The sequence below is a fragment of the Pteropus medius genome, unplaced genomic scaffold (assembly GCF_902729225.1).
Source record: "Pteropus medius unplaced genomic scaffold, Ma_sr-lr_union100, whole genome shotgun sequence".
Taxonomy (NCBI): domain Eukaryota; kingdom Metazoa; phylum Chordata; class Mammalia; order Chiroptera; family Pteropodidae; genus Pteropus; species Pteropus medius.
Window position 1 is genome coordinate 24,493,944 of NW_024344240.1, and position 141,152 is coordinate 24,635,095.

At 39.6% G+C, this 141,152-nt stretch overlaps 2 protein-coding genes across 3 annotated transcripts in view; both read right to left on the reverse strand.

The window, feature by feature from the left end:
• The window catches only part of CACNA2D4 (calcium voltage-gated channel auxiliary subunit alpha2delta 4), a 115,267-nt gene extending 101,631 nt beyond the window's left edge, over nucleotides 1-13,636 (reverse strand). Inside the window, exons 1-6 of the mRNA XM_039868795.1 lie at nucleotides 13,461-13,636; nucleotides 10,051-10,132; nucleotides 8,221-8,337; nucleotides 5,467-5,526; nucleotides 3,990-4,152; nucleotides 3,502-3,633 (exon numbers count right to left, since the gene is read on the reverse strand). Of these exons, the coding sequence (XP_039724729.1) occupies nucleotides 3,502-3,633; nucleotides 3,990-4,152; nucleotides 5,467-5,526; nucleotides 8,221-8,337; nucleotides 10,051-10,132; nucleotides 13,461-13,636 (730 nt within the window). The remainder of the gene's footprint in view (nucleotides 1-3,501; nucleotides 3,634-3,989; nucleotides 4,153-5,466; nucleotides 5,527-8,220; nucleotides 8,338-10,050; nucleotides 10,133-13,460) is intronic.
• A 32,058-nt stretch (nucleotides 13,637-45,694) lies between these two features.
• DCP1B (decapping mRNA 1B) lies at nucleotides 45,695-103,069 on the reverse strand. Of its 2 annotated transcripts, XM_039869214.1 has the most exons (9): nucleotides 102,847-103,069; nucleotides 97,191-97,231; nucleotides 93,250-93,377; nucleotides 69,575-69,641; nucleotides 67,332-67,467; nucleotides 54,687-54,815; nucleotides 52,240-53,100; nucleotides 49,705-49,953; nucleotides 47,135-47,347 (listed from the first exon to the last, which is right to left on the reverse strand). In XM_039869214.1, the coding sequence occupies exons 1-9, from the start codon at nucleotides 102,994-102,996 to the stop codon at nucleotides 47,267-47,269; spliced, it is 1,842 nt and encodes a 613-aa protein (XP_039725148.1). In that variant the 5' UTR covers nucleotides 102,997-103,069; the 3' UTR covers nucleotides 47,135-47,266. The 2 variants fall into 2 exon arrangements, with proteins under 2 accessions (XP_039725149.1, XP_039725148.1); XM_039869215.1 differs by lacking the exon at nucleotides 93,250-93,377 and having other exon boundaries at nucleotides 45,695-47,347; nucleotides 102,847-103,000.
• Nucleotides 103,070-141,152: the final 38,083 nt, after the last annotated feature.

The window sequence follows — 141,152 nt, forward strand, 5'->3', positions numbered from 1 at the left end:
GACTAAAACAAAATGCCATAGAAGGTTGGAAGTAAAATGATGGAAAAATATATATAAAACAGATATATTGACCCCAAAGAATATGACACAGAAACAAAAATGACAAAATATAGCTATATGTGACAACCCAATGAATCTTGGTAATATAATATTAAATGAAAAAGCAAGTTCTAAAAGTTTATACCAGAAAACAGGTTTAAAATTTCATACATGAGCAAAACAAAACAGTATGTTGTTTAAGCAGGTGTGTGTGTGTGTGTGTGTGTGTGTGTGTGTGTGTATAAACATAAGATAAAAGTAAATAACTAAACAAAATACCAAGAAATCCAAATAGAGTCATAAGCTTGTAATTAAGGAAAACTATTACCTGGTCAGTGGTGTGAGGAATGGGGAGAAGGTGGGGTGGTGAGAGAAAGGATGGGATAGAGAAGGAGCACATATATAAAAAGAAGTTATTACTAATCCAGTTTTTGTATTGGTGATGTATATACGGGTATTATTATGTTATAAATAAAATTAAAAATAAATAAAATAAATAGCAATGGGCCTGCACGGACTCATGGGTATAGTGTAGCATGATCAAGGATTATGACCAACCCCATACTGTCCACCTGAGGGTTGATATGTATAAATGTGAATGTGGGTGTGAGAAATGACCTCTCCATAACTAAGACTGATGGCTCACACCTGGATTATGTTGTTTGCACACAAGTTGACATCTTTGGAAACCTTGATGTAGCGAGAATATTTACAGGAATTCTACCCAGAAGAAGACTTGAGGGACCTGTATGTTGTCTTTGAACATCTGAAGGGCTGTTACAAGAAGAACCGATGGCTAGTTATGGGCTACTCTGTGAGATCAGCCCTATACAGCAGCTCATACATTGTGGGCAAGGCCAATCCTCAAAGCCAGTCAGCCTGAGAGTCAATCCTACTCACTGACGTGCCAATAACAATCATGGCTCACCTACAACAAGAGGGCACACACAACCACACAAGGTTCACTCTTGGAGCACCCGGTGCAGGTGATCAGGGAGGCTGCACCACTGGGTCACACGGAATACCTACTACATAAAACCATCTGGCTAAGACTGGAACATGTAGCAGATCTACCTAATATATAGAAATGAGCACAGAGAGGAAGCCAAAATAAGAAAACAAAGAAACATGCCCCCAATAAAAAAAAAAACAACAAGAAAAAACTTCAGAAATAAAACTAAACAAAATAAAGGCAAGCAACCTACCAGATACAGAGTTCAAAACACTGATTATAAGGATGCTCAGTGAACTTAGGAGAATAGCTGAGATCAGTGAGAACTTTGACAAAGAGATAATAAGTATAAAAAAGGACATAGAATCCATAAAAAAAGAACTAGTCAGAAATGAAGAATATAATAACTAAAATGAAGAATACACTAGAAGGAATCAAGAGTAGATTGGATGAAGCAGAGGATTGAATCAAGGATTTGGAAGACAAAGTGGCAGAAAACACCCAATAGGAACAGCAAAAAGAGAAAAAAATTTTTTTAAAAAAAAGGAGGATAGTTTAAGGGGCCTCTGGGATAACATCAAGCAAACCAACATTTGTGAGAAGGAGAAGAGAGAAAGCAAGAGATTGAGAACATATTTGAGGAGATAATGACTGAAAACATCCCTAATCTGGTAAAAGAAATAGACATACAAGTCCAGGAAGCACAGAATCCCAAACAAGATGAGTTCAAACAGACCCATACCAAGATATGTCATAATTAAAATGCCAAAGGTTAAAGACAAAACGAGAATCCTAAAAGTGGCAAGAGAAAGGCAACTAGTTATTTATAATGGTGCTCTCATAAGAATGTCAGCCGATTTCTCAAAAGAAACTGGACCACCTTCTTACACATATATAAGAATAAATTCAAAATAGATTAAAGACTTAAATGTAAGGCCTGAAGCCATAAAACTCCTAAATGAAAAAAACAGGCAGTAAACTCTCTGACATTGCTCTTAGTAATATTTCTTTTCTGATATATCTCCTTGGGCAAAGGAAACAAAAGAAAAAATAAACAAATGGGGCTGCATCAAACTAAAAAGTTTTTGCACAGCAAAGGAAATTATCAACAAAATAAAAAGACAACCTACTAAGTGGGAGAAAATATTTGCCAATGATACATCTGATAAGGGGTTAATATCCAAAATTTATAAAGAACTCATATAACTCAACACCAGAAAAAAACAATTATATTAAAAATGGGCAAAGTGTCTGAATAGGCATTTCTCCAAAGAAGACATACAGATGGCCAACAGATACATAAAACAATGCTCAACGTGACTAATCATCAGAGAAATGCAAATTAAAACCACAATGAGATATCACCTCACACCTGTCAGAATGGCCATCATTAATGGGTCAAAAAACATTAAGTGTTGGTGAGGATGTGGAGAAAAGGGAACCCTCATGCACTGTTGGTAGGATGGCAAATTGGTATAGCCGCTATGGAAAACAAAATGGAGTTTCCTCAAAAAATTAAAAATAGAACTACCTCATGACCCAGCAATTCTACTTCTGGGTATTTATCTGTAGAAAACCAAAACACTAATTTAAAAAGATATGCAACCCAATGTTCACTGTAGCGCTGTTTACAATAGCCGAGATATGGAAGCAACCTAAGTGTCCATCACTAGATGATTGGGTAAACAAGATGTGGTACATATATACAATGGAAAATTACTCAGCCATAAAAATATGAAATCTTAACCATTTGCAACAACGTGGTTGGAACTAGAGTTTGTTATGTTAAGTGAAATAAGTTAGGCAGAGAAAGACAAATACCATATGATTTCACTTACATGTGGAATCTAAGGAACAAAATAAAGAAACAAACAAAACAGAAACAAACTCATAGATGCAGAGAACAAACTGATGGAAGGGGGGTTTGGGGGGCTGAGTGAAAAAGGTGAAAGGATTAATATGTACAAATTGATAGTTACAAAATAATCATGGGGTTGTAAAGTACAGCATAGGGAATATAGTCAATAATATTGTAATAACTATGTATAGTCCCAGGTAGATACTAGACTAATCACGGGAATCACTTTATAAATTAATAAATATCTAACTGCTATGCTGTACACCTGAAACTAATATAAAATACAACTCTAAGTGAAAAATAAAAATTAAAAAATTAAATATAAAAACTTCTTAAGATCAATAATTGTTTTATTCTCCTTTATATCTTCCACAATGCTTTTCATGGGGCAACAGTCCAATGTGGGCATTTATTGGCTGATTACCACAGTGTTTGATGGATTTATTCATTCATTCATTCAACGGGTATTTGTTGAAAATGTGCATATCATGTTGTGAAGAGTGTCAAAGTGTGGGTTGGAGGTGCTTTTGGATAAGAGGGCCAGCCTCATTCACTGGGGATCTGAACTTCAGGGTCCATTTTCAATGTCCCTATTTCCTTATTTCCAGAGATAAAACCCAGAAGATCTTGAAGATGCCTCCCATGTCCTTACCTGGATAGATCCTAAAGAATCCAGTTGAGCTGCCAAAATACTGCCACGTAAGTGTCGGGTCTCTCTGGAAGTTCTCCACAAAAACAGGGTTCAAGGCTTCAGACATGTAGACTCCATTTAAAATATCTGGATCTAAAGGGTGAGATTATAGAACTGCAGGAGAAACTAAATCAGGAGCAACAGTGACCAATTCTTCACCCTCTGTGCGCACGTGCACACACCACATAGTCTGCAGTGAAGTAGTTTCCTACTTTCCTCTACATCTCACACCCACTAAGCTAGAAACACTGAGTTTTCTCTCGGCCAAGGCTTGTGTGGAAAGATTCTTCTTCTCAGTCATGGAGGTTGGAGAATCAGTTTACATCCTGCAGGACTTCTTAGGAACTTGTGGAGGCAAATAATTATACTTCCTCAGCACCACCAGCACCACCCTAACGAGCACCAGGTGGCTGAGAGCATGCCAGGCTGTGGGGTGACAGGGAGACTACCTTTGTTGTACACGTTGGTGGGCAGCTGCACATTGCTGAGGGACGTGTTCACCATCAGGTTGTTGAAGTGTGCGTTGGACTCGAGGACGAACTCAGCCCCTAGCTCCACATAATTGCCATTTGCATCCCTCTCGTTGATCAGGACCGAGTTGTAATAGTCAAACTAGGGTGGAGGGGAACAGGCCAGACAGAGACAGCATGGACACAGGGACCCACGGAGTGAGAAGGAGAAAGAGAAACAGTGCAATCAGAGGACTCAGATGAGAGAGACGGTTGGGTGGACTGAAGCGTCCATACAAGCTCTGTCTGTGGAGGATTCAAGCGATGACCCACAGGATTTGGGCAAGTACATATCCTGGTAATTGGAATGGACGGTTGATTCAACTGGGTTTTGATATAAATTGTCTAGATTATCGCTTCGGTTCTCCACTTTGTTTAGCTTGTGTGGACACAGTCAGAGATGGAGACAGATTCCAAGAGAGATAAAGAGACAGAGGCAGTCTCATCAGCACCACCAGCTTCCTCCAGTCTGAGAAGGCTTCTAGGGACACTGGGGCCCTGGGAGGTGAAACTTCTCTCTTTAAGAAGTGGACTGAGGCCTATGGCACCGGGTCCCTCTGAGGAGCCAGCAATCTGCTCTCTGCTCTTACACACAGTGTTGGGTCTGCTTGGATTACCACCTCGGAGCCATAATCAGACCCTCTTTCCCTCTCCCTCCATACCACCTGCTTCAGACTTGAACAGCCCCTTTCAAGCCTCTCCACATCTTGCCCATGTCACAACACTGCTGCCACAAATCCGGCTGTGTTCCTCTCCTGCTCAAACCCTTCAATAAGTGCCATTCAGGCTGAATAAAGGCCAGATTCCTACATTTACCATGGTCACTTTCTGCTTCACCAGACCCTGGACATACAGAGCTGACCACTTGATCTCACGTATTTTTCATTTCTTTTTCCTCTGACTAGAAACCTCTTCTCCGTGCCCTCATCTGCTCAAATGCCCCTCCACCCTGTCACCCTGGCATCCTGTCAGAGTTTCTGAGCTCTACCCCATCCTTTCTGCACTGTGGAAACACCCTGTTTGCAATTTATATGAACGTGTTCCAGGCCTCGTGCTGGAGCTATTTGGTCAATGAGCTTCTTGACTTTATCTGTGCAGAGGCTAGCACATTGCGTTGGGAAATAAATGTCTGTGGAAGAGTGCATTACCACTCTACACACCCTACACACGCTGCCCTGGGTCTTGGTAGCTGTCTCTTTTACCTGGCTCATAAAACCCTTCTCAAAAGGCTCCAGAGCACTTCAGAATCAAACTATTGTAGGGTCATACAAATCCTGAGCACATTTAAAGATAGCGCTGGACCCCACCTCCCCCAATTCCTCCATAATCTGTATTCAGGTGACCTTGGCCATTGCTGGGGGTTGAGAGATGAGCCATATGCCCTCTCAGCAGCAGCTCTGGGAGCAGGAGGACTCACCACCAGAGATCTGTTGAATTCATGGTTCAGGTCAGCCTCCTCGGCGGCCTCTACCAGATTCTGAGGGATGAGAACAAAAAGGAAAGAACGAATGAGCAAAAGGAGTCCAGTGTGTCCTCAATTCTGCTCTTAAGAATATACCCAAGAGAACTGAAAACAGGGACTCAAACAAGAACTTGTGCACAAATGTTCACAGCAGAACTTGTGCACAAATGTTCACATTTACCTTTCGCAATAATTGAAAGGTAAATGTGTATATCTAAGTGGGAGAAGCCAGTCAGAAAAGGCCACATACTGCGTGATTCCAAACATATGACATTATGGAAAAGGCAAAACTATGAAGACAGTAAAAATACCAGTGGTTGCCAGGGGTTTGTGGGGAGGGAGGGATGAATAGGTCGAAAATAGAGGATTTTTAGGGTAGTGAAACTATTGTGCATGATCTATAATGGTGGATACATGTCATTATGCATTTGTCAAAATCTGTAGAATGTACCAGACCAACAGTGAACCCTAATGTAAACTATGGACCTTGGGTGATAATGATGTGTCAATGTAGGTTTATTGATTGTAACCATTGTACTTGTGGGGGCTGTTGATAGTTGGGGAGGCTGTGTTTTTGTGGGAGAAGGAGGTATATGGGAACTCTCCGTACTTTCTTTACAATTTTTCCATGAACCTAAAGCTGTTCTAAAAATAGTCTATTTAAATGTGCAAGAATGTGTACATATGTACATAAATGTTAATTATTTTAAAGTGTGAAATTTAGTGGCAGTAGGTACATTCACAGTGTTGTGCAACTATCATCACTATCTAGTTCCAGAACTTTCATCACCCTCAAACAGAACCCATTAAGCAATCACCCCCGTTCCCCTCTGCCCCTGGCTCTTGACATACACTAATCTGCTTTCTGTCAATGGATTTTCCTGTTCCGGATATTTCACATAAATGGAATAATACAATGTGTGACCTTTTGTATCTGCAGTCTTTCACTTAGCACAATATTTTCAAGGTTCATCCATGTCATAGCATGTATCAGAACTTCATTCCTTTTTATAGCTGGATAATATTCCATTTTATGGATATCTCATATTTTGTTTATTCATTCATTAGTTGATAGACATTTGGGTGATTTCCACCTTTCAGCTATTGAATATAAAGAAGAAAAGATCTGAGCTCCTATTCTGGCTTGGTCAGGGCTAAGCCACTAAGTCCCTCTGGGTCTCCGTTTATACAACTGTAAATTGGGTAGAATAGTCCTTGCCTTCCCTACTCCCAACTCCCAATTCCTAGGATGTGATGAAGAAATTCCACAGGACCAAGATTATTTTAGTGCTGCTTTGCACTAAAACATTTCCCATGGGAATTCCCATAGGAGGGTCAGTGGCTGTAGCGCTCCACAGAACCCTCAGCAGGGAACAGGGACTGGTGTTTGGAGGTGTGCAGAGCATGTGCTCACTTGCTTGGTCTTATGAGGTTGAAGCCATGGGAAGGACACAGCGCAACTGGAGGCCCAGGACTGCTGTGCTATAGCACCACGAGGGCCAGCCCCTAACGTGGTGAGTTCCTGAATCCCAATGTCTGCGCTCTGCCCAGAGAGGCAGTTTCCACAGTATTGCAGATTAAAAGAAGCAGGTAGTACTGGTGTTTCTTGTAAGGGGGGGTCAGTTTCTCCCTACTATGGCCCAGGATGGGCTCTCCCAACCCCAAATATCTTTTCATTGGTTCCTGATGCTAAGATTCCTTGCCCCTAAGCATGGAGGAAAGGCTGAAAATTGTAACGCATGGGAAAGAAGGCCCCAGCGACTTTACACAGGGTCCCTCCCAGATGGTGCTTTTGATGGGGGAAGTGGGAGACAGATAGACAGGCTGGCCAGGCTGCAATTCCATTCCTAATCTTTCCTCAGCACTGGCCTCAGCCTCCCCTCCAACAACCTCTCCGGCCCCATCTCCTCTCTCCTGGTTCCCCAAAGGAATTTTTAGAGAACACTGTTGTCCTGGATGGTCATATTTCTGGCAAGGTAGAGCATGAACTATGTCTCTCCCACCAGCCAGGTCCCCACAGCATCGGGGCAGGCACTTCATGCCAGGGAAGTGACACATTCTGTTTCTACCAGGCCAAGCCAGGTTGGGTGGATGTGCAGTGACAGAATTACCTGAGCATGAGACCCACCACTAAAAGCACCTCTGCTGTCTGGGCAGCCCTCAGAGCACTTGGGTGTCATGAAGGGTGGGTCCATATGGCAGGAGGGGAAAGGTTGGGAGGATGGGAAGGGGAAGGAGAGAAAGAGAGAAGAGGGAAGGGAGGGGAAAGGGAGGGGGCTTTGCTTTGTATGTTCTCCATCTTTCTATACTCCAACCCATCCACTGCCCATTCACCCTTTCATCTATCCATCCATCGTTCATTCAGTGGATGACTCCTAAACCTTCATTCCATACTTGCTCTGCACCAGTCACTGAATATGAGGTTGTGATGCAGAGTCCCTCTTAACACTGCAGGTTGTCCTATTGCATTGGACGTTGTGCCCTAAGGTAGAGCTCCATTCCCAACCCTCTCCTCTCCCCTTGTTTCCCATCATTTCCTCCTTTACAAGGACCTTTGGCTCATGAGGATACAAGGCAGACACTCGTGAAGTAGGAAAAGGATGATGTGGGTGAAAGAATGCTGGGCCACGACATCAGTGAGGGTCATTTTGGTGAGGCAGGGGCTAGGGCAGAATCCTCCCTCGCCATAGATCATAGAACCTAGAGCACCTTGACAGCCTCCACTTTCCTGCGTAGCATGGTCTCCATGTCCTCTGAGAACTTTCTCACCAGCTCCAAGCCATCCACCTCTTGGATCCTCAGACTGGGCTCCACATCCTTGTATTTCTGTTAAGGAGAATGTGGGAGAGACAGACACCTGTCATCTGGCACCGGGATGTTTTGTACCTGATCACATGTGGCCTCCATCCTCTCAACTAGTGCATTCACACCTATGAGTTCTTGCCTACTCAGCGAGAAGCAAGGACAGCTTCTTCTCCCCTTGCATAATCTCCCCTGCTAATGACAATAGCTGCCTCTTAGCAAACAACTTCCCTTTCCAGGGGCACTAGACACATTTGGTTATTATTCTTAAGAGGGAGTAGACTAGGGCTCAGACAAGTCAACAAACTTGACCAAGGTCACATAGCCAAGTCTCCGAGACTTCCATGTTCTCTGTGCAGCCATGCTTGCTGCCTCCCTGGGCCTGCTCACGTGGACTGCAAAACCTCCCTGAGCATCAGTTCCTCTTTCTCCCACACCCCGTGATGTTAGTGTGCCCCTGCTCACATTGTGTCTGGGCTGAGCTCAGCAGCAGCAGGTATTGACGCTGCCTGACAAACTACCAAGGAAACTAGAAGAGTTCAGAGAGCTGGGTTCAAGTTTACTCTCTGGGGTTGCAGGAAGAAAATCTCTCTTTGAGTGTGCATATCACCAATGTCCGATGACACAGTTCAGCAACTATTGGCCACATGACCTTAGGCAACTTACTCAGTAAGTTTTCTCATTTGAAAGATGTGACATTGGCATGGCTTTAGAGCAGCAGTCTCCAACATTTTTGGCAACAGTGACTGGTGCTCCTATGAGAATCTAATGCCTGATGATCTGAGGTGGAGCTGAGGCTGGGGAGCAGCTGCAAATACAGATGAAGCTTCGCTCACTGGCCTGCCACTCACCTCCTGCTGTGTGGCCCAGTTCCTAATAGGTACCAGTCTGTGGCTGAGAGTTAGGGATCCCTGATTTAGAAAATGGCAAAGATCATAGTCACCTCATGAAGTTGTGGTGAGGGTTAAATTCTGAATATAAAGCTCTTAGCGAATGGTAATAATAGAGAATGACAAACTATTATTAAAATTGGTCTGGGAGTTAACAAAGGAAAATGAGGTTGTTTATAATCTAGTAAGGTGTCAATCAGCACATAAAGCAATTAATCAATAAGGGGTTGGGGAACCACGCCGTCCTCTCCATTAGGCCCTGCGTCCTGCCCAGGAGCCAGGCACAGGCTCAGACCTCTGCTAGGGCCCATGCGGGCTCTGCAGTCCCCAGGCATGGCTGGAGATCCTGAGAACTGGAGGTATGGAAGCTCTCCCCGCACAGAGAGCTGCCTGCTTCTACTTCCTACACAGCTGCTGCAGGACTTTCCCCATGGTAGCCAAGGCCCCTCTTTCCCCACCTCCTTCTCTCCACCCCCTTTCACAGGTGTCAAGCCTGCATCCCAGTCTGCTCACTCCTGCTCCCTCTCCCCTTTATTCTTCACAGCCCTTCCACCCCAATAAATCGCTTGTCTGTCTAATTCTATCTCGGCGTCAGCTTCCCTGGGATCTGATCTCACACGATGCTCTTGGCTACCCCATTGATTTACTCTGCGACTTGGGCAAATTGTTACCCTCCGTGGGTCTCAGTTTCCCCATCTGAAAATGAGAGGATTGGATTGATGATCTCTAAGATCCTTCACAGCATGGACATTCAGAGATTCTGGGTCTCTGCTCCTCTCCCTGGAAGGGCTCCCTGGCTGATTGTCCTCTGACCACCCTTGGAGCTCCCTAGAAGAGGGTTACTAACCTTCTGCAGCAAGAGGGAGCCCGAGTACTTGGTCACAGTGTCATACAGGTCCCTGCCGAAGGTGTCTGCCCACAGCTTCACTCTGTCAAGTCATGAAGGTACATACGCATACACATAGACACACACATGGACACATATGCATAGATGCACATGCACACGCATGTGCACATACAAAACAAGTGTCTACACACATAGATACCCACTAATGCACACACGCACAAACACACAGAGACACACATGATACATAGAGGTTCTCACACTAATGCACATACACACATGTACACATGCAAACGCACACACACTGACATACATATACCCAGAAAAACACATACGAAGAACTCCTGTCCCTCTTGGCTAGGGCAAGAGACCATGAAGACCCTCCAGGGGCTTGGCAGCTGCACTGAGTGTGCCAAATGCCCTTGGCTGGGTCTCCTACTGAGGGGCGAGGAACAGGGGCTGATGAGCTGGAACCAAAGCCTGACCCGAAGCACCCAAGGGCTGTTGTTTGTGGGTGGAGAATGGAGAAGAGAGAAGGAGAAGAGAATGTGGACAGGTCCAGGCCCGGGCAGAGAGGACCCTGATTATAGACATTAGAACCTCCTTGGCACAGTTGCAGCTTCTCAATGAGTCATTCCCTACAGTGTTTCCTGCTCAAGGTCACTGTGGGCTGCTGCATCCTTTGTTGAAATTTCAGAGGGGGAATGAAGCAAGGGGACAGAGGGAAAGGCTCTGAGCTGCTTCTGCTTAGGGCAGGCCAGGCAGTGAGGGCATGAGAGGCCATACCTCGCCCTTGGTGTAGGCAGCCTGGTAGAGAAACCCTGACCTCTCATCTGTCCCCAGAAGTGCATTGAGATCCCATCATCTGGGCAGGCTGGTAGGGTTCTGGGTGTGGGGATATAGGACTGAGCCTCTCCATTTGGAGCAAACTAAGTTTGCCCACATGATCATTTAGAGATCAGCATTTATTAAGTCACTCATCCAATATCTATTGAGATCTTATGTGCCAGGCCTTATGTAGTCCTGGAGCCCCATCACAGTCCTCACCTTTGTAAAATCCTCAGTTAGAGGGACACCCCTTCACATACAGATAGCATTATACATGTTTGAAGGGACACCAACAAAGCTTGCAGGCAGAGGTAGTGGTGGTGAGGGAAGGCTTCCTGGGAGAGGTGGGATCTGAGTTCAGTGTTAGAAGCTTGAGAGAGTTTAGCCTGACAAAAAGATTTGGAAGAGAATTCTAGGTGGAGAACACAGAAGAGCTTGGGGGAATCAAATATGACTTCCAGGTTTCTAGCTTGGGTGCTTGAGCTGATGGTACTGTTATTAAATAAAATTAAGAATATCAGGAAGATCATGGAAATAAGTGGGGAGGGTGAAAGGTGGCAAGTGTAGCTTGGGGCATATAGAACATGAAATTCCAGTGCAGAGCTGTGTTGCAGAGTAATGTTGGGCAGGTTGTGCACTGTACCACTCTAGAAATTACCAATTGTTTTGTATCTTGAAAGACATGAACTTGAATTTAAAACCTCACATGATGTTCAGGAAGAGCTGTCCATAGGCAACAGACATGTGAGTCTAACAGGTAGAGAGAGGTAAGGCTGAGAGACTTATGGATGGGGGTTCAAATTCTGAGGATACATGGACTCTCTCGAGGAGAGTGTATAGCATGAGAAGATACGAGTGGACAACCAACCCTGGGGAACACCAGAAACCTCAGGGGCAGGCAGAGGGAAAGGGGCACTGGAGGAAGACAGAGGTAACAGGTGCCCAAGGAGACCCAGGAGAGCAAGTGTTATAAAGCTAAGACATTGAGACTCAAGGAAAAGAGAGAGACTAGTGTCCAAAATAAGAGTCTAGGGAGATAAGTCCAGAAATGTCTACTGGATTGAGCAATAACGGTCTTTGGTGACTGGGGTGGGAACAGATTTGGGAAGGCAAAAGAAATCAGGCCAGGCAGTGGAGGCTGATAGCCAAGTGGGAGGGAGGGTGTGGCTTCACAAGAAAGAGAGGGGGTGGTCTTTGGGATGGAAAGACTGAGAAGGATCCAGTGAGAGAGGAGGGGTGGGGCCAAGGTCCTCCGGGAAGGTCTGGTGCCAAGGGAGCGGGCAGGTGCAGATGTGGGCTTGTTTGGGGGCCCTTAATCTCAGCGACTCTCTCTGGAGGTTTCTGTGTAGGTGGTCCACTCTGTGGTTCTCCTCAATCAAGACCTGGATTCCAGCTGACTTGGCACTCAGCTTATTCCTAGAGTTTGCCTTCAACTATTGGTGTGTGTTCTGGGGTTGAAAATTATTCTCACCATCTCCTTTAACAATAGATGGTTTTATAGGCTGCTGTGGGTGTGATGGTGAAGCATAGTCCAGGCTGACTTGAGTTCAAATTCTGACACTTCCATTTACTGGCTATGTACACTTGGGAAGTTGCTCAACTGCAGAATGGGGATACTGTTAACCAAATCACTGAAGTGCTGTGTGAACTAAAGGTATCATTTGTAAAGCATCTAACACTGTGCTAGGCATATAAGAAGTAGAGGTTATACAACCAGATGGAAACACTGCCACTCAACAAAGCTCAACACAAACATTTTGTGTTGCTCTGGCAGCCAGTCCCCACTTCTGCTAACTTGTGAGGCTGACTCTCATGCTGCACTTGGGTGGCTGGACTTAGGATATGGACTGAGCAGGTAATCCCCTTTGGTCTAGAGTGCTCTGCTCCCCATATTTATTGGAAATTTCTTTAGTAAGTCCACCAGAGCCAAGGACTAAAAATAAACACTCCCAGAGGGGTTGTACAGTAATTTAAATGTATAGCAAAGTGTAAAGAACTGATACCTGGTCTTAATGACAGGATAGAGAATTAGGGCCTGGAAGGAGGCAGAAAGGCATGCAAAGGGAAGACTGAGACTACCAAAGTCAAATTTGACCTAGATCCTGGTTGCATGAGTCATTTAATCAATTTAGAACTGTTTTACCTTTTCAGAATGAATTTCTGAATTTCTTAACAAATTTCCTAACAAATCCTTGGAGAGCTGCAATGATCGTTTTGAGCCAACACAGTTCCACCTCCAGTCACCTAAGAGCAGCGATTATCCTGGAAGAAGCATCATTCTGCAGGTGCTCTAGATGCTGCTTGCCATCCCAACGAAGAGTGTGAGTGGTGATGATCAAGTCTGCTTAAAACATCAGGTGTCTGAGGAGGGGCAGGTAGGACTCCCAAATGGAAGAGAGGAGGGTAAAGAAAGGTCTTCACAGCAAGAAAGGGTGAGTGGGCAGTCGAAGATCCCAGGGGAGAGCCTGGAGGGAGGTCAGATGTAGGGGGAGGAGTGTGTGCAGAATATTGAGGTCTGCTGGCAGAAAGGAAGTGAGGAAAGGGAAAAAGGGTTTTATGGGGTGGGGCCTGAATTTGATGCTTACGTTTCCAGAGGAATCTTGGCCTGCCCCCTCGTGGGGGACAGGGAGGTGCTGGATAGCAGCAGGCACAGGATGACCAAAGTCTTCCACAGGGAGGCCCAGACCATGGGCCATTGGCTGCAGGGACTCCTGCTGTGGATGGAGCTGGAGTCTAGGTGGAACCTGGGTGGTGCAGGCATGATGCTCTTGCTGGGGTCACAGCAGGCAGAGAGGAAAGAGCAGCCTCAGACCGCCAACTTTGTCTGCCTGTCACCCAGGTCCTTGGGATGTCCCCAAGCCTTCTGCCTTTCGGGTCCTGGCAAGCCTGGGATTCCACAGCTTTCAGTAGGGTGCTAGCTGCAATGCCCGGTGGGAGAAGGAGCTTCTCTCTGCTCCAAAGAGAACAGCAACAGAGGAGCTGCCTTACCTGATCAGCAGGCTTCCAATGGAGGGGCTGGCTGTCTAGCAGGGAAGGTTGTAACAAAATGAACCCGTTAATCCATTGGCCTCAGCTCTAATCCCCCAGCTGACAGCAGGGAGGAGGGAGTGGTAGGAGTGACCTCAGCAGGATTACCCTGATTTCAGAAGATAGGGCTTGTTCATTCCACTGGGAGTCAGAGCTCATACCCTTCTGCTTTAAAGAGGCAGACTGTTCCTGGGCAGCCCTTCTACACCCAAGGGGAAGAGGACACTGTGACTCTGGCCCAGGACAACAGCTGGTGTTTGCCCAGTGCTTGAATTTACAAAGAGCTATAACAAATCCTCTCTTGGCAGGTCGATGTCCTCGTCCCTGTTTTCAGGGGTTCTCGAGGCACAAGGAAGCTTAGAGATAGAGTTATTCATGTCTCCAGGCCTGCTGCCTTTGGCCAGGTCAGAAGTAATGTCAACACCCTATGGTCCCACATTCCCCACATCTCACCTGCTCCTGGTTCTGGGTTGGAATACATTTGATGAGGCTTCAGGGCTCCTCCCTTGCACATATTCCTAATACATGCAAAAGGTCTTTGGGATGGAAAGACCCACACCTGGTTAAGAGCCCTATTTCTTCCCATTCCATCTCTTCTTGGTCTGATTTCCCTTCAGCTGGCTAATGTTTAGTGGCTGTGCACATTTAGGGGATCCGGCTAAGAGGAAGATGGATTGGGTGAGCATTTAGTTTTGACTTATCTGGATATATTTATGCAGTGTACAGTCACTTCCTTGTAAGGACAAGTTATCTCTAGCCACCCCAGTGTAAGAACATTCTTATCACCCACAGTGCCCCACCCTGCATCAGGCACAGCATGAGATGTTCGTCATGGGGTGAATGCCCTACAGCATCCTCCTTCCCACCGGAAGTATGTGAGAGGGGAGGAAAAATAAGGTTTAAAATACACTGAGCCAGAAGCTAGTCTGGAAGATTCTTCCAAAGATCAAACAAATAAAATTGCCAGCAGAGGATTTGGCTAAGGCCTGGCTAAGACAATTCTCTCTTATTAGGAAAGTAGTTGATAGTGAATGTATGTATGTAATTATAAATATACCATACATTGTCTTCTCTCTGATAGAAATTACACAAAATAGAATTGAATCAAAAGTCTTGTGTTCGTGGGTCCAAAGGGGTAATTGTACCACACGAACACTGGATGTGATATCACAGTTTACTCATTCCGTGTATCAGAGTGCTGCATCTTGTCCTGACAAAATCTGCTGGTTCCAGCAAAATGGCACACAAAATTGCCACCAACGCAGAGAAATGTCTGAAGAAGCAAGTGTTCCAGTGACAAAACTCCTACACATATTCATCAATAAGTCAATGTTGTAGTATCAGAATCATCTGGTTACACAATTATATGGCTCAGTACAACATGGCAGCAATTTTTAAATGCATTTGGATTGTTCCTATAAATGCCTTTATTGTAATGTAAGGAGGAGGCATGAGAATTAAATATTAAATCAAGCTATATTCAGAGCCTGCGATGTGCTGAGGAAGCCTGCAGAACAAAGGAAGATTCCTGCTGGCATTACTAATAAACCATTCACCCATACCATGGGATACAGTCTTTAAGTCTTACCCTACACAAAATAAACCCGACCATTTATTCGCTATGGGGAACCTATGGAACAAAGGCTGGGATTGCTAGCATGCTTTTAATGCTACATACCCATGCCTTTCACGCTATATACCCATACCATCAAAAGAAAATAGGTAAACAAAGTCTTTAAACTGTAATTCATAAAAACTGAGAATCATGCATAAACTAAATTCCCCATACACCCAGGGTCTTGTTCTCTTGGTCCTTCTCCAATCTTCTCAGTCTCTCTCAGTCTCTGTCAATGAGAGAAGATCACACTCTGTCCATGGAGCATAGTTCCTTCTCTAGTGAACTTTCCTTTTGTTTCTAACTCTGGTGTATGCTTGAATTCTTTCCTGCACTCAGTCAAGATCTCTCTCCCTTGGTGCAGAACTTGAGCCCTCCCTTGAGGTGATTCACCCTTTTTCTGCATCAATTGCAGATGGATTTCGTGTATATTTCAGGATTACAAATCATACCAAATTTAGAAAAAGTACTGCAGAGGTGTGTGGGGCAATTAATAAATAAAAAGAATGTGTAATTTTTGTAGATTTTGTGCTTTTTGTGGTATTCATCAACTTTTTTTTTAATTAAGTTTTTTGGGGTAACATTGGTTATTAAAATTATATAATTTTCAGGTGTACATTATCATTTGACATCTGTATATTCTATTGTGTGTTTACCAGCCAGAGTCCAGTTTCCTTCAGCTACCATATATTTGATCCTCTTTACCCACTTCACCCTCCCCCAGTCCCCCTATATTTGATACCCTTTACCCCGTCTACCTTCCCTCACCTCTCCCACCCTTCTAGTAACCAATAGTCTATAGTCCTCTGGTAACTTCTAGCCTATAGTCCATGTCATGAGTCTCTGTTTGTTTGTCCTGCTCATTCATTGCATTTAGGTTTATATCCAACATATAATCATGTAGTTTTCAACTTTTTCTGTCTCGCTTATTTCACTTAGCATGATTATCTCGAGGTCCATCCATGTTGTTGCCAATGGCAATATTTCATCTCTTCTTATGGCTCAGTAATATTCCATTGTATATATGTACCACAGCTTCTTTAGCTAATCATTTATCGTGGGACACTTTGGTTGCTTCCACGTCCTGACCACCGTGAATAATGCTGCTATGAACATTGGTGTGCAAATATCTTTTTGATATGGGTTTTCAAGTCTTTGGGGTAAATACACAGTAGAAGGATTGCTGGATCATATGGTAGATCATATGGTAGTTTTTTGAGGAACCTCCATAACGTTTCCATAGTGGCTGTACCAATTTGCAGTCTCACCAGCAGTGTATGAGGGTCATTTTTCTCTGCATCTCCCTCAACATTTATTACTTGTCCTGTTGATTATAGTCATTCTAACAGATGTGAGATGGTATCTCATTGTGCTTTTGATTTGCATTTCCCTAATAGCTAACGATGTTGAACATCTTTTCATATGTTTGTTGGCCATTCATACGTCCTCTAGGGAGAAGTGTCTGTTCAGGTCCTCTGCCCATTTTTTGATTGGATCATTTGGTTTTTTGGTTGTTATTAAGTTATATGAGTTCTTTGTATATTTTGGATATTAGGCCCTTATCGGAGGCATCGCTTGCAAGTATATTTTCCCATTCAGATGGTTGTCTCTTTTATTTTATTGATGGCTTTTTTTGCTGAGCAGAAGCTTTTTAGTTTGATGTAGTCTCATTCATTTAATTTTGCTTTTACTTCCCTTGCCTTTGAGGTCAAATTCATAAATCCTCTTTAAGTCCAATCCTCTTTAGGTCCTTGAGTTTAGTTCCTATGTTTTCTTCTCTGTATTTTATTGTTTCAGGTCTTATATTCAGGTCCTTAATCCATTTTGAGTTAATTTTGGTGTGTGGTGATAGACGACAGTTTAGTCTCATTCTTTTGCAGGTGGCTTTCCAGTTTTCCCAGCACCATTTATTGAAGTGGCTTTCCTTTCTCCACTGTATGTTTTTGGCTTTTTTGTCAAAAATTATTTGCCCATATAAATATGGGTTTACTTCTGGACTCTCAATTCTGTTCCATTGGTCTGTGTGTCTGTGTGTCTGTTTTTCTGCCAATGCCATGCTGTTTTGATTATTGTTGCTTTGTAGTATAATTTGAAGTTGGGCAGAGTGATGTCTCCAGCCTCGTTTTTTGTTCTCAGGATGGCTTTGGCAATTCGGGGTCTTTTGTGCTTCCATACAAATCTGATGATTTTTTGTTCTATTTCTTTAAAAAATGCTGATGGGCTTTTGATGGGGATTGCATTAAATCTGTGAAATGCTTTAGGTAATAAGGTCATTTTAACTATGTTGATTCTTCCAATCCAAGAACACAGAATATCTTTCCATTTCTTTGTATCTCCTTCGATTTCTTTTAATAGGGTCTTATAGTTTTCATTATATAGGTCCACATGTTTCATTAGATTTATTCCTAGGTATTTTATTCTTTTTGTTGCAATTGCAAAAGGAATTATTTTTTCCAATTCTTTTTCTGACACTTCATTATTAGAGTATAGGAACGCTATGGGTTCTTGAACATTGATTTTGTACCCAGAAACTTTACTGTATTTGCTTATTGTTTCTAGTAGTGTTCTTGTGGAGTCTTTAGGGTTTTCTATATAGAGGATCATGTCATCTACAAATAGTGACAGTGTGACTTCTTCGTTTCCTATTTGGATGCCTTTTATCTTATCTTGCATGATTGCACTCGCTAGGACAGCCGATGTTATATTGAATAACTGGCAATAGTGGGCAGCTTTGCCTTTTTCCTGATCTTAGAGGGAAGGTTTTTAGTTTTTCACCATTAAGTGTAATGTTGGCTGAGGGTTTGTCATATATGGCCTTTATTATGTGAAGGTACTTTCCTTCTATACCAATTTTGTTAAGTGTTTTGTTCATAAATAGATGCTATATCTTGTCAAAGGCTTTTTCTGCATCTATTGATATGATCATATGATTCTTATTTTTTAATTTGTTTATGTGATGTATCACATTAATCGATTTGCGTATGTTGAACCATCCCTGTGCCTCTGGGATTATACACCTCTTGATCGTGGTGTATAATCTTTTTAATATGTTGTTGTATTCAGTTTGCTAGTATCTTATTTAGGATTTTTGCATCTGTGATCATGAGAGATATTGGTTGTAGTTGTCTTTTTTTGTGTTATCTTTACTAGAATTTAGTATTTGAGTAATATTGGCCTTATAAAATGAGTTGAGAAGTATTGCCTCCTCTTTGATTTTTTGGAAGAGTTTGAGGAGGTATTAAATCTTTTTTGAATGCTTGATAGAATTAACTGGTGAAGCCATCTGGTCCTGGACTTTTAATTTTGGCTAGGTTTTTGATGATTGTTTCAATTTCCATACTGTCAATTGATCTATTTAGATTTTCCAGTTCTTCCTGATTTAGTTTAGGAAGGTTATATTTTTCTAAGTACTGGTCCATTTCTTCTAGGTTATTAAATTTGGTGTTATGTACTTCTTCATAATATTCATGTATGGTCCTTTGTATTTCTGTGATATCAGTTTGTAATCGCCCCTCTTTCATCCTTGATTTTGTTTGTGTCCTTTCTCTTTTTTCTTTAGTGAGTCTAGCCAGGGGTTTGTCAATTTTTTTGACTTTCTCAAAGAACCAGCTCTTTGTTGCATCTATTTTTCTATTTTTTTGTTTGTTTTTTATTTTCAATTCCATTAATTTCTGCTCTAATTTTGATGATTTCTTTCCTTCTGCTGACTTTAGACTTCATTTGTTCTTCCTTTTCTAGTTTTTTTTTTTTAAAGATGAATCATTAGGTTGTTTATTTGGGCTCTTTCTTGTTTTTGGAGGCAGCCTGTAATGATATGAATGTTCCTCTTATTACCACTTCTGCCTTGTCCCAAAAGTTTTAATATATTGTACTATCATTATCATTCGTTTCTATGTATCTCTTGATCTCTCTTTGTATTTCTTCTCTGGCTCAGTTATTCTTCAGTAGTATGTTGTTTAATTTCCATGTATTTGCAGTTCTTCCTGCTTTCTTTTTACAGTCGATCTCTAGTTTTAAAGCATTATGATCAGAGAATATGGTTGGTATGATTTCAACCCTCTTATATTTGTTGAGGCTATTTCTGTGTCCCAGTATGTAGTCAATTCTTGAGAATGTTCCATGTGCACTAGAAAAGAATGTATAAGCAGCTGTTTTGGGATGGAAGGCTCTGTAAATGTCAATTATGTCCAGCGGTATAATGTGTCATTTAAGGATGTTATTTCCTTATTGATTTTCTGTTTGGATGATTTGTCCATATCTGACAAATGTGGGGTATTTAGATGCCCTACTATGATAGTGTTTTGGTCTGTTTCTCCCATTAGTTCTGTTAGTAATCACTTTACCTATTTTAGGGCTCCCTGATTGGGAGCATAGATATTAATAAGTGTTATGTCTTCTTGGTGCATGATTCCTTTTATCATTATGAAGTGTCCCTCAGTATCTTTCTTTACCTGTTTTATTCCGAAGTCTATTTTGTCCAATATTAGTACTGCTACTCCTACTTTTCTCTGAATGCCATTTGCTTCAAATATCACTTTGAGTCTATATTTGTCTTTGGAACTGAGATGTGTCTCCTGGAGGCAGCATATAGTTGGGTTTTGTTTTTTAATCCATTCTGCAACTCTGTGCCTTTTTATTGGTGAGTTCAGTCCATTTACATTTAGGGTGATTATTGAAATATGAGGTCTTCTTATAGCCATTTTATCTTTTGGTTTCTTGTAGCTCGGTGTTTCCATTGCTTCCTTGTCCTTGTGTTTCTGTGTTCTTTATTTTGGTTGGCTTTTGTGGGTTTTCCCTCTGGTTCTTCTTGTTTTATGTTTTATATTTTAGTTCTGAATCTTTGGTGTGTGGTTACCATTACGAATATGTAAAGAATAGTTATATATATGTGTGTATATATACAGTCATCCCTTTTCTTCTGCATGTGCTTTATCTCCATTCCCCTTTGCGAATTTGTATCTTTGAATCCTCTCCTTTTCAGTCATTGTTGTCTCAATTTGCCCCTATGTATGCTGAACGTTCATTACTATCTTGTTATAACAATTCTCTTATTATTGTTTAAGTTTATAATGCCCTGTTCTTAGTAAGGGTTGCTCTCTTCTGTTTCTATTGGCCTGATAGTCACCTTACTCCTAATTATGTGGGTTTTTTTTTTTTTTTTGTCATTTTGTTTAGGTGAGCTGACCCCTTTAAGCATTTTTTGTAGTGCAGGCCTCGTAGTGGAGAATTCTCTCAATTTTTGTATGTCTGGAAAGGTCTTAATTTCTCCTTCATATCTAAAAGAGATACATTATTCTATGCTGTTAGTTCCATTTACTTAATAGTTTGAATATTTGATTCCATTCCTTTCTGGCTTGTAAAGTTTGTGCTGAAAGTCCGAGGATAATCTAATGGGTTTTCCTTTACAAGTTACCGTTTTCTTCTCCCTGGCTGCTCTGAGAATTCTGTCTTTGTCATTGATTTTTGATAATTTTAATACAACGTGTCTTGGTGAAGGCCTTCTTGGGTTGAGATAATTTGGTGTTTCGTTAACTTCTTGAATTCCAAGCTCCAGCTCATTCTTTAGATTTGGCAAATTCTCGTCAACTATTTGTCTGAAAATGCTTTCTAGTCCCCACTCCTTTTCCTTGCTTTCGACAATGCCCGTTATTCTTATGTTTTCTCTCTTGATGGTATCAGCTAGTTTTTGAATTTCTCTTTCGTTATTTTTTCATTCTTTGGTTTCTCTCTTCTTCCTTCTGATTTATTTCTAGATTTCTATCTTCAATATCACCGATCTTTTCCTCAATTTGGTTGACTCTATTTCCCAACCTTGCTATTTCATTTTTCAACTCTTGCAGTGTGTTCTTTATCTCCAGAAGATCTATTCTGTTGCCTTTTTTTTTTTGAGGATTTCAATCTCCTTGCTCTGCTCATCTAGGTGTTTTTTCAATTCCTGAAATTGTTGTTATGACTCGTTTCAGAACTCACTGAGTTTTTTTCAGAAGTACCATCCTGAATTCTCTGTCATTTAAATTCCATATTTCTATGCCTATAAGCTTATTTTCTGGTGATTTTCCTTTTTTTTTCTAAGATACCTTGCCATCTTGGTTGTTCATGGAGTTTATTGGACTATTTCTCCACCTGGGCATTAATGGAAGTGTATTCTGCTTTTTTTCCAGAAAGAAAATTTATTATATAAAGGTTTCTCTTTAACCTGCTGCAAAGAAGGCTTTTTTTTTTTTTTTTTTGGTTTCTAGTAGGTGGCGCCTAAGCCTTTTGGATTTCTGCTTTATATAAAGCCTTAAAAATGCCTTTTTATTTTCTTATAGATATTTAATCACGCTTGCTACCCCCAGTTTCAGTCTCTGTCAGTGTTAGCAACAGTTTCAGTAACGTTTGCTCAGCTTCCCCTGGGGCTCTGCGGTGTTCATTCCCAGAGGGTATGTGGGGAGGGGCCCTCTGGGTTGGGGGTTGGGGGCTGTGGCTCATCCTCGGTTTTGCAACTCTGGCTGGTAAAAATCAACTGTTGTTTCTCTCCCATCCACTTCTTTGCTTTCTGCCCTGATGACTGGGCCATGCCGTTGGCAGTGTGGAGTTCACAGCTATCCCAGGCAGGGCTGTTCAGGGAACTTGCCACTCCTTCTCCCCTCCCCTTCCTCCTACAGGGAGCTCTGGTGGCTGCGAGAGGCAGCTTCTTTGTTTCTCCCAGTCCACTGCCTGACACTTGGGGTTCTGACTTGTGGTAGTTCTTATGTGCAGACATGCTGGTGTGCAGTTTGGGTGTTCGTTTGTTTGTTTTTTTTATTGAGTTTTAGATGTTCAGCTTATTCTTGTTTCAAGGGGAGAGACCTGGGGACGTCTCTTACTTCACCATGTTTCCCCATCAATGTCTTAAAATTTGTAATTTGCAGTTATTTTTTCATTCTAAATAAGCATTTACTTTTATATGTAATTTTATATTTGTACTGTATTCTTTTTCTATTATAAATGACCACACCTAAATTATGCAAGCTCCCAACACCACAGAACCTGGCCCTTGTCCACTGTTCTAGCACCTGCTCATTGAAGATGTTACTGGTCCAAAGTGTGCGTGCCAGACACGTCCAAATGCTAAAACTCAAAACAGCAGAGTTTGGAGTAAGGAAGGGTTTACTGATTGAGAAATTGTCAATAGAGAAGATGGGGGCTCTAGCAGTTTCTCAAATCCATCTTTAGAATGTACAGAGTTCAAGCTTCTTTGATGTCAAGAGAAGCGAAAATAGAAGGGCTGTCTCTGTAAAAACTCAAGCCTCAAGCAGAATTCCTCTAATAATCGGCATGTCTAAAGCAGGTGATATTAGCCTGAAGACTGTGAGAACAATGCAGGCTTAATCAAGATGGAGTCAGGAGACAAGCATTTCACTCTGTTACAAAGGCACTGACTTACTCTAATGTGTTGAGCATGGGAGCTGCTTAGAAAGCTCTATCCATGCTCATTGTGCTCATTTCACAGGCACAGTGGTGCTCTAGGTCCTATTTAGCCCCTTAAATCTACTTGAGGAGTCCTCAAAGGACTTGTAAAGAAAAATACTGATATTAATGGTGGGTAAAGTATTATATCTTTTCAAAGATTATTAAAAAAATACCCCCAAAATTCAGACATGGTTACATAGTGTAGTGGTTAGCACGTTTGCTTTACATGCAGAAGGTCCTAGGTTCACAACCCAGTGGAGCCATGGTCCATGGTCTATGGCCATGCTACCCTGAGCAAGCCTGATGTCTGATCTTGGAAGCTAAGCAGGGTTGAGCCTGGTATGCTCTAACTAACCGAACAGAGAAAAATACCTTTTAAGTAACTCTAAAATATATTTTGTTATGTATGCATTGTTGACTTGTCTATAGCATGTTAGGATCATAGCTCCTCTTAATGTCATATACTGGGAAACACTAGGGACTGTGGTGGATGGGAAGATGATGGCGAGGGCAGAGGATTTTAGAGCCAAATACCTTCAGAGAAAGGATTTCTTAGTAGGAATAAAATGAAGTGTGGGAACAGAGTAGAGAACTAAGGGAATTATCAATCTTTAGGGGAAATCTTTGAAACTCAGAAGTTCAGTGGCTTATTCTTTAGCTGTAGGCCAGGATGGCATATCATCCATGCCAGTTGGGAGTGAACCTACTTTGTGGCTTTATTTTTAAGGGCTCTGAGAGAAACAGTATTCTAACTTTCTCTTGGTCAGTCTTTCACCTCAAATCCATTAAATGTAATCCAACCCCACCCACTTTTCTAGGGAATCTTTTTGGTGTCAGCCTTTCACCAGGCACTGGACACGTGATACCTGAGTGAATTTTGGACACGATGCTTGAGAAAGATACTCAAAGTCTATCCAGGGAGGCTGATTTCAAAAAACAAAAACAAAACAAAACAAAAAACCACTCAGCTAAAAGCAAGCTAAGTGCTGTGATGCACAAGGTAAGTATTTGGCAGCGTAGTGGAGGAGATAATAATTTTTTCCCATTGGTGGGAGAAAGGGGGGAGGGACACTTCAGGGAAGGCTTCACAGTGAATGAGACATTTGGATTAGGTTTCAAAGGGTGACTAGAAGTTCATCAAGTGGAGACTATTAAAGGGATAGTTATAAGGAACAGATGGCATACAAGAATCAGAAGGAATAAAAGTAGGAAATCACAGGCATGTTAAAATGTATATACTTTTTGTGAAATGGTGAGAATATCAGTGTCTATCACTGCAGACTAAGTTATACTTAGTGACTTAAAATAAAAACAATTATATATTTAGTTGACGAGTGTGTTATTTTGGGCATGGCCCGGCCGGGAAGGCTCTTCTCCATTCTAAGCAGTGTTAGTAGGGTCAGGAATAAGGGAGGATTGGTAAGGACTGAGAGGGTTAGGGTAAGGGCAGAGAGAAAAGAGTGGTAGGAGATGGAGCTGGGGGAAAGTTAGGTTATACCTAGATTATGAAGTATATATTGGTTCTTTCTAAAATCTAACTTATATATCACCTACTGCAACTCCATGTCCATTGAAAAGTAGTGATTTATAAGTATGGCAGAATAGAGAAAGGAGATGAGAAGGAAAAAGAACAGGGAAATAAAAGATATAAAAGAATCTAATATCTAAGCCAAGCTCATTTGTGCACAGACCACAAATTCACGTCTTTTTCCATTGCTCAGTGAGTGCTGTCAGTGAGAATTTCCCCAAGCTCTACCATTTAGGAAGAAGCTTGGTGAGAAGTATGTATGCATCTCCCTCCCACCCTCCCTCTTCTCCTGCTTCTGCCCTCTGTTCCCCTTTGTCCTGCTCCACCTCATGCTTTCCCCCTCCCCTTCATAGCCCTTGCTCTGTTTCTTGGTGATTGTCTACATGCACTGGGTCCACGAGCTCCTCAAGAACTAGGCCTAAAAAAAAAAAAAAAGAACTAGGCTTAGGCTGGAGCTCACTCATCTCTGAGCTCTCCATGCCTGAGCAACAGAAGGGTAGACAAAGGGAAAGGATCAGAACTCTAAGCTTAATTCTACAACAGAATATGACAAGTCAGTATTTCCCAGTATTCCTTGTCATTTTTCCTTTATTCGTGCCACAAACAGGTATAAGCACACACGAATATGTATTTGAGGCACTGCGCCTTGTCTGGTTTCCCCATTGGTCATCCAATATCTCTCCCACCTGCTTCAGGGGACAGTGAAGATAAAAGGGGACAATGTAGGTATATCTTGTTTACAAAATACAGGGATTTCATAACTTTTTCTTTAGCAATTAAATTCTTTCTTCAAAAGAAATCTTCACAGGAGCCAAAGAAAGTGATTTGGCAATTCCATTCATCTAGCTGCTCAGGCCCAAAACCTTGGAGTCTGTTGTGAGTCCTCTTTCTCATGCCTGCTGCATCCAGGCCATCAGCAAACCCTGCTAGCTCCACCTTACAAGTACAGCAGAAATCCAACCATTCCTCCCCAACCCACTGCCACAACTCTGGCCAAGCCATCATTGTTTATTCCCTGAATAATGGCAACATCCTCACGCTGCTTATGCTGAATGTCTTCTGTTTGCCTTTCCAGAGCTAAGCTATACCCTCTGCCTTCTGCTCTGCGCCCTTGGAGTCTCATCTGTCTGGACCACCTCTGCTGAGTCCTGTGTCCTCTGGCTTCCACTGAGCTCAGCCAACAGAGAGCCCTGGTGGGAGCCTGGAAAGAAAGCAAGATTACCTCTGGTTGGCAGCATCCTGCAACCTAATATCACTGTTCCTCTTCAGGTGGCCTCCTCTGCATGACTTTCTCCGTGTTAGTTAAGCTTCTACAGAGAAACAGAACCGATATGTATATGTATATGTAGAGAGAAAGAGGTTTATTACAAAAAAATTGGGTCACATGATTTTGGAGGCTGACAAACGTCAAGTTCTGTAGCCAGAAAGCTGGAGACTCAGCAGAGCAGATAGTACAGTTCCAGTTCAGTCCGAAGGCTTGAGAACCAGGTGATGGTATAGTTTCAGACCAAAGGTGGCAGGCTTGAGACCCAGGAAGAGCTGCAATGTTTCAGTTTGAGTCCAAAGGAAGGAAAAAACTGATGCCCCAGCTCAAATACTGTCAGGCAGGAGCCCTTTTGTACTTGCAGGAGGGGGCCAGGCTTTGTTCTAATCAGACCTTCAACTGATCGAATGAGGTCCTCCCACGTTAGGGAGGACAATCTGCTTTACTTGAGTCTATAGATTCAAATGTTAATCTCATCCAGAAACACTCTCACTCACATGCCCAGAATATGTTTGACTAAATATCTAGGGACCATGGGCCAATCAAGTCAATGCATGAAATTAACTACCACATGCCCTTTGGACCTCAGCAGTAACTGCCCCTCTCTGTGACTTGGAAGGAGGTAAGAGCTCGGTTGCTCCTAAGCCCTGGGTTAGTTTAGGTTACCCTGTGTTTCTTCCACATCCACACCTTTGAAAAGAAACTTTTCTCCAATTATCTCATTATGAGTGTCCCACCTATTTCCTGCTAGGCCTCTCTCACAGCTGGTCTCCCTCCTTCTGCTCCTGCCCCTCTCAGTCTATTCTTAACACAGTACAGGGCACCTTCTAAAATGTAAGTCAGATCACATCACCCCTCTGCTCAGAAGCCTATAGGGGCTGTGCACCATACTTAGAGTAAAAGCCAAAGTTTCTGCCACAGCCCATGAGGCTCAGGATGAGCTGGATCTGGCTCCTCCCTGGCCTGTCTCTCCCTTCTGCACTTATTCAGGGGCCCTCCCGCAGTGACTCCTTGCTGCTCCTTGAGCATGCCAGGCCTGCTCCCCACTCACAGCCTTTGAGTTGGCAGTTTCCTCTGTGGCTCTGCCTGCCCTGTGCCATGCCCCCCACCTCCGGGTAGCCTGCTCCCTCATTTCTAGCAGGTCTCTGTCCGTCAGAGTTGCCAGCAGGAAGAGAAGTATACTTGAACTGGGTGGCTCGTGAAAAGTTTAATAAAGGGACTGTTTACAGAGGTATGGACAGGGTATATGGGGAGACCAAAGGGACACTGCAGTACCCTGGGCTGGAGACAACAGGGAGTCAATCTCTGGGCCTGAAGAGACAAGGGGAAGGGACAGTCACTGGAACCTGGAGAGAGAGGGAGCTATGTAGAGAGAGCTGTCCCACAGGAATAGCGGCCTCAGGATGCAGCCAGCCAGTGGCAACACATTGCTCCTCAGGAGGCTGGAGGATTAAATGTCCTCACTCCTTCTCTTCCTCTTTCTGATCTTCTGCTGGTGCTCACATCTGTTAAAGCCACCTGGAGGCCTGAGTAAGGAGCCAGGTCTGTCTCCCAGGCAGAGAGGGGCAGGGAGAGCTAATCGAGGAGCAGATGGAAAACATCCAGCATAAGATCTTCACTCAAAAAGTCACCTTTTATGGTGAAAATTTTCTGAAATTAGATAGTGGTGGTGGTACATAACTTTGTGAGTATACCGAAAACAACTGAATCGTACACTTTAACATGGTGAATATTATGGCATGTAAATTACATTTCTATTTTTTAAAAATGCTTTTCAAAACTTGCCTTTTCAATGATGAAGCCTTCCCTAGCTTTGGGATCTACTATTTTACCTGCTTCCAACATTTCATATCCCTCTTCCCAGCATCATTTTTTTCCTAAGTGGTTGCCATCAAACATTACTATGTACAGTATTTTCCTTATGTCATGTGTTCATATCCTGTCTCCTCCACTAGAGTGTAACTACTGTGATGGCAGGGACTGCGGTCAGATTTATTCTCTGCTGTATTCTTACCACCTTCTAAAACAGTGTCCAGCACAAGTAGGTGAGTGGAATAAGTGAGTGGTTGGAAATGGAGTTACTCTGGTTGGAGGAGCAGGTCGGGGGCTCGGGCCCAGTCCTGCCTGTTCCCTCGCCCCTCCCCAGGCCTTCGAACAGCTCCTCCAGCCCTCTGCCCTCCTTCCAGAAACTACCACATGTTCATGCAAAGGCGTTCACTTCCCCTCCATTGTGCAAATGTGCCTTGGGTGGCTCATTTTATCTCCCGATAACACAGAAGACATCACAAAGGGCATCTACAGTATTTGTACACCCATGTTCTCAGCAGCATTACTCACAATAACCAAAAACTGGAAGCGACCTAGCTGTCCATCGATGGATGAATAAGCAGAAGGTGACCTATCCATTCAGTGGAATATTATTCAGCCTTAAAAAGAGGCAATTCTGATATATGCTACAATGTGGATAAACCTTGAGGACATTATGCTACATGAAATAAGCCAGTCACAAAAGGACAAAAACTGTATGTTTCTACTTATATGAGGATCTAGAGTAGTTAAATTCACAGAAACAGAAAGTAGAATGGTGGTTGCCAGTGGCTGGGAGGAGAGCAGAATTAGTGTTTAATGGGGACAGAATTTCACTTTTGCAAGATGAAAAGAATTCTGGCGATTGGTCACACAGCAGTATGAATGTACTTTACGGAATTGAACTATACATTTAGAAACTACAAATTTTGTGGGGTTTTCTTTTTACCATAATTTTTTAAAAAGTAGGGGGCAAAGGGGAGGCCCTGAGCAGAGCCAGGAGTTTGGACCCCCGCTTTGTCTCCCAGAAGTGGTTTCCCATTTTTAAAATTTCCATTGCTACAAAATACCAGTTCTGGCTGGATTCTAGAGCTTCGAAAGGGAGAGGAAATGTTTAGATCCCTAATACCTTTAATCATGTTCTGACAAGTTTTACTCTTCATAAGAGAAGAGAGAGAGAAAAAAATAAGGCCACTGAGCAAAATGCTGTGTTCTAACACATACACCTCCTCCAACACCCCCCAACACCCTTCCTCCCCTACACACACACACATACACATCCTCCCCATAGCCACAAAGAAATACTGCTTGAATGCAGGTGACAACTCAAGCATCAGCTTAGTGTCAACCTAGATTTGCTGGTGCAGTTGCTGGAGGGACATCAGGCCCCTGACTTGTCCATTCCGCCTGGAGAGTCTGAGCCACATCAAAACCCCGGGCAAAGGGCACCGGGCTAATTAGAGGCTGGCCAGGCAGGCAGCTGGCTGCCCAGAGAGGGCCCCTCAGGGACCTGCTGGGTCTATAAATACTTTGAAGGTAACTTGTTAGATGAAGAGTGTGTGTGTGTGTGTGTGTGTGTGTTTGGGAGGGAAGAAACGAGAAGAAGAGGGCTCTGAGGGGATTTAGGGGCTGGGGGAGGGCTTGGTGGTGAAGGAACTGGTAAATTTCCACAGCTCTCTACATCTCCCTCCAGCTCACAGCCCCAAAAGAAGTCCAAAGAAGCCTCAAGAGGAAATTCAAGCTTCAAGGAATTGGCTTTGAGAGGGAAAATCAGAAGAAGTGCCCACTGACAGGCACCGGCCACAAGCCAGTAATTCCTTCATTCAACCAGTAAGTGAACCAGGATAGTGCGCTCCCAGTGCTGACTTGTCATGGGTGGGCCTCAGGGCCCCCAAATATAGACAGAGAAACAGGGGCAATGTGGCAATTTGACAGTGTTCATGCCAGAGACTGAGCAACATCTACAGGGACACTGTGGGGACATGGACGAGGAACACTAAGCCTCTGTTCTTAGACCCAGTTCCAGTCTTGACCATGTGGGCTTGACCATGAGGGAGCTTCAGAAACTGCTAGAGAGGATGCATAATGCCCACCTGGGGAACGAGGCATGGTGTTGGGTTTCAGCTCTGCCCTTAACTGGCTGTGAATTTGGGCCAAGCGCTCCCCTCTCCCCTTGCTGGGGCTGTTTCTTTATTGTAGGCTGGAGGGGCTTGGGCTAACTTGGTGTACTGGAGTCCTCTGCAGGCTGCCCTTGACCTCGTGTCCCACTGCAGATGGCCTCTGTCTGAAGACTCAGCCCTGGTGAGTCCCAGATCCTCTCATGAGGGGCCATCTAAGTGACCATGGCCAGAAAGAGGACACTAGCAGCTCTGAGAATAGATGTTTGATTTAATATGAAGACAAACCTGTAAGTATCCTTTTAAATGGCATAAATGGTCTCTTTGCAATCTTAAGTATACTAGTAATTTGCTTAAGAAACTCTTTATAGGAAATAAGAGAGGTCAGGCTGTGGTGTCCAAGGTTCTGGGTTTGAACTCTAGTAAAGTCCCTTCCTTACTCTGTCGTCCAAGGCAGCTTGCTATTCTCATCTGTGAAATAGGGAGGATACCACCTGTCTGTGTTAGGCAAGAGTGCATTCAGCTGCAAGAAACAGGATACCTGACTAGTGATACAAGGACTTGTTAACACAAATCCAGAAGTCTGGAGCTGGCAGTTGCTGGTCTTGGTTTGGTGCTCCATGGTGCCCCAAAGGTCCAGCTGCTCCCTCTGTCTACCCTTCCCTCTTTTGCATTCCACGTTTTTCCTCCTACTTGTCACCTCATTGTCACAAGATGGCTGCTGCCATTCTAAACATTACATCTAAGTTCAAGGTGGGGGAAAGGAGAAGGGCCATGCTGGATGCTTCTGTTCTTTTTTAGCACGAAGGCAAAAACTTTCCCCAGAACCTTACTCACCCCTCCCGCCAGCAAACTTATGTTTTTGACCCATTGGCCAGAAGTGGGCCACATAATGACCATGAGCTGCAAAGTTGGCTGGAAAGCTGTAAACAGGACCGTTCCACCAGCTCTAACAAATTATGATGTCTTGCCTGGGGCTGGCCGTTGTTGTTGAGGGAAAACTGGAGACTGGGTGTTATGTGGGCAGCAGATCTGCCTCACTTCCTCCAGTAGTAAATGAGATTTTGCATGTAAAGCAGAATCGGGGCCTGGCACGGAAAACATTCTCTATTATTATTTACATATAAATTATCTTCCTGTACAAGGATTAATGGGCAAGCCTTTACTCCCAGGACATTCTAAAGGGAGCTGGCAAAGGGTATGCCCTCTCTTCTTCAGAGGGAAAAACACGGCTATGCCAGAGAAGGCCTTTGTAGTTTGATGCACTGGAACGAGCTTCACCCATCTATGGCTCAGAAGGCTTGGTGTCTCGTCCCCACCTGATACTAATCACCCTCACAACTGGGGTCTTTTATCTCTTAATTTTGTCATCTGTATACAATAATGTGTATGATTCTTATTAGAAGAGGACCATATAAGATGGTGGATGTGAGAATGTGATGTTCTACCCAAATGTAAGACATTTAAATCCTGTGGGAAGAAGCAAGGTGGCCACCTCAGGGAGCACAGTGGGCATAGTAGTTGGGGGAAGGGGAGGTAAGCACATACATGCATGCACACACTCTGCAAGGTCTCACTTCAAGCACATGTATGCAGAACATTTCGATGAATAGAAATCCCACATGTATTCAAACACATGTAAATTGTCTGCCAAGGTGGGCTCAGGTGACATACAGTGTAAAAAGGGCTTGTAAAGGACACAGCAAAGATAAAGGGCAGGGCTGAGCCTGAGGTCAGCTGGCCCACAGCGAAGGGGTCTTGGCAATTTCTGTCATGTCGGGCCAACAGGAAGTTTCCAGGGCTCATGTAGAAATGTGTGAACTATGTCAGCTGCCCTTGGAAATACCCCACTGTCCTCCAGAGGTGGCTCTCTCCATGAGGATGACATCATTACAAAGACTCTGGCCTCTGAGTCACTTCCACTCATAGTGTTTCCACCTCTTTTGAGGCAGTCATGCTGTGACTGAGCAGTGAGACCACACGGAGGAGGAAAACGGGGGAAGCAGAGAGGTCTGGGCGGCACTGCAGGGAGAGACCACCTGGGGCCCCAAGAGGTCAGAGTGGAGGCGGAAGACCCTTGGAAATCAGCTGTCTATCTCACCTTAAACTCGCTCCTCTGCAGCCATGAAAGTTCAGACCCTCGAAGGGGGCAGCCGGCCGACTGCATATGTAGTGTCCACCCCAGGATTGTCAGAAGGAGCACCTGGCCAGGCAACCAAGACTGGAGTGGAAAGAGGTCCCACAGGCCACACCACTGCCCATGTCTGAAGAACCATATGAGCTTAATTTAGAATCATTCAGCTGTATTCTGGCAATGCGATTCTCAAAACCCCGCCCTGTCGTTAAAAATACTGGGGCCCATGCCAGCTAGAGCGCAGGTGCTGAAACATAGCAATGTTCAGCTAGTAGCACTGGTGCTAAACCCTGCCGACCACAGCAGGCTGGAGAAGTGCAGGCAAAAGCAATCAGGACAAGAGAGGGACTGGTCCTGGCAGGGAGCAGAGTGCTTCCTCAGAGAGCCAGGCCAGGTTCTCTGAGGATATCTGGTCCAAACTGGAAGCTTGGTCAAAAATTGCAGCTTGGTGCTTCCCAGGGACAGCATTCCCAGGGACAGGAAGGGCCTGTCCCATGCTCCCTTGTGGCTAAAACCCAGGGTCAGCATTATTCTGGGCAAAGCAGTGAGAAGACCTGGCTCCTGCCAGGTCTTGAAGCAATCTATAAGGAAAATACCACCTTAACAACTACACTGATGTGCAATTCAAATGAACCTCATTGACTTCAGGAACTTCTCATCTACTTCATCTCGAGGGGGAAAATGTATGAGGAATGCAAAGCTTTGTCAATTTACTCCGGTAAAGAGACTGAATTAACTATCAATCAGCACTTTGTGAAGAGTATCTTGTGCTCATCAGTGGACTCTCATTCCATTGGCCAGCCAACCTCCAGGGGGCAGGCCCCCATCTTGAGGCGGTGGGGCTGATGTTCCAATTCACAGTGCCCTTGGTTATACTGCAGAGGATTGGGGAAGGGTTCCTGTCTCTACCTTGGAGAAACAAAGTCACAGAAGGTCAAGTGGCAAATGACAGTTGGAGTTGCTCTCAATTTTTTTGGACTCTCGATTTCCTCAATAGAATGAAGGGAAGTGATATCTGCAGGTGTCAGGAGGTGATACGCATTATAGTCCCTCACACTCCCTGGCACAGAGGAAGCACTCATTAAAGGGTTATGATCATCATGGTTCTCATCATTGTCATCATCCTCACACCCATGGCCACAGCCTGTGGATCAGTCACCCATGATGCAGGCAGGCAGCCTCACTGGCAAGACTGCCTGCAGCAGCAGCCCTAGAGGTGGGGGCGGTGACATCTGTGCAGCCTTCCCTCTGCTTGCGTCAGCAACTATTCTGGAGCAGCAGAATGAGTGGTGGAGGTGAGGAAACAAAAGGCAGTTATTGGTTCTGATGAATTTCCAAAGCATTTTTGAAGCACAGCTAGAACTACACTCAGCTAGAGGTTCATCCTTTTAAGCCTAAGCCATGTCCTCATTTCCCTGAGGGAGGGTGGCAGGGAGACGGGTTAGGGGGGAGGGAGGAAGAGAGGTGGGGAGAAGTGGGGGTGAGGGGTGAGGAGGAGGGGAGGCAGAGAGGAAGAAGGAGGGAACCAGATGGGCATGCTGATAATTAGGTGTTTTCCTCAGGCTCACTTGTCCACGTGACCACTGTCCTCTGGGGCCCCTGGGCCTCCATCCTTCTGTTTCACAGCCCCCACTGGTTCCCACGAAGAAGCACACTGCATACACTTTTCTCTGCAAACTGCCCTCTGGAACCTTATTCCTCATTTTCTCCCCCTTCCCTGATGCCATTCATTTCTGCTAGTTCCCCAACGCTTCTTCTCTTCCTTTGTTTCTCAATTACTCTTCATCGTTTGCCAACACTCAGCAAACCTTTGCTGAGCACCTACTGTGTACCTGGCATTATGCAGGGCCTGAGGAATCAGAGCCACAAGGGTGATGGTAATTTCTTGCCCTGGGGGAAGCTCTCCGGCTGCTGAGGAGGCAGACACAAAAGCACTGAAGAGGTGAGTAAAGAGACCCAGAGCCAGAGCTCGGCCGAGGTCTTTGCCCTTTCCACTGCATAATTTGCTTTGTGCCCCATGATGGCAGAGTAATTCTCACTGTACCCCAAGCACATTCTGAATGTTTGGTGATCCATCAGGCATTAAGAGTAGAAAGTTGACTCTGCCTGTCTCTTTTCTTCAGGGGACTATCAAAAAAGTGTCCGAAATATGCCAGAAGTATGGAAATGGAATGGATATCAGTTCATGCTTTTGGCTGAATAACAGATAACGCCTACTCAATTGACTTAAATAATGACCATTTACTATCTCACATAAGAAGCCTAGATGCTTCCAAGGTTGGTTAATGCAGCAGCTTAATAATGTCACCAAAGATCCAAGTTTCTTCATCTTTCTTTCATCCTCAGTATTTTGGATTGTCCTCAAGTTAGAGCCCCTCATGGTCACAATATGGCTGCCATTGTTCCAGGCATTTCACTCAGACATGATATCTTGATGGAGAAGAGGGTCTGCTTTTAACCTGTTCATCCCTTAACTGTGAGAAAAATTTATGCAGCAGATTTCCTTTTCTCTTTCAACAGCCAGATTGCATCCTATTCCCATGCCTGAAGGAGTCACAGACATGGGAATGGGGACCGCCATGACCAGGTTAAACCAATCACGATTCCCTTCCTGGCTGGTGCTGGGGCCTACCTTCCCAAAAGAATGTGGCCACACAAAGGATACCTGAAAACCTGAGGTCTGATAGAATAGAAGAAGGTAGTGATGGTGGTTGTTTTGTGACCAGCCAGCACGGTATGGGGTACCTGGAATGTGGGCAGTAGGGTCTGTGTCCAGCTAGTGGATGTCCTCTTCATTGGTTTCAGGAGTATTTGAGCACAGCAAGCGACATTTCATGTGTAACCCATGTGTGAGAGGCAGTAAGGCGTTAATGAGTAAAGGAGCAGCAGCTGTGTCCTCTGCCTGATTGCTCTTTCCTCAGATTCCCACGCGGCTCTCCTGTAGCTCCTTCAGGTTTTTCTTCAGGTGTTTCCTTCTCAGTGAGACCTTCCCCGTGACTCTATCAAAAAGTGCAGTCCTTAATAACCAAAATGCCCTTCGATAGATGACTGGATAAAGAAGATGTGGTACACATACACAATGGAACATTACTCAGCCATAAGAAAAGATGAATTACTGCCGTTTGCGACAACATGGATGGATTCTGAGATTATCATGCTAAGCGAAATAACTCAAAAAAGTTGAAAACCATATGATTTCACTTATGTAGAATATAAAACTGAAAGCAACAAATAAACATGACGAACCAACAGAGACTCATGGACATGCACAGTGGGTTAGTGGTTACCAGAGGGAAGGGGGGCGGGGTAAGGTAGATAGGGGTAAAGGGAGTCAAATATTTGGTGACAGAGGGGAATTCAACTTTGGGTGGTGAACATACAATGCAATATACGCATGGTGTATTATTGAATTGTACACTCAAAACCTATTTGATTTTATTAACTAATGTCACCTTAATAATTTTAATTAAAAAAATATGAGGGAAAAACAGAAGGAAAAAAAGTGCAGTCTTTTCCATTTGTGACAACGTAAATGAAACTTAAAGGTATTATGATAAATGAAATAAGTCAAAGAGAAAGACAAATACCATGTTATCTCACTTATATGTGAAATCTGCAAAACAAAATACATAAACAAACAAAACAGAAACAAACTGATAGATACAGAGGACAAACTGATGGTTGCCAGATGGGAGGGGGATTGGGAAGGTGGGTGAAAAGGTGAAAAAGATTAAGATGTACAAATTGCCCGTTACAAAGATAGTCACAGGAATTTAGATACAGCTTATAGAATATAGTCAGTAACGTCATAATAACTACACATGATGCCAGGTGGGTACTAGATTATCATGGTGATCTCATCATAAGGTATATAAATGTCTAATCACTGTGTTGTACACCTGAAACTAATATAATATTGTATGTCAACTATAATTATAAAATAAATTTTAAAAAATATTGTTACAATAAAAAATAAGTGCACTCTTAGTTTTCACCTGCTATTCTTCTTCCCTGTTTATTTTTTCTCCTCAGCATTTCCCTCTCTCTAACATTTTACATATTTTACCTGTCTCTTGCTTATTGTCCATCTTCTCCTTGAGGGTGGCATATTTGTTTGCTCTGTTCATTGCTCTATCCACAGCATGTAGTTCAGTGCCTGGCATGTAGTAAATACTCAATAAATATTTCTTGAGTAGATGAAACCTGGTTGCATAGCAGAATCGCCTAAGGAGTCTGTGGGAAACACAGGCTCCTAGGCCTCATCCCACATCTATTGAATCCAAAACCCTGAATTGTGAAGCTCCAAGTCTCCTTAGGTGAACTTGATGCACTGGCCAGAGTTTGGGAGCCATTACTCCTGGCTGCATAGACACAAGAGAGTTCAGCTTTGAGACAGAGCATGAAGGAGTGAAGGTCAACACATCCTGGAGTCAGTGAAGTGTGGGGAGACCGAGACTCTGTACAAACATTTGCATGGTATTAAGCTAAGGTCAGGTTTCCTGAATTGAGTGCCTTCCCATTCCCAGCATCACCGTCCAGTGTGGTACAGGAATGAATGCACAGGGAAGGGGCAGGGCAATCAGGACCACCAGACAAAGCGCATGGCACATTGTGGAGCATCATGCAGCTGTGAGAAGGAGCAGATTAGCTGTGCAGATGGCAATAAGGATGGAAAGTAAAAACAGCACTTAGTAGAAAAAAAATGAAATTTATAACATAAGACCACTGACATAACTAAAAAGACATGAAAAACATATACATTTAAAATTTGCCAGGGCTAGACAAAGATTTCTTAAGACACAAAAAGCACCAATCATAAGAGGAAAAAGTAATAACTCAGACCTCATTAAAATTAACATTTGTAACATGCCAAAGGACACCATTAAAAGAGTGAAAAGACCAACAACAGACTGGAAAAAGGTATTTCCCTCTATATCCAATAAATGACTCATTTAAAAATAAGACAGATCAATATGGAAAAGCAAATAGCCCAGTTTAACGATGGGGGTAAAACTTGATCAGGAGCTTCAAAAAAGACCAATATCCACATCCATAGCATATGTGCTCGACACCCTTAGTTATCAGGGAAATGCAGACTAAAACCACCATGAGACGTCACACATCCTCACCAGAGTGGCTAAAAATAAAAGGCTGACAGTAGCTTGAGCTGGCAAGGATGGGTATTCATTAGAACTCATGTGTGTTGCTGGAAGGAGTGTTGGTTAATTGGGGCAATGTGTAGCGTGTCAAAGAGGGGGAAGTACCTCCTACCCTACGATCCACAGTTCTTCTCGGGTATATTTCTGAAAGAGATAAGCTCAGATGTTCACCAAAAGACAGGCAAAAAAATGTTCATAGTAGCTTTATTCATAAGAGTCACACACTTGGAAACACTCAAAGGTCCATCAACAGGTCCAATGGCTGAATACCACGCAGGGATAAAAACGAACATAGTGATGAGTGGAAGAAGCCAGATAAAAATATTATAAGGACTATGTGCTACATAGCTCCATTTACGTGAAATTTCGAGAGATCTGATGGTAGGGATCAGAATGATGGTACCCCTGGGAGTCAGCTTTGACTAAGAAGGGGTGCAGTCAGCACAGCACCACCTCTTTCTAGGCCCATTGCCAAGAGCAGGCCGCCCTGCTCTGATTATTGTCAAGAATGGAATCTAAGACAGAGACAAAAAAATGCGAGACAGAGTTCTGACTCTGGTCACTCAGGGTTAAAGCTTCCCAAGCCTGGTGTCTTTGCTGGCAATTACACCAGAATAAACCTGTGCTGTGCATTTAGCAATCAGTGCACACACACTAAGGCCAGTTTGAAGGAACTCATACGTAGCTATGTTTGAGTCCTCCAGCTAAGAAACCTCAGCCACTGGTCGGTGTGTCTTGGTACCTGAATAGGAACATTTATCAGGTGAGCCACTCAGGCCACCAATGATAGACAATAATCAGAGTAGGAGGGACCCTGATTTGTGGAATTTCAGTAACATAGCTGTTTGGGGTTGAATTGTGCCCTTCCAAAAGTCATATGTTGAAGTCCTAACCCCTGGTACCATTTTGGAAATAGGGTCTTGGTAGATGTAATTAATTAAGATGAATTAACACTGGATTAGGGCAGGCCCCTAACCCAATACTATTGGTTCATTAAGGAAAGGGGATGTTTAAAGACAGACATTCACACAGGGAGAGCATCTTGTGAAGATGAAGGAAGAAATCGGGATGATGCGTCTACATGCCAAAGAAACCAGATTGCCAACAAATCAACAGAAGATAAGCCAGAGGCATGGAACAGATTCTTCCTCATGCCATCAGAAGGAACCAGCCCTGCCAACACCTTGATCTCTGACTCCTGGACTTCAGACTGTGGGATAATAAATTTCTGTTGTCTAAGCCACACGGTGTGCAGTGCTTTGTTATGGCAGCCCAAAGAACCTGACATAGCAGTCTACCGCAGATACTGAGATACATGTCTGCTTGGTCCTGGCCTTCTCTTGTGAACCCGTCCCACCTTAATGGGAGAAAAAAATAAAGGATTATTTCTCCACAGCGTGGGAGACGACTTGAGCTGATATGTGTGGAACATTCAGTAGTAGATTTTGGAAGAGGAGATGGGTAGGGTGAGGTTGTATGAGGTGAAGTGACTCTCTTACTGTGGAACATCCACTGGGTACCACTGATTGGGGCAAGGCTCAGGGATGCATCAGAAATGCAACAGGAATGGAATTAGCAGAGGTTTGCTGTGAAGGAAGTCATAAGGGTACTGAAAATGGTCTGGTGTATGTGCATGCACGTGTATGTGCGTGTGTGCTTATGCATGCATATATGCATATGCGTACGTGCGAATATTGCATGTAGGTATATGCATTATACGTGTGTGTGCTTGTGCGTGTGTCATTAATGGCTAGATGTGATGATGGTGATGTGTGTGTGTGTATGTGTGTTCTGAGGAGACTGAGAAGTTAAAGAAAAAACAGAAGAGGCACCTAACAGGAAAAAACCTGGTCCTTTAAAGAATCCTCCCAAACCCTTTCTTCCCTTCTGGGCTTGCTATGAACCTTCCTTAATTAATGCCTGTAAAATGCTTCAGATGCTGGAAGGAGAAGCAGCAGCTTTATAAATAAACACAGACTTCTAAAGTTTGACTAATGCCTGAATCCCTTGGGAGTGGGAGAACTGTGCCGTGTTGGGGGAAGGGGCCACTGAAGGGGCCGCAGCTGCAATAGAGAAGCCAAGGTTTTGGTCCTCGTTCCACCACTATCTGCAAAGCCTTGGGCAGGTCAAAACTCCAATCTGGGTCTGTATCTTCATCAGGAAATGAAAGGGTTAGATTATCATCTCACAAAATCCTTCCTCATGCTCATTTTTTATAGTCAGTGCCTTTGGCCAAGGTCACAGAGTGGTCTCTAAAGCTGAGCATAAAAGAGCATTTGAGAGAAGCAGGCAGGGGCCATGTGGCTCGCCTAGAACTACCTCACCTGTTAGTGGAGGACCAGTGTGAGGTTTTCTAAGAGAGGCTTATAAAAGGTATATAACTTGCAGTGCCTCAGATGGACTCAATGGCAAAGACAAAATGGGACTGCAAAGCCATCCCACTACACTTCAAAGTATCCCTATCCTGGGCATGGAGGGGCCTGTCTTCAGGTGGTAGTGGAGGCAGACAATGTGGTGGTCATCTTATACTCAGGATCAATGGCCACCTTTGGCAGTGATCTCCCCTGAACTTACATCTTAATCAAAAAGGAAGGACCCAAAAGGAGAAAGGGAGCTGGATGTTGACCTGGCTTTAGTTACACATAACAAATTAAAACAGAGCCAAGCCCAGAACTCGGCCTCCTGACTTTAGGAGTAGCTGCTTGTCTGCAACCTGATATCTTTTAAGCTTAGTCTAAGGCTGGTGCTAACTGAATGGCTGAACCAGGGGATCTTCAGGGCTGGATGTTTGACAGGATATACATGGTGACACATACAGTGACCATTTGTCCCTGTTTGCCTAGGACGCTCCAAGTTTATACCCACTCTCTGGTGTAATTATTAATAGTTCATGCTCAGAAGCATCCTAGTTTGGATGATAGATTATGCGGTCACCTACTGATGACAACTGAGTGGCACTAAAGAAGAAAGAGGACCTGAATCTCCAGAATCCTTGGCCATTGGAAATGAAAGGACCTCTGTTCACTGCAAAACCCCTCCCAAAGGCTCTGCAGGCTTCGGCTGAAGTAATGCTTTCTTTTGCCGCATTGGAGTGGCTGTAATGGAATAAAGGAAGGTGCTCCAGCATCTGAGTTACAGAGAACTCCCTGGCAACCCCACTGGACCAACAGTAGTTGGAAGTCTTCGTGCATGAAACGACCATGGGAATAGCTGGTTCTCAGGGTTGCCGAGTCTGGACCTGCAAAGAGCTCTTCACATGTGGGGTGTGGAGGTGTATTCTTTGTTATCAAATCCAACCATTTTATTTTATAAATAGAGAAACTGACTTCCAGAGAGGGGAAAAAATCATGGAGCAGGTTAGTAGCAAAGTGTGAACGAGAACTGAGGTCTCCTGGGTCTTGCTCTTCCCCCTGCAGGAGGCTGCCTCCACGTGCCCGGGCTGTCGGCATTCACAGAGGGCAGGGTACTCTATTGGCAGCTAGGCCTGGGCAGTGGGGAGGATTAAACCAGGAGGATATTTGCAGGTCCCAACGCAAAGTGGCTGCTGCTTCCCTCAGGAGACCCAAGGAAGTGACAATTGGAGTGAATAAAGAGGCTCCCACGGCTCGCTGAGGGGTCCACTGGGAAACACTGGCAGAGGCAGAGTCCTCTCTGCCTGAAGGAAGCTTTGGTGAGAGACTTTGCTAAGAGCCGCAGACCACGAGGGGGCCGTGGGGCTCTTTGCTGACACCCGGGGATGCACCAGGGCTGCACGGTCACAGAATGTCAGATTGGACCCTGGGAAGTTGTCGATTTGGGCCCATGGGACCAACTCTCTCATTCTTGTGACCAACCTCGTCTTGCTGTCATCAGCTTCAGGAGGGAATCTAGGTTTGGGAAGTACATGATGTGGGTTCCTCTCTCTCCAAGCGTAGGCTAGCCTGCAAACATGGCCATTCTGCCTCCTGCTTCCCATCCAGCGTTCAGCTTGGGTTGGTGGGAAAGAACAATTCTGCCTCTGAATGCACTGAGTATAAAGGCACAGTTAAGAAGAAATGAACTTAATCAGGTTCCTCAGCCACAGAGGACACCTTGTAGGGTTTCAGTGAGGGGCAAATGAAATAATACACGAAGTGCCGAGAATGGTGCCAGGTACATAGGAAGAACTTAATAGGTGCTATCTCACTTAATCTTACTATCACCAACCTAGTCAACCAAGCTAGAAACCTGGTAGTCGTCTTTGACTTCTTCTTTACTATCCACAGATAATCAATAACTAAGTCTTAGAGATTTTACTTCCTAAATATTTAAACCTGTCTTCTCTTTTTTTCATCTCAACTACCGTTGCCTTAGATCAGTCTGTCATCCTTTCCCACTTGGACCACTGCCACAGCCTCCCAAAGGCATCTCCATTGCCCTCTTCTCTCTCCTGTATTCCCTCCTCTGCTGGCTGTCAGGGATGTGTGGGAAATAAAGATATGACCATGGCCCATCCTGCTTGAATTGTCAGAGTCTCTACTGTCTGCATGGTCTGGACTGTGCTTTCTCCAGCCACATCTCCTGACACCATTTATCTCCTCATTTAAGTTCCAGCAACACTGCATGGCTTGTATTCTACCTCCCCTCTTCCCACACAACCACACATGCACACCCACCCACCCACCCACCCCACACACACCCATTGCTGCTTTTTGCCTTCATATCTCCTGCCATCATTTATGTGCCTTGAATATCTGCTTACCCCCATGTGAAACCAGCTTAGGTATCCTCTGCCTGAAAGCCTTCTCTCAACCTCTTATATTTGCTTTAACTGAGTCATAATATCCCATGTCTATCAATTATATCCCTTATCATGTTTTATAACTAGTCTCCCTCCAACTTGGACTGTGAGATCCTTGGGGCAGGGACCAGGTCTGATTCATCTTTGTGTCTTCACATAGAGAGGTCAGTACTTTTGCTGAATGAATATATGCATGTGTGAATGAATGAAGTGAACTCGGCATGTGGTAAAGAGTTTGGAGAAGAGCAGCTCATTTCCAATGGATGGGTAAGATACATAGATATGCTTTCTGGATCTATGAAACCAAATGAGGCACATTTCTCTGACATCTTTCTCCTCAGGACAAGCACTGAGGAGGCTGAAAAATGTTCAGGAACCCAAAGCTAAGAATAACTCTTAGCTGACATTACTGAGTTTGGCCTAGGGAAGACAGGCTTTTGACAGGTTATGGACATTCACACACAGGCTGACATTTTACTGCAGAACAGAGCCCCTCATCCTATCAGGGTCTGTCATTTGTGGATTTTCTGCCAAGCCAGTTTCGTAGACCCTGAGCACACTAGGAGAACTACTATGTATACAGAAGGGAACCAAACTTAAGGAACTCATGACCCCCAACCCCCCACCCCCGGAAAGTGCTATGGGCACAAACTATAGAAACAGCAAACAGAATTCTGGACAGATTTATGACAGAGCCATAAATGGCAACACAGAGAAGCTGAGATATACCTAACCTTTCAGGTTGATGGGAGCAGAGAACCAGCTCCTCCCATGGTACAGTCCATGGGGCCGCTGACCAAATGCCCCTGCAAAAAATGGATGGCCATTCTCTGACCCGAAGTGACAATTTCTATGTTTGCATGATGACCATAAAGAAAATAATTTTCCCCCCTTATACTCACTTGTTGAGGAAAGAGACAGGAGGTGGTGAGATTAGAATTCAGATATATTTGACTCTAAGTACATGTTCTTTACATGATATCATGTGGGATAAAGAGCTCATGGCAACCTAGATGTTGGGACTGCCATCTTGGTCTTTGTTGCTCCTAAATGTAGGCTCTAGCTGTGCCAGGAAAAGGCACGGTTGGCATTATCTACCCACCAGGCTGTGGGAAGAGAAAAAACACTCTCTTGGAGGAGCCAGAGCTTTCTTTTAGTGGGTTATGTCTTCCATGGAATTTTACATGTAGACACAGCTGGATGGGATCTGCAGCTTCCATCACGGGACTAGTCTCCTGGACTGGTGGCCTTGTTGATGCTTAGCATCACAAAGGGAACCTCCACAACCTCCCTTGAGTGTCTGTTTCACACCAGCTAACCTCGGCAGGTTGTTTTACTTTAACTTTCACCTGGATACTTAGAACCTTTCATCTTGGTTCTCAGATTTTTAGGGAAATTCTTAGATTTTTGGCTTACAATGTAGTGTATCCCACCCTTTCGCCCGCCTATTTAGAAATCCTTTACTTCCTTCCTGCTGTGTCTTTAATTTGTCCAAGAAACTCAGGCTGCATGGTTTGGGCTGTGCTAGCTGGCTCAGAGCCATGTGCCTGTCTGCACTGCCCAGCCCAGACCCTGGAGAGTGTTACAGACACTGCTCTGCTTTCCACCTCCCCTGTGATGTTTTAAGACCATAATATGCACACGCAGTTTTTATTTGTGTACTTTTTCAAGGCTCTTAGCTGTTGGAAGGCATTACTCATAACTTAATTTGGTGAAAATCTATCTACTCAAGGTTGAGTTAAATATACAAGTATTTGTAAGTGCCTCTCTCACTCCCCTAATTGTCAGAGGAAGGGAGATGGTGAGCACATGACACCTAAAAATCAAGTATTCAGCAAAATGTTGGTGAGACCCACCAATCTGTGCAGCCAGGCAACTTTACTTGAGGAAGTGTTGCTACAACCTGCTGGCTGCAAATGACAAATTTAACCTTAAAGATGGCTCAACGTTCCAAAGCCTGGGAAGCAAGCTGATTTTGTTGAAAAGAAAGAAGAAGGCACATGTCTGAATAGAGCAGGCATTATGGAGAAAAAAGTCTTCTCTATTGCTGGGAGGGGTGAGCATAGGGTCTGAAAACATGACCCCTAACACTGTACCCCACACCTCCACCTCGCCCCAGCCCTTCCAAATGTTCAGCTGGAAGCACAAGACCGTCTTTAGAGTTCAGTTCTGAGCTCCTCTCCTTTCCCGTGTGTGCTGACATCTGGTTGAACCCAAGTGAAGCCTGGAGTTTGGAGGCCTGGTCTTTGATGTGACGCCTCCCATCCTTAGTATTACACACTCAGGGATATAAGCCTTAATATGTATCCACTGGTAGTTTTCACCTTAGCATGTAAGAGAACTTAAGAGTGCTAATGTAATTCAATAGTTGGAATTTCTTTAAGGACGGTACTTTCTTCTCTGATTGAACCCTCCTTATTCAAGAGGAAGAAAGCAGAGTCCTGTCTATCCCCAGGAGATGAGAAAGGTGTTGGGCTAATAGTGTTTGAGGGAAGAATGAACTTACCAGATGTAAACAATGTGTGCCTTCAGCCTGGGAAGTTTTGGCCCTGGGCTTACCTTTTGAACCCACTGGAAGAAACCAGTTGTTGGTATCAGCAGAACTGGGTTCCATACCAGGAAGTTCTTGAAGATGCTAGCAAAAGTGTCTCTCTGAAATTACCACCACGTCTGGCCTTTGTGTCTTTTCAGGAGACCATTCAGGGATTGCCTTCTCTGCCTTTCTATTAAAATGGTGCTTTACCCAGAAATGTAGGGCAGTAACAACAGTGCTCTTTGGGTTAAACTGACATCCTTATCTTAAAGAGTTCATGGCACTTCCTTTGGAAGGAAGAGATAAGTGAAACTTTTCATTTTATTGATAAAGAAATGAAGGGGAGATGATGGTATAGCAAAGTGACCATGGATATATAAGTGTCAACATCAGACTGAATACGTAGGTCTTGGAGGCTAGCAGATGAAGTGAGGGCCTCATCTCAACAGTTGGAGGGGTGAGCATAGCGTCGGAGGACTGGCCACAACAGACAAGACAGAGGGGGCAGAAAGGAACTCATACTTCTAGAGTACAAGGCAGGAGGTGCCATTTTACATAATTCGCTCCTAGTTAATCCTCATAAGGACCCTGTGAAGTGAGTATTACTTTCATTTTACAATTCAAAAATCAGTGTGTTGGAAAAGTTCACTTGTCCAAGAACTGTCTGACAAAGGACGTGTTCTGTTCCCTGCACCAAGCAGAACTGACTTCCATCACTTCTGCAAGATTGAAATCCACTGCACTGAACAATGCTGCCTTTAAAAACAAAATCTCATAGTCCCATTTGAAATTCAGTTAGCTTAAAACTGCTGCTGGATATAGTCTGACACCTAGGAGGGGGGTCTGTGATGGTCTCAGCATGTGGGGTAAGAGTGGGAAAAAGAAATTAATTTATGTATGAAATCTAACATTGGGTGCCTTAGACAACTCTTTAATCTATTTCTTGACTTCTTTAGAGATGTCTCTTTGTGCAAAGAAGCTCTCATCTGCTTTGCCATGTAGAAGGAATAAGTACTCTATCACCAAGAGTCCTTTAAGAGAGTGACTGAGTCTTTGGTCTAAGTGAATTGGGCCTGTCACTTTTAAAGTGTCTCAATCCAGTAAAGGATGGCAAATTTGTTATCTTTCAAAAATAGGTAACTGTGGTGTTGACCTAAAAAGGCCCAAGAAAAGCTCGCAGTGTAGGTCTGACCACGCCGGGCTCACGTTCATTCCTCTATCGCGCCGTGTGTATCTTTTCACATTAGGTGCTGCAACTGATATTTCTTTCTATTTTATTTTATTTAATGCTGAGGTAAAATAAAAATACTTCATAAGATTAGCCATTTGCTGCCCCAAATATCTTAGAAACATTTAAAAGGGAATTAATTTCTCCCTAGCGAGAGAAGCAACTCTAAACATGTAATTGAGATCAAAGAGATTAAAAAAAAACAAACAAAACGGTTGGCCAGAAGTTAAGTATATCATTGATTTTGTTCCAATTTTAGTATATGTGTTACCAAACTGAGCAGTCATTGATTTTGGGATAATAGATCCACGTGTGTCTCTCTCCTTGACCCATTCTCCTTATAAGAATATCGAGATATTATAGAAGCAATTATTAACTCCGAGTATTTTGTTAGAACGTCATATGGGTTTTCACTGTTAGATGTTGTAGGAGACATCAAAGAAACAAAAGAAACCGTCCTTTCCTAAGCGTGGGAGGATGACAGTAGATCCCTCAGCCTGAGTATGGCACGAAACAAGGGTTCAGTAAAGTCACTGCCTTTCCACCCACCTCTTCTCCTCAGAAGAAAAAGCGCACTCCTGTGGGAAGTGGGGAGGTGGTCCTCCCATAAACCCTTTGCTTGACGGTGTGCCTGAATAAAGGTCTAAAGCTGAAAGCCCAAATCTCAGCATCAGAAGCTGTGAGGAAACCTACTTTTCCCATGCCTCCTTTTATGGCTTATAAAATGAGAATAAAACCTGTCTTCTGCGCAGTCATCTAGAGATCTTTTTATGATCCAAGAATAAAAAGGGCTATAGAAATGCAAAGCTTTATTTATTACTGATACTCAGCAGGGACTAATTCCCATACCCACTCTTTTGGGCCTTAACGACTTGGCAAGGGCTCTTCTACTCCTTCCAAGATTAAGCTCCTCATCTCTAAGAACTTAAAAACCAATCTGCTACATACTTTGAAGAATCCTTATCATTATGCCTTGAACAATCCATTACTTATCCTCAGAGGCTAAGAAAAGGCTTTAAAATCTTCTGTGACCTTCCTCTCAGCATGTTTGCTAAAAATGATAAAATGTTCAGTTGGAGGCATAGGAAGGCATATTCTGCTGGTTGGGTCCAAAAGAAACAGCATGAGCCTGGATAAATGAAGTGTTACTGGAAATCTGGGCCATTGGTGGACACCTAGAACAACTATCCTCTAGAAACTAGCTATAAATACCTTAGAAATAATTTCCCGTTGGAGGCCCTGGGAAAACAAGCCAATCGGACTTTAACAAATGAAAGCTTTACTTTGTCTGGTAAAAGAAATGGAAGCATTACTTCCAAAGGCTGGGTAAGGGCTGAATGCCTTAGTCTGCGAGGTGACACTGCCACCTTGTGGTCGGCATGCCCTATGGCACAGAGAACTCAGTAATGGGAACAGCACACATTCTCCGCGTTCACAGAATAAACAAGCTATAAAAAAGAAACAAAGTTTCCAAAACAGCCCTCCCTGTGGAGAGACTAAATCTTCAAGGAATGGACCTATACATGTAAAAAAATAATTTAAGCTTGGTATTATTTACTGTGTAATCTGAGCAAAGGATTTATCTACCCACTCAATTCATAGTACCAGATATACTGAAGGATTTCATTATTTTTTTTTAAGCTTGACTGAAAAAGAGTCTGAAACATTTTACTTCATATTACACATACTTTTTAAAAAAAAGACAGAAACATTCAGGGTAACACCACTTAACATGAAAGAACCTTGAGCTGGAGGACCTTGAAAATCAATTTTGAAATGCTTTGCTTTCACATAGTCTTTTTCATGGCTGCTTGTGTCATGCTGAAGAGATAAGCCTCATAGATTATATTTAAGAAGTTGTCGTCATTCTGGAAAACAAAATCAAAAGACCCAACGGAATGTTATTTGTTGGCAGAAATAAAAGGCTTCCTCTGTATTGGAGCTGAACTGGCATTTTGATCCTAAGATGCTCAGCTCTACCTGCTTGCTCTAGCAGCTGGTAGTTTTTAATTACTTATGTGAATGTTAGGTGGGATTGAAGACAAGGCTGGACAGAGTCCACTGCTGGTTTTTGATGGCTGGTATGTTACATTAGCACAGATGGGCAACCTAGCCACATGGCATATGGAACGAGGTTGTCTCATGAAAAGCCTGGTGAAAATACAGAAGTCCCCAACAGCAGGCTGGGGAGGGAGAAAATGATCTAGGTCTGTGGTTCTTGACATCTGGTTAGGAGAATGCAAGTGGTTCTCAAAGGTCCTCCACTATGTATACTTTGTTTTGGCATTAGATAAGATTTTACTTGTAATATGTTTCATTGGTATCTCATCAAAGCCAGTATAATTCTCCCATTATTACAGAAAGTTTTTGGCTTTGCCAAGTGGACAGTAGTTAAACTAGCAGTCTCTGGGCTCTTCTGCCTGGCTAAGGGCTGAGGGAGAATCACCGGTCTAATTAGTAGTTTTCTGATTTTAATTCTGGAGACTTCTCCCTCCCACCCAAATCTTTTAAAGCTTTAGCAATCACCCACATTTCACATTTCCCCCTCATCCCCTCTTGCCTTCCCACACACAGAGTTAACATTATTCTCATGCAATGAAGGAGAGCTACTTATCCCTACAAAGTGGCCACAAAGTCCTTATGCATGAGACTGTGTCCTACTAACAGGCAAAGACTAAAAACAGACTGCTTGAGTGACTTCTAACAGCTCATCAGGAAAACATGTCTAAAACATGGGGAAAAGTAAAATGTATGTAGAGAGTGGAGGGAACATATTTATGTAAAGGGACTGTGCTGGACTTTCGAAGTCTTGGCGTTGCACGGAGATCTTTGGAACAATGTGATTTAAATGGAATGAGCCAGAAAAAAAATATGTAACTTTAAAATTCAAATTTAAGGTATTTTTCCGTTAATTGCTTATAGACGTCCTATCTAAGTCCTCATGAACCTATCATGAATGGCTTAAAAGGAAATATTCGTATCCCGATAGTTGTGAATTAGTAACGCACAATCATTTGTTGCTCATCTTTAGCAGATTATTCTTCCGCTTTCACACTCAGATGCTGATTTCTAGGCCCTTTCCTTTCATTCTAAAATATGTTGCATTTAAAAAGTGTTTTTACTAATAGAGACCATTTTCTTTTCAAGTAGAATGAGACAACTGCAAAAGTGCTAGCCTGCTTTCTGAAGCTTAAGCAAAGCACCCCAAAAATTCTCTTAAAGACTATCAAAAAGATACCTAAATATGTTACTGAGGTGTCTAAAGTCTGTTTAAAGAAAAGCACCCCACTTTTCAAGGCCTACCGTTTATTTTCGGATGTGCTTTGCTAGGTGCACCGCTGAAGGACTGCCCAGGGCCCGATTCTGTGCAGCAGTCCAGTTACGACTGCGGCCCCGACTGTGGCCCCGACTGTGGCCCCGACTGTGGCCCCGACTGCGGCCAGTGGGAACGCTCTAGAGCCAGACTGGGGTTGAATCCCAGCTCTGCCCTCTCCTAGCTGTATGACCTCAGGCCAGTTACTTAGCCTCAGTTTCCTTATCTCTAAAATTGAAAAAATAATAGGGTTGTTGTATAAGGATGAAATGAATTAATATATGTTAAGCATTTAAAACAGTGCCTGACACAAAGATCTACATAAGTGTTAGCTGTTGCTGTTATTTCATAGAGACAAGTAAGACATGTGGCTGCCAAAGAAGTCCTGTCATTCTATCCTGTTCTAATTGACAGGTTTCAAAATTACTTGTAAAGTATGCCCTTAGTAGTCGCAGCCATTACTTGCTTCACTACCTGCTTGCTCCTTGTTCACACTCTGCTTGAATTCTCCACTAAGTGCCACCACTCGCTCACGATGGCCCTGACCTCTAATTCTCAAAGGTGTGTTCTTGGTTTGGGCGCCCCACAGCACATAGAATCCTCTCAGTGGCTCAGTGGCTAATTATACTTCCTTATACTTCCTTAATTATGCCCCCTTTTCTGACGGGTGACAGCTTGGAGGACTTAGTCCTTCAAATCCTTGAGTTGAGACATCCAAAGCCACAGTTCGCATTCTGAATCTCAGCCAGCTAAGACAGAGCCATGTGGTTTAGGGTGACTTGTTATGTCATCCTCTTATTCTTGGGGAGTACTAAGTAGGCATTAGCTAAGTGAGTCTTTATCTCGTAGTGGCAACCCCCGAGTCAGCAGGATTGGTAAAGGTAAGAAGAGGAGAGAGAATGGTTCTCCTACCTGAATGAGGAACAGCAGTGCTTCTTGAAGTTGCAACTTGGTAAGTGGGCTGCTGGTGAGTACATTGGGCTCCGGGCTCTGCAGAGGCAGGAGGAGGCTGGTGGAGGTGGCAGCTGGATCCTGGCTTCCCAAGGGCAAGAGCCCACTGTCCCGCTCCTTTGGTGAGGTACAGGTGGGTTGTGTGAACACCATGGGGGACATGAGCAGAGAAGAGGCCACTGTAGCAGGGATACGCTGCGATGAGATGACCTGCTCACAGGAAATAAACACACAGAGGGCAGAAGTAGGTAGCAACGCATTGAAACAACAGATACAGAGATAAAGCAGCTGCTCACTTGCAAGAGTAGATACAGGTGAGTTTAAATCTTAGCTGTTCACAATTTCACTAGATGGGAAAAGCTCTTAGGAGAACTGACCCCTTGTTGTTGCTAAGCAGGTCTGGCAGTCTGCGGTAGTGACTATTGTTTCCATTGCATATAAAGCGTAGCCTTTGAGTAATATTTGACTTTTCTGCTTTACTATCATCACTTGGCAACATGCATTTAGGACTACTGGCCTCTTCCTCCGGGCTAGTGGTCCACTACTCTGACCTAAAGGTCCCACAACCTATGCGAGTTGTTGGATGTACACACGTTTCCACTCCCGATTTCTCCATGGAGGAACCGCTTTGAGAGCAGCCCTCCTCACTCACTTCTCATCAGGAGAGAGGCGTGATTCTCGGGTCCACCCCACCACCCGCCCCACCCTGGGGCCTTTCCTAATGGGATTTGCCTGCTTTCGGAGAGCATACACTTTCTGTCTTCCCATGCTAAAGTTGCAGGGGCAGGCCCCCAGGGGCTGGTCATGCCCAGCACTGCCAGTCACTTGCCTGTCTGGGTAAGTCAGTCTACCTCACTTGGCTAACAGACCTAAAACCAAGTTTTCCAGTGGCTTTTCCAGTTATGCAAGTGACATTTTGATCTCTACCTGATTGGTTCCTTCAGCTCTCTCTCTCTCTCATTTGTTTCTAACTCAGGTGCAAAAAAAAAAGATGTCACTTATCAGCCTCCTAATGCCTCAGAAGAACTCAAAGATGGGGCATAAAGGCCATTGATCTAGAAACTGCTATGATTTTATAACCATTCCCTTGGTATCTTTTTGGGCAGAAACTAGACTAGAAGAAGGTAGGTTGTTTGTTTTCCTGTTCCTATCTGCTATTCCAAGGAGAGGGGCTGAGACGGATGCTCCTGGAGGACAGCCAGCACCATTAAGAAGAGCATAGTGTGGGCTGACAATGTGTACTTTCCTGCTTGGCTCCACACCTGTGAGCACTGGAAATAAAAGAGAACTGTGCATGTAGACGTTTATGTTAAACTATCGATCCCAATTTTCCTAGTGTCCAATATAAATCATTAAAGAGAAAAAAATCAGCTATAAAAAAGAGGACAATATTACATTGAAACGAGGATGAGGGTGAGTGACAAACATTGTTTCTATAGCGGTAGGTATTGAGATTTGCGATATTAATAAATAATAAATAAGAGTACTCTAACTCAGTGCCTGACAGTCACAAAGACTTATGCTACAAGCTTATAATATTTGTTTTCAAAAAAAAAGGAAAGATTTTTGAGGAACCATTATAAGCTACTTGCCAAAACATGACAAAACCACCAATGATGATATATGTAATACATAGGGAGAACTTCCTAATTCTTAAACACACTGTATTGTCAATGAATTTGTACCAATTCAAATGGAAGGGAGTACTTCAGATGTTACCCACTGGCAGTGGAATAGCTTGTGGTTTTCTAGCCGTTCTAAGTTACTGATGAACACAGAGAACCTTATTCCTTAAAGGATAGACTACATCTAAAAATTACAGTATTTTCCCTCTTTGGAGATTTGTGTGGGTGTGGGTGGGGTAGATGGCATGCCTATCCCTCTCGCGATCTTCACTGAGCTATACTGGTGACATAAACAAAAGCAGGCTGCACCTTTAAGGAGTTAATGGTATGTTTGACTTCAAGCACCTCCAGGACTGCGGTCTTTGCAGAGGCAGCGCACCTGTGCTCCTCATCACTCCGTACCCACACATAGCACAATGGCTGGCAGGGAGTAAGTACTCAAAAATATTTACTGAATAAATGAATAACCAACAATTAATTGTGGACTGAAATAACAAGAGGTCAGATGTTCGCTATTCCAGAATGATTTCAAAGCAGACCACAAGTTTGCACAAAGATTAGGGTTTTTCCCCATGTCTATGTTTTCTCATGCAGGTCCATGTCCATGTTTATGTCTTCAGACCTTAAAACACTGCAAAGATTTAACTCTGCAAATGAAGCATCTCTGAAAGGAGGGAAGCTCCCAGATTGCTAACCAGAAAAAAGATTCTCTTTCCAGGCAGAAAGTTAAGGTGATAAATAGATGTACAGATGTGGCTTTGGCACCTGTTCTAAACAGAAATGTCCCTAGAGCACAGAAGCTGATTCCAAATTTCACTCCATTATAGCAATAACTCTCCCCTCCACCCCCTCAACTCTCATAGATATTTACCCGGAGAAGAGGAGCCTGCTTTTCTGTGCTGGATGTCTTGTCGCTCCAAGATTCCAAGGGTTTTCCTGTTCTAGAGCTCTGAGTTACCACAGGAAACTTAGCTGCCAAGGCTGGTCGGTTAGATGCATGCAGCTGCTGCTCCTGCTGCACGATCTGAAGCTTCTTTAGTAGCTCTTGAGGGGAGATCACTCCAGAACCACTTGTCTGATTGCCAGAGATAGGGAGCATTTGTCTTGGACGCGTAGACTGTTCTTTTCCATGAGCCTGATGTCCTAGTGCCTGAGGTGGAAGGGAGCCATTGACATGTACCAGTTGTGGCTGAGACACTCCCTTTACTGGAGCTGCAGGGGTGGCAGCAGTAAGAGTTGTGCTGAAGCTTAGGGCAGCTGAGCTGGCAGGTGCTGGTGTACTAGGGTAGTGCTTCTTCACTGCCCCTGGGGCACTGTGAAGCTTCTCTAACAGGTTCTGAGTTCTGGAAGCATTGTGTACACGACGAGAGGCCCCAATGGTCTGGGGAGACCCTGGCTGGGCAGGTCCAGTAAAAACTTCCCTAGCAGAATGGGTACTGCCATTTTTGCAGGGCTGGTTTTCAGGAAGCTCTGACAATGGGTGGAGGTCTGCACTCCTGATCAGGAGTTTCTGAATGGCTGGACAGAGCTGCTTCTCGATGGGGGGCGAGTGTCTTTTGGGTTCCTCATAGGACAGGGAACGCACAACCCCCTGCCTAATTGGAAGCTTCTCTTGCTGCTGGTGGTGCTGGTGGAAGGTCTGTGGAGGCCCCACAGTTTCCTGACATGTAGCTTTGTCCTGCTTCCCAAAGAGTGCCATCAAGGACAAGTGTTGGGGTTCGGGGTCTAAGGTCTGGAAAAAATAAAAATGTCTCAAAATGGGTCTACATACAGTTTGGTTATATGGGGGCTATGAAACATAACTTACCTAATAGAAGATAGAATCAATTAGAGAGGATGAAAAAACTTAACTATAATAAACCACAAATTTGAGACTTTTTAAATGAAAACAATTTTCACAGCATTCTCCCCTACCACTCTCAAGATAGCTGTTATATCTTAGTATTTGTTGAATGTTGAAATAGGCATATGATCCTTAATGGGCCTGGGTTTCACAGATTGGGGACCACTATAATACAGAATCGCCTACATTAAAAGGTATATATTCTCTTCAACAGGAAATCTAACTCTGCAAAGTATAAGAAGATACTAAGAATATACAGAAATATGAGGATTTCAGAATTTCTGGTAGCTTTTCACAGAATTATAGAAATTTAGGGAAGGAAAGAAACATAAGTCATTTAATATAACTTGATCTTTCTTTTTAAACTATATACTAGAAGCTTTTTAAAAAAAATCATTAAAATACATAAAATCTACCTTAGCCCGGCCAATTGCAAAGCTGCTTCCTTCCTGCTCTATATTATCTCTACCTTTCTGTTGCTTTTTCTATTGCTGGGCTAAGAAAACAGGAGGTTCATTCTCAAGTTAATATATTCTGGTTTCTCTATTAAAATAAAAAATTTTCATAGAAAACAATAAAAGAAAGCAAAAAGATAATTAGAAAAGACTTATTTTAAAAAAAAATTCATTAGCCAGTCCTTATGTCTTTTGGTTCCATGCTCATTTTCAAAATTGATTTAAATCAATTCTTTTAAAAAAATTTTTTAATGAGAAATAACCATAAGAAATTGAAATAGCCGCATTATATTTACAATCAATAATGAGACTTGCAGATAAAGCAATTTCATTAATGCTTTACCATTTTGAAATATATATATATGCTCACACAAAACTGCTATTATGTTTATATTTTAGATGCAAATACAATGCCAAATCATCAGGTCTAAAGGAGAATTTCATAACACTCCTTAGGACAGGAATCCCATCCTGAATCCAATGCAGTTTGGTATAACTGCATTAGATTCAGGAGGGCATTCATTGTACTAGAACAAAGGAGGTGCTTGGAAAAGTTAAGCTGAGTTTTGTTGCCTTGGCTGTCATTCTCTCAGTGGCCTTGGGAAACCAACCACCAACCACAGCAGAATACAGACCTGATGGGTAACATTCCTGTCAGCTTTAACAATGTTATTAGTTTGTTGTTTTTTAAAAAATACATTATCCTCTAAGGAGTTCAAGTCCACAAGAGATTAGCACAGAGTATGGTAAATGCTAAAAGTAAAATATTAACCCCTTTGAGGAAGAGTAAATTATTAATAATGAAAAAATCTCTAATTTGAAATTGTTCTTTTTTGGATTTACCTTAAAGCATCCTCGAATAGCACTAGGCCCTTCCTAAATAAATTCTGGGTAAAAGTTCTTTAAGAATTCTATAAATGTCTAACTACTGTGCTATATACCTGAAACTAATATAATATTGAATGTCAACTGTAATTGAATAAAGAAGACACCACATATGAAAAGCAGAGAACCGTGTACCTGGTTGGGCCAAGGTATATGCTGTTGCTGGTTTTCACTGGGCTTCACTGGAATTGGTTTGATGAGATTGGGGTTGTTGTAGATGGCAGATGAACTGGTTATCTGTTTTGGCTCAGAACAAGTTTTACACTAAAATGAAAAAAAAAAAACACCTCATTTTTAGTGTAAAAGAAAGAGCATACCTTCTTGTTGTTTATCTAGCTGGTAGCTTTTTTTTGATAGTGTCCTATACAAAGGAAAATCCCTAATCTCTTCTGACTAGCTATATTTGAGTATAAATCAAACTCAAATTTAGTTTTTCTTTGTTGCACAATTCAGTGCCCTAAAATATTACCAATAGCATTAGCTTGCAAGACCTAGAGGCTCTTAGATACTTGGATACTTGAAAGGCTATCAATATGCTTAAAAAGTAATAGTTTAAAAATATAGAATCTAATGCTTTTCGATGATAAACAATGATAAAAACTATTCCTTAAATACCATATCTGAATTACAGTAGGGTTTTATTCACCCATTAGCAGTTGATTTAAAATTGGAGAGCTGTATCATTAAAGTAACAAACTCTTTTTGGTCTACAAACCAAAGAGTAAAGCTGACTCAACCAATGATTTAAAAATTACTAACATCATCTTTATTTAATAAATGACTTTTTGTATAAACAGAATAATTCAAATCTGAGTGCTCTGAGCCACTCACTACAAATTAGAATTTCACGGAGAAAGAAACAAGAGACATGCCTCACCATTTCAAGTACTGAATCATTATCACATATTAATCTAACCAGCTATGCAATTGCTAACAGAGTAGAATTAATGACAAAAAGAGCACAGCAGACATTCTTGAAACATGACGGAGTGAGAGATGTCCTCAGATTTCTCCTCTTGAAACAACAATAAGCTGAGCATCTAAAACTCAACAAAAATACCCAAACTGCACACAGCACGTCTGAGTGTGGGATCTGTGCATAAGAGCTACCACAAGTCAGAACCCCGGGTGTTGGGAGGTGGACTGAGAGAGAAATAATGAAGCCGTTGATTCACAGCCGGCCAGAGTTACCTGTGGCGGGGGTGGGAGGAGCTGTGAGTTCCCTGAACAGCCCTGCATAGGAGTGCTGTGAGCTCCACGCGGCCGACAGCAGTGCCCAATCATCAGGCAGAAGGCAGAGAAACAGGGACGACAGAAAAGCGGGATGGCAGAGAAACAACAGCTGATTTTTACTGGCTACAGTTGCAGAAACAAGGCTGAGCTGTAGCCTTCAAACCACAACCCAGAGGGCCCCTCCCCCCGTACCCTCCGAGACTGAACACCACAGAGCTCCAGGGGAATCTGAGCAAACGCTACCGAAACTGTTGCTAACACTGACAGGGACTGAAACTGAGGGTAGCAAGTATGATTAAATATCTATTAGAAAATGCAAAGGCATTTTTAAGGCTTTATATAAAGCCGGAATCCAAGAGGCTTAGACTCCACCTAATGGAAACCAAAAGAAAAGTGCCTTCTTTGCAGCAGGCTAAATAGAGACCTTTATATAATAAATTTTTCTGGAAAAAAAGCAGAATACATTTCTATTAATACCCAGGCAGAGAAATAGTCCATTAAACACCATGAACAACCAAGGTACAAGGCATCTCAGAAAGAAAGAGAAAAATCTCCAGAAAATAAGCTTATAGACATAGAAATATGTTATTTAAATGACAGAGAATTTAGGATGATACTTCTGAAAAAACTCAATGAGATCTGAAACAAATCATGTAAACAATTTCAGGAATTGAAAAAACAACTAGATGAGCAGAATGAATTCTTTAGCAGGGAGATTGAAACCCTCAGAAAGAACTGAATAGACCTTCTGGAGATAAAGAACATACTGCAAGAGCTGAAAGATGAGATAACAAGCTGGGGAAATAGAGTCGACCAAATGGAGGAGAGGATCAATGATATTGAAGACAGAATCTAGAAATAAATCAGACGGAAGGAGAGAGAAACCAAAGAATGAAAAATCATGAAAGAGAAATTCAAGAACTAGCTGATATCGTCAGGAGAGGAAACATAAGAATAATGGAAATTCTTGAAGGGGAAGAAAAGGAGCAGGGATTAGAAAGCATTTTCAGACAAATAGTTGACGAGAATTTCCCAAATCTAAAGAATGAGCTGGAGCTTGGAATTCAAGAAGTCAATGAAACACCCAATTATCTCAACGCAAGAAGGCCTTCACCAAGACACACTGTATTAACATTATCAAAAATCAATGACAAAGACAGAATTCTCAGGGCAGCCAGGGAAAAGACGATGGTAACCTATAAAGGAAAAACCCATTAGATTATTGTCGGACTTCTCAGCACAAACCTTACAAGCCAGAAAGAAGTAGAATCAAATATTCAAACTATTAAATGAAAGGAACTACCAGCCAAGAATAATGTATCCAGTAAAGCTCTCCTTTAGATATGAAGGAGAAATAAAGACCTTCCAGACATAGAAAAATTGGGGGAATTCTCCACTACAAGGCCTGCACTACAGGAAATACTGAAAGGTATCAGCTCACCTAAAACAAAATGACAAAAAAAACCCCACATAATTAGGAGTAAGGTGACTATCAGGCGAATAGAAGCAGAAGAGAGCAACCCTTACTAAGAACAGGGCATTATAAACTTAAACAATAATAAGAGAATTGTTATAACAAGATAGCAATGAACGTTCAGCATACATAGGGAGAAACTGAGACAACAATAACTGAAAAGATGAGGATTCAAAGATCCAAATTCTCAAAAGGGAATGGAGATAAGGCATGCACAGAAGAAAAGTGACGACTGTATATATATATATATATATATAACTATCCTTTACATATTCGTAATGGTAACCACATGCCAAAGATTCAGAACTAAAGTATATAACATAAAACACAAAGGACCAGAGGGAAAACCCACAAAAGCCAACCAAAATAAACGACACAGAAACACAAGGACAAGGAAGCAATGGAGACACCAAGCTACAAGAAACCAAAAGATAAAATGGCTATAAGAAGACCTTATATTTCAATAATCACCCTAAATGTAAATGGACTGAACTCACCAATAAAAAGCCACAGAGTTGCAGAATAGAGCAAAAATCAAAACCCAACCATATGCTGCCTCCAGGAGATACATCTCAGTTCCAAAGACAAATATAGATTCAAAGTGATATTTCAAGCAAATGGCATTCAGAGAAAAGTGGGAGTAACAGTATTAATATCAAATGAAATAGACTTCAAAATAAAAAATGTAAAGAAAGATACTGAGGGACACTTCATAATGATAAAGAGAATCACACACCAAGAAGACAGAACACTTATTAATATATATGCTCCCAATCAGAGAGCCCCGAAATATATAAAGCAATTACTAACAGAACTAACGGGAGAAACAGACCAAAACAGTATCATAGTAGGGGACCTAAATACCCCACTGTCAGATATGGATAGATCATCCAAACAGAAAATCAATAAGGAAATAACATCTTTAAATAATACATTAGATCAACTGGACATAATTGTTGTTTACAGAGCCTTTCATTCCAAAACATCTGTTTATACATTCTTCTCTAGTGCACAGGGAACATTCTCAAGGATTGACCACATACTGGGACGCAGAGGTAGCCTCAACAAATATAAAAAGGTTGAAATCATACCAACCATATTCTCTGATCATAATGCTTTGAAACTAGAGATCAACTATAAAAAGAAAGCAGGAAGAACCACAAATACATGCAGATTAAACAACATGCTACTGAAGAATAACTGGGTCAGAGAAGAAATAAAAAGAGAGATCAAGAGATATATAGAAATGAATGAAAATGATAGTACAACATATCAAAACTTTTGGGACACAGCAAAAGTGGTCATAAGAGGAAAGTTCATATCATTACAAGCCTATCTTCCAAAACAAGAATGATCCCAAATAAACAACCTAACACTTCATCTTAAAAAACTAGAAAAGAAAGAACAAATGAGCCCTAAAGTCAGCAAAAGGAAAGAAAACTAGAGCAGAAATTAATTAAGTTGAAAACAAAAACAATAGAAAAAATTAATGCAACAAAGATTTCTTTGAGAAGGTTAATAAAATTGAGTCTCCCTGGTTAGACTCACTAAAGAAAAAAGGAAAAAACCACAAATAAACAAAATCAGGGATGAAAGAAGAAAAATTATGACAGATACTGCAGAAATAAAAAGGATTGTACAAGAATACTATGAAAAAAAAAGTATATAACACTAAATTTAATAACCTAGAAGAAATGGACCAGTACTTAGAAAAATACAACCTTCCTAGACTGAATCAAGAACTGGAAAATCTAAATAGACTGATCAGCAGTATGGAAATTTAAACAATCATCAAAAATCTACCAAAAAGCAAAAATTCCAGGACCAGATGGCTTCACCAGTGAATTCTACCAAGTATGCAAAGAAGATTTAACTCTTCCAAAAAAATCGAAAAGGAGGCAATACTTCCCAACTCATTTTATGAGGCCAGTACTACTCTAATACCAAAACCTGGTAAAGATAACACACAAAAAGAAAACTACAGACCAACATCTCTCATGAACACAGATGCAAAAATCCTAAATAAGATACTAGCGAAGCGAATACAGCAACATATTAAAAAGATTATACACCAGATCAAGAGGTGTATAATCCCAGAGACACAGGGATAGTTCAACATACACAAATCGATTAATGTGATACATCACAGAAACAAATTAAAAAATAAGAATCATATGATCATATCAATAGATGCAGAAAAAGCCTTCGACAAGATACAGCACCCATTTATGATCCAAACGCAACCAATTGGTATAGAAGGAAAATACCTTACTATAATAAAGGCCACATATGACAAGCCCTCAGTCAATATTATACTTAATGGTGAAAAACTCAAAACCTTCCCTCTAAAATCAGGAACAAGGCAAGGCTGTCCATTATCACCACTGTTATTCAATATAACAGTGGAGGTCCTAGTGAGTGCAATCAGATAAGAGAAAGATATAAAAGGCATCCAAATAGGAAACGAAGAAGTCACATTGTCACTATCTGCAGATGATATGATTCTCTATATAGAAAACCCTAAAGACTCCACAAGAACACTACTAGAAACAATAAGCAAATACAGTAAAGTTTCTGGATACAAAATCAATGTTCAAAAATCCACAGCATTCCTATACTCTAATAACAAAGTGTCAGAAAAAGAATTGGAAAAAATAATTCCTTTTGCAATTGCAACAAAAAGAATAAAATACCTAGGAATAAATCTAATGAAACATGTGACGTATCTATATAATGAAAACTATAAGACCCTATTAAAAGAAATCGAAGAAGATACAAAGAAATGGAAAGATATTCTGTGTTCTTGGATTGGAAGAATCAACATAGTTAAAATGACCTTCTTACCTAAAGCATTATACAGATTTAATGCAATCCCCATCAAAAGCCCATCAGCATTTTTTAAAGAAATGTAACAAAAAATCATCAGATTCGTATGGAAGCGCAAAAAACCCCAAATTGCCAAAGCCATCCTGAGAACAAAAAACGAGGCTGGAGGCCTCACTCTGCCCGACTTCAAATTATACTACAAAGTGACAATAATCAAAACAGCATGGCATTGGCAGAAAAACAGACACACAGACCAATGAAGCAGAATTGAGAGTCCAGAAGTAAACCTATATTTATATGGGCAAATAATTTTTGACAAAAAAGCCAAAAACATACAGTGGAGAAAGGAAAGCCACTTCAATAAATGGTGCTGGGAAAACTGGAAAGCCACCTGCAAAAGAATGAAACTAGACTGTTGTCCATCACCACACACCAAAATTAACTCAAAATGGATTAAGGACATGAATACAAGACCCGAAACAATAATAAAATGCATAGAAGAAAACATGGGAACTAAATTCAAGGACCTTAGACTTAAAGAGGATTTATGAATTTGACCTCAAAGGCAAGGGAAGTAAAAGCAAAATTAAATGAATGGGACTACATCAAACTAAAAAGCTTCTGTTCAGCAAAAGAAACTGTCAACAAAGTCAAGAGACAACCATCTGAATGGGAAAATATACTTGCAAGCAATGCCTCTGATAAGGGCCTAATATCCAAAATATACAAAGAACTCATATGACTTAATAACAACAAAAACCAAATGATCCAATCAAAAAATGGGCAGAGGACCTGAACAGACAGTTCTCCCTAGAGGACATACAAATGGCCAACAAATATATGAAAAGATGCTCAACATTACTAGCTATTAGGGAAATGCAAATCAAAACCACTATGAGATACCATCTCACACCTGTTAGAAGGACTATAATCAACAGGACAAGTAATAATAAATGTTGGAAAGGATATGGAGAAACAGGAACCCTCATACACTGCTGGTTGGACTGCAAATTGGTACAGCCACTATGGAAAACAGTATGGAAGTTCCTCAAAAAACTAAGACTTGATCTACTATATGATCCAGCAATCCTTCTACTGGGTATTTACCCCAAAGATTTGAAAACGCATATCCAAAAAGATATTTGCACACCGATGTTCATAGCAGCATTATTCACAATGGCCAGGACATGGAAGCAACCAAAGTGTCCTACGATAGATGATTGGCTAAAGAAGCTGTGTTACATATATACAATGGAATATTACTCAGCCATAAGAAGAGATGAAATACTGCCATTTGCAACAACATGGATAGAACTTGAGATAATCATACCAAGCGAAATAAGCCAGACAGAAAAGGTTGAAAATCACATGATATCACTTATATGTGGGATATACACTTAAAAGCAACAAATGAACAGAACAAACAGAGACTCATGGACATGAGTGGTTACCAGAGGGAGAAGGGAGGGGGGAAGGGGAAAAATAAAAAAGTAAATAAAATGAATGCAAAAAAGAAAAAAAGAGCACAACAATGATATCGGTGTCTAACTTAAAACACCAAATAAAACTGAATGTAAAAATGCTACCTCCTGTACTACAGACTCTCTATAGTCAAGGCCTCGGGCCAGAAAATATTTCACACTGTCCCTGACTTGGAATGAGCTATAAACACGATCTTGTCCCTCAGGACCCCAAGGTTCCCAATGCATTTTACAGTTATTGGGTTGTATTTTCTAATTTGAGGATGTAGAGGTATGAGGTCAATTACCTCTGTGTTCACTTAGGTTTATAAAGTTAACTGTACAAAGGACTAATTATTTTCTTCCAAGAATTCTGTCGATAACTTGGATTTGGCACTAGTGTTAAATGGGTTGTGAAATCAATTTATGAGCATAAAATGTATTTTCTAATTCTTAGGTAAGTGATGGTGGTTAGTGGTATGGCTGCATGGACCAACTAGTCTGGCTTTCCAAGATATAGCTGACCAACACAAGATAAGAATACAGCCTAAGATATAGCCACTTACAAATTTTTAGCGTAAAAAGTCTTTAACTCCTGCTTTCTATTTAAAAGAAAATGGATGTTAAGTTTACTTTCACTGAATGACCCTTTCTGTAATTTCAAGCAAAGAATAAACAGATTTTCCCCACCCTCGCTATGCACATATCCACATGAGCCAAGAGGCTGCTGCTATGCATAACCCCAGATAGACTTTTCTAAGTAAAACTGCTAGAAGCTGTTTTCTATGTCACTATAATTGTCTATCTATGTGTGAAGCCTTGCTTTTACATAAAAATTGCTCTCTATCAAATTGCTTATCCACTTCAATAGTTTGTAGCTCATTTTCCAGTTCTTTAATTTTCTATTCTTCTCCCAACCCAAATAACTTTAAAATATTTGGGGGGAAAAAACCACAGTTTTGGGAAAAGTATATAATGGATTCTTCATAGAGAACCTGAGGCACTTCTCTAAAGCCTCAAAAACTATGTCACATAATCCTATTTTATCATACACAAACATACAAACATATGTACCTATGCCAAGAGAAAAGTCTCAAAGGAAATATACTAAAAGTATTAAAAGTAGACATCTTTGGGTTTTAGTATTATAGGTGGTCTTTATTTTCTTTTTTATATCAAAAGATACTTAATAATTTCTTTAATTTCATAAACAAATCACAGTTATATCTAGAAGCAACTATTCTTACTTAAAACCACAAAACACAAAATAGTCCACTTCTGAATAGCAGCAACCTATAGATCATTTCTGGCCTGGTTCTATTTCTTACTGAGTTTTGGTTATTTTATTGTTTATTTGCATTTTGACTAGAAGGAAGGAGGTAGAGGAGATGAGGCTCAAATTAACATCATTGCTACCTTATAGCAAATTCATAGAAAGCTTATTTTTAGGGGAGGAAGCACAAAATATGACCCAAATAAGGTTTTCAAATTATTTTATTAATTTCACATAAAAAGTTGTATCTAGTATCACTAAGCTTCACTTTATCAATATCATATACCTTTAACACAAAATGTTTCCTCTTCTTACTTTTTGGGATTTTCATGAATTTGAGAATTTTAGAGTTGGAAAGGATCTCAGATGTCATTTAGTTTAACACTCATCTAGAGTAGTGAAGTTCTTTTATACCACCTCAATATGTAATCATTCAGCCTCTTGACAACTTCCAATAATGGAAAATGTACTTCCTCACAAGAATTGAGGAAAATGTTTTCTTTCTCTTTTACCCTATTTCCATTTCTTTCCTTTCCTCTATCTCAGAACTATTTTGCTCATGATCTCCATATTTCCTGAAATGTCTGTTGGTGTGTGAGAGAGGAGATAATACAAACATAAGGCAAATATAAAGATGCAATGAACATTAATGGGGGAGCATATACATCTGGATACGTAGATCGGAATAACAAGATGAACAAAGGACATTTGAAACGAGCCTTATAAAATTGATCATAGTTGACAGGTAAAGAAGGAGGAAGCAAGACTGTTATTCTGTTTGGTAGGAGTTTCAAATATTTGTAGGGGGCAGTGGGAGTAGAAGGTATCGGGGTTAGAAGAATAATTGAGGCCATGTTATGAAAGGCTTAAAGAATCCACAGGTTCATATACTAGGCAATGAGAAACCAAGAAAGATTTAGAACAGAGAAATAACATGATCATGCAGGTGCTTCTAGAAGGTTACATTTTATCATATGGCTATTCATGGCAGAAGGAATAATTTCTTGTTATTTATCTCATAGTTGGAGCAATTAATGTTATATCCATAATATATATTTGACTTTATAGACAAGTACAGTCTGTACACTGATTAGATATCCGTACTTCATGTCAACACTGTAATAATCATATGGAGACTCTATGGACACATAGTGATGTTGTTTCAACCTCAACAGGTTTATATTGTAGTGGGAGAAGTTGTCTTAAATGTAATAAATAAGAACAAAATAAGTTCTAAATAATAACAGACTGGTAAGTTCAGTAGAAAAAACAATGAATTTGAATAAGGTGATCTGGGAAAACTCCATGTACAGAGTGGCGTTTTAACTGGGCCCTGAAGAATGTGTTAACTCTGAAGGGCAAATAAAATGAGGGGAAACCATTCCAAGTTTTAGATATAATATAAAGTGAAGTCTCTGAAGCTATAATGAGCATGTGTGTGTGTGTTCTCTGTTATTTTATGAGTTAGTCAGGTGTGGGTACCTGCCCTTCACCCCTCCTCCCTTCCATTTTCTATAAACTAGAAAGTTAGAGCTCAAGATTTATATTCAGGATCAACTCTTCTGGCAAGAATATTTCAAGATCGTGCTATATATTTCACATTGTTTCACATTAGGAGGGATATGTCTGGTTTTTCAATTTTTAATGATGCTGCTCAGTGGGTTCAGGTGGTGGCAGCCTAATCCTTCCATGGTCAAGTTTCCATCAACAATTCTCATAAGGGTCAACATTAATATTACTGACGATCATTGCCTGAATCAATTATTTTACTGGGGTGTTTTAAGTTCTATTATTCCATCTATATTTAGAAGGGGAATTCTTGGAATTCTTAGATAGAGAAGAACTTTCCCTCATCGACCAGGACTACTTGTTTACTCTGAAATATGGTCCATACTGGACAGGTAGAATAAATGCTTAATTCTTTTCCATTAACTAACAATTTTCAGAGGAAGGAGCTGGTGTCTTAATACTTCCAAGGATGGCCAATAATTATTTTTTGTTTTGTTTATATTTTTGGTTGCTTTCTCTCTCTCATCACCATCAACTCATAGATTTTATATATTCAATGGGTTTCAACCCATTGCAGTCATTCTCGTTGATGTTAGAATTCGATACTTTGGTTAGTGTCCCTTCGAGGTGACTACTGTGCCCCTTTCACATGGCCCTATTTGTTTGACTTTCCTCTTTCAGACCTGGAATCAGAAGTTTCTTTAAAGAGCCCTGATGTCTTTTAGAAGGGAACAGTATTTAGAAACAATCTGGAGGCTAGAGGTATTTATTGCTAGCGGGTTGTCACTTATTTCTAGGTCTTTTTCAGGGAGTTAGGAACTGTATATTTAAGAAACAAAATGTCAACTAATTCTGACATTTCCACTTAAAATTCAACATTATACAGTTTTAACTTATTTTTTTTCTCTACACTGAAGGTTTTGTTCTAACCACAAAGTTGACACTTGAACAACACGTTTGAATTGCATGGTTCCACCTATACATGTATTTTTTTTTCAATAAATACAGTAATATATTTTCTCTTTCTTATAATTTTCTTAATAACGTCTTCTTTACTCTAGCTTTTTATTTTAAGAATACAGTATATAATACATATAACATACAAAATATGTGTTAATCGACTGTCTATGTTATCAGTAAGGCTTCTGGTCAACAGTAGGCATTAGTAAAGTTTTTAGAGAGTTGAAAGTTATATGTAGATTTTTAACCATGTGTGGAGGGGTGTCAATGCCCCTTTGCATTGTGCAAAGGTCAACTGTACTCTTTTGTTGTATCCCATGACAGCTGAAAAGTTACAATGCCAATATTACTACTAACAGTAAATCCACTGGACAAAGTTTATAATTTCTTTGCAATTCTTTAGTCCTTAAAATATAATCCACTAGGGTGTTCAGTTCAAATAAGGAGTTCTGAAGTCACTCTAATTTCTTTTCTAATTATGTCATAATATGATATTAGGTTATGTACACTTATCTAATTTTCAAATTCTAGGGTTTTCTTTTCTTTTTTCTTAATTTTATTTTTTGCTCATGTTTCTAGAGTGTTAATCTTTTATTTCTCGATTTTTATAAAAGTGCTTTATACAATAGGGAAATTAACCCTCTGTTATTTAGGTGTAAATATTTCTTCTCAGTTTTTAATATCTTTTTCACTTTGCTTGTGTGTTTTTTAAACCATGCAACACCTTATTTTTTATTTTTATGTAGTTATATTAATTGATTTTGGGTTTTGCGCCATAATTAGAAAGATTTCCCCTATCCCAGATTTAAAAAAAAAAAAAAAATACAAGTTTTCTTCTGGTACTTGAAGAATTTTATTTTTACATTTAAATTTCTTATACGTTTGGAACTTATCCTGGCATATGGTGTGAGGTACAGATCCAATTTTGTATTTTTCCAAATGCTTACCAGATATCCCAACATGATTTATTTAAAAATCTGTTCAATTAACTGATTTGAGATTTTCATCTTTATTATATCCTAAATTTCACATACACTGGTGTCTCATTTTGGACTTTCTCTTCCGTCCCATTGGTCTATCTGGCCATTTACATATCAGCACCATCAATACCATACTGTTTTAAGTGTTCGGGCTTTAATGTCTCAGTATCAGGTAGGTAGAGCTTGCTCCCCCTTTCTCTTCCACCCAGTATTGCTCTGCTTTGCCAGGGTTTTCTCTAGCTATTCTTCCTTGTATATTATAATCACCTTGTCTGACTCCAGAAAAGAAACCAGATTGTATTTGTTTAGGAATCATCTTAAATTTATAGATTAATCTATGAGGAAGTAAGAACTTGAAGCTTTATTTTCTTATCCAAGATCAGGACATATATTTCCATTTGTTCAAGTCTATTTTTATACCTTTCAATAATGTTTAACCCCCATTTGCCCTGAGAATACTCGCCAGCAGCACTTGTAGCTGCAGTGTTTACCCTGAGATAATTAACAGATTACAGTCCTAATCTTACCCCCAAAGTTTGCCATGGAATATCTCGCTTTTATTATTATTTTCGCATCGCTCTAGTACATCGATAGTCTTTGGAAACAAAAGCATCATTCTGTTTATAGCATTCTGTTTTTAGTTCGAGTTACTGACAATGTCAAATCCTAGAAAACGTAGCATTCCTACACGTGATGTTAAATGAATGCTGGTAGCAAGCTGCACTTTTTTTTTCTAAACTGGAAAAAGATTAAAAGTTTTCTTCATGTAAGTTTTGCTCATTTCTTGTAATTTTATTCCAAAGAATTTCTATTAGTTTGTTGCTACTGTAAATGGGACTTTTGGTAAATCTGATTGGATACTATTTGTATCTATGAAGGTTACTGATTTCTCAGGCTACCTTTTAATCCAGTTAAAGGCAGTCTTGTTTAGCCTACTAAAAGCAAAACAAAACATTTTTTTCATATAATTTTATTTGGTGGGAGGAACAGCAGTAAGTCTTTCTCAGTGATCACATTCCCACTGTGGAAATTAAGAATGTATCACAAGGGAAGACAATAACTCACCTTTGTGTATTCATCTTTGGCCTTGGTGAGCATTTGTAAGATATCTACTTCCTTGCCTTCTCCCGAATTGAGGATCGTTGGGGAGATTCCTGCTCCAGCTCCCTGATGGGCTTTCAACTGTTCATATTGAGTTAAGCTATAAAAGTAGAGGGGAAGATCCACACAAGAAAAACCGATTCAACACAAATGATTTTAAAACTATCCAAGTCTCACCCAGTTGTTTTTATCCTGTTATAATCATATTAGAAATAAGACTGCTTAAGAGTTAAAAGAAGAAAAATGAGATCTGAGGTCCTGAGTATACTGACTGGATATATGAATCTAGAATAGGAGTGGGCAACTCCAATCAACAAGGTCAAATCTGGCCCACCACCGGTTTTTGTTTATGTGTCATTTAGTGTGCTTTTGCACACTAATGGCAGAGTTGAGTAGTTGTGACAGAGGCCTGATGGCCTTTCAAAAAAAAATTTACTGTTTTTTTTCAGAATAAATTTGCCTACTCCTCTTTAGAACATTTGAAAGCACTCATTAATTGCTGAGGAACTCAATTTAGAGTTCTCAAACATTGGGCAAACTACAAATAAGAATTTTCTTCTTCATTCCAAAGTGCCTTGGAGTCAAAGCAAGGTTAATTCCAGCAACTCAAACCCTGTAGTTCTCTAGCAGTTTAGAAACACAGTGAAAGCTACATTCTAGAAGAAGGAGCATTAAAAAAACAGATCAATGCGGCATCTCTTCTGTTTTCCTGAAAACAATACAGAAGGGAGACCAGATTGCTCCTATATGCTGCTAGGTGATGCTGATAAAAATACTTTTTTGTGTGTGTGTGCTTTGACTTTCAGCTCAAATTCTTTTATATTGCCATGAAGTTTGTGGCCAAAGAAATCTGAGAATTTGAGAGATTTAATTCTGAGGAAGGGCTCAGAATCCACACAAATCAGCTGCTTGTTGCTGGTCAACAATCAATTTCCTGCCTCAGCCGTTACATAATTACTGCAGAATGCTAACCACTTTAACATGGCCTCTGGCTGAGCTATAGAAGGTATTTTTTAATCCATATGAAATATTGCTATCATTACCCATTACACAGTTTACAATAACATGAATGTTCTAGGAACTAGTTGTTATGGTGGTGAACAATCATCCTCTGCAACCTGAGCTATTTACCTAAAATTAGCTATCACAAGCTAGATTTTCAGAAGTCAATTATTTATAAAAAAGTGCTCCCACATTTCATTTTTTGGGGTCATTTTTTAGTTATTTTATTGCCTAGGATTTAAAATTGGAAAATAGTTCTTTTGCAGACAGAGCTGCTTTGTTAAATCGTGTGGGCAGCAGCCATGCTATGTGCTTTGCTAGTCCAGTCAACCCTGAGTACAGCACATGTGGGAAATTCATTTCATTCTGAGGCTCTAAACCATCCCTATAAACAGCAGGAAAATAACTGCCTCACAGCCAGCAGCCCTGGGGCTCAAGAACTGATCAGAGTTGATCAGTTACAGAGGAGGCAGCATGCTTACCTGGGCCTTCCTTTCAATGCAATCAGGGAAGCCAAGAGTGGGAAAGTCAGACAGTAATTTAAATTTCCCAAAATGCGGAATGGGACAAATCACAAGGTATCATGATATTAAAAGAAAAAGAGATTAATAACAGAGAGAGAGAGAGAGAGAGAGAGAGAGAGAAAGAGAGGAGACACTGTTTACTGATCGCTAAACTAATATTAAGTCAGATATTTCCAAAGAGATGGAAAATAAAGACTATCCTAAGTACTCAACAGTGTTTGAGATATGAGAAAATTCTGAGCTCCTACAACCATGGGTGTGTAGTTAAAGGAAAGCATTTAGGGTAAAAAGGGAATGAAAGATCTTAGAAAATCTGGAGCAGCCTTTTAGAAAGGCTCTGAATGTTCTTTTTATGAATAGGCATACTGATAACTTTTCAAAGAAAAAAATTGCTAATTTACAAATAAGATATTAAGAAAAACTGCCATCTGGAACAACTCATTTTAAGGTATTTTATATATGCAGAAAAAAATGGGGTGAACCTAGTGATAAATCTTACCTAGTGAAAATGTAAAAAGTTGTATTTATGTCTGTTTTTCACTTACAAAATAATAGTAAATGTTTTCCTAACCATTGCTATAAGAGAGGTAGTATGTTAAGATTATAGTGTAGTTACAAACACTTAGAAATACAAACAAAAGCACCACATCCTGAAAGAGTACTTAGCCTTTCAGCACTTACTTTTTCATAAGCTCTGCAATTCTTTGGCATTCTTCCTTATCATAAAACCAAATTCCATAAATGGACACTGAAAAAACACATCAAACAAATTATGAGCATCTTCAAAACTACAAAATGGAAAGAAATTCCTTTTCCATCTTGAAGGAAAATACACACTTACTGAATAAATGAAATCAATCATTGGAATTAAAGCTTGTAAATCTAGCACTGGAATTTTTTAAGCCCACAGAGAAATCTGTAGTGGTCTTGTGCATGCATACACGCACATACATCCTCCGATGAAGTATGCTGTCCTTAAAAATGCAGCACCTGAACATAATAGTCATTTGATAAATGCTTCTTAATGAATGGAGATGAAAAATGAAATATTTCTAAGCTGGTTTTGAAATGTAATGTTTCTATATTCCATTTGCACATTCTACACACATATTTCATCTTCTTTTTTTTTTTTTAAGTATTCAGAAACCTGCTACACAAATGAGGCTTAGAAATCTCTCTACCTTCTCCTTCTCCCAGGAATATTTTAACTGAGAAACTGGCATTGTAGGACATAAGTTAGGACAGGGTGAAGGAAAAAATAAAATTCAAAAATAATTCTCTGACTTCAAAATGTATATGCAGAAAATTTACAACTATTGAAAGCTTAGAAATGACTATGACTATCATTTAGTAATGAAAGAAAAATGTGGTATAATATAGCTGCTATTGATTCATTTAACAATTTTCAAATAAATTATATACTTTAGTATATGCCTATCTACATCATTTCTTCAGAAAAGGCTAAACAGTTCCAAAACACGTTTATAAATATCTAGTTGAGGATCTGGTAGTATTAATCATGTAAACAATGCAGTGGCTACATATACATTTAAAAAACCTTCTTAACTCAAAATAGATTAAGGACCTGAATATAAGACCTGAAACAAAAAATTGCATAGAAGAAAACATAGGAACTAAATTCAAGGACCTTAGGCTTAAAGAGGATTTTATGAATTTGACCTCAAAAGCAAGGGAAGTTAAAGCAAAATTAAATGAATGGGACTACATCAAACTAAAAAGCTTCTGCACAGCAAAAGAAATGGTCAACAAAGTAAAGAGACAACCATTCGAACGGGAAAATGTATTTGCAAGCAACATTTCCGATAAGGGCCTAATATCCAAAATATACAAAGAACTCATACAATTCAGTAACAACAAAAAAACAAATAACCCAATCAAAAAATGGACAGAGGACCTGAACAGACACTTCTCCCAAGAATACAAACAATGGCCAACAAATATATGAAAAGATGCTCATTGCTAGCTATTAGGAAAATGCAAATCGAAACCACTATGAGATACCATCTCACACCTGTTAGAATAGCTGTTATCAACAGGACAAGTAATAAGTGTTGGAGAGGATGTGGAGAAAAAGGAACCCTCATACACTGCTGGTGGAACACAAATTGGTACAGCCACTATGGAGGTTCCTCAAAAAACTAAGACTTGATCTACTACACATATTTGCACACCGATGTTCATAGTAGTATTATTCGCAGTGGCCAGGACATGGAAACAACTGAAATGTCTTATGATAGATGATTGTCTAAAGAAGCTATGGTACATATATACAGTGGAATATTACTCAGCCATAAGAAAAAGTGAAATACTGCCACTTGTGACAACATGGATGGACCTTGAGATAATCATGCTAAGTGAAATAAGCCAGACAGAAAAAGTTGAAAACCACATGATATCACTTATGTGTGAGATATAAACCTAAAAGCAACAAACAGGACAAACGGAGACTCATGGACATGAACAATAGCCTAGTGGTTACCAAAGGGTAGGGAGAAATGGGGAGAGGTGAGGTAGACATGGTAAAAAGGGTCATATATGTGGTGACAGAAAGAAATCTAACTATGGGAGGGGAACACACAATGCAATATATATATATGCCTTACTGTTAAATTATACACCTGAAACTTACTGAATTTCGTTAACCGATGTCACCATAAAATAAATAAATTAATTAATTTTTAAAAAAGATAAAAAATCTTCATTGAAAATAGCAGCAATGTTATGATAGGGTAATGAAAACCAACAAAACATATTTTTAAAAGGTAATTTAAACTTTCAAATCATTTAATTATATGAATATTATTTGTTCATTAAAACAGCTATGATATTTTAACTACAACTTTTTCCCCATTCTCCTGACCAATGTCTTGGTATGGAGTTTCTGCTTCTTGTCAGTAATGATTCAGATATCAAAAGGTACAGGAAATGTGTTTTTAGTGCTATTTTAAGCAGATATCTTAAAAAAAAAAACCCTATAAACCTGAATTAGTAACATGGCAATGGGATTTTAACTTTTTATATGATTGATATACCAGGAATCTTCATGTTGCCTACATACATGTGTGACGAGGGAAAAAGCAGAAAAACACAGCTTTTTCTTGAATGGGACCATTTTAGCCTCTTAGAAATACATACAGATATTCCCCTTTAATACAGAGACAATCTTTTGAAAAAGAACATCTGTGTTCTGAAGCCTATGTGCTGTGATAGCCTTTACGCCAAAAAGAAATTCTTTCATCTCAAGATCATTAAATGTATATCTTGAAATTTTTTATTCAAGATTGTTTCCAGTCCATCAACATCAACGCCTACCCTGATTGCCTACACAGATGCCTACATACTGACCCACGTAGCTTCATGATCTTGTAACTAAATGTGAACTGGATTACTGACATTCAACTACTTAATAAGTCTGAATATGTTTATGTTTTGGTGGTTTTAACCTTAGTTACAAAACTAGGAACCTGTTCTACTTTTTGGTTACCCAGTCCTGTCCTTGGAGGTTGAGTCTTCCAAAACTATCAAAGGAGATAGGTGTTGGCATGGGAGGCAAACACAACATAACTGAAAATTCAAGGCCCACTGGAAGAGGAAAAACCAGCCATTTGTGTCTATTGGTAGAACATATTAGTAGAAATATTTTGAGTGTTACTCTTTTCGACGTTACACATTCGTGGCATTTGACATAAGGAGCTAGATTTTCATAAGGGTACGATGCCAAGGAAACTGTTGATACAAAAAGGAAAGCAGTTTGACAATGTCACTTCCACAGATAACTGAAATGCAGATTTAGGGAGGAAAAAAGCTACAAAAACGTCTTTCAGATGTCAAAGCAGAATGAAGGAAAGACTGCGTTTGTAAGTGATTATATAAGACATTTTGGAGATTTCTTTAGGGCCTGACCATTTATCTCTAAAGCAACATGGCCTCAAGATAAAAATGGATTGTTTTGAAACAGCTCTTTTCATTCCAGTTAATATTTAGTTTGAACATAAAATTTAAATAGCACGGGGGGAAAACAGATTTACCAACAGTCCTGGCTATTGAAAGGTAGCAGCAAGATAAAATGTACAACTGGGCCTAATTTTTTTCTCCTTAAAATAGTTTTGCAACTTGAACTGCATTCCATTGGAAAAGGGGCAATGAATTACATTAAAGTACACATTCTAACTGAAGTTTTTGTCTCTTAGGCCCAAGGTCCCCGACCCCTAGACAAACCTATCACTCTTCTACACAAGAGGGTATATCAGAGTAGGTCGTGGTGACATATAAAAACCAGAGATCATCATGCCTTAGGGAGGTGGTGAGCTGACAGACTGACAGAAACCATTACCCTCACATTTCAATCCCAGTTTTCCTGTAAAGCCACTGTGGGAGAGGCCCATCCTTATGCAGGCAGTGAGCTCAGGAGGGGAAAAAAAGACAAGTTTGAAAAGAACCAAGGAAGATGTGTTTTTTAGGATTCTAAAACTTAAAGTAATTACTGTAACCTAAATTTGCAGTGATATGATATGGCTGCATTAACTTGTACAGCACTGAGATGTTTCTGTGGGAATGGTTTCTAGGTTTTAAAAAATTACAAGGAGAAAAGCTCACGAGCAGGATATATACTTATTTTTAAAAACTGACTATTAGTTCAAATCAGGAAATTCACCATGCTTCGAGCCTTTGTTCAGCCTGCTATGCCTGCCTATCAGCCGCTCCCCAGTCACCCGTCTGCCGAAACAGAGGTGAAGTTTAAGGGCACTTTGGTGCATGAAGCTCAACTCAACTATTTCTACACACCTCCTGGAGGTAAGAAACCAAAAGTGGAGTAAAGAATAGGATGAACATGTTGAAATTTACTCTGAACTATTCTAATGACACCTAGAATGTGTGAGTCCCACACTATAAGGACTCATCTCTCGGCAGTCCTCTTTGCATTTAACACAGAATTTTTAACAGTACAGTTGTGAAGTTCTGCCTAAAACCGCACTGTCCTAGTTTATGTCATGATTTGGAAATTCTCAATTGAAAGAAGGCAGAGTTTGAGGCAATACTACCTTTAGATATCTACCAAAACATCAATCTTCTTTCCTTTTAATTCTGCAAGAAAGATTAAGGAAAGCAAAATTTTCATGTTAGATTTCTTGTCTGAGAAGGGAGAAGGCAAGCTGATTATATTTCACAATGATATTTTCTTCTTTTTTAATTTCTTCAGCAGAAAATCTGAAGCTGATAAAAGTTAAGAGGCTAGTTAAGAGATCATTAGAGGCAATATCAGATATCCTTAAACGCATTCATCTGAAACCCTTCGATTCTTATTAGCACGGCACATTAGTTCATTCTGGATGTTCTTTGGAGATTTGCCTCATCTAGTTTATGTTCCTAATAAATATTTCTATGCTTTCTTTTAAGATTTTATCATTTTTTCCATATTTTACCAAATACCTTTCAACTCCAAATCATGAATGGTAGCTTGCAATCTTTTAATAAGGATTCATATTTGTGCAACTTTAAATTATAAGACATATTTCCATATAGTTAGTAAGTAATTAATACATAATTACATAGGTAAAATGTAAATAGGCAGAATAAGGATATCGGATTGGTAGTGCTCTTCTCTCAGTCTAACAAGTCAGTATGCAGCAAAGAAGGCATTTAAATTCTCTCTTTTTACTCAGAAAGCTATGGAAAAGTGGCAGTGTAAATTACACAAATCTCTTCTGGGCACTTAAGAATAAACCAAAAATTTAAAAATTCCTTCAAACCTCATTCCTTTCATGAAGTCTTTCTCAAATGAGTGGAATAATAATCCCAATGTAAGGACCAAGAACATCTAACCACTTATTTTTGAGACTTCGTTCAAATACAATATTTTTTATTGTACCATTTATCTAGTTCAAGTTTTACAAATGTGATCACATTGATGATGGCTTGTTACTGGCATTTAGTAGAAGAACGCACACTCAGTTATTACTCTTCTAAAAGATCACAAGATTGTTAAAAAATTAGAAAGCGAGAACCATGACATTTTAGAGTTAGAAGTTAGCTAAGAAGAGTGCAGTTCAATAACCTATTTCATTAATGAGTAATGTGTGGTCTAACGAGGCTAAATAACTTTGCCAAGTCATTTTTCTTGGTTTAATTTGTTTTCTCTAAAATATGCCCCATCCCCAGCCTTACAAATGAAATTTTAAAAGTATTAAAATAATTTTTATGTTTGATTTGTAGGCTTGGTTACATGATGGGAATTAGTCTCTTTTAAACCAAAGTTCATGTGAACTCTCGAAAGGAAAATATGAAAGATGAAAGCAAGGGGGAGAGGGAGGAAAGAAACAAGAAAAGAATAATGGAATCGAGAATTTTAGTATTGGCTATATTTTTAGGGCAGTAAATGCTCGAGTGGCCATCATACCGCCCATATACTGGCACCCGCAGATGGAAAACATAGGCTGTGTTTGGCTAGTATATACTGACTCTGGACTTCAACCCCATTTGAAATGCTTTGCACTAAAAATGCTTTATTTTACCACGTTCTTTAATGCCTTCAAAGTAATGTTCTTTCATTCACCTCTGTCTTAGCTTTACTGACCAAACATGGTCACAATCTTGTAAAACAAAATCTTTGCTGGCCACTGAGAGTCTACAGAACACTGTTATCTTTGGCCCCTGGTCTGGTTCTTTTCATATGACATAGTTTTACTGCACCTCACAAATCAGAAGTCCCATGATCTTGAAATATTAGAAGGTTCACAGTAGATGAGAAGCAGTTTCTATTTTATGGATGACTAATGCTTATGAACATTTTGGGGGAACCAGTAGAAAACCTAAAAAATACTGTGAAGTAAAAACAACCTTTTCGTTTCTAAATAAATTAACCTTATTAGAAAGCTAATGTCATAAAAACAACAAAAAAACCCCTCTCAACTAAAGCATTATAGTAATTTGGATTAAATTAATATGTACCTCCAACTATAAATGAGAATTTATTATCTTCAAAGAAAAAATTAGATTTATCTTTTAAAAAGTTTTCATTTATAAAAAGTGCATGTTACGTCAATAGACCTTGGGAATCTCGAGGTCAGCTACTACCCTCAGGTTCATGAAAGGTCAGATGGAATCTTCCTCATTATATACTAACTTCCTATTTTTATTTATTTCATGGAAAAATTCCTTTAACCTATGAGATTTAACAATAATTAAACATTTTTAAAACTTAGGAAGCTGAAAAAGCCATTGGTAACAATAAATATAAATAGGAACAACTTATTCTGTTTTGTTGGCCATTTAAATTTATATTTCCATTTTGTTCATAATCTTGCTGATTAATTTAAAAATCTCCTAGGCCACAAATAACAACATGGGTTCCCTCTCTGTGTCTTCACCCTCTCTGAGCTCTTACTCAGCTTTACAAACTCAGACTTTTTCATTCCTCCAGGGATAAATAGTCTTGACACTTTCTTTGCTCTCAGTTTTTTGTATATTCTTTAACTTAAAAAAAATAAAACACATGTTATAATTAAATATTTACACAACTGTTCCTTCTGCCCAACTATGAGCTCCTGGAAGATAGGATTTTGTTAATATGCCCAGCATAGTGACTAGCATGTGGCAGACATTCAACAAATTAGCTGAACTGAAATGAAATCTAAGACTTCAAGATCTTATGCCATCAATATTCCTTATAATTGCTTATATTAATAGTTATTACTGTTGAGGCTTAATTGAACATCACAGACAAACTATATTAGGTCCTCTGTATTGACTAATCACACCTCCTACCTACCAGGGATCACAGCATGGCTGCGGGGTGGATTCCCCTCACATTACCCTTTCTATTCTCCTTTTAACTTCACTCAGTTTATTTTGCTTCAAACATTTGACAATCTTGGGGATAAGTAGTGTTGATGGGATTTTGTCTTTAGGGTATGAGCTCCCTAGGATCGTATATTTCTATTAATCCAGCACTGTGTAGGCACTAATATACTAATTTTATGTGTATTTATTATACAATTTACCATATACCAATCTTCCTGATTGACAACCTGTTAGACACTGGCAACTAAGTGCTCAAAGAATGTAATTAATCTGTGAAATCACATGCATTTCTTTTCAGAGTATAACTAATAGTAATTTGATCTAGCAGAAGAAAATAAGATATTCATATTCTAGTCATGTCTGAAGCTTAAATATACAAGTACCTATATTATCTTAAAAATATAAGACATATATGCAATGTCAATTATTCCAGGACACACTGAAAATATATTGTCTTAAGTGAATCTCAGTGCAGCAAAATGAGTCTAGTCTCATAAAATTATAGTTTGTGAGAAATGTATATTTAAGCTAAACATAAAACAGTATTTCTAAATTTGTTCCAATGAAACACAGACCTCCTCATATTGGAATCAGGTTAATCAAGTGTTCAATAATTTTAGGAATAGCTTTGCTGAAAATACTCTAACTATAAATATATGCGATCATTGAAAAATTAATAAGATTTTACATAGCAGTGGTCTAACAAAAGGAGACTAACAAAATTTCTTGACTGAAAAAAAATGAGCCAGAGTTTCTGTACTTTTTTCATTTTGACCTTAATCTATAATTATGATTATAGTAGATATCACTTTTCCTAAAGCCCTTTATGTTATAGTTAAATCCCGTTTTGTTTCTACTATTAAGTAAGAGCTCTAAGGTTGTATGCAAGATAATTCTAACACTAGTTCTTGACTAAAGTTGTTTTCTTTCTCTAAAAACACCCAAAAGAACCTGAAAACGTTATATTTTTTCCTTCTGCGGATTAAGAAGTAAATTAACCCAATAGTTTCAAATTGATTATTTAAACTGTCTTCTAAGTGATTTTTGGGCAAAAGTCAGTAATATAAAAAAATACTCTAAAAGAACAGACATGAACACTAAGTGTAGCCAAAATGAGCACTTCCTATATGCAGAGCACTGTCTTAGGGTAGGAAAACTAAAAGATGCTTCACTCATTAATCATTTCAGGAAACTTTTCGGAATCCAGTTTTTCTCTGCCAAAATTTAGATTTCTACCATGCCAAACTGGACTCTCAAAAACAAAATATCAAATACAGTCCACCTCCAAGCCATAATATTATTTTTTATATTACTCTCACATAGTAGCTGTACTTCACCATACATGACTACCACATGGGTTCTTCCTCACCTAAGCACTTCTATTGTTAAGTTAAATAAGTTTAGAGATGCATATACCGTTTCCTACTAAACTCATGTGAAAGTCCTACCTACAATGAGGCCCCTAATCACAGTGATGGAAGTGTAGAGACTGTGTGAATTGGGTGGTCAGGGTGGAGAGAAGTATTGTTTATCCATATTCTGTGTGTGTTTACTTGAGTGTGTTTCCAGGAGCTATCGGGTATCACAACTCAACACATGAGAAAGCAAAGACATGAAACCCAGAGATACCACAGGGCTCAAAAGTGAAATTTTGCTTTACACGAGGCTTTTCAGAGCCTTCTTTAATTGAAAGAATGCCAGTTTCTTAGAAAAATAGTCTCCTTTAGAGTTTAGATCTCTTCCCTTCAGCATGAGCTAGGCACTGACAGAACAAAAAAAGTAATTCCAGGTTTAAAGTCAGAGTGACAAGTTTCATCACTCAAGTCACAGCAGACGTGTAACCTTTAATCATATATTAAAACAGCTTTCTGGGCAATGGTGTGTTTTAACAGATCAATTTTTCAGTTAGAATGGCAATGAAGGCTATACACACAGAACCACCACATTATAATATTTTAATTCAGTGGTCCTCTTTCTTTCTCACTAAGCAGCACAGACTTATGCTGGTTGAAAGAGTCCTTGGAAGTTATCTAGTGCAACCAACCACTCCTCTCACATACAGTAAGAGCCTCAAGATTGTACAAGTTACCTATTCCAATGAAACATGAAATGTCAGATTCCTTGTCTCCCATTTCATACTGCACATGATTTGAATGCGTTTACTTTCAGGATCTTACATCGTGAGTACAATGATATTCTATTGTTATTCCTGCAAATACTAAGATTCTGCCTAGTAAAAATGTCAAGTGTTTTTAGCCATATAATTACTTTAAAGACGTCTCTTGGCTCTGGAGGGCTTCAGGAGTTCAATAAAATCCCTAAAATTGTATGCAAAATGGTGTGTATATAAGCAAACAGATGTTTTTGGAGGTCAGAAAGTACAAAGCATAGAGACATGGAACAATGCCTGGCACATAGTAGGCAATCGAAAAACATTTGAGGGAGGCAGGCAGGCAGGCATGAAGGAAATTCATCAGATTCTCAAAGGGGTTCGAAACCCAAAGAATGTTGACAACTACTATTTGAGACTATCAATACACCAGTAAACATCTTAGGATGGAAAAATCAACTCTCAATTATTTGTGAGCAGGCAATATGGCTTTCATTTTCTCAGCAATAAATTTATACAAGGTTCGCTTTTAATCTTTCAAACTGCTTTTGTAATAATAGTCTGAACTGAGTCCAAGGTTAAGAGATACCTCCAGGTGTTAAAATTTGTTGAGTTAAAAGAACTTTTATCCCTCCATGTGGCCTGAAGTCTAGGAGAGGTCTTGAGAAGTACAGACTCCTTAGCCTCCTTAGCCATGGAATGGGTGAATCTCACAGTTCAACGTCCATTACTGCATAGCTGAGGTGGGATTTTCCATCTTTGTCACCAAGTGGAGAATAGGGAAGAATTTTGGAAAGCTGGGCAACTTTGTGGCTCTTTCTCAATCACCCCAAGCAGAGTATCTTCAAAGTTGGACAAAAATATCCAACATATATACCATATAATGATTCTAAAATTAATATAAATGATTTGGGAGTTACTTTTAATACATCTTACGTGTCTATTTCTTATCCAGGTCTGTTCACTTTCTGTGTTTATTTGGTACCACAGAAAACAAATAAGATATAAGATGTGGTCTCTGCCCACAAGGGGCACATATTTATTACTCATGCCACTGCTTTCTCAATAGCCTACATAATCAATAATCAACTGATTAATGGTGGTATAATGGCAGAACAAACATTTCACAAAATGCATTATAAGTATAGTGAGCAATGTTGCTTCCAAATTATGACCTACTTTTGTTTGCAAATTTGACTTTCTTACTGCTATTATTTATTATGGCTATATACAGGTATATTTTAACTGGAACTTTAGAAGAAATTAAAATTACATCTCATAATGTGTTCTATAATAGCCATCAAGAAAAGATCTATAATTATGTTTAAAAATCTTATTGTTTACTATAAAATCTGTTCTAGGAAAAGGATTGCAGAATAGATGTTAAGGATTCTTTCTGCTAGAAAACTCTCTTAAAAAAAATTGATCCTTGGGAGGGAAGTGGAAAGTTAAGTCCTTCTACTCAAGAGACAGCAGATGTCCCAAGCCAGAGGAAAGGCGGCACAACCTTCCTAACAATCCAGAAACTAAAAATACAAATTAAACTATTCCATCACCTGAAATTACTTATAACTTTCAGCTGAGGTCATTACATGAAAGGCTTTGGTGTCATGGCGGTTTAAAGTCCTGAAGATGTGTTTTAGAATAAGGATGGTTGTATTTCCAGGTTGAGAAAGCCAAGACACAAATTCGAGAAGAGTTGATATAACATTCTAATCAAATTTGAAGTGATTGAGGTTAGATGAAACAGTGGTTAATAAATGCTGGATAAACAAAGTAAAGTAATACATTATACTTAAGTATTCATTTCTTTCAGGTCTTCATTTAAGAGGTTCGATTATTCTACTTTTTTAAATTGAGGAATAATTTATGTACAATAAAATGCACAGAACTTAAAGTGTCCTGTTTAATGAGTTTTGACAATACACTCTCATGTAATCAACCACCCAAAACAAGATATCAAACATTTTCAGCACCTTCTTCCAGTCAACAACTATACCAATTCTACCACCAACCCCATAGGAGACAACCATTTCCTGACTTCTTTCACCATAGATTAGTTTTGCCTATTCTTAGGTTTCATATAAATGGAATCATACAGTATTGACTCTTTCATGATGGCTTCTTTTGCTCAGAATATTTTTGAGATTCTTCCATGTTGTTGAATAGATTAGTAATTCATTCCTTTTATTGCTGAGTAGTATTCCATTATATGGATATGCCAAATTAGTTTATCCATTTACTTTTTTTTTTTTTGCTATTATAAATAAAATTGTCCTGAATAATTTGTTATTAACAAGCCATGTGTTTTCATTTCCCTTAAGTACATACCTATGACTGGAACTGGCTGGATCTTATGATAATTATATGTTTAAGTTTATATGAAATTTCCAAACAATTTTCCAAAGTGGTTGTACCATACTACCCTCCTATCAGCAATATATGAGAGTTTCGGCTGCTCGACATCCTCATTAACACTTGGTAATGTCAATCTTTTTAATTTTGGCCAGTCCAGTAAGTTATGTGGTATTCTCATTATGGTTTTAATTTGCATAGCCACCCAATGTCCAATAAACATATGAAAAAGTGCTTAACACAGTTATGGCAAAATGCAAATTAAAACCACAATGAGATATCACTTCAGAACTTCTAGCTCAAATTAAAAAAATAATATCAAGTGTTGACAAGGCTATGGAGCAACTCGAACTTTTATTCATTATTTGAGAGAGAATAAATAGGCACTCAACTTTAAAAAACTGTTCAGTTATATCTACTAAAGCTAAACAAAGCCCTATATTTGGTAATGCTACATGTTTTCAACCATTTTTAATACACAGTTAAAGATTGGTTGCTTCTACAAAAATGGCAAAAAGGGATTTCTTACTTAATTCCCAGATATCTATAGCATAAGACTTACTGTTTAAACTATATGGCTATGGTTAACAGGGCCATTGGAAAACAGGGACATGATCTGTTTTCATGCATCATGATTAAAATACTGACATTGGAGTTGCGAACAGACTTCTTAAATATCGAATCAGAATTCTCGAAAGTAAAACAATTTGAAGGAAAAATTCTATAAAATGTTTTTTTAGAACTCAAAGTTTTATAAAGAACATTCACACAGAAGAAATTAACTTTTTCCACGTTATACTTCTCTTCCTATAACTATTAAATTTCTCAAGACGAGGATGTATGATATCCACACAACTTGCAATTATTTCTAGGAACTTTTAGGTACATGTTACTACTGCCTATATAAAATCACCCTGGAGGAGCAGAGTTCACATGCAAGGTGCTGAAATTATTTAGTATTGTAAATTTCTACCCAGGTTTTACTGACTGTTGGCTAATCCCCCAAAAGGAAAGACTGAAGAAATAGTCCTAAAAATTTGGGTTAAACTTTATTGGCTGCCTTGAACAAAGAAATCTAATAAAAACAAGTCAGTACTCATTGCAAATATTTAATTGTACACACTTAATGCAAGGAATTGAATCCTGAAGGAGAGTAGAAAGATTCCTTGCCCTGAAGGAGTTTGCACTCTTAATAGAGACAAATATTATGTATATGGAAAAATATAAGTACTAGTAAGTGACCATTGTATATTTCTAGCTCAGCGTTTAGCATATTATTTTGAACATATATGATTATACATGTCTTTTGTGATAGTACAGTAAACTCTAAGAGGAAAGGGATGTGTCTTATTCATTAACTAAACTCCAAAAACCTGGCATAGAATCAATATCAATAAGCAAGCACTCAGTAAATGAAAATAAACATAAGGGAGGTATATATTGCATCCAGAAACCACAGCTAGATAGATTACAAAAACATTAGGGAGAGGACAAGTTTCAGTTGGGTTTTGAAATATGAGGAGAATTTATCTGGTAGAGATTGGTCAAGATGAGAAAGAGAATTCAAGGAGAAAAAAGAAGAACCATGTTTAAAAGCATGGAAATATTAAAGAGTATGCTAGGAAAGCATATAGTTTTCTTTGGATAGAACAGAAGGCAAGTGTACAAAAGTAACGGTAGACTTGGCCAGACATATAAACTGGGACCAAACTATAGCAACCTTTAAATGTTACGTGAAAAAATTTACTTAATAGGCATATATAATTTTGAGGAGGAAAGTGACGATCAACTTGTGTTTTATCTTATTATTTTTTATTATTTTTATTTATTTTATTGTGGTGACATTGGTTAATGAAATCAAGTAAGTTTCAGGTGTATAATTCAACAGTAAGACATACATATATTCCACTGCGTGTTCACTGCCCATAGTTAGATTTCTTTCTGTCACAACTTGTGTTTTAGGAAGATAAATTTAGCAGTGATTTTGTATGGAGGGGATAAACCAGATGCAAATTACAGTGCTATGATATAGCATCCTTTTTATGTATTCTTGGGTTCAATTTGCTAGTCTTTTTTTTTTATTATTGTGATAAAATATAATAGCATGAAATTTACCATTTTAAGCATTTTTGAGATGATAGTTCAGTGGCATTAAGTAAATTCAAAATGTTGCACACCTATCAGCACCATCAGTCGCCAGAACTTTTTCATCACCCCAACTAAAAATCTGTACCATTAAACACTAATTCCCCATTCTCACCTTCCCCCTGCCCCTGGTAATATCGGTCTTTGTCTCCATGAGTTCAACTATTCTAGGTACCACAATTAAGTGGAACCATACAATATTTGTCCTTTTGTGTCTGGCTTATTTCACTTAGCATAATGTCTTACAGGTTCATCCTGTGGAAGCATGTGTCAGAACTTCATTCCTTCTTAAGGTTAAATAATATTCCAATATATATACATAATATTTTGTTTATCCACGCATCCATTCATCAATGAACATTGGATTGTTTCTACCTTTTGGCTATTGTGAATAATGCTACCATAAACATTCTTTTGCTAGTATTTTGTTGAGGATTTAAAAAATATCTATATTGATGAAGGATAGTGACCTATAATTTTATTTTTTTAATTATGTCTTTGTCTTGTTTTGGTATCAGGATAATGTTGCTGTCATAAAATGAGTGGGGGAAGTATTCTTTCCTCTTCTATTTTCTGGACAAGATTGTGTAGAATTGGCATTTCTTCTTCCTTGAATGTTTAGTAGAATTCACCCTATCTGGGCCTGGACTTTTCTTTGTTCAAAAGTTTTTAACTACAAATTCAATTTTTTAAATATATAGGCAACTATTCAGGGTATTTACTTCTTGAATACATTTTGTTGATTTGTCTTTTTCAAGGAATTAGTTCATTTCATCTAAGTTGTTAAATTTATGGGCATGGAGTAGTTCATATTGCTTCCCTTATTATCATTTTAATGTCTGTAGAGACCCCCTCTTTCATTCCTGATACTGCTAATTTTTTCCTCTTTTTTTTCCTTGATCAGTCTGGCCAGGGGTTTATCAGTTTTATTGACTTTTCAAGGAACCAGCTTTTGGTTTGACTGATTTTCTCTATTGTTTTTCTGTTTTCTAGTTCATTGATTTCTGCTTATTATTTCCTTCCTTCAACTTGCTTCCTTCCTTTATTTTGCTCTTATCATTCTAATTTCTTAAGGTACAAGCTTGAATTATTCATGAGACCTTTTTTCTTTTCTCATATAAGTATTTGATACTATAAACTTCCCTCTAAACCACTTTCAATTTCATCTGAGATGTTGTATTTTCATTTTTATTCAGCTCAAATGTTTTCTAATTTTCCTCCCTCTTTGACACATGAGTTATTTAGAAGTGTGTTGTTTAATTTCTAAATAATTGGGGGATGTTCTGGACACCTTTCTGTGACTGATTTCTAGATCAATTCCTTTGTAGCCAGAGAACATACTTTGTATAATTTCAATTTCTTTACCATTTTTAAGGTTTATGACCCATCAAAAAACTTATCTTCGGGTTCCATTTGTACTTGTGAAGAATATGCATTCTGCTGTTGTTGGATGGCATGTTATATAGATGTCAATTATGACAAGTTAGTTGATAGTGTTGTTCAAGTCTTCTATATCGTTGCTGTTTTCTGTCCATTTGTTCATCAATTATAGAAAGTGGAGTACTGAAGTTTCCAAATATAATTGCTGATCTTTTTTATTTTTCCCTTCAATTCTATCACTTGTTGCTTCACATATTTTGAAGCTCTGTTGTTAAGGATATATACATTAATGATTGTTATGTATTTGGGGTGAATTGACCTTTTTATCATTATGTAATGTCCTTCTTTATCTCTGGTAATTTTTTGTTGTTGTTATGATGTCTACTTTGTCTGAAATTAATATAGCCACTCTGGCTTTCTTTTAATGACTATTTGCATAGTATGTCTTTCACCATCTTTTTACTTTCAACCTATTTATATCATTACATTTAAAGTGGGTTTCTTGTAAAAAGTAATATAGACGAGTCATGATTTTTTATCTAATCTCTGTCTTTAATTGGTATGTTTAGACCAGTGACATTTAATAACTACCTATACGGTTAGGTTTATATCTACCATTTTATTTTTTGTTTTCTGTTTGTCTCTCTGATTTTTGCTCTGCTTTTACTTCCTTTCTTGCGTTCTTCTGGATTACTTGAATTTTTTTTTAGTATTCTAATTTATCTATTGGTTATCTTTTTTTAGTGGTCGCTCTAAGAAACACATACACATACCTAACTTTTCAGTCTACTAGTTTTTATTTTACCACAATTTTAAATAAAATATAAAAGCTTTACAACTATATAGGTCCCTTTATCCTTCCATTTTTATAGTTGTCACATGTACCCCATTTACATACATTAAATCCCCTCCTGATAATGTTATTACTATCACGTTAAAATACAAGTTATATGTATTTTAAAGAACAGGAGAAAAAAATTAGTCTATTCTATTTACTCATATTTACTATTTCTGTTGTTCTTCCTTTATTCTGCAGTTTCAATTTTCCCTTTAACATTTCCCTTCAGTCTGAAGAACTTCTTTTAGACTTTATCTTGGAGCGGGTCTGACGACAAAGAACTCTTTCAATTTTCCTTTATCTGAAAATATCTTCATTTCACCTTCATTCTTGAGGGACATTTTCGCTGGAGATAAAGTTCTAAGTTAACAGTTCTTTTATTTCAGCACTTTAAAATGTTGCTCCACTGTTTCACAGATTCTATGTTTTCCGAAGAGAAATCTGAATTTGAATAAATTCAAAACATTTGTTTCTCTCTATGTAATGTATCATTTCTCTCTTGTTGCTTTCGAGGTTTTTTAAAAATGCTTTTCAGCAGTTTGATTACATTTATGAGCATGGTTTTCTTTGGGTTTATTGTTTGGAGTTCACTGAGTTTCCCAAACCCATATATTTGTGTCTCACCAAATATGGAGTTTTCAGCAATATTTCTTCAAATATTGTTTCTACACCAGTCTTTTTCGCCTTTCATGGAATTCCAAAGGCACAAATTCAGACCTCTGGATAGTGTTCCATTGGTTTCTGAGGCCCTGATTATTTTGTTTCTTTGCTTATTTGTTTTAATCTCTTTCTTTTATATTCTTCAGATTGAATAATTTCTACTGATCTATATTTGAGCTCATTAACTTTTCTTTCCTCTGTCATCTCTCTTCTGCTAGTAAGGCAATCGACTAAATACTGTATTATTCAATTCCAAAATTTCCATTTGGTCCTTTTTTTTTTAACCTATTTTTCTGCCGATTCCCATCTTTCCACACATTTCAAGAGTATTCAGTTTTACCTCATGGAGCAAAGTAATCAAAGCTGCCTTAAAGCCATTGTCTAATAATTACAACATCTAGATCATCCCAGGGTGGCCATGTGTTAATTTTTTTTTCCTTGGAGATTTGGTCAGATTTTTCTGGTTCTTTGTGTAAGTAATTTTGGATCGTATCTTGGACATTTTGATTATGTTGTGAGACTCCGAGTCCTCTTAAAACCCTCCAGAGAATGTTGATTTTTTGTTTTATTTGAGAAGGTGATTGATTTAGTTAGACAGGAAGTTCTGTCCTGCCTTTTGTGTGTGATGGTCCCCATGTCAGTTCCATTTTCTGCTTGTGTCTGCCCTACACAGACCAGTTAGGTGTTAGTCTGGAACTTGGATGGTAGTTTATATCGTAGGTTAGTTCTCAAAGCCTTTGCTATATTTCCTTAGTTCTGCTACATGTATGTGAAGCTCATAGGTACAACAAGGACTTATGTCAGTTCATATGCAGAATGAGGGGATCTCCTTACCCAGCTCTCCCCTTTAGAGTCTCCCACCTCTCCAGCTCTCAGGGGCCCTTTTTTCCCAGTTCTCTTGCAAGAGAGTCAGGCTTTCTTTCAGAGTTTTAGCTTCTCACACTGTCTGGCAGTCTGCATAGCTTGAGCTCCCCACAGGGTGAAGCAAAAGAAAGATGAAAATATATAAAATATATAATTGAATTTCCCTCACACTCTTCAGACTACAAGGGCCCTTATTTCCAGTTTCTCTGGCAGAGACAGGTTGTTTCCTGGGATCTTCAGGTGCCTATGCCACTACCATCACCGACACAGTGGTAGTTCAGCTTTGCATTGCAACTGGCTTGAGGAGGGCTAGGAGGAAAAAAAGAGAAAGGGAGGATTCTCTTCACACTTTATAGCTCGCAGGACTCCATTTCTCTAGTCCCCAGACTAAAAAGAGGGGCTTCTCTTGGCTTTTGTTGTTCTTGTGAGAACAATTCTGTGACTTGGCCCACTCTTGAGTCAAAGCCAAGAGATAAAGAAGTAACTAATAAAAACAGGAAACTAATCACCATACTAGTTGTTCTTCAAGTTCTAACTTCCCTTCCCAATATGCCTGTTATTGCTCATTTTCAGAATCCTCAATTAGTTGTTCGTTTGTAATCTAAGCAGAACTTTTTGTTGTAATCAGTGGGAGAGATATGTTGTAGTGAACTTAATCTATTTTGCCTGGTGCCATAAGCTTAATCTCGTTTTGTTATTAGTTATGAAATACCCCAATTAACAGGTTATAAAAGCCTGAACTAGAATGGATGTGGGGATGAAAAGGAGGAGAGTGGCAGAACCACTACCAGAAGTGAGACTTAGCAATTGGCTGTGAAGGCTTCAAAGTTTATTATTGCCATTTGCTGAAATAAAATTTATAGAAATATCTAATTTTACAAATGTTCTGTTACTATAAATGGGCACTAGAAGTACTCTGCCCTGCTTCTAAGGATGTTATACTTTTGGGATCCACAGAAGTTTTACTCTTGAATAAATATTTCTACAGAAATAATGCTAAAAATGCTAGCGCTATATTCATAGGTACATCATTCCTTCATGGGCTATTTTTAGGTAGGTACACAATGGGCTAAGAAAATTCTTATGAGGTGACTTAGAAACCTAACCATCAACTAAAATATTGCTTTTGATATCCGATTATATTTTTTAATTTTTACCTTTATCAAAATGATTAATGTACATAATTTTTAAAAAGTCAAATACAGACAAAATTCTTCTCTAGTCATTACATTCCTAATTACTGCTCCCCCAAAACAACCTTAATTACATCCATGACAGTTACTTCTGCTCTCTATTTCTCATCCAAATTTTCTTCTGGTATTTAAATCTCTTTTTCTATACAGGATGTATAGGGTCATTATGGGACTACTTGATTTTTTATATCCATTGAAGAGGATTTAGTTCTCTGACAATACACATACACTCACACACACATACATACTTCCCCCATCCTTCCAGTATGATACAATTTCATATTCAGTTTTTATAATTTAATTATTATGATCTGCAGAGCTATATGGTATGCTATGATTATATTTCCTTTCTTATACAATATTTTGTTTTCCCAGGAATTAAGAATTGCCTCATTTTGTTATTGTTCTTTTTTCTCCCTCTCAGTTTTTAATGTTCCTATATCATCACCAAACTCTCTTTAAAAGGAACTATAAATGTCTCAATAGATTCAAACTATCAATTGTAAGTTTTTTCTTGGTCACCCTTCCTGACTGATTTAGACTGACTGATCTTTAGTTTAATTGCATAGGGTTCATTATGGGATTCTTCTTTACCATTATTCTCAGAATTCCTTTACCTCCATTCTGTGTTTGAACCCTTTTTTTCCTGGATGGCTTGTGTATCATTCATAATGGCCTAAGTTATGCTGCAGTAACAAACGACCCCACAATCTCAATGGGTTACAATGACAAAGGTTTATTTCTCATACACTGTACATGTTCATCATGGGTTACCTTTACCTCTGTGCCATGTTATTTTCGTTCCAGGACCCAGGCTGACACAGCAGCCTCTACCTAGAATACCGCTAGTCATCAAAGCAGAAGAAAAAGAGAGATGATGAATCATGAGCTAGTTCTTAAAGTATCTGCTCAGAAGTGACACATTTCACTGGTCAAAGCAATTCATACAGCCATATTTGAATTCAAAAAGGTGACCATATAATATCCTCCTGGAGGGGATGGGGGTGAGGGGAAACCAAATCATATAGTCAAGTCTGACATCAACAGAGCAGCGATAATAATCTCTGCAGGGAGGCAAAGTTAATAACTGTGAACAATAAAGCTACATAGCATATCTTCTTTCTCGTCTACTCCATCGTTTTCATGAAATGCATCTACCACCCTTGTGGGTTTATGTCTTTTTTTTTCCCCTTTACTGTCACTTCCACAGTTTCAGGAAGTGTTCAATCTGCCATGTTCAACCAAAAGTCCGCAATCATTTTAAAAGGGAACTTCCAAGACATGGTATATTTAAAGATAAGAGATATCTATAACTATCATTTTCATTCAGTGTACATACGTACTGTTTCCCATTATTTATAGCAGTTTTTCCCAGTTCCCACAAATATCAATAAAGAGTTTAAATTGCATTTCTTTTTGAATACAAAACTATCCAATATGTTAAACTCACTTTAAAACCGAGGAGTTTTCTAAAACAGCTTTGATCCTAAATACCTTGATTTTGCCTTTCCTGATTTGCTCTAAGCTCCAGGCTTGTCTTTGATGAAATCAATCAGTTCAAAAGGTTTTCATTCTAATTCTGTAACCACAGACAATGATATATTCAGCCTGTCGGCCTAGCTCTGAAATCTACCTGTCATTGCTGTCTATAACTTATCTTAAATATTATGATATATATTTGGAAAAATGTATTTCTAAAATGTATCTCCATATACCAAAATCTTATTTAGTTGTGAAATGGAAAATGCAGCAAAGATTAGTAAAGGGGAATGATATAAAGAAAAAAAAGTCAAATCCAGCTTTATGTTACATCAGTTTTTGGTAGTCTCCTCTCTAATAACTGCAATATAATAGATTTGCAACTTTTTTAAAAAAGGAACTTGCTTTTTTAACTTTGGAGTGTACACTAAAAAGATTAAGTATTTCTTAAAAAGTAAACCTTGCTCAAACACATCACTCATGTGTTAGTACTTTCACTGCTTGAACCTGAGGTTTTGAAGTTAGGCTTTCTCATTTCAAATGCTGTTTCTATCTCAAAATCATCATGGGCTGCAGTAAGTACTTAATCCCTTAACCTCAGCTTCCTCATTTATAAAACAAGAATAACAGTATTTCCAAGAAAAAGTTATAAGGATTAAATAACCCATGTAAAGCCTTGACATAGTACCTGGCAGGCAGTAAATGCTCAGTAAATTGTTGAATAAGGGAATTTTTTTGTCCTAACTTTTAAAAGTGATCTTATCTACTTTCAAAGCTTATATGGGTCAAATCCTATTACAACCAAGTTTAAAAAACTATAAATCCTTTACTATAACAACACCATATATTTTGTTTGGTCAAAATTCAAAGTTATTTATTAAATATCTTCTAATTAAATGAAGAAAGGTTGAGGTATTTACTTATTTTGCTCTTCTAAATTCATCCAGTTCAAGAGTGGGATACCTATTTCCTTAGGACTAATTTTTTTTTTTACCTAGTGAATCTAAAAAACTCCATGAGAAAATTCACCCTCTGTCTACTTGAAATGTCCAAATATGGCCTATGTCACATATAAGCCAAAGTGAAATACCAAGAGAGATTCTTCAGTATACAGATCTTGAGGGTAGAGTCTTAAAAAACCAGTCCTCAGTAAGCTGTGTTCACTGTCCAAAGGATGATGAATGAATCTATAGTCATCAGAGAACATGTAAACCATCTGTAATTATTATAAAGTATTTGAATTATTTAAAAACATTGGGATTTATTTGAGACTCTGAAAGCAACTGGGGTAAACGCCTTTTCTGAATCATTGATGTCAGACATTGAAAAGGCTTTTTACAAATGAACTAAACTAAAACCACTGACTGTAGCGGCAAAGGCAATCAGTACTAGATACTAAGAGGGAAATAAAACAAAACAAACCATAAAATAAACACATCTCTTCCCTTCCATTCTTTATTATACAACTGATTTCATTTCTTTCTTATAGAAATTCACTAGAAACATTTTAATATGCATCCAAAAGTCTGCCTTCAATTTGCATTCATGTTAATAGTGGAGAGAACAGTACTTGTAAAAAAGCAATGAAACTGAAATCAGAATTTGTGGGTTTCTGTCAAGTCTGTCACCTCACTAAGCCTCAGTTTTCTCATCTGCAAAATGGCATGAAAATATTTACCCTACGAAGTTGTGATTATGAAATATGGTACAATAAATGAAAATGACTAGAACAGTGCTGTTCAAAGAAATATCAGGTGAACCAAAAATGTGAGCCACATATGTAATTTTAAATAAAAAAATCAAGAGAAGCAGGTGAAATTAATTTTAATATATTTTATTTAACTCAACATATTTAAAATATTATTTCAACAGGTAAATCGATATAAAATTATTGAAATTTTTTACATTTTTTTCTGTATTAAGTCTTTAAAAATCGGTGTGTATTTTACACTCATTGTACAGCTCAATTCTGAGTAGTCGCACTTCAAGTGCTCAATAGCTTCATGCAGCTAACTACCACAGTAGGCAACATTGGCCTAGAACAGAGATGAAGTGTAATATAAGTTTATTAGATCCAAATAGTATTTCCTATCAAATAAAGTTTATATTTTTATATTTTTGGTATAGAACATGATATAATATATAATATTGTAATAGGAACTTAAAATATTATCTATACTAGACCAAGTATTTATCCCAAATAAAAGCTACCAAAATGATTATTATAAGTCACTAATATTCATTTATTTTATATTTATGTATGTGGTTATTTTATTAGGATTTGAATTATATACTAATTTGAAATAGAATCTAATAATCTCAAAAAAGAAAATAAAACCTAACATTACTCTAAGCATACAAACAATTCAAACTACAAGCTACAACTGATTAAACTATACCTTCCAGCAAAGAAATAGGAATAGAAAACAAAATATCTATCCATATTACTAAATTTATCACTTTACGAGACCTACCATTAGTAAGTCATACTAGTTTTAATAGCTTTCATTTATTTCTCATAAAAATTTAAACATTTTCTAAATAGGATGACCACCTATCATGATAACTTGATTATATGTGAATATAAGTAAATATAGCATTAAAATGATGTTATATTTACTTCAAAACAATTCATTGGGGTTAAAAATTAAATATTACTTGTATTACATTCATTATTAAGATTACGCTGAATAATATACAGTAGGCAAATTGTTATATATTGAGCTCAAAGAGTGGGGGAAAATGTATGAAAACATTTAACTGCAAGGTCTTTTTGAAAGTTATCTTATATATTTATTAGTATGCTCTCATTTTCTGTATATGGAGATACCCCTGCAGTTTATATATTTTTCATCAACTTTTCTCTGGGCTGCCTACAGTCCAACACAAGTGGTCAGATAAGATACGAGAGTAAAATAGAGACAGAACATTGGATAGGTGATTGCTACCTCATTTTAAATCTGACAGGGACCATTTAGTTACCTAATATAACTTCAACTTTACAGTGTTACGAAATTCTTAAAGACCAAAACTCTTTGGACTTTTATTTTTCATTAACTATATAATCAAAAGATGGCACTTCTAGAATATCAGCAGTCTCCCTCAAACATATTATCAGAAGGCTCAGTCAGAAATGACACACACGAAAAAAGCGCCACCAGCTGAATCATTACTTCTGTGTTCTGCAGCACCACCTATGTCTCCCTCTGCAGACTCCTGACCAGAACTCCTCACCCAGCCCTGCCCAGGCTTAGAAGCTTGGATGGGTTCACACTATAAAGTGGTCTCACGGCAGTAGACAAGAATTTCAATATTTGCATCCCCATATTCACATTGTTTTCATTTAAACTTTCCCAAAGAAGAAGCTATTCCCTGAATGCGGCATGCATTTCCCTGGCTAACCAATGCTGACCCCTAGGCTCACTGATACTAAACACAAACACATGTACAATTTTAAATATCTGGCCAAAATGCAGAAATAAAACTATCCAATGTGTTAAGAAAGACTCACATCTGGCATTTCTGTAGAGAAGGAAAGGGTCCTGGAGCTGGAAATCCAGGTCTTTAGTAATGGGTTCTGTCCTATTTTCCATGCTCAGCCTATTCATAATGGTGAACCCATGTTTTGGAGAAGCAGACCTAAGAATCACAAGGGGTAGGGAGGATATCAAAAGACAAGTTGTTCAGTACGATACACTTTTAGTATAATAACTACATTCCTATGTGTCTTTGACCTTTTTTGTATGTATGTACAGCTTCGTACAAGCAGATTATACACATATAAAGCAATGATTCTTCACTAATGGCTAACGGCACTAATATTACTAATTTATGTAACACGTGCAGTATGATTGTCATTACTGATCCTTTGGTAAAATCAAGTCCTACTTACTTAATTGTGTGTGTGTGTGTGTGTGTGTGTCTTGTTTCCCTACCTAGGTTGTAAATTCCTTTAAGGCAGAGATGGTAATTACTATTTTAAAAAGAACAGATATCTTTAAAGGACCTTGATAGTTAATATAAAGTGTACATCACAAGTACATAAAGAAATTTTTCATAAAAAATCTTGGTGTTGGTCTGAAGTTGAAAGATGCAAAATGTTTTAGAGAAATAATGCAACTCTGGTCAATGAACTTGTGAAGAAATACAGTATGATAAAAGTTTATACAATTTAATGCAAAGAGCAGATATTTTGTTTCCTTTAATATAAAGCAACAGATTCATAGATAAACTATAAAGTTTTCCTCCGTAAAAATGTGGCATTTAGTGACTATTTTCCATTTCATTCAATAAACCTTCAGTACTACTTGCTGTCAGACAAAAAGAACCAAAATTATAGAGCATAAATTCTAACAACTACATGTGCATTTGTCTACCCTTGGGTGACAGCCATACGGCAATTCAACAATGCAACTTATGGTGACAAATGAAACACCACATGCTTACACATTGAAAGTAAAAGAAACAGAATTCATTTACTAACTCTAAACTAGGGCACCAGGGTAACAAACCCACAGAAATATTATGAGCAATAGGAAGAAAAGGTATTTTTATCTTAGTTTTATTTCACCTCTAACCGTTTGATGCTGATAAAGAAGTAAAATACAGCTACAATTACCACTTATCCTTTTGAGCCCTCCAATTTAAAAAATGACAGAAGGCAATCCTTGCCTAATTTGTTTTACAAAGAGGTAAAGTGGTGGTAGGCATATAATCAAAACCAGAAATAATCATGTTAACCATTTCAACTTAAATTCTGAGGAAGAATGAAAATTGACTTCCAAAGATCTCTGACAGAGGGTCCTTTGGAAGTGTCAAGTTCAGAAATCACCAGTGGGTGTCTCTATGAACATGGGAGGAAATAAAGAACATAATTTTTAAAATAGGATTAGGTGTTTTTATACGGAATCAGAACTTGACTCTTCAAGTATTTCATTATCACAACAGGATCTCACCTCTCTAATAGTGTGGGTACTATATCATCTTATAAAATAGGCTCGGGATATCACTGACAGCTCCATTATCTGTACCTAAAAACTCCCTTCTGATCTTTATGAGCTCTCTGTCATTCTCTACAGAGGAAAGACCTCAACATACCAGAATATGGCAGAGGGGTGGAAGTTGGCCTCCCTGAAGGAAGAAGGGAGGGGGAGGAAGGGCTCCTATTCTTGAGGACTTAGATATGAGGAAGAAATTAAGAATAAGGAAGAATCTATTTCTCAATTTATTGATTTGTTTAACTGACAGCTCCATTATGAACTCAAATTAGGAAGTACTTGAAAATACAAACCTACATTTGGTTTGGGTACAAAAGAGAGAATGCTCATACAGTCTGTTTTACTCTTCTGTACTGGAAAAAAAATTAACCCTACTAAAAATCCCTCAAATTAGTCATTAATGCATATTAACATATCTTTTCTTTTACTTCTCAAAAGAATAATATTTGCGAGAAATAAATGAGAATGCATAGTGAGCTTGTCCCACAGTAGAGTTGGTTTTCTTTTCACACTTCAGAATTCTCAAGAGTAGTCTATACTCTACTGAATAAATTCACTTGGTGGTGTGTTCAGATGCTTCTGGAATGTTTTGGAACATAATGTAAACTAAAATAGCCAGTGACTCTTGGGCACTCCCACTACTTTTCTGAAACTGAATAAACTGACCTTCTCCTTAGCTACTCCAATGGCCTTGCCCATCCTTTCCTTTCTTTCCACCCCCACTGCTGCTTCCACCTACACACAGACTTGTGCTCTCTCCAAACCGTTTTTGCTCTGTGCCTGCAAATGGCCTCTTTGTACTGTTCTAGTTCTGCTTTTATTTTTATGTCTGACTCTTCTCTGTATCCTTGCTGGCTCCAAAACCAACCATTAGCCTTCCTCTCTACACTTTCTCCTTCAGAGAACATGTTTTCTCTCATGGTTTCAATTACCAAATTAATGCAGATGACTCCAAACTCTGTATCTCTAGCCCTGACCCTGTTGTGAGTGGCTAGACATCTCTATTCGAATGCCCTGCTACCACTCCAAAATCATTATTTCAAAATAAAATGAAAATTTATCCTCAGACCAGATTCTTGACCTCCTATTTTTCCATTTTGCCAATGATTGTGTCATTCTCTCAGTCTTCCATTTCAAAATCTTAATGTTATTTTGAAAATTTCACCGTTCCCTCTATATATGCAGTCTTTCAGTAAATCCTTTCCATTTCAACTTCTATCTACTCCACTGCAATCATCTTCTCAATGTCCTTCCCTAACTCAACATCTTACAGAACCAATGCATCCTCATAATGCTGACACATCGACTTTCTCCACACATTTTGTCGTAATTCTATTACTCCAGTTTGTAAATCTCCAGTGACTATATACTGCTATACTGCTAAGAAAATAAATTTCAAAATCCTCAGTCTGACATTCCAAGCCAACAAAATCTCTTTACCCTCACTGTCAACTTCTAACTAATATAAGCCAATATAAACTCTCTGTACCAGACTCATGTTACTGTCTTTATCACAACAGATTCCACGCCTCTGCTTATGCCATGCTTGCTACTGAGACTGACCTTTCCCTCTCTATGCAAGTTCTACCTTGTTCTCGAGGCCTACTCGTGACTCACCAACTTTGTAAAGCCTTCCACAATCTCAGCAGCCCATTCATTGCTTATAACCTATCAAGTGGCACTTCAGATAGCCTACCTACATTGTGGTTCAACTTTAACTGTGAGTGTACATGTGAAAAAATATACTTGTATACGTGTATTAGGCCTGGAAGGGCTTGCAGTAGGTCTTTGTATTTATCTTTGTACCCCGATTGATGGTGATGGACTTTAGCTATGACATTATATGTGAATAAAAAGTTCATCTATTAAGACAATATGTCTTAATACTATATGTCTGTGTACATGTGTGATATTAACAATATCTAAAATAAATTACTAATAACATAAGCTTATTAAATTTATTAATAATTAATTTAAAGCATTTATTAAATCTAACCTGAAACATACTCTATTAACTAGACAATTGGAAGACTCAAAGACATCTTTAATCCTGAATCATGAGTCTTTAAAGAGTCAAGGACAGGGGTGTGGTAGGGAGACACCAATAAAACCCTTGATTATTGATTAAATAACCTAATATTCTTCATAGGTTACTTCTAGTTCTTTGCCAATGCATTATATTCAAGAACTTTGTACCATTCATTTGAAGTAAAGAATATTGAATACTATTTTTAAAAGAATACAAAGATTTAAGTTCATCTATATTGACGTTTAAGTTATATACTGAAGTTTAAATTAGTATGCCTCACACTATTCCAGGTGACATTACTTAGTATTCTCTTCCTTATGTCAACTAAAAACTTAAAAGATTCAGTTCTTTTACTTCTCTTTGAAATAAAAATACAATTAAAGAAGAATGACCGTCAGTTTCTTTATAAAAGTAAAACACTCATACCTTGTGTAAACAAATAAGGTTCCTTCCACATCAGTTTTCTCCTAAAAAATAAAAACAAAACACACAGTGAAATATGTATATTCTTTCCATCAATAATAAACATTCGCAGAGGTTAGAGAACATAAACTTCTTACAGAATAGGAATTCTACCTAGTTTCCAACAGGGCCAAACCTAGGCAACATCTAATCTAAGAGGGGTTATTCTTAGGGAAAGAAAAAAAGGTTCTCTGCCTGGCTGTGGCTCTGCTGACTAAGCAGCAGGATGCAGTCCTCATCCTTTCGTCGTTTACAAAATAAACCATCATTATTTCTCTTTACCAAATACAGTGATAAATGACAGCACTCATTGTATAGAAGCATTCTACTTGCATAGCTCCTTCTGGCTGAAACAATAAGAAAATAAATGTGCTCCATGGATTTCATTAGAAAGAAGTGATTATAATAAGTGTGCTGCCTTTTTTTTCATTTACCCTCTGAACTGGGTATATGGCAAGCTGCAGAAATCACTGGTTTTATTCTGTCACCTAAGAGAGCAGATAGCTGCCAATAACTCTACTTGACTATTACATAGAAGACAGCAATGGTGCTGTAGTTTTCAGGCAATTAAGCACTACTGGATGTGTAATATTTAGAGTCAAGTTCTGATTTTTGAAAAAAGTTAGAAACATTACCAAGCTAGGACACGAAAAATCTGCCTGAAAGAAACTGGGAGAAGTGGTAAAGTTAAAATGATAAGCTATCGTTTTAGTTCATTTGGAAAAGCTCTTTTCCATTTCAACAAAGGCAGGAGCCCAGGCCTTAACAAAAATGTTCATTGGTACACTGCATTCTAAAAAAAAATTTAAGTACCTGTTTGTTTGATTAACTAGTAATTGGACTATTATAACTCAGAAATTAAAATGTATGTCTGCTATTTACACGGTTTAATTTCAGCATTCTATTCAACTTCACAATATTTTACTATTAATACTCATTACCAAAATCAAAGTTCAAGACTGTGTAATTTTGGTGAAAAATACACTCTTTAAGAACAAAGCTATCATATTAAAATGATAATTTTTAAAAGGTACACACACACAAAAATGGAAGCACAATTCTTTCACAAGCTCAAGTAATCTCATCAATCTTTTTGGTCAGTGTAGTTCAGTGGGTCTCATAGATCAACTGGTCCCCTAGTTCAATGGGTCCCCTCAGCAGCAGCAGCAGCAAGCACTGTTTGGGAACTTGTTACAAATGCAAATGATTGGGTCCCTCCCAAGACCTACTGAACTGAAAACTACCCAGCAATCTCTCAATTTTGTTAAGCTACCCAGGTGATTTGGATGCATGCGATGTAAGAACCACTGCCTTAGTTCACTAACATATTCTCTGCCTACAAAACTATATCGGAAGTCATGAAAACAAAATCCACTATGGCCCAAATTATATCAACCACCACCATTGCTTTTTAAGAGCAAATAGCCATTTAAGGGTAAATTACTTAGTAACCAGATTCTCAATCCTCATTATTATAGAATATACAATTAGAAAAAAAGAATTTATAAGTTAAAACAGTTTTAGCCAGTCTTTTCTCTAATATAAGGAAGTTAGGAGATTCATTTTTAAACTCGATTTACGATGAGATTTGTATAAATCACTTTCATGTACTGTGAAAGTATCCTTATTTCTCAAATGTGGCCCATTTGCCACTATTTTGAAAAATACCAAGTTTAAATGAAAAAAAAATATACTGAAACATTATTATTTATCTTTGTAAACACATGGTTTTAATTGCTATCTGGGGAGAAATGTATATCCTGGGTGAACTTAAAGCTCTAAGAATTACTTAAACTCAAACCGTAATGTTAATCATTGAGAAAATGGCCACTATAGTACAATACATGCTTCCCAAACAATCTAAGGATTTGTGGGTGTCCCTGAAGTTTAACTAGTACAGTTGGCAAGTATTTACTAGTCCATATGCCTTTAGAATAAATTCGTAAAAATTAAATATTTGGTATTATTTATTAGATTGTTCGGAAACTGAAGCCAAGATATAAGTGATGGAACTAAGACTTAGAACCTACAGGCAGTCAGAATCTCTGGCTACTAGGCCAAAACCCTTTCCTGTCTTCCAGTATTTGACCTTGGACTGTTTCATCTTAGAGACCCAAATCAGGGTATTTATATGTATCGGCATACATAAAGCTAATATCTTTTGACTTGTTTCCTTTCTTCCTTAATGAAGTAGTCATAGAAATTACCCTTTCTTTAAGAAAAAAAAAATTAATGCCCAATTTGTTTTGAAAAGTCTAGAATCAGAAAGGTATGCTTCTCCTGAAATTATTCTCTAACTTGTAACAAGTAAGTCTTAAAACTAATTTTATACACCATTACACACAAAAAGCATGAGTTTATTCACAGAAAAAAAATGTGTTTCAGTGATTAGAATATTGGACCTGGAGTGGGGTTCTTGCCAGGTCATACTGGGCTAATTAGTTTAGTATTCTATGTCTCCATTTCTCTACTGTAAAGAAATAACCAGCCTACATCACTCAGGTCTTTTGATGGAAAAAAAACCCCAAAAAACAAAAAACCATATTTTTTCATCAAAGGCTCTATGACACCTGGATAAAAAGGGCTTTAGAAATGTAAAAATCTGGTCTATTATGGCTGCAAAAGCTCAAAGTCATACATTATCCTAGGGAATCAGATTTTTTAGTTTTTCCTTTCTAGGCAAAGCCCAGGGTTGGAAGTATGGGGAATAGTTAAAACCAGATTTTACAAGCTGTTCTTAGGGCCTCTACGTAAGGAGGACTTTTATGTTAAAGTAGTAGTTCACAGCTCTGGGGGATTTTAGCCTAAAATTTAAAAGTACAATTTAATGATTTAATATTACGCCCTATTATAAAAATAATCCAACAGGTGCTAAAAAATTAAGCATTTCAAAATTTAAAATGATACAGTGAAATATAAATTAGTGCTAGTTTGCAAATTATTGAGACTCAGTACACTATTTGACACCTTTAAAACTCAAAGCAATCTACATCTTACTGACTCTGTTAAAATCATTTACCCTCTAAATCTGCCTGTCACATATGAAGCATCAAGTCAACTGTGAAACTTTCAATAGACATCAAATATTTGGGCCTCATAACCAGAGATTATGATACACAGAATTCAGAAAATCATTACCTACAATCAACAGGACACTAGTCACTAAGGCAGTTTCTCAAGCTCAGCACTTCTGTAGGACATTTAGTAGCATCCCTGGCCTCTACACTCTAGATGCCAGTATGACAACCTCTCAGTGAGACAAACAAAAATTTTCTCCAGACACTGTCAAATGTTGCTTGGAGGCAAAATCAGCTCCAGTTAAGAACTACTGCTCCAAGAGCTAAGAGGTAAAAATAATGCCAGGGTTACATTCTTTGGCACATAGGTAGTTGGGGGAAGTGGACTTTCCTGGTACTGGGAAGTAGGCCTACTTCTAAAATTCCTATTCCAGTCATGATATAATCTTTCTCAATCCTTTCTTAAAGCAACTCATTTTCTGTCTACTCTTCCTTCCTAATTCCTCCTGCTCTGAATGCATGAAGTCATTCTTCAACAATTTCAGCATAACAACTCCCCTCCTTTACATTCCACCTGCCTTCTTGCATACATTTTCTCCTCCATTCTCAAGAATGTTCTTTACACGTTTATTAGGTTTATATTCAAAAGGCTCCATCCAGAAGGCCTGAGTGATGGCATATAGAGACAATGGTGACAATTTGTTTATCCCCAGCAACTGCTCTGCAGCTAAACTGGGTCTTTTTTTTTCCAGCTAGCACAGCCTTGAAGATTAGTAATTTGAAAGAATGACCTTTTACTGAATGAATTAAGCCCTGTCTGAAGGCAACATGTCCAGAAAGCAGGAAAACACAATCCTGTAAATAATGCATTGTGACACTTCTGCCTTTTCATGAGGCTTTAGTAGGAGGGCTTCATTGGGTAGCTAATAAAGCTCTGTAACTATTTTAACAGATCTCTATCTCATAAATCCTGTCAAAAGCCTATAGGAAACAATTGTTATTCAAGAGGAATGCTCTCCTCTACATGTTAATTTCTCAGGATTCTCCAGACTCTTATCTTAGTGCGTCAGTTTATAGAACTCTACATCCTTGATCCTTATCTCTACCACAGAATTACATTGACAGAATTACGACATTAAGCCTTTGGCATTTTTCTATTGAGCAGTATAATAGCTGTATGCAGAATATTTTTGCATTATTTAAAAGTTGCCATTGATGAAATTGTCCACTATGTTGCTTGATGTCCTTCATTTAAAGACTCATGCAGTAAATTCCTCTGAAAACTAGAGGGCAATAACCTCTCTCTTGACCAAGTGGTTTACTTCCTGTTACATAATGAACGAATATTAAAGTGCTCTCGGTTTTTTTTTTTTCCCTTGGCTACTAGGAGAGCAGCCCTAAATTCGTTGCCCCATTTCAGCAACTTCCCTTAAAATTTTAGGGCAAAACCGCTCTCTTCTATTCCATTTTAGGACTTAACTTTTTATCTTTTTTTGTTAGTGATTTTCAGGTGAATAAGTAGGCTGTTTAAATGAAGACGAGTGTTTAAAAATATATGAATTTGTACCGTATGGATATTTTTCTTGCTTAAATTTGTTTGTTACTGTCCTGGAGAAATTTTAAAAACTCATCTGAAATCAATCCATTCATCCAGACTCAGTGCTTTATACCGCTTTGTAACTTATTTAAAAGTAATGGATGGATGGTGATATAATTGACGGGTTAATATTATTTGTACAAAAATCACTATAAGGTAAAGAGAAAAAATTCCATCTCTCTACATTCAAGTGGGTGGGTTACGAAATTACATGCAGTAATTCCTGCAGCAGGACTCAAGTGTCTTATGCTCTTACTCTATTCTGATGGTGAAAAAAACAATTTCATTCCATTGCTATTTATTTATTGGGATTCTGCTTCGAACACATTAAAATACTTCGGCTCCCAATGGACTTAACTATCAAATTCATTTTTGGTCTGGTGGGCTGTGGTGTAATAATCTTTCCAAGAGAGTCAGCCTCTTTTTAAGTGTTAGACTTAGCCCTATTTTGTCTTTTATTTCCCGATATTTGCTTTTTTTCTTGGTGTATTTCTCGAGTTCGCAAGTTCAGATTTCTCCCCTTCTATCAAGGTTTGATTTCTCTTCGTCCCACCTAAGACTGAAGTTCCAGAATCAGAACTCTCTTTTATTCATCCCTATGCCTGCCTCCTCTATAGCCACGGTTTTCCTATAACAGAACCTCGCTTTCCTTCCTCCGAGTACATCAGTCTTCCGGACTCGAGGCATCAGGTCCTCTCTTCCGCTCTCAGGGTCCCGTCCCCGACCGCTCTGGTCTCCCAACGTGGGGTATCTTAGATATTTAAGTCTTTCCCCAGTTTTAAGTGGTTTCACAGATCCGCCTCCCTCTCTCTCAAATCTCGGGGCCCAGGGCTCTAATCTCCGCAACTTAGGCCTCGAGCCCGCGACCCAGCACCATCCACCTCCATCCACCTCCATCCACCGCCGAGGCGCGGCGACTCCTCCCCGTACGGGGGCTCGAGCCCTGGTCTGACGACCCCATCCCCACCCCAGCCCTGCCTGCACGGCCCGTCGCGTCCACACGCACCCACTCATTGGCCCGATGGCCGAAAGTGTACAGAGCGACTTGGCTGGCCACGTCTACGATGCGGTTGATATAGGGGTCGTGGTGCTGCAGGGCAGCCAGGCTGATGTCGCGTCCCTTCCCCACCAGGCCGCACGCCGCTACGGCCGCCATCTTTCCTCCCTCCCCGACATCAACCCGGGGCCCTCAGAAGCCACTCTAATAGATCACAGAACAAACGAGCCACCTCGCCACCGAGAACAGGCGGCAACCACACGTCCGGGGAAGCCTGCCTCCTCCAGCCATCTCCGCCCGCTCCAGCCACCCCGCCCCCTCCTTCCGCGAGGGACGCAAGACGCTACTAATCGATAGCCGCTGACGATCGTTGCCACTGGCAACCGCAAGCCCGGCTGGGGGTCTGAATCCCTTCTCCTTCCAAAGAACTGTTTTCTTCCGAAGTGAGCCTTTGAGTGCACGCGCGATAAGTTTTATCTCTTGGGTGTGTTCGACGCCTTGGCGTGTCTTTTCTTTGGCGCTCAGTGATCGAACCTACAATAACAAACAATCCTCAAGCGTTAACAGAAGAGAAAGAGCTCTGATTTCTGTATGCTCTGATACCCATTGATTGTCCAAGTGTGGTCCTGGAACCCCCCGGGGGTTCCTGAGACTCTTTCAAGGGATCTGTCACGTCAAAACCACTTTTATGACAATCATAAGACTCACTGGCCTCTTTCTTTGTGTTGATATTTGCACCAATGATGCAAAAACAATGGTAAGTAAAAGTGCAGGTGTCTGCGTGAATCAAAGTAGAGGCACCAAACTGAAAGCCGGTGTCACTTGAAAATGGTCTTGATAAAGCGGTAAAAAGTATTAATTTCATTGACGTTCAACTCTTAGGAACATTTAAAAAATTCTGTGTGAAAAAAAAAGAAAAAGAAGTATTCGTAAAGCACATGTGCTGAATACCGAAGCTCCATATTTATCTCCAGGAAAACACTTCCCTGCTTAAATTGCAAGCGGAACTAGTGTTTTTATTTTTATTTTCATGGAACACTCTTTTTAGGTGAAAGAAAAATGGACAAAATACGGTTATTTAGATAGATATTTGACAGACAATTTTTGAAAATAATGTGCACCTGCCACTTTCAGGAAAACAGACAATTATTGTTGCCCATGGTAATTTTTGAAGTTTTATGTCAGAATTAGAAGTTTAGAAAACGTGTATCCACTACTATGAGCTTGACAGTTTCTCAGTACTTAAAATCTTTTCTGATGAGATCAGTGGGTATTTGGAAAGTCTTGTGATGAGGAATTTGCTCTTTAAACTTGGGGGGAGGGTGAAATTTATCACTCTGGTGTATGCACAACTGGATATACATTTTTGTTAAAATCTTTCCATAAACCTTTAACATTTCTTTTGTAAAGAAATATCCCGGAGTCTTGGGCCTATGGACAAAGTCTACCTTTTCATCTTCTCAGGGAGCACCTATATACCCTAGTTGTCTCCCTAGCATTTGGTTCAATGCCTTGTGCAGAATGGAGATTTAGTAAATGCTTATTCTATTGAACTAAATCATGACTTAGATGAATTTATTAAATGTCAACTTTTTTTTTAAGAGCTCATAATTTATAGAATATTGAAATCCAAATTGGGATAAAAGAGCATACAATAGCAAGTCTTGATCTTTCTGAGTTCATATTCTAAGGAAATAGAAAAGAATGGAAAGTTTTTTTAAACTTTTTTTTTTCAATAGTTCATACTATTCCTATGAATAATCCCATAAAATCTGTTCATTTTGCTGTCAGGTAAAGGCTTAGTGGGCCTAGAAGATCTCTATGATAACATCTTTTTATTTGCTTCCCAATGCCCAGAAGACATGAGGAAGTGCCTTTAATTTCACATCAAGAGATAATAAACTTAAAGTGCAAACACATGACTGTGGTAACTAATCTCAGCAGCTGGTTAGTAAGAGGGAGAGCACAATGGGGAAAGGTGAGTTGAGATGACAGAAGACAAATCTTCCTGTTACAAGGGACAATGGAAGCTGTGTAGACAGTGTCAGCCATATTTCTGCAAACACAGGCAACTCTGTCACATAATAGAAGAAGTTGTAATTTAATATGACTGATTTTATATTAAAGGAGTTTTGTCCTGGGGCAGAGCAAGGGTGTGAGGGGGTTGGTAGTGGATTGTCCCTTAGAACAAGGACTCTGAGTTGCCTCTCACGTTAACTAGGTGTGTGTGGAACTTGCTGGTTCATTGTAGGTCATATAGGGATGGCCTTATGATTATTTGATTTGAACAGAGTACACAGCTGTAGGCAAGTCACTTTATTTCTCTGTGGAATAAAGGCATTGAATTAAAAGGGACTTCCCAATTCCAGTTTGTGGTTCTCTATTGAACCACCTCTGTCCATGTCAAATGCATCTCTCTTGACAAGCACATAGATAAGCCCAGAAACAATAGTCAACAATCTTAATGAGCATTTAAATTAGGTCAGAGTAGCAGCCCACTGAGGACGTTTAAACGTTATATCAAAACTGAGGGCTGAATACTTTAAGAGAAAGTTTTTTCTTCTTTCATGTGTTGAGTTCTTTCATTCTCAAAGGAAAGCAGTTGCTTTCAAAAAAATAAATGTTTATCTTTGCCACATTTTAGGTGGCCCCCTGCCAGGGGTGATCGGCTGTCTGCAGATTTTTAATCCAGGTGAAATGTATATTTCAAACCATCTAGGATGATTTATGTGGCAGTCCAAAAAAAGCAGCCCAGAAAAGTGTCAGGGACTTCTGGATAGAATGCATTTGAAAAATTTTCTAATTACTTATTATTGTTATAATTTACCATGTCAGCTATTTACTTTGTGATTGATTTTTCTCTTTTTAAACTGATATATGAACCACCAGAGGAAAATGAGCTGCTAAACATTGTGCTGAACTAAAGTCCAAGGTGAGAGGTTTGGGGAGAACACTATGCTTGGTCAGGAGCTAGGACTCTAAACATGGAATAGAGGCCTGAAGGGACGTAAAGAATCTGCTGCTATGCTGAGACTCAAGAACATTTTCCAGCCTAGTCTTTCAATCCTATCATAAATAGGTTCTATTGGGCTGACAAACGACAGACCACAGGCCAAATCTGGCTCTCTTCCTGATTTGTAAATAAAATTTTATTGGGGGCACAGCCACGCTCATTGTATCATCTATGGCTGCTTTCACTCTAAACAACAGAGTTAGGTAGCTGCAACAGAAACCAGACAACCTGCAGAGCCTAAAATATTTTACTCTCTGGTCCTTTACAGGAAAAGTTTGCTGACCCCCAGTCTATTATTTCAACAAGTCAATAAATAACTTATATTGGAGACCTTCTGCATGCTCAGTAGGCACCCAGTTTGCGCACACTGTAAGCACTAATAGACTAGAAAGGCTGACAAAATACGAAGCTTACTTTGTAGTCACAGGGAGTTTAAAATCTTGTCGAGGAGACAAAGTTAGCATGTATGAAACAATGGTGAACAATAAAGCATAATATATAATCAAGGGTTAAATTGTATAGACAAGTACCAGAGTTTGGAGAAAGGGAAGGAGGATCAGTGAGTCCTCCAGTAGTTGGAGAAGGCAATATTTAATATAATAAAGTTCCAGGACATGATAAGAGCCTGGATGCTCCCTTGAGATCCACTACAATTGGATTTGACCTGTATTTCTACTCTAGTGTCATTTAAGTCCCTGATACTTTTGGCCTAGTGCTTAGGGGATACTTTAATGACCAGAAATATTTCTGGGTAACTTCAGCTCACTGATTTTTCTGGGATTTGGGGTTCCTTCAATCTTCCTAAACTATGGAGAATCGAATCTAGTCATAGTGGCATAATGTCTTTCTTTTCTGGAGACAATATAGTATAATGATGAAGAGCATGAGCTTTGGAGTCAAAGAGACCCAGGTCTAAATCTGGGCCGCATCTCCTCCTGGCTCTGTAACCTTGGGCAGGGGGCTCTGTAAAACTCTGGACCTCAGTTTTTTCATCTACAAAAGAGGGACAATAATCCCGCCTACCTCTTCGAGTTGTGAGAACCAAATGATAGAATGCATGTGAAGTGCTTAGAATGTAAAGTGCCTGGTACAAAGATAGGGCTTTATGAATATTTAGTCACTTATCATTGCTCTTGATAACAGCAAGATTTGTATCTTGGACAAAAGAGTTACACTTACTTCCAGAACAAAAATTAATACTTTATCGTTTATAAAGGCACTTAGATACTAATGCAAAGGGCAAAATTACTGCTCCTTTTTTTTAAATTTACTAATGGTTGTTAATTCTTAATATTTTACATTGTCACCGTTGCCAGGCCTCTATTTTATTTCTGAGATGTCCTTGGACACTTTCAGACAGGAAGCATGACATAAAAAGTGCAAATACAAACCTATACAGATCTGATGTGCTACAGGAAACTTGGGTGCTTTCGGGGTGTACTTTGCCTATCTCCAGAGATCAGGCAGGTTGACAGTGGGGCTACCTTTGTGGATCACAAAGCATCATCACTAGGTTTTCAACCATTCCTGTGATTACAGAAGAATTCATGTTGAAACTAACATTTATTTTTGTAGCTGTTGTGAATATTGCTAAAAGAGCTCTGTAAAACACTTTAAATGTTTTGATGTAATCATAAGATATGAGGCTTTAAAATCAGGATCTGAATGTCCAAAGAAGGCTCTGCATCCTCTGTAGGTGAAGCCAGATGATAGCGTTGCTTTTTGTTTTCCTTGGGGTAATGCGAAGATTAAAGGGCAGGGTGTTTTCTACATTTCTTGTTGGTAACAAAGGCCTTCTCCAGGGTTTTGACTTTCAGTGCTGTTACAGAGACTTCTAGGAGCAGTGACCATGACTCCAGCCAGCCCTGCTCACGTCAGTACAAGGCGGCTGCCTCTGATGGCCTTTACTAGCAATATATTAGAAAAGAACCGCAAACACTGCAGCCATAGTTTGGTTTTGTTATTAAGAATTATTGAGTGTAAGAATTAAGAATTATATGGGCTTTGTAAGAAATCAAGAAACTGTCAGAAAAGCAAACATCTTTATTTAACCCAAATAAGCCATATGTAGCCTAAACTGGGAGAGCTCTTGTCATACGTGGAGTAGCTCATCTCTCACCACTTCCCATGAAGTAAGTAGCAAGTGTTGCTGTACTCATTTCTCAGATAACCTTCACATTTAATCATTTGTTCACTCAATGAATATTTATTAAGCTCTTACGAAGGAACAGACAGTGGGCTAGGAGCTGAAGATACTGCAGTGAACCAGACAGGCATGCCATGCCCTCCTGCAGTTTAGAGTCTAATTGGGGAAATGGACACATAAACAGGTAATTACAAGTCAGTGGGGTCAGTGCTACATGAAAAGTTTGGGATGCTATGGAGCACATGGAAGAGGAGCAAGAGAAGTTTTAGTTTCTTTAAATGAATTGTCAGATATAACAAAACGAAGGCATTGTATATCCCGTCTTTGTGCCCAGACCAGGGTGGAATGGCCTTAACAGTTAGAGGCTGGGGCCTGATCATTCTTAGACCATAAGACTTCTCTTGGGTGGTTTGAAGTTTTAGCTTTAGAGAGGAGCTAGATAGAGACTTGTCTGAAGAGTGTCACAGGCATCATTCTAAAGCCACCTTGATCCCCATTGGCTTTGGAGCACAGCAGACTAAGACAGACCCTCTCAAGAGTAATCCCTTCCTCCTTGGGGACTCTCCGGTCTTGACCCAGGTATTAACCTACATGAACAGTACATTGACCATTGACTAGTATTTGAACCATCAGTAGTTTCCACCTGATCAGCCTTGCTTCTTGGGGTTTTCCTCCCCAAGAGGAAAAACTGAGTTTTCTATATCCTCATATCTGTCACTCTGAGGCAGGCAGAGGAGACCATGATATTCTATAAAAGGGCTGGTTTACCAGTCAGTGGACTTACCTGTGCTCTTTGTCCTTTTCCCTGGATCTGAAAGAGCATCCTCAGGTAAGGCTAACAAGGTGTACTTGTTGGGCTATGTTTATTTCTCCTTATAATTCCCAAGGAGCTATACAGCTTTTATTTCCTTCTATGAAGCTCACAAAGTACATTATAGTGTTAGCTTATCAGATTCAATTGCTTTTTAGTGGGGGCTTAGAGATCCAGGAGAAGGCTAACTGGGAGTCTCTTCACTTGGGCATGATGTTAGGGGTAGAAGAGGGGCAGGGATAATTCCTAAGGATTCAAGGTCAAATTATTGCCCAGATAAGTGGTTTAAGCTAACTTTGTATGGAAGAAACCAAAGCCAGAAAAATGGCTTATGTGAGGTCATATCAGCTTTGAGTAGAGAGAGAGTAGAGCATAAGCTTTCAATCTTGGCTGCTCGTTAGAATTGCTGGGAGGCACTGAAAAACAAGTACTAATGACCAGGGCTAGCCCAGGCTAGTTAATCAAACTCTGAAGTTGGGCCCTGGTAAATCTCCTCAAAGTGAATCTAATTGCAGCCAGGATGGACAATGGGACAGCCTGGGTGGCAGCCCTGTGCCAGGGACGAGCTTCTTGGGTTTGAATCTGGCTCAGCTAGTGTGGTAACTTGGGCAATTTACTCATCCTGGGTAAACCTCAGTTTCTTTCTCTATGAAATGAAGTTACTAATGATACCTACTTTGTAGGAACGTTGTTGAGGATTACATAAGAAAATACAAGCAAAGCACCTAAAACATTACACACTTCATAAAACAAACCATGGAGATTGCTTTTGGTAATGGCAGAATGGAACTAGACTTTAGGTCTCCTGACTTCCAGGCAATGCTCTTTCCACCACAGTCATTTTCAAGGCCTAGGGAGATCAATTCAGTGGAAAATGGAGTACTCCTTCCTTTAAAATATTTCTCTTTATATATAAAAAAAGACACGAATGGCCTTATTTCTTAAATAAGAAAGATTATTCCTTATTTTTAAGGCCTCTTAAACTTTATTCTAGTTCAGTCTTCTACTTGATATACTTCATTTATTTATTTGTTCATTCATTTGTTATTTTATTTGACAAACCTTTGCTGGGTGCCTATTAGGTGCCAAGTACTACCTAAATATTATCAACATAACAACAACAACAACAACAACAAAATTAAATACAGACTCTGCCTTCCAGGAGCTTAAAGTTTAATGGAGGAGATAGACTAAAATAAAATATTGTACCATTTATTTATTATAACAATAGGTTAAAAAAATAGTTCTAAGAATAGTTTCTAGTCCTCCAAGCAATCTGGGTGATCAAAATACCATTAATAGGTTTGGTATTACCTAAGGTGCCAGGTACTGGCTTCACTCCAAGACACTCTGATTTAATGACCTGGGCACTCTGACCTGTGCACTGGAGTTTTGAAAAGCTCCCAGGTAATTTTAATTTACGTCAATATTTGGGAACCACTGATTTAGTTCCTGCACATTAAAGATATAACTCTGCAAAGAGAAACTGGAGCTAGATGCTTAGGTGGCTTTTGGACCTGGCTTAGACTTTGGAAATTTGGAGTTTATTCTCGGGGCAATGGGGTCAAATTGAAGGTTTTTAAAGAGAGAAGTGACATCTATGTTTCAGAAAGATATTTCAGGCTGCAATGTAGAAGATGGGTAGGGCTAGAGACAGAGTAATCTGTAAGGAGAAAGAGATGATACTAAGGGCCTAAATTAAACCAGGAGAGCAGGACTCTGATACTAGGTATGGGCAGAAACTTGGGTACATGGGGGCAAACATAAAGCATAAAGAAACTGAAGTGTTTTTCTTATACTGGTTTTCAGCTTTGAAGTTTAATTGTCTTTTTGGTAAACATTTAATGAATTTAGTCGATACAGATTAGGTTGGTCTTTAAGTAAAGGCAGTACCTTCAAGAACTCTCCAGCATTTATGGATGTCAGAGTGATACAGAGATGAGTTATCACCTTTAAAAAAAGGACGCAGATCTGTAATTACGCAGATAATTTTGGTGGAGTAAATCATTAAGCTCTCAAATAGATTTTTCAAGGCGAAAGGAAAAAAAGGATGGTCTGGCTACTTGCATTGATTCAAATACCTGGATAATTGTCAGATATTTACTTAACATCTTGTTGTGATGATAGGGTTTGTTTGTTGATGGTGGGTTTTTTTGGGGCGGGGGGCAGGGGCTTATTTAATGTTTGTACTTAATCAAGATATATTTTTACTATTGTTGGATCTGTAGAGCTAATACGACTGGTAGTGAGATGATTGGATTTATTTGCCTTGTGCTGCATCAAATTCAGTTGTCAATTGAGTCCTAATGCCAGACTCATCATTCTCAGTAAGGAGGTAGAAGGAGGCAGGAAGAGCCCGGTTGGAGGCTCATGTCCTGCTGGAAGGCAGAGCACGATAAATTAGAAAAACCGCTAGTTGCCTTCTAGATTGACATAACACAATATTAATGTCTTTACCAAAGTGAGGTTCTGAATATTTTTTACAACATTAAAATATAAAAACCATTTCTACCTCAAGGGTTATACAAAAATAAGCCACTGGCTCGAGTTTACAGACCCTTGTTTAAATAATTAAAACAATGAATTTCAAATAGCAACATGACTTAATGAATTTCAAATAGCAACATGAATTCTTTCATGTTGGGAAGGTGGACTTGGGAAGAGATGCACAGTAGCAAACTACGTACTGTGCAGTATTTCCACCGTACAGATACAATAGAGCTAAATAACTCTGGGAACAAATATAATGGTAAAATGTAGTAAAACAGAAAGTGATAAATTTTTCAGTATTTTTTCTCGTTATTTTAATGTAATTTATTTAATTGAAAGTTTACATAATTTAACTTTAATACTGGCTTATGTTTAACAATTGACTCATGTAATTTCTGAAAATTTAACCATCTTCTCTCACAAGCTGGTACAAGCTGGCTCCAGCACACCACTACTAGGAGAAGGGAAATTAGAACATTGAGAGGCAATTGGGGTCAAAGCAAACGGGTTAGGGAAGATGAAGTTCATGGCTGTGGACAAACACTTGATCTAGCAATTGAGATATAGGCAAGCATGGGCATTACACAAGACAGTAGTTGACGTTACAGAGCTAATTTGGTCCCTTTATCTTAATAAGCATGACTCAACTAATTTGGGAAGAAAACTCAGTTCAGTTTGACCAAAACCCAGCATGGACAGTGAACATAACTTGATATATGGTAAATTTGATTTTAAAAACACAGTACTCAAATTTACATATGAGTAAAACAATCATGGTAAAACAAAAGATAGAGCTTTTCCCTGACCATACTCGGGTTTTCTTTCCTAATCTGGTTCTCTGACAGACAGGCAAAAAAACCGAAACCAGCAAAAGCAGTGGTCCCAAGTCCTTACGTTAAAAAATATTTCATCCTCCCTTAAACATCGCCTGACTAGGAAGTAAAATTTGTCACCCTCCACTGACAGATGGGATTCCTTAATTCCGAGAGTGCTATTGAAGGGGAAAAAGTAGAAGCCAAACTGGGTGATACCCTGAGTTATTGCTTTGGCTCTAAACTTTGTGCCTTTAAGTGCGATGAAATGGGGCAGAATGAATGGCTTGGTAGGAAAAAAAAGGAGGAAGTGGAAAAGCAGAGGTGGAGATGCTTGAGAGTGGGAAATGGAATCGAGATGGCCTCTAATGTACCATGCTATTTTGTGAGGGGTTATTATTATCTATAGCACTAATTTGATTTGATTACAGATTGATTCAGTTTTTAGTGCCCATAATATATTAAATATTATTTAATATGAAATTCATACCACTTAATGGTATTCTTAAGATATCAGTGGTAGATGGTTTTATGTTTCTATTTATTTCTCATGTTTTTTAACTTTCTGTAGAGACTATTTGTTAAATTTCTTTTTAAGTTTCTTAGTATATAGCATGCCATCAACACGGTGGGAAATCTTTAAAAGAGTATTAAAGATAAACAAAGAAAGATATAATTCTTTGAGCTTCCCTCTCAGTCAGTCTGTCTCTCTGTCTGTCTGTCTGTCTCTCTCTCACACACACACACAACTTCTCTTGGAAGCTGAAAAGTAGGCAGGAACAGGATCCCGTCAGCAAATTCCCTTTGGTGGACATCAATAAAAATAATCACTAACTTTCATTGAGGACTACCTATGTGCCAGACACTGTCCTAAGCACTTTATATGCATTATATCATTTAAATATCAGAATAACTCTATGAAGTAGGTACCAATATTATACAGATTTTCCACATAAAATAATGAGGGTCAGGAAGATTGAATAAGTCTCCCAGGGTCACTCGTGGTAGGTGGTATGGGTACCTGAGGCTGTTTGTCTCCAAACCTGTGCTCTGCACCATTAGCTTTGGTTCCTCCCTTCCCAAATCATTTCATCAGGATAGGTTTCCTGAAGTAGTAGATCTATGTGGAGTTAACTTCCAAATGAAGGAATGAAAATAGAAGGCAATAGGGAATGGGAAAAGGTGGGCTATTTAAGGCAATAGTGAATATAGTAGAAAAGGAAAAGATGCTTTAAAGTGTCACGAGTCCGTAAGTACACTTGACTAGAATGAAATGGTTGAATGGGAACGAGGGAAAGACAGAAGAGATTATTTGGTGGAAGGCCATGGAAAGAACAAATTAGACATTGTAGTTACAGAATAGAAGCACTGACACTACACTGAATCTACAGCATCTCGGGAATGAAAGAGAACTTGAATGCCATCTGCCTAATGCATAAACGCTCTGCGCCTTGACAAGATGATTGTTCGGCCTTTCTGAAGACTCTTGAAAATGGAGAACTCATTAGATCCTGTCAACAGGTGGTGTATTAGAAAGTTTTCCTTGTATGAAACCCATGTTTGTCTACCAGCAACTTCTATTCAGTGGATAGGAACTAACTTCTTGAGTCCATACACAAGTCTTTCACAGAATAGTTTCTAGAGTAAATATAAAAATATCCACACATTATTTTCCCCAGTAGTAGAATTACTCCTAGCTACTGAGTTAAAAAAATGCTCCCCAGTCACTGATTTTTAATACTAGTTGTTATAGCCAAGCAGATGTTTACTATATGCCAGGAACTTTGTATGTATCACTTCCCATGTTGTCATTTCTACCTTATAGTTGAGGAAGGTGAGGCTTAGAGAGCTTAAATGACTTGCTCAAGGTCACCCAAGTTATAGACAGAGGAGTTGGAATTTGCATACAGGCAGCTTGGATTGAGAGCCAGAGTGCCTAACAAGTAAACCATTCAACCTGGTATAAAAAGAGGATGTTATGGAAGGTGGCGTCTACTCAGGGTTGGCTTCATGGATGTGCAACTTGTGCAGTTCTTTGCTTAGAAGAGCTCTGAGCTTGAATTAATGTCCTATTGTTCCCATCTTGAAATTCTGAATAAATTTCGAACAAGGATCCCTGCATTTTCATTTTACACTGAGCCCTGAAAATTATTAACTCGTTCTGGGTCTACCACTGAAAACAATCAGCTTGATTGTTTTCAATAAACCACCATTTTCTGGTGGCATGGTGCGTCTAGCGTTCTATGGTTCTAAAGGTTAACATGTTTTGGAGTAACTTGTAGAACCTGCTCCCCATCCTTTGGCTCTGACTTTCCTACCAGGAAAGCCCCATTAGGCATCTGCCACAGTCAGGGTGCAGGGTGTGGGTGGTTTCCTTCCTGTATTTTCAATACCACGCACAAAAGACAGGCCGAATTCTGGCAGGGATGCTTTTACATTTCGGGATTCTGTTACTTTCTACTCCTTTGACACTGTGTTTTCTGTCAAATGAAATTTATGGGCACATTATAGTAGTTGACAGCAGCAACAAGCCTCCAGGATTTCCCCGGGAGAAACTTCCACCTGCCAAGTGAGAGCTTCCTCCTTTTGGCTAAAGTGAGAGCTCTGCTCTCCTCATTACTTCCTCCGCCAGTTGTAAACGTCAGGAGCGCTGGCTTCACAAAAGCAAGTAGAGGTGGATTGTGCAACTGCAGCTGGATCTTTTAGTAACTGTTCCAGGAAAAGTCAGTTGGGCAAGGTCATGGCAGAGCTCCTCAGCTGTCTGCTTTCAGTTGCTTAGTAAATCCAATTTAACAAAAATTGTGTCTTTCTAAGTAAATACGGCTCAGCCAATGGCTAATAATAAAGAAAAAGGACAAAGACATGTAATAACACAAATCCACCCAACACCTTCTGTATGACATCCATTGCCTGTTATGATGTTTCACTGCTGATTAGTCTTTGCCTTGCCCGATTAAGTGAGGGGGTTGAAGTAAGCAGTCGCCAAGTCTTGTACTTCACGTATAGCCCAGGAATTGTATACAGTGTCACATTTTAGAAATGGACAGATTTTGAGCTTAAGTTTCCTCTTCTTGGCTCAAAGTACATTGGCTTTTAATCAATAAAGAGATATTTTATTAGGCCTTTTTATTTACTGCACTGTTGAATACAATACCAGAGTGATATGTAGCCTGCCCAGGCAAACAGCAGACTCAGTATGAGGAAATTCCATAAAGAGTTGCTTTCCTGGCTTCCTACTTATGGCCATGGAATTTGGCTCTGACTGTCAGGCAAGATCCGCCTGGGCCAGATAATTGTATATGACATCCTTAGATGGGGATACAGATTCAGTTGCTGGAAAAGAAACCCCAAATAACATGAATTAAATGGAGACAGACATTTAATTCTCTTTCAAGCAACCCAGAGTTTCCTAGTATCAGACACCCAGGCCCCTTCTATCTAGTTGCTTCCTCATGCCTAGAGCTTGCCTTCACTTGTGTGGCCCAAGATGGCTCCCTACCATGTCCACAGTCCAGGCAACAGGATGAAAGAAGGGGAGCTAAAAGTAAGCTGCTCTCATCACATTCCCTCTCAGCCCAACAACCAGAATTTAGTCTACTAGAAGAGGGAAATGTATCCTTTATTCTGGGCCGCCATGTGGGACACGAGCCAGTGGATATTGGCAGATAGTAGCAGTCTCTGACTTGAGGTTTTCACCTCAGGATTTGATTAAGATGAACAAAAGATCTGCTGGGAGCATCTGCACTCCTGACCTGTCAGGAGATCTCTCTGTACTATAGTATATGAACTGACATGCAGTGACTTAGGAAGACTAAAGCAGATTATGGCACCCACCATCTATTCCTCCTCTGAGGAGTTGGTACAAATCCTTAGCCAGCGTGGCCTTGGATCTGGTCTCTGCACTGGCCCAGTCTGGGTCTCCTTCGAACATCCTGCAGGGTACTTGTTTGGATAGCTCTGGAATGTCTTGTCAAAGTATAGTCTCTAAGCACTGATTTCTATGAAAGGCCAGCTCAGCTTCCCTTTAGTATTCTCTACAAATGCTGCACCTTCCAATTCCTCTAAGCTGAATTCTCTGCATCTCCTTGTGGGATTCACGTTTCCGTGACTGTAGTAAAGGGAAGGGGCCCCCTTTCACGGAAAGAGTTTCTTCCTGCTTAGATTCAGAGTGGAAAAATGATCTCCAGCTGTGTGTGGAAACATGTTCTGTCATTCTATGTTCCATGCAATATCGTGAGAACTGATACCAGGCAGTGGCGTGTCAGCAGAGTTGGGGCAGTGCTGTCTGATCCTTATAAGGCCAACATCTGGCAGGTGAGTGACAAGAGTCATCGAGGGGTATGTTAGAGACTCTAGCAGTGAATGTGGTGGATATTCTTTTCCCATCCTAGCTCTGCACTTTCCACAGAATGGAGGGAGCAGGAGTTTTCTTGCTGAGGACTAGTTTACCCTATGGCTCCAAAAAATGTTTCTAAGATTGTTTTATTTTTAGTCTCCAAACATGACTTGAGCCTTCCTGCTTCTTTTTTTCTTTCACGTTCCAGCCTCATGGAATGCAGTTGCTGTCTTTTGTATTCTGTTTCAAATCCTCTTCATCCACTGAAGACTCAAGTACCTCCTGTTGGGGAAGCCCTCCCTGCAGAAACCAGCCTCTGGCTTTTATGACACCTGTTGATTGTCTCTCATCTTTCTTTTATTGGTTGAGTTCAACTATTACTAATCTCTATTGTTAAGTATTTAACTTCACATGTTTTGACTTCCTTTCTCACATAGGTTGTAAACACCTGAATTCTTTTATTTGTGCATTTATCAGTCATTTACTAGTCATTTACAAAGTCTGCTCTGCGCTGAGTGCTACGCCAGGCATGGGGCACATGAAGACAGTAATTCTCCTCCCTAAGATAACTGAGGAGGAGAGATAGTTACTAGAAACAACAGAACAAATGATTACTTGTAGACATATGTGCAAATGCTTTGAAAGACCAGAAGAAAACCAACTACCTAGGAATGTTGGAAAGTTTCATGAAAGAGCTGGTATTTTTAATGGCCTATAAGATGAAAGAGAAGGGTAGGAACTGAAACAAGAGTGTAAATATCTATGTGCAATGGTTGGAGGGAGGTGAGAGATGGAGGTCTACGCATGTGGGTTGTGGGAAAGGGGAAGATGAGCAGGAGATAAGGCTGAAAAGGCAAGGTGGCCAAGATGGTGAAGTATGCATTGGCTCTGCTAAAGCTTTTGGATTATCCTGGTGTAATAGGGAGCTTCGAAGTTCTTACACATGGCAGAGTGGCATAATCACATCTGTGTTTTGGAATGATAATGTTGGATTCAGTGTGAAAAATGGATTGATTGGAACTGGGAAATGAGACCATTGGTCAGTTGGGTACAAATTCCTGTTAGATGATGACACTTGCAAGGTGAGAGGTAAGGAGAGGGCCTGTACTGTAACAGTGAAGGTGGCTAGGAATGAGTGAAGGGAACACATCTGAGAGCTAGTGGGTCTGAGAACTGGATGTGGAGGAAGTTGCAAATACTGGGAGTCTTCGTCCCTCTGCACAAGGCCTTGTTTAACCTCATGTCTGATAAATAGCTGATTTCTGAATACTGTGTACGTACGAATGGCGTATATTTTTGTGGACATTTAAGTTTTGACATTAACTCCTGTGATTTAAACACTATTGATACTAATTAATTTTTAAAGTTGATTATAAACATTCATGTGAGAATTTACTGTTTTGTAATGTTAATGATCAGCTGACTGGGTGGACAGACGATTTTCTAATTCGGTATTGTTTGTGCTGTTTCGGGGAGTATACGGTATACGTTTCTTAGAGTACACAATCAAAATGTTTTCCTGGCTATGTTTTAAAAGAAAAACTAAAGCTGCAAGGGGATTCTTTTATTTCAGGTTTTATGGTTTTGTTTTTTTTTTAAGTAGAGAAATAGTTTTCTAATTCTTTCTTGCCATTCCCCAAAGAAACTGTAATGTTTTACTAAATTCAAACTATGGGGTTTTTTGTTTGTTTACTGCCATCTGGCCAGCCATCTGAACAAAGAAAAGGAAACGTTTCCTGATATGATCCCTTTCAGAGCAAAAGACATGCCTTGCCCCTTGTACGGTATATGCCACCCAAATGGCAGAGCAAGGAGTTAGGAAAACGTCTTTTGCTCATAACCACATAATTTTAAGTTAATAGGTTCAGATGCTACATTGTTTCCAAAGGAGATAAATTTTTCTTCTCTCCATCTCTCTCCTCCTATGTGTTAAGCTCCTTTGCTTTAGTGCCTAAATGCTTACCAGTCTATTGCTGATGCCCTCAGCTCCCAGATACTGAAAATAAATTATCTTTATGTTATGGCTGCTATTAATATATTCCTGTTTGTCTTGGCCTCTGAAGTATGGGTAGCTGTCTGCCTCAAACATTGCATCATAGCAGTTGTATAACCTCTTCCAAGCGCTGCAGCAGGCTGGAATTTATAAATGCCTGTGGAGTGAGAGGAGAGAATGGAGTTGACTTGTGCATGGATGTTTAAAAGAGAAGTTCCCTTTCCTGGAGGTCTCTGTCAGTTGATCTTTCTAGAGAGAGTGTGAGAGACTCATACTCTGCCTAACATTTCTTGTCTAATTATCCATTGACTGAGTTTAATGATAGGGATCCAGCAAGATATTAGTACCAAGTTTTATGAAGAATGAAGTGGTGCTCTCTTGACTGATGTAAAACTCTAACAAATAGTCCAGTTTAGTAATTTCAGAGCTATTTAGAGAAAACATACAGATTCCGAATTGAACAGCTTGTCCCCCACAAGGGGTCCATTGGGCTGGTAACATTTAGCAGTTGGTTCAGAGGGATCTGAGCCCCTTGGAAGGCTTAGGTTTTCCATATCTTTATATCAATACTTGGTTATGTCCACTTTATAACAATACTTGGTTATGTCCACTTCTTACCTGGAACCTTCTCCAGTTCTGCAAAGACCGTCAATCCAAACAAAGACTTTTGAGCAAAGTGACTAGAATATTCTAAGTTTTCCCACAGTGTTAAAGAATGCTTAAGAATGCAGTATTTGAAATTATGGTTTTTTTAGGTTTTCTTTTCAAAAGAACTTTGTGAATATCTATTCATGTGGTTTTCAAACTGTCTCACGGTCACCAGGGTTCCAAGAAAGTGCTCAGGAACTGCTTGGGTCATGGAGAGAGGCTCTGTATTCTCTCCCTTCACCTTAAGCTGGAACAGCTCCACACTTTTGCCTGTTTTGTATACTGGGCTTCAAAGTAAAGTTGAATTTTAAGAATGAGTGAGTTCTGCTGCTTAAATAATTGGAAAACTATTGATCTAGTCCAACTTCTCATTTCACATAGGAGGATACTGAGGACCAGAGAAGTTTTATAATTTGCCCAAAGTCACAATATCAATGGCCAAGACAGGTCTCGAACACTAATCTCTTATCTACCAGTCTGGTGCCCTTTACTTTTTCCAAAGATTATTGGATTCCTCACTGTAGCCAGGACCAACATGGGCCTATTAGCACCAACCTTAGAACTAAAATAGAACTTAAAAGAAAACGGGGCCTGTCTATGGAGAGGCTGTAGAGCACAGAGGTTTAACATGTAGGCCGTGGATGTGAACTGTCTGCACTCAGGTCTCTTCTCCACCGTTATTATGACCTTCTATAACCTGCTTAACCTTGCTGGTGCTCTGCTGCTTCATCTGTAAGATGGCTGCTATGATGACGAAATAAGTCAATACATATACAAGTACTGTCAACACTGTGTGGCAGGTAGTAAATGCTCAATAAGCATTAGCTTGTATTTAAAAGTTTGTATCATCACACTTTTTGAATCTTGGGCTTTTTGTAACCTTCCCTTGGATGCATCGTAGCCTGTTACATTTGGTGCTGAGGATGACCAGCTTGTGTTCCTGCATGCTTGGTAAAGCCATTATCATGCGGCAGGAGGAATGATAGGCTGTTCGAACTGGAAACTTGTCTTATGTTACAGATAACTGAGTGGGAGTGAGGCCCCGTGATTGAAAACTACTTGCTCAGTCTTATGGGATTTTCCAAATGGAAGGTGGGGAAGACACCTGACACAAACCTGGGGAGCCTGCAGTCTATCCTAAAACCGCTCCTTATCTGTTGGACCAATGTGTTTATGTTGCAATCTTTAAAATATATATATTTTTTAATTTAGGTGAAATTCACTTAACGTAAAATTAACCGGTTTACAATGTACAATTCAGTGGCATTAAATACATTCACTCCATTGTGCAATTGCCACTTCTATCTAGATCCAACTCATTTTCATCACTCCCAAAGGAACCCCTGTAACCGTTAGCAGTCACTCCCCATTGCCCCCTCCTCCCAGCCCTTGTCAACCACCAATCTGCTTTCTGTCTTTATAGATTTATCTCTTCTGGATTTTCCATGTAAATGGAATCATATAACATGTGAACTTTTGTATCTGGCTTATTTCACTTAGCATGTTTTCAAGGTTCATCCACATTGTAGCACATACCAGTACTTCTTTCCTTTCTATCTATGGTTTTTATGTTGCATTTTTATCAAAGTTCCATTCTCCCCCTTTGTCTCCCAGTTCCTCTTGAAGTGAGGCTATCTGACTGTAATGCGGCTTTCTGTTTTATTGTTTCTCTCTTCCCTTCCACAACAAATCTCAGCAACTGATATGAGTCTACAACGTGGTTCCATTTCTTACTACACAGATGTCCCTTTTTCAGGGCAGAGAAAGCTCATTTTTGTGGAGCCTATTCCATTAGGATGCCTTGCCTGCCGTTTAGACATGTGCTTGTGCTCTGGTATTTGTGAACTTGGAGGACTGGGCTGACAGCTATAGCATGAAGAAGACACGAACTTCAGAAGACACGAATAATCCATTCAGCCCCTGGATTATTCTTGGGTTTTGTACAGAAGCCACATGGCAGTGGAAGGGCTCTCCCTCATCAATGCCATGTCAGTCAGCTTGTTGTCACGTACCCTCAGCCTAAAAGGGGAGCCAGGTCCTTTGCCCCCGCACTGACAAGTGGGCCCCCTGGGTCCACTCACTGGAACTTAACAACATTGTCATAATGCAGATTACCAGAGCAATATGTCAGTGTCATTTTGTGATGCTGAGGTGTTCCATTTGTTAATGGGGTGAGTTCCTTTTCTGTAAGAATGAACATCTTTAAAAAAATCACCATATTAATTAGGTTCAATAATTCCTATTTTAAGCTCAGCTCTAATGGTAAGGAATCTCTGGCATCTTTCCTTGGAATCAATCACAGTCAATTTCTTCACATTTTACATCAGTTAAAGGAACATTGTCAAGATAAAATCTTGCCCAACATAGATTTTTTTTGTTTTAATATCCTTACTCTCATCAGTGAAGAACTTCATAGATTATTTTTCCAAATACATACTTTTAGAGCCAGATTTTAAGGGTTCAGCCTTTATTTGGGCTGTGGTGAGGAAAGCAACATCTGCCTTTTTCTGATTCCACAGTGGTTAGTTGTACTGCTTTGGCCCGTCTCCGTATCCTCAGGTGCCCCCTGGGGTCTGCATTTTGTCCATGTGCAGGAACCTATGTCCTGGTTCTGAAGTGCTTGTGAAGCTGTGTCTGCTTGTTGATAGGGTCATTTGTGCTAATCTTTCCAGAGCACAGGCATGGGCCAACAGCAGGGCAGAGCTGCCTGGCAGGGGTCAGGTCAGTAGCCAGGGATCTGATGGGCAGCAGAGCTTAAACAGGCACAAGGCCACGCTCCACAGGTCTGAAGCTGTAGGTCCAGGCACCATGAGCTTGAACTCAGAGTAGCTGAGTCATAAAGGATCAAATGTGAACTTTTGTACCAGAGGTGAGGTAGGGAGCCAGCAAGAGCGCTACCAACAGGTTAGGGACACTGTCCATGAGTTTAAGTCCCAAGGTAGAGCTTCTTTGATCTTGCCTTTTGTTCCCTGTGTCAGGCAAGAATCCACAGGTGTGTGTTTGCTGCTGGAAGGCAAGCCAGATCTCCATAAGCGCAACTTATCCCTAATTAAGGATGGAAAGAGGCCTAGACCTTTTCATAGGTTACTAACATAAGCTGCTAACAAGGGACTTTATTCTGTCATAACAAAGGAATTTAGAGACATGTTGCTTAACTGCCTGTGGCCATCCTTGGTCGGCCCTCACCAGGCAGATCCTCTCCTCATCATAAAAATTAGAATATCCAAAGGGTCAGATAATTCTTCATTCTCATGAGTCGAACCTGGATTTTGTTGCTTTCATCATTATGGTCTCAGTATGAGGAAATTCAAGAACTTTTTCCTGCTTTCCTTTCCCTGAGTCCTCTGGTGTCCAGCTGAGTTTGAGCTGGCTGGGTAGCAGGCCAGGCTCCGTGGCGTACAGGTGAGCAGCATGGCGAGTAGGTAGTTGAGCTGAGTTCTCCAGGCAAAGCCATGAAGAAGACAAGGCTTTACTGTCTCCTCTCCCTCCTTCCTTGTCCCATGTCTTTTGTTTAGGCAGAAGAGGATTGAAGAATGATTTTCTTTTTTATTTTCATCCTTATTTTTCTATGTAAGCAGAGTTTGAAAATCAATCTGTTTGGGTCTCTGTTTTTCTTTCCCGCTTCCTTTTACTCTAGAGCAAAGATTCTGCATACAGAATAGAAATCACTGGGGAGACATAAAAACTCTGATGCCCAGGCTGCACTCCTAACCGATTGTCAGCGCCACTGGGGTGAGTCCCAGACGTAACTTGTGTAAACCCCCCCAAAATGTAGCCATGGCATGATTGGGAGCCACCAATCCAGTGAAGCAGCAGCAGTAGACTACCGGGACAGCCTTAGCCAATCCAGAGCATTGCTCTGCTTTCTCTTTCTAGACAAAATCACCAGGAAACCAGGCTTCACTACTGGTTCAGTTTGGTTTCTGAGGCAGCACGACAGGTTAGAACTTGGCTTTCAGCCCAAGATTAGCTGTCTACCATGTGGGACTAAAAGCTGCATGTGCCTTTTAGGGTGGTTATGAGGATCCATTTGAGTTATTGTACCTAAAAGGTTTAAAGGAGCAACTGCCCATGGAGGTGCTAAATAAGTATTATCTATTATAGAATGATTTGTATTCATAAAACTTTATTGTTGGACATGACCTTTAGCTCTTGGCGGTTTCTCTTTTGTCTTAGTATCAATTTTCTCATCCCCACTGACCTTTCACCACTGACCTTTCACCCTCTCCTTCCTTCTCCTACATTCTGATGGTTCCAGAGCATGTGGAAGTGAATTCCATCTCTGTGATAAACATAAGCTTTAATATCTCCTTGGATTTTCTTATATGGCAAGAAGAGCTCTGGTACCATTTGGAATATAAATGGTCCCGTGGCTTTCTTTGGTGCCTTAAAAAATGTTGTTGAAGTGTTCTCTAAGTCTTGCTCTAGCCTTCCCAAGATGCCCTGAGAATGTTGGCCTCCTGAAAAATGGTAGCCGTGGGAGATAGAAGGCACTTCTGATTAATCTTACCATACATGTGGTATAGTCATATTTGTTTGCTATTTCTCCATCCTGAGGATAAATGGTTGCTCTTTCTGTGAGTGTGTATATGTGTGTGTTTGGGGGTGAGGTGGTTAGGAAGGGTGTAACCACAAGCTCCCATCCAGAACATCTCCATGTTGCAAAGTCTGCACAGGGTTGACACAGACATAAGTAGAGAGATGGGTCTGCCTGCTGGAGTCTCCATAACCAGAGATGGAGGACATGATGGGGCATAACTTGGGGAACTTCCTGTGGTGCCAAACACCCATCTATCTCTGCTTGAGTTCTTTCCCAATTTTAAGTTTTATCTGTTTATATCATAACTTCCATCAGCCTCAGTGTCACAGACAGTCCCTAACATGAACATCAACCTGCCATATCTGGGGTCTCTTCCAGCAAGGAGGCTCAAGCCCAAGCTTATGGATGACACATATTGAGAATGGACTCTGTTACTCTTGAAAAGGATTACAAAATGGATTTAGCATAACAGTTTTTCTTCTTTTACAAACTAAACTTACAGAATGCATCTTTACTTTAACTGAAGTCAAAGTTATGACAGTTGATGTGTCTGAATAATTGACAAGCATGAAAACCGGCTGGAAACAGCAATGTTATTAGGTGGCTGTGTTTGTGGATGTTCGGATGTGAATTAAACCAATCCATTACACTTGTTTGGTATTCATTGGGGCTGCAATATTTTTACGCAGAACTCATAAAAGGAGACACAGTTCAGTGGTGTTTATTAGTGACCTTGTCTTGTCCTCTGAATTATAGGCAGGTAGCTTAGAACATCAAGAGGTGGTGTTAACAATCACGCCATGTTTTCTTTTTATTCCACATCCATGAGATGCTGCTGCCACCTCGGGCTTGGATTTTGAAATAGAGAGAGTAAACGTGGCTTTTAAAATCAGAAGTATTTATAGAACTAGGTTCTGGTTTAACAATCCTTGAAGCCCTTTGCTGGAAATAACAACAGAATCAGTAGAGAGAAAGAATCTCCCTTTCCATAAGACTCCCCCTGCTGCCCTACATAAACACAGTATTTCCTCTTGGGGAACTTCTTTGTGAAAAAATTAAGGGTTTGTAAATCTGATTAAAATTAAAGATGGGGATGGTGGAGGAAAATGCCAAGAGCACCCTATGGCACTGACGGGAGCATCAGGTTTGGTGCAGTGGTATAGCTGAACTGTCTCTGTGGATGTCCCTCTGGCCTAGTCTAGAGAGAGTGTGTGGGCTCCCCATTCCTTGGCTTATAAGGAATCCTGGGAAATGTATGGGCAGGACCTCCTACAGCAAGGGGAGCCCAATCTCTGCACAGCTGGGCCCTCTTTCTGGCTCCTGACACAGATGTCACATGATGTCCCCTCTCAGTGGTCCTCAGCCTGATTGCATATCTGGGCTGCAAACCTATCATGGAATGCTGCAAGGAGACCCAGGCATTTGACTTTTCTGGAACCTGGAACACTGGCCCCTTTTCCTTCCAAACCTAGGCTACTTTTACACCTTTAAAACAGAAAAGTCTGACTATTCCTTCTTTCTTGGAAAATTGGCATTTCCCCCCTATTCTTCCATGCTAAATGTCTCCTGGGTTCTTACATTGTCCTCATGGAGTCGGGGGACTATTTCCAGGGTCTTAAATATAACTCATACTATAATGCTAAGGGCAAGGACTTTATGGCAATGGCATGCTAAAACAGATGAGAATAACAACAAAATCCCAGCTCCCCTTTATCTCCAGCAATCATCTCACTGCAGAGATGAGAGTAATATGGTCAACATGCCCAGGACAGTAGAAGATGCAGCTGCCAATAAAGCTAAAGTAATCTTAGGCACCATTAATAGAAGTATAACATCCCAAACAAAGGTGGTGATGTTTGTACTGCCCTAGTCACACCACCTGGGAAGACAGGTCAGTTCTGGTATCATGTTTTCAGAGGAACACTAAAAGAGAAAGAGGTGAGGTTGGTAAAGTAGCTCACGTTTTGGCTTGGAAAAGAAAAGATTCATAGAGAGAGGAGGAAAGTTTTGTATTTATTATTTCAATATGTTATCTATATTATAACATTTATTAATAATAATAGCAATCAAATTCTGAATATTTGGTATGTCTTAGACTTTTGGAATATATTAACTCATTTTTGTCCTCACAACAACCCCATTGGTTGAGTATTATTATTCTCATTAGACAGATGATGAAACTGAAGCTTGAAGAAGCTAAGTGACTTGCCCAAATTAACACACTTAGTAAGTGGCAAAGCTAAGATTCACATCCAAGTCTTTCTAAATCTAAAGGTTGTGTTCCTTCTTCCGTGTTTCTCTGGTATGTGGAAGAGAGTACACTTTCTCTGTGTGCTGCCAGAGAACTCAATTAGAACTCTGGAGAAAACATCAAAGGAACAGATTCAACTCAGCATAATGAAGAACTGTCTCATAGTCAGAATTGTCCAGAGATGGAATGAATAACCCCATCTGGACCTGAGTTTCTAGTTCCTCAGAGGTCTGCAGGCCAAGGCTGAGAAGCTAATGTTGAGGGGTTTTAATATACTAGGAAGGAGTTATCAGATGACCACCCTAATGATCCTTCCTATTTTATTTCTCTATGCAAAGTAAGCCCCCACCCCCACAAACACAGAATCTCAAATAGAGGTCAATGTAATATGCTGGGTCAATATTCAATTACTTTGAAATAATTCGAGGGCTAATTGTGCCATCTAGTATTTTTAAAGCTTGTAGTTTCTCATTCATTCATTCATTCATTCATTCCACAAATATTTTTCTGAGTGCCTACTATGGGCCAGGCCCTGGACATAGAGTGATAAATAGAGTGATGAATAACACACAGTCCCTGTCCTCAATGACTTTGCAGACAGCAAAGGCAAAGTCATGTGTAAAAAGGTAATTTTAATTCTTTGTGTAGATATAATTAGGAAAGTACAGGATACGAAGGGACACCTATTCCAACTTTGTGGAAAGTGGGGGAAAGACTTGGGAGCTAGTATGGTGAGGGGTGAAGAGGAGAAAGGTCTAGGCAGAGGCAACTGCATATGTAAGAGCCCTAGAGGCTTGACAAACTGTGGTCCAGATCAGAACTGCGAGCAGTCCGGGCTAGTCGAGCTCTTCAGGTGCGAGCGCCCCCTGCTGGTGCAGGAAGAGCTCAGAACCCCTGCGGGGCAGGTTATCTTCTCCACCAGTCCCCAGAGCGGAGTCTTCCGCAAGAATGCGTGGTATGTTTCAAGGCAGTGTCACTAATTGCTCCAAAATGTCCATGTCAAAGTCCTGAAAGAGGCCTGTTTCCCCTGAAATATTTAATAGACCAGAGCCATTCTGGATTTTTAAAAAAGAAATGGAGTGTCTGTTCTTTCGTCTACCGGGTGTTGTACTTTGTCACTTAGAAACAAAGCAGGGCTGCTTGTGTCGCTATATTTCTTGGAGTCCCTTGGTTCTGCTGGCATCAGCTTTAGTTCATTAGACTCACATGGCAGGGAGAGGGTGTAGGGTGATATTACAAGCGGCGAGGCAGTGTGTGTGTGTGGGGGGGGGTCTGCGAGGGTGCGGGAGGGGGGTGGTCCCAGAATCGACATCCTCCGTTTCTCTCTCTCCCTTCTCCCCCTTACACCCTCCCCCCACAAACCCTAGCACAAACCTCTTCCATGCAGACACCTCCCCACCTCATCCAAACAGAACACTGTGGGCCTGTCACACTCTCAACTTGGACACATCTGAATCTCAGTGAGGGCACAACCCAGATTCATTCTGGAATCCCCATAATATACCTAAATCCAGGTGTGATTTCAGAACCCCCAAATGTGACAGGTAAGGGGATCATCTCATTATTTTCCTACCTCTAAGGCAGGACTGTACTTAAACCATCTCAGACAGATGGCTAACTGTCCTATTTTAAAAGATCTCCAGGGAGGACGATTTCACAATTCCCTGTGGCTGTCTGTTCTAGTATTTAATCATCTTCATTACCAGTGAGTTCTTGTTTATGACACATCTAAATCTCTTTGGTTGTGATTTAAGTCTTGTTCCTTGAAGGTAAACACTGTGGATCTTCTGCCTCAGGGGAGGGGAGGATTCTGGTCCTAATTTTGTGGCCTGGGGAATCATCTATTCTATTTTAACACCCTTCTTGGGAGTTTAGGTCCTTTATTTGTAAACATGGGAGTTGAGTTAGGGATGATCTTCAAAGACTCTTCTAGCTCTAAAAGCTATGACTTCTTGAATAAAAAGCGCTGCATAGGTATCCCGGGCAATTCAATACTCCGTGGAAATAATAATGCTTTGTTGCATGAAACGTTTGTAGGGGAAATTTGAAAGAATGCCTCATACACCTAGCCCAGAAAAGCCATCTTTTCCTTAGTGAGATTATAGAAAGAAACTAACAGCTGAGGGACTGCAGCTGCTCAAAGTTGGACTTTTCAGAGTCATTGCAGGTTAGGCATCCTGGCCATCTATTGAACAGAGAGAGTGGGTAGTCATGTTTCGTGGTTGCTACCCCAGCCTCTAGCTCCTGAAAGCTGAGGACGTGAACACCCAGAGGAGCGCCCTAGTATAGTAGGCTAGATTTTCACTCCCCTGACCCTTCACTATCTTTAAAAAGCCAATGTGCTAGAAAGGGTAATACCTTAAGCCATTGTCATATTATTCTGTAGTGAGCTGTTAATTCCTATCAGAATAAAGAAGCTGGCACAGGGTAGCTGCTGGGTCTACAGACAGGAGGGGTTAGTGTGGGAGGATTCAGGATGTCTAGGGACAGGCAGGGGCTTTGGTAGGAACAAAGACAAAGTCTCCATAAGAAGCAAAAGGATACTGAAGACAAAGTTTACTCATCTCTCAGTTTCTTCAAAACATTCTTGTCTGCTACCTTTGGTAGGTGTGTCCTAAGGAACCAGCTTGCTCCAGGCTAACATTACATATTTCCCTTTAGGAGAGAGTTGTTAGGCATGGTTCGTCCTAGGCAAAGTTCCACTGGCTAAGCTGCCTGAGCATCTCGCCTCATCTATACATAGTAATGAATACAGCTTCAGCCCAATGACTGGATCATATCATGAGACAGATTAATCTGCCATTCTCTTGTATACTCTTACCTCCTCGAGCTCTTTAAAAGGAGAGAGAAATAAAGAATTCATTGTTGGGTAAGCATGAAAGGAATTTTAATCATCTGCACATGTAAATGTGAGATTGTAGAATTTCTCTTGCTTTTATTACTGGTATCATCAAACACTGCTCTGGGCTCACTGTCAGCTGACAGCAATTCTTATGTTATTTCAGCATTAGCCGGGGTTTCAAGTGTATTAAGAACCCAACTCAGTCTCAAACTTAAAAGTCATAGGGTACTGAGAAGGCTACATGATGTATGATTCCAACTGTATGACTTTCTGGAAAAGGCAAAATTACGGAGACAATAAAAATATTAGTAGTTGACAAGGGTGGGTCAGGGGAGACGACTAGGCAGAGCACAGAGTATTTTTAGGGCAGTGAAAATGCTCTGTATGATATTATAATGATAGATATATGTCATTATATATTCATCTAAACCCACTGAACATACAATATTGAGAATGAACCCTCAGATAAACTATGGACTTTGGGTGGTTATGATGTGTCAATATAGATTCATCCTTAGTAAAAAATGTACCACTTTGGTGTTGATAACAGGGAAGGCTGTGCATGAGTGGGGGTAGGGATAGGGGGTACATGAGAATCTCTGCTCCTTTCTAAACTTAAAATGCTCTAATAAATAAAGTCTTTTAAAAAAAAACCAAAATAAAGGAAAACAAAATAAAAACAACAAAAGTTGTTGGGAACACCAAAAATTGCCTTGGGCCTCTAAAGGGTAGAATGGTCCCACCTGAGTCTGTCTCCTGGAACGGGGCAGTGCACCTCTAATGGTTGTATAGTCAAGGAAGGATTTAAGTTTGCTCAGGATTCCAATTGTACACCATGTAATGAATAGCACAAAGTCTGAAGATATTTTAGCTTTCTACATAGCCTCTTCAAAGTTTGAAGACTGGCAGTATCAGCCTCACCTTGGAGCTTCTAAGAGAAATGCGGGATCTGAGGCACTACCCCAGATCTACAGAATCAGAATCTGTATTTTAATAAGATTCCCAGGTGATTTGAGTGCACATTAAAGTTTGGGGAGCACTGGGCTAGCCCACTGGAAGAATGGGTCTTTCCAGATGGATTTTGAGTGCATGGTCCTAGGCAAAATTGAGAAGCAGGCAAAGTTTTTTTTGGAATCATCCACTTTACTTTTTGATATTCTTTCTCTCATTCAAGCATCTTTTCCCTTCCATTTCCTTTCACTCTCATTCCCTTCGCCCCGCCCCACCCCCAGGGAAAACCCAGACAATAACAAAGACGACACACTCAGTATGGCCCAGGTTCCTTATATGTGGGAGAAAAGAGACATGAGAAAGTAATTCATATTAAACTGTTAGTTAGAAACTTGAAGTTCTTTCTTACAGGGTACTGTACTCTAAAATAGGATACTTAATGAATCATTGTTTAACCTAAAGATGACATTTCTGTTCATAGAAATTGAGTCACTGTGGTACTCTGATGGAGACTGTAGATATCTGGGGGATAGGTTGCCTTTCTTAGTCACTCAGTTGACACTATACAGGTAACTACTTAATCTAACTACATAACTGTCTGGCCCTTACTGACTCCTAAAACTTCTCAGACCCAAAGTCCTCATCATGTTCACAGACACTGCGAGCTGTGTCTCAGAAACTTCTTTCTTATCTGTATTATTTTGATATACTTGGCCACTTAAGATACGAAGTCTAGTTTTAAAAATAAGCAATAGATTTTAGGGGGGTTCTTGATAAGCCAAAGAAACATAAAAGAAGAAAATTGTTGAGATATGATTCCGGAACTATTCCTGGAGATAGTAGGATCCATGCTGAATAGAATGCTATCGTTTTGCCAGGTAGCTTTGACATGTGGTGACTGCTAATATGTCCTCAAGTGTCCATTTTCTTTCTAGTTTGTAGTAATAGATCTGGCTTGCATGGTATTTCTCCTTTTCGTTGCTTGCTCTGATTTTTCTCTCATTCAAGTTACCTTCCAGAGATCCAATCCAACATCACAGCAACTCCCTAAGTGTCCTGGGCCCAGGTGTTTTCAGAGGTAAAAATCCCTAAACATGAATTTTGTCAAGAAGAGCTTACAAAAGACAGATGCTGGGGAAAGGAAATGGATAAATCTGGGTGTTGCAGATGGGACACTGGCACATGCAAGAATTGCAAACGTTATAAACACAGCTTTTATAAATAGAAAATTGCAAAAGATAGATGCAGTGAGTGATGGTCTGTGGGGTCAACAGGGAGCCCCTTGCACATAATGTGGGCCTCTTTTTAGAAAAATAAGAGCAAAAACTTTCAGGCAGGGTCCCAGCCCCCTAGCAGAGGGTCTGCTTATCTAGGCAGCCCACTAAGTAATGATGAGAGGAAAAGTGAGGCAACTTCGCTTTGAACTAATCTTCCTGGGTAACCTACCAGGGAGCTTTTTCAGGAACATTAGCTACTAGCTTAAGGCCAGCCTTTCATGTAGATACTTTTGTGAAATGATTGAGGGAAATAGGGCAGGTCTCCTGGTCCCAAAATATCTTCTCTACCAGCCTGCAACATGCCTGAAATTGCACCATTAACAATATATTCCTTTGGAATAACTTCCTGACGCTTCCAGGGTTTGACAGAACAATCATTCACTCATTTATCCAATATTTCATAAGCATGTTCTATGATCCAAACACTATTTTTGGTAAAGGAAATTTAAAGGCAAGTAGAACATGCTTCTTGCCTGTGAGATGCTCAGTCTAGTCAAAGAGACATGAGGTGAACAAATAACCAAATAATAATAAGCAGTATAACTGGTGCTTTGATACTAAATACAAAGCTCTATAGGGGACAGTCTAGGGAGGTTTTAGGACATGACTCTTGAACTGAGTCTCATAGGATACAACGGATGTGAGACAGATGCCAGACAGATGCACAGGATGGAGGCTGGCAACTTGGATGTGGGAGAGAAGGAATAAGGGATGATTTGGGACCATGGGGTTCTATGGGGGGCATCCCTGTGCCTGGGCAGGAGATTACAGACCTTGGGTTCCCATGGAACATCATATAGGTGTGTGATGCTTATGAGTGTTCAGAGAGTGCTTCAGGGTGTGTAGGGGACAGGATTTATACAAGTAAATAGAAGATGGCAGAGGCCAAATTGTCTACCTGGCCACTTTGTCGAAAGCACCAGATTTTTCTTTCAAGTCAACCCCTCTTCATTCCACTTTTTGCCACCCAGGTGCTGAGGTGTTGCTTTCCTACTCAGCAGAGCCTCACCCATGACTTCAGCAATGAGAAGGTTAACCAGCAGCTTTTGAGGTTGGATAGTAAAACTCAGCGTGTGTGTGCGTGCGTGCATGGTGTGTGTGCGTGTGTGTGTTTAACACTCATTTGTCTGAAATGAGGTCTTTGTATAATGGAAAATGTTTTAGGCCCTTGCTCACCAAACCTCTGTAAAATTGATCAGTCCTAGGAAATGAAGCTTGCTCTGCCCTCTGCAGAACAACATTTTGATGGGGCTTTCACTAAATGCATAGACTTGACAGCAAGTAATTTAGTTAATCTAACTACTACCCGTACAAAATTTGCTTTCAGAGTTTTAAGGGAAATTTTTAAGCAGAAATGGTTACTTGAATAAAACTGTTGAAATTTAATTTCCCTTTCGAGAGAAATTTGGCAGAATTTGGTTAACAAAGCCTAAGTGTAGACTGGGTAATGTGGAGATGTTGAATACTCTTGACTTTCACTTTGGAAGAACTGGTTTCAAATCTCTTCAAATAGATAATTGACTCTTATATATAAGAGATGGTGGCCAACCGTTCTTTCCTCCAAAAAGGGAAAAAAGACAAAAAGAAAAGGGTTGGAATTGTGGTTAATGATATTTAGGTTGGACCAGGAATGATTACTAGGTGCTACTACAGATTGTCAAAGACGATATAAAATTTCCATCTTCCTGGTAATAAGTGCCCTGTTATTTCTATATTTTTACTTAGTATGCATTTTTAAACGAATATTTTATTTTATCCTCAGAACACTTCCCTTGGGGGTTTCCCAGGGAACTGATACTCAAAGAACATGAGACTTTTTTAAAGTTACACAGTCAAGTAGAATAGATATAAGCTTTGAACTCAGAGTTTATTCTAAAACCCAACTCTTGTGGCTCCAACACTGTAAACAAAATTATGACCAATTCAGATCTGTCCAATATATCTTGACTGAAGGTCAGAACTGAGAGAATTTCTTCTGAAGCTGAGAAAATTATATCTCAAATTGATCAAAGGGTAGATATAGTCAATGAAGTCTCAGTGTCTGCCACATTTGGCCTTATGAATCAAAAGCATACTTAAAAGTGGAATGGTTCTGCCATGGAATAAAATACAAATAATATGGGGTCTAAAAGATTCCTTAGGAGGATTTGGATTGCCATGCTCCTAAGGAAGTTCTCTGTACCCTCTGGGATAATGTGGCCACATGACACTGCATTTCTTTCTCCAAGGATCTCAAGAAGATTGGAAACCTTGAGGAGGGAGGCAAATTGTTCAAGGTCATGTTGGGGTAGAAAACAGAGTGAGAATGAGAAACCAGAGATGTTCGTCTGTTTCACAAACAGGTATTTATATGCCAAGCACCTGCTGTCGGTAGCTTGTCCTTCCTTTTGAAGAGTCAGGGCCAGCCCATCAGCAGGGCTGCCAACTTGGGTCTCCCAGGGCCTGAGCCTGTGCTGAATCTGGAGTTTCCACACTACTTTGCTTGCATATTTCCCCAAAAAGGTTTTGAAAAAGTATGTGCCTCATCTTACATTTTCAAGTTGACATCCAAAAATTTTCATGATGAGTTTAAATGGTTGTAAATGATGCAATTTCTAGTGCTTTGTAGATCTTGACAGTTTAAAACAAAACAAATTGTTGCATCACTCTTTAAAAAGTTTACAATGAAATATAAACACCATAGCTATTTTAAACCTTCTATTATCCACTCAAAAATATATAAAAGCTCTTTTTTAAAAAACAAAAATTTTGCATCATTTCTTTTTCTTCTTGAAAAAATATTTCTGCTCTGTTTCTTCCATAAAATTTTACCCTGACACAATATATTTTTATGCTTGAAAGTCATATTATTCTGCAAGAAAAAGAGGTATATAAATTAAAATTTAAATTAAAAAAATTTCCTGTGACTATTAGGCTTGGTACTACGAATTTCTTCTGGATTAAATTATCATTGCAAATATTATTATGTACAATCAATAATTACATAAAAACAACATAATTACATTATGAGCTTTAAAGTAATTACTAATATAAAATTAAATAGTATTGGGAATATATCTTTTAAAAAGATAACTGATTAAAGGGGTATGTGTCTGATTAAAGGAGGTTTTCTGGATACTAGTCTTTCAAATGTCTCCTTCCTTGATGCCCCAGAGGTACCAAGGGAAATAGACCACGGAAGGAAAGAGGGACGAGTATGAAAGGCATGCCCTCTCCTGTGGTGTAGGAGAAGGATGGCTGTGAAAGTTCAGAAGAGAAAGGAAAAGTGGCAGCTGGCCTCCAGCCTCTGCCCAGGTTGTCCTCCAACCAGTGTTAAGATTGAGTACCTATGAAGTTGAGAATCTGGAAACTGATTCCATTAAAACAATCCATTTACCACAAGGGCTACTCACACACCAGTTTGAAGATACTGTGAACTACTCCAAACATTATCCAAGCCTACTTGGGAAATTATTAACATGTCCTTGATTCAGCCGTACAAGAATAGTTTGCATAAACTACTCAATATAAATAAGTACAGCATAAACATTCCTTTCCTTTTAGCAGATTTTGGGATATTTCATCTGTAGAATCAATTGAAGTGGATACTGTCATTGATTTATGTAGAACAAATAAAAACTATTATATGCTACATAAATTATAAATGCTCTCAATATTATTCCATCACAAGATCATTATGGTTATAACTTGCCCTCTTATGAATTAGAATCATCGGCTGATTTTATGCTGATTGCAATGGAAACCAATTCCACTAATCAGAACTTGGCAAATCCCTAATCACACATGGGTCACACACATAGAGTTGTTGATTTACACTTGGAACTAAACTGTAGCAGAAGTTAATATAGGTGTCACTTTATAAGCAGCATTAGTCAATCTGGAAAAAAATGATTCCCAAGAGTTGATTAATAACAAAATAATGAGATTATATTTACTGCAAAAGATGATTATAGAAGCAAGACTGAACATGAGAAGGGTAGAACATTTGAATCTGATATGGAAAAAGGCAAAACTGGTAAACTCTGAAAAAAATGAAACTTGTCTTCCAGTGTGACTTTGATCTAAGACTTCTCTAATAGATAGAGCTAGTTCTGCAGGGTCAGGTGAAGAGATGGTTGGAAGTGCCCTGACACACGTGAAAACTCTGCCAAGTTCTTGGGTCTACCAGGCTCCACCTGGCTGCTAAACGGAAGTCATTTGTCAAATTAATGACAGTCACCACCAAGAAGATATCCTTTTTGTGGGCCATGTAGGCTCCTCGACTTTGCTTTAAGTTATTATCTAAATGTATTATGGGGCACTGATTCTCACTGACGATGATTAGCTATAAATTCTCCACCACGTAGGGCTTGGAAAATCGCCTTTAAACAACTTGGAAACTGAGTGATTAAGCTAGATCTAATATCAAGTGTAATTAATTATAGGGCATTTGGGTTTACTTTTTAGAATGTAAATATTTGGGATTATTCCTATCTGTGTAGCCTATGTTCGTATTCTTCTAGATTTGATGCAAGGTTGGGACTGCTGCAGGTTGACCTTTAAAAGATCCCTAGGCTCTACATTCAGAACAGAAGATCATCTTTTAAAAAGAGGTCTTAGAGAACAAATATACCTTTTTGTCTAATAAAGTACCCTTGCCCCAAATGTCAGGCAAAGGGTTACTTGACCTACGTCAGACTAGGTACCAGAAATTGCAAGGCTATATGATTTCTGGTATTAGCGCCAGTGCGTGCTTTTGGAATTGGCCTGAAACAGTTAAGAAGGTAAAGGGGTTAAGGAGGCTGGGTAGCAGAATGAGTTCTGGGGTTCAAAGTCAGATCCATTCCTACCCAGCTGAGTTGGTGTGGCCAAGTTACTTAACTTCTCCAAGCATTCAATTTCTCTAATTTAAAAACTGGGGATAATGTTTAATTTAAAGAGTTTTTATAAGCATGAAATCGAATAGTGAGGGAAAGGAACACCTTCCATAGTCAGGCAACTATGCTGGATTTATTTACTATTCACTTAAGTTTTACCATATGCCCATAAGTTCCATTTTATAAATGAAGAAAGTGAGACTCAGAAAGAGAGAGGTTGACAAAGTTTTGGTAACTAGTAAATGTTGGACTTGAGATTTAAATAAGAATGGGCAGCGGGACATTTGTGTAAGTTAAGGAGGTATGGTGGGTTGCATGGTGGCCCTTGAAATGTATGTCCACACCCTAATCCCCAGCTCCTGCGAATGTTACCTTATTAGGAAAAACAGGCTTTGTCAACATAATTAACTTAAGGATGAAGACATCATCCTAGATTTTCCAGTGAGCCCCTAATGCAATGACAAGTCTTCCTATATATGAGAGGTAGAGGGAGATTTGATGTCCAGAGGGGAAAAGGCCATGTGACCATGGAGACAGAGACCAGAGTACTGTGATCACAAGTCAAAGAATGCCCATACCCACCAGAAACTGGAAGAAGCAAAGAATGGATTGTTCCCTGGAGACCCTGCAGGGATTTTGGACTTCTAGCCTCCCAAACTGTGAAAGAATAAATTTCCGGTTTTTAAAATTACCCAGTTAGTAGTAATTTTTCTTAGGGCAGTCCTAGGACACTAAGACACGTAGGAATTGCTTCTACTCTGTGACAGCCTTTGAGCACTTCAAAAGTGGACACAATATTGGATTGGGTCTAAACCTAGACTCAGGGGTTTTTTTCAGAAGGTCAGCAGGTCAGCTGCATGAAAATAACTTTCTCAGGATTTTGACAAGTAATTAAGAAATTTTTAAAAATGATTTGGCTTGTCTTTCGGTATCAGCTTTTCTTTGCAAAGAGCCATGGGAGGAAGGCCACATGTTCCCATTTTACAGATGAGCGAAAGTGGTACAGGCTGCTTACGTGATTGAGCCTCAGCCATTGACTTGCTGAGGCTGAAAGAGAGTGTCATAATTTGAACTCACATGTGGTGTATAAATTCTCCTTCCAGGAGGTCCAGTCCCAGGATTAGGCCACTGACCACTCTGCTACTCTCTATCTTTGGCGGTTAAGCACAGTATTGCTGAAAATCACAAGGGTAGGCATTTACCACAATGTTGTTATCTCTGCTATTGGAGATGCTATAGAATGAGGATTGAATTCCTGTCATATGCCAAACACTCTGGCCTCCCCTTGGAATTGAAATTGGGGCTGAGCTGCCAAGAGAGTTCTCCTTAAATGCAATATATAAAGAAAACTCAGTATGTTATCAGGGATCTGGTCTGTCCTGTGGCTTCTAGATAAGAAGGTGAGGAGAGATTTCAGTGTGATGTAGGGAAAAACTCTGCCAGGAGAGGTTCTTAAAGACTGACATAGGTTGTGTAGGCATCAGTGTTATTATGGGTCTTTTAAAAGAAGGATAGAGGTCACTCTGCTCTCTGAATTGTGAGTTGGGAGAATTTTCCTGAAGCCTTCTTCTCCTCACCATTTTAGTTCTAGTACCTGAAATGTCTTGTGTAGCAACTGATGTACAGTAGGGTTACTAAATGATGGCAACAAATTCAACAAATATATACTGAGGGGACCTATGTGCTGGGCACCAACTATTTACTCATGAAAACATCTAAGCAAGTAACCCGGAAAAAGGTGGGAATACTGCACTGATGCACCAGTCAGGTGTGATCAAGTAAGCAGTACCACCATTAGTAACAGAGAGTAAGGGATTGATTGTAGAAACTCAAACTTACCTAACTGTGGAAGTCTGTTGCTTCTGTGTCTGATGATGATTCTGAAATTGCTATAGATCAGCAGAGCCAGAAGTCCAGAAGAAAAGCTGGATGTGATATAGAAGAGAATGAGGCCAAAGTGGAACCCCAAAGTCAAATGGAACCCCTATTTGTCTCTCGCCACTTCCAAACTTGACTATGAAACATAAAGCTGGCATCCTTTACCACAGACTGGGACTTAACGCTTTGCTGAGAGAATTGCTGGCAGGAGCTGGAGGAGCTGTGGGCCCACACCAACAAGGAAAGCCAGCAGATGGGTGACAGTGTATTGTGTGGTGAAGCAGCCCCTGTAGCCGTGCACTGACTGTTGCAGCATGAAAGCTGCTGCTTCACTTCTACCTTCCAAATGCTTCACGAATAACTGTTGTGGACAACCCTAACCTGGAACCACATAGGGAAGGTAATTTTGGGAAATATAGTTCTAGCTTGGTTAAGCTGACCCAATACCAAACCAGTGAGTACACTGATGTTCCAGTCTCTGGCCTCTGAGAAGGAGTTGTCCTGGGTGGCCCTATATCGAGGTAGAGAGGGTAACCTCTTAGAAGGCATATTGAAGCAGGACCTCCTGACTCACCTTTTTCTACTCTGGTTTACCATAAGGTTTTACCTGGTCTGAAGTGCCCACCTTATAGATAGACACAGACAATCCTATGAGTTAGAAATTAAAGAATGAACTATATTCTCAGAAGGTAATTGCTAAAATGTACCCATTACCTTGGTGGTCCTAGCTCTCTACCATCATCACAGAGTGGTTGACTTCTAACCAGTCACCTGGGGATGCAATGAGGAAATCTGAGCATTTGTAAGAGATACTGGAGAAGTGATTTTTGCAGGTGGGTGTTGGCATATAGTGCTGAGAGGCTGTCAGGGTGGGCAGAAGGCACCTTGGGGCTTTGATGGGAGAGTAATGCTGTAGTGATTCATTAGAGGTGTTGTTCCTGGCTAGGGAGTGGGATAATGGCTCTTGTCTGAAGATGTGGGTTCCTAGGGAAGAGAAGAACCTGCCTGGCAACTTGGCTGTCGAAGCTTGGGGCCAGACAGGAAAAAAGAAGGAAAATTTACCTATAATCTCACTTTCCCAAGTAAGTTGTCAACATTTTGGTGTGAACCCTTTGTGGTCTATTTCTCAGTTCAAACATATACCTGTCTTTAAAAGAAAAATGGAATCATAGTGTACATGATATCTTATGTAATATTTTATATAAAAGAACATGATTTTCTTTTAAAATAGTGTAAATAGTTTTTTTCTATGTCACTAATAGTATCCCTTAATATTGTTCACATCTATGTAAGGATTTCATTGTATGAATGTACTCTAGTTTAGTGTAGACTCTAAAGACAGACTGCTGGGGTTCAAATCCCAGGTCTTCTAATACTTACTAGCTATGAAAAGTTGGGCAAGAGGTTGACCCTTCTGTGCTTTAGTTTCCTCACTTATAAAATGAGGATAATAGTACTTCCCTCATAGAGCTGTTTTGAGGAGCAAACGACTTTTTATATGTGGATAATCTCTCAATATTATTATTTAGTCAACCTTTTTTGTTGGATATTTAGATTGTTTCCGAGCTTTTCACTCTTATGAATACCCTGTAATTAACAATTTCAGTGTGCTCTTAATTGCTTCCAAAGGAAATATTTCTGGTCACATTAAGAAATCTTTTCCAGAGTGAATCATGCACTCAACATACAATTGAGTGTCCATACGTACAAAACACTATGCACAAAGAAAAATGAACACAGTTCTCTGCCCTAAGACATTAAAAATGCAGTGGGGGCAGAGAAAAAGCACATTCATATACAAATATAATACTATGCAGAAATATAACACTATATAGACACAGTGGCACAAATGAAGAACTATGGAAGAGGAGAGAAGAGAGAGTACCTTCAATTGGAGAATTAAATCAGGCAATAAAAGAGAAGAAAAGACTTCCTCATTTGCTCCCACTACCTCCCAAATTCTCAAATCAGAATTCGGAACAGTTTCCATTTGTCAAGCTGAGAATTTGTCACCGCAAAAGAGAGCACAAAGGGCTGTATTCCAAAGTTAGAAGCCAAGATATGGGCTTACATTGCAAGGCCAAATATTTAGGAAATACCTTTTTCTGGAAAGTAAAGAACACATTTCACAGCTGAAAAGAGAAGTGAAAAATGAAACTAAAGAAGCATGAAGGTAATATTTACTTGCTAGATTTATACAGTGCCTACCTTTAGAAAAGCCTGGCTATAAATCCAGCACGTGCCCCCTCTAACACATATACACTCTGTTCTCAGTTATCTGGTTCTTTGTGAATTCTCTGCAGCACATTTTGCAATCATTTTACTGTTATTTTTTACTAGTCATTTCCCTCCCCTAAACCAGCTCACCCTTAGTCATCCCCTCCAAGAGTGAATGTGAGTTTGGAAGCAGATACTCCTGGGCTAAGTCTAGGTTCCACAGGTTACCAGCTGGGTGACACTGGGCATGTAACTTAACTTTCTAAGTCTCAGTTTCCATGCCTGTAAAATGGGGATAATAGTAATAATGTAATCTGCCTTATAGGATTGCAATGAGGATTAAATGACTAATGACTGTAAAGCACCTATCACAGCACAGAGCATTCAACAGTGTCAGCTATTATTATTCCTGTTCTAATAGTATATAAAGGTGATAGAAATCAATTTTAATTTAATTTTTGTTTAATACAAATAATCAAGCACATGAATCTCTGAAACAGGACTATATTGCATCCTAAAGCTGAATGGAAGAGATATTTGGATTTGTGTCATTTTTGATTTTCTCTGTTAGGTTGAAGATTGAGTATGAACATACCAGAATGGTAAAGAGGCCAAATTTCTTTTGTAACCAACAAAATCCTGACTGCTGTTCACAGCAGAATGAAGATGACTGGTAAAGCTTAATGCCTCTCACAGGGACATTTGCATTTTAAACTGAGTCCAAAACTCTTGGCCAAAGAGAATGAAGCTGGAGTGGTGACGTTTCAGATATTGATCAGGGGGACAGAGAGAGGCATTTTGAGGCAGTGAATTGTAGCAGTCCTGAAACCATCTCAGATATTCACTTATTCATTTAATACCTATTTATTAAGTATGCACTGTCTGCTAGACATTGTTCTATGTACCTGGGACACACTGGTGAACAAAAAGGGCAAAAATCCCTGCCCTCATGGGGTTTACATTTTAGCAAGTAATACAGACAATAAACAATACAATTAATAAATAAATAGACTATATAGTATGTTAGACAGGAATTAAATGTCATATAAAAATAGAGAAAGGGTGAGATTGGAAGTGCTGGGAGGTTGGGCAGGTTGCAGTACTAAACAGGGTAGTCAGAGTGAGGCTCACTGAAAAAGTGAGATTTGAGCAAAGTCTTCAGGAAAGGGAGTTCACCAGGTATATATCTGAGGAAAGAATGTTTCAGGCAGTGGAGACACAGCAAAGGACTTAAGGGGTGTGTGTGTGTGTGTG

Bases quoted from the DNA above. Each gene is read 5' to 3' on its own strand.
- DCP1B (XM_039869214.1), bottom strand. From the start codon at position 102,996: ATGGCGGCCGTAGCGGCGTGCGGCCTGGTGGGGAAGGGACGCGACATC. The intron at 93,378-97,190 runs GTATGAGTGTTT...TGTGATTCTTAG, and splicing joins ACCTTATTTGTTTACACAAG to GTCTGCTTCTCCAAAACATG. The intron at 53,101-54,686 runs GTACACGGTTCT...TATTTTTTCCAG, and splicing joins ATATACCTTGGCCCAACCAG to ACCTTAGACCCCGAACCCCA.